Raw genomic sequence first — 107,515 nt, forward strand, 5'->3', positions numbered from 1 at the left:
CACCCATCTCATAGTCTAGTTGGCCTGACTCCCCCACCCCCCCAACTCCCCATGCCCAGGACTGTGTCGAGTGGGCGGAAGAAAGAGATGTCAGATTCTGCATGGAAGGCGTGGGGTGGGGCTGGGCTGCAGGTGCTCCCCCAGCTCCCCCCGGCCCCATGGCTCCTCCTCCTCCACCCCCTCTCAGGGCGACAGTTACAGGCAAAGAAGAGGAAGTGGTAGCACTAGCTGTCGCTCCACAGGCGAGCAGGGCAGGCGTGCGGGCGGGTGGGTGGTGGAGGCTGCGAGGGTGCACGGCCGGCCCTGGGCAGGCGGTAGCCATGGAGCTGTGGCGCCAATGCACCCACTGGCTCATCCAGTGCCGGGTGCTGCCGCCCAGCCACCGCGTGACCTGGGATGGGGCTCAGGTGTGTGAACTGGCCCAGGCCCTCCGGGATGGTGTCCTTCTGTGTCAGCTGCTTAACAACCTGCTACCCCATGCCATCAACCTGCGTGAGGTCAACCTGCGCCCCCAGATGTCCCAGGTGAGCCCTCCGCGGGCAGGTGTGCTGAGGGTTGGAGACGGGGGTCCTCCCCGGGGCTGACAGTCGAGGGGTTGACGTGCTCCACCTCTGGGCCGGCAAAGGAGAGGGAATATGCTTACAGGTCCAGGGCTGGCCCAGGGGGTGGTCACAATCTGAGATTCTGGGGTGGCCTCCCCAAGCTTAACAGGCCCCCTGTGTGGGTTCACGGGCCCTGAGTTGGCCCGCATCTGGGCTGAGAACTGGAAAACTAGGGGTTAACTCTCTCAAGCCCCAGGCTGCCTCTACTGTGGTTCATGCCCCCAAATGGGACCAACCAGAGGTCTCGGGGGAGCTCCCCAGAATCCCCAGGGTGGCCATTGGGTTACCTGAGGCTTTGGACTCCTTTGACCCCCAGAGTCTGGATGTGGGGGAGGAGCCTCCGCCAACATCTTCCCCCACATGTGTCTCCTCCTCCCGGGCCCTGGGCCCCTTCCTTCCCCTTACATCTTCCTTCCCCTTGGCTTCCTGCCTGGGCCTGGGGCAGCATGGGGCAGGTGGGGGGCCGCAGCCCCAGGGATCTGAGCTTCCTCCCTGCATCCATCTCAGAGGAGATAGTAAGGCAGGGCCCAGTCCTGGGCTCAGAGAGTGGGTTCTGAGGTCTTGGTGCTTGGAAGAGCTGCATTTTCTCGGCAGGGATTTCTGCAGGGGCCCAGGCTGGAGGGGTGGTGGTGGATTTGACTGTGGCTGTATGAGACTGGCTCAGGAAATATATTCAAATCCCTATTTGAATGTGGTTGGGTGGGCGTGTGATGTGGCTGCATTATGTTTCTGTAGCATCGTGTCTGGTTCCCCAGGGCTGCTGGGTGGGAACGGGGGACGGGGCAGGGCTGGTGGAGTCCCATCTCCTCTGGGATGAAAGGAGATACAGCCCTATCCTGGGGCCTGGGGGACACAGTCCTGCCCTGAGGTCTGAGGGGACAGCTCCCATCTGGTCCTCAGGCTGGCCCTGCAGATGAGGAGCTGGGAGGATAAGTTAGTGGAGATGGGCCCATGGGGGTTCCTGGCGGGTGGTTTTCAGGGGCAGGGCCATTGGTGGAAGAGATCTATGCGCCTTTACTCCTTCTGTTTATTTTATTTTATTTTATTTTATTTTATTTATTTTTTTGAGACGGAATCTCACTCTGTCACGCAGGCTGGAGTGCAATGGCACCATCTCGGCTCACTGCAAGCTCCGCCTCCCAGGTTCACGCCATTCTCCTGCCTCAGCCTCCCGAGTAGCTGGGACTACAGGCGCCCGCCACCACGCCTGGCTAATTTTTTGTATTTTTAGTAGAGACGGGGTTTTCCCATGTTGACCAAGCTGGCCTTGAACTCCTGACCTCAGGTGATCTGCCCACCTCGGCCTCTCGAAATGCTGGGATTACAGGCATGAGCCACCGTGCCCGGCCCTTCTGTTTCTTTAGTGCCAGGGGATTACACCATCCTCAGCTGGGACAGGGCTTCCCGAAAGGAGAAGGCACTCCCCCCACCAACCTAAGCATCCATCCTCTGGCCACAGCCCATCCCAGCTTTGCCTACATTTGCTTAATCTTCTGGTTTCTAGGGCATGAGGAAGTAGTCATGGGATCTGTTAGGCCCCATCTGTTAGACCTGGCAGGGAGTCAAGCTCTCTGTGATGCTTCAATAGCAGCTAATGGGAAAGTGGATAGACTTAAGGATGAACTTCCATTCTTGTGTATGTCTTAGCTAAAGCTAGTTTTTGGATGAAGGGCGAGGGTGCATGATGCTAATCCCTGGGAGAGCAGCTGCACTCCAAATACAGTCCTAATCCTCTGTAACAGGGAACAACGGGAACCCAGATGGGGTCAGGCTTTATGCAAGAGGGGACATTTGTGCTGGGGTTTTGAAGAGTAAATAGGAGTTTTTCTCATTGTTCTGGCTTCCTGTGCCCAGCTGTATCAGGCTCCAGACTGGGCATGGGCGTACCCAGACCCTTTCCCTCTTCGAGGGGGAACATTCCTGCCCCTACCCATTTTGTTGCCCTTTGAAGCCCGGCCGTGTGTCTGGTATGTAGTGGGGACGTGTGAGGGAAGGTAAAAGGTCTTGACAAGAAGCCAGAGGAAGCTGCCACAGGAACAACCTCTCTGGGTTTCTGGGTGCCTAACTGTCCACAGATTGAAGCAGAGCTGTGAATGCTCCATGGGATGTGAAAGGGTAGAGGGAAAAAGGAAAGGTACTCCTGCGGAGGAAATGGCATAAATAAAGGTGTGCAGTCTGGAATGAGAATTCTTCCCAGTTTCTGTCATTTCTCTTCAGAGTCCTTCTCTTTTTTCTCAGTTGTTTCTTGGGAAGAGGGTGGAAAGAACATATTCATCCATCCGTTCATCCACCCATCCACTCATTCATCCACTCATCTATCCCTCCAATTATCCATCCATCTACCCATCCATCCATCCATTTATCCATCCATCCATCCATCCGTTCATCCATCCATCTGCTCATCCATTCATCCGTCCACTCATCTATCCATCCATCCATCCATCCATCCATCCATCCATCTGCTCATCCATTCATCCATCCACTCATCTATCCATCCATCCATCCATCCATCCATCCACTCATCTATCCCTCCAATTATCCATCCATCTACCCATCCATCCATCCATTTATCCATCCATCCATCCATCCGTTCATCCATCCATCTGCTCATCCATTCATCCGTCCACTCATCTATCCATCCATCCATCCATCCATCCATCTGCTCATCCATTCATCCGTCCACTCATCTATCCATCCATCCATCCATCCATCCATCCATCTGCTCATCCATTCATCCGTCCACTCATCTATCCATCCATCCATCCATCCATCCATCCATCTGCTCATCCATTCATCCGTCCACTCATCTATCCATCCATCCATCCATCCATCCATCCATCCATCCATCCATCCATCTGCTCATCCATTCATCCATCCACTCATCTATCCATCCATCCATCCATCCATCCATCCATCCATCCACTCATCCATCCATCTGCTCATCCATTCATCCATCCACTCATCTATCCATCCATCCATCCATCCACCCACCCATCCACCCACCCATCCATCCATCCATTCATCCATCCACTCATCTATCCATCCATCCTCTCATCCATCCATCCATCCATCCATCCATTCAACCACCCACTCATTTACCCACTCATCCGTCCATCCACTCATCCATCCACCCATCCATCCATCCACTCATTTATCCATCTATCAGTCTATCCATCCATCTACTTTTCCATCCATCTATCCACCCATCCACCCACCCACCCATTCACCTATCCACCCACCCATCTATCCATGGATCCATCCATCCTCTAATCTGTCTTATTTATTTATTTATTTATTTATTTATTTATTTATTTATTTATGGAGTCTCACTCTGTCACCCAGGCTGGAGTGCAGGGGCATGATCTCGGCTCACTGCAACGTCTGCTTCCTAGATTCAAGCAATTCTCCTGCCTCAGCCTCCCGAGTAGCTGGGACTACAGGCACCTGCCACCACGCCTGGCTAATTTTATATTTTTAGTAGAGATGGGGTTTCACCATATTGGCCAGGCTGGTCTTGAACTTCTGACCTTGTGATCCGCTCGCCTCAGCCTTCCAAAGTGCTGGGATTACAGGTGTGAGCCATACACCTGGCCCATCCATTCATCTATCTATCACCCACCTGCCCACCCACCCATCCATCCATCTACCCATCCATCCATCCATCCATCCATCCATCCATCCATCCACCCACCCCATCCATCCATCCATCCATCCATTCATCCACCCATCTACTCATCTACCCATTCATCTACCCATCCATCCATTCATTCATCCATCCATTTATCTGTTTATCCATCCATCCATCCATCCATCCATCCATCCATCCATCCATCAATCCACCAATGACAAGGTCTGCCAGGCCCTGTTCTTGGTGCTGGGGACAGTGGGAATAGCACACACACACAAAAACCCCTGTTGTTGAGGAGCCTGCATTCTAGTGGGGGAGGCTGACAGTGAAGAAATAAGACAATGTATAAGTCATCAGGAGGTGGTATGTACTGCTCTGGAGAAAACAAAGTGGAACAGGGTATGCGGGGGGCACTTTGACGAGGAGGGCTAGTGGTAAGGTGACATTGGAGCAGAGACCTGGGTAAAATTAAGGAATGAACCATGTGGATCTGGGGAAATGGTGTCCCAGACAGTGGTTACTGCCAGTGCAAAGGCCCTGAGGTAGGAGCCAGTCAGTGCCTGTATGTTCAGGGCAGTGACTGGCCCAGCTGGTGGGAATGGTGCAGGAGGTCAGGTTGGATGAATCTCCAAGCGGCTGGTCCCCTTGAGATCTGAGGCCCAGGGAGAGAATGATACCATCATGAGAAGCCACAGCTATACTGAGACACCCAACTCTCAATTATGAATTTTGTTTTTTTTTTAAATGAGACAGAGCCTTGCTGTCTCCCAGGCTGGAGTGCAGTGGCATGGTCCCAACTCACTGTAGCCTCCACCTCCCAGGTTCAAGCAATTCTCCTGCAGCAGCCTCCTGAGTATCTGGGATTACAGGCCCCTGCCACCACACCTGGCTAATTTCTGTTGCCCAGGCTGGAGTACAGTGGCATGATCTTGGCTCACTGCAACCTCCTCCTCCCGGGTTCAAGCGATTCTCCTGTCTCAGCCTCCTGAGTAGCTGGGGCTACAGATGCGTGCCACCATGCCTGGCTAATTTCTGTATTTTTAGTAGAGACAGGGTTTCAGCATGTTGGCCAGGCTGGTCTTGAACTCCTGACCTTAAGTGACCCACATGCCTCGGCCTCCCAAAGTGCTAGGATTACAGGCGTTAAGCCACCACGCCCAGACACCACTGTGCTCTTGAAGTCCAAAATCTGGGCTGCGGAGATGGAACTTGAAGGCCAAGAGACTGGAGAGGAAAGAACAGATTGTTGGAAAGATCCACCAGGACATGGGAGCTGGTTAGACCTAGGATGTGGGCAGCTGCTGGGGCCAAGATGATGTTAAGGTCCCCAGCCCCAGTGAATAGTGGGGAGAGGGTGGGACAGTTAGAGTAGGGGGTGGACTGGGGAGTGGGTTGGGTGGTGGCTTTGGAGAGCCACACCTGGGTTCAAATTCTGGTACCACCACTTCCTGGTTTCACCTCTCTGAGCTTCAGTTTCTCCATCTGTGAAACATAGATAAAAATGGCACCTTTTAAGGCTGGGCGGTGGCTCACGCCTGTGGTCCCAGCTACCCGAGAGACTAAGTGGGGAGGATCACTTAAGCCTGGGCTGCAGTGAGCTGTGATGGCACCACTGCATTCCAGCCTGGGCAACAGAGAGAGACTTTGTCTCAAAAAAACAAAACAAAACAAAACAAAACCCTATTTTGCCTGGGTGTGGTGGCTCATGCCTGTAATCCCAGCACTTTGGGAGGCCAAGGTGGGAGAATTGCTTGAGTTCAGGAATTCAAAGCCTGGTAACATAGTGAGACCCCGTCTCTACTTTTTTTTTTTTTTTTTCTTAAGAGACAGAGTTTTGCTCTGTCAGCCAGGCTGGAGTGCAGTAGTATGATCACAGCTCACTGCAGCCTCGAACTCCTGTGCTCAAGCAGCCCTCCTGCCTCAGCCTCCCGAGTAGCTGGGACTACAGGTGTGCATCAGCATACCTGGGTGATTTTTTTGTCTGTCTGTCTGTTTTTTGAGACAGGGTCTCAATCTGTCACCCAGGCTGGAGTATAGTGGTATGATCACAGCTCACTGCAGCCTCAAACTCTTGGGCTCAAGCAGTCCTCCTGCCTCAGCCTCCTGAGTAGCTGGGACTACGGGTGTGCACCAGCAATACTTGGCTAATTTTTTATTTTTTGTAGAGATGGGGTTTTGCTATGATGCCCAGGCTGGTCTTGAACTCCTGGCCTCAAGCAATTCCTCCCGCCTTGGCTTTCCAAAGTGCTGGGATTACAGGCATGAGCCACTGCACCCGGCCAGAATAGAGGTTCTTATCTCCATCCTCCCATAACAGGAAAGATGACACATGCCACCCACTGCTCTGTGCTTGCTTTCCTCACTAATCACCTTGGCAGTCTTTCCAAGTCAGTCTGTAGAGATTATAATTATTCTTTATAACATGACTGCATATTCCATTTATTTTAAGAAAGACTTACATTTTGCTCGCCCTGTGCTAGACATTAGTCTAAACCAGGGAGGGGCCTGGCTGGATGCAGTGGTTCAGGCCTGTAATCCCAGCACTTTGGGAGGCTGAGGCGGGAGGATTGCTTGAGTATAGGAGTTAGAGGCCAGCCTGGGCAACAGAGTGTGACCTCGTCTCTATAAAAGTGAAAAATAAAAATAAAATAAAGGTGGGGGCTGGGTGCGGTGGCTCATGCCTATAATCCTAGCACTTTGGCTTACAGGTGTGAGCCACCGTGCCTGGCCCAATTATAGCTTCTAAAAAATAATAAAAGGCTGGGCCCAGTGACTCACACCTGTAATCCCAGCACTTTGGGAGGCCGAGGCGGGCGGATCACAAGGTCAGGAGATCGAGACCATCCTGGCTAACACGGTGAAACCCCGTCTCTACTAAAAATACAAAAAATTAGCCGGGCGTGGTGGCGGGCGCCTGTAGTCCCAGCTACTCGGGAGGCTGAAGCAGGAGAATGGCGTGAACCTGGGAGGCGGAGCTTGCAGTGAGCTGAGATGGCACCACTGTACTCCGGCCTGGGAGACAGAGCAAGACTCTGTCTTAAAAAATAATAATAATAATAATAATAATAACCTCATCCATGAATCATTTTCCAGCTCCTCTGCTGTGTGATCTTGGGCACATTAGTAAACCTCTCCGTTTCCTGGTTTCTCATCTGTAAAATGAGGATGCTAAATCCCTATTTACAGCGTCATTGTGGGGGATAAGTGTATTATTATGAAGAACCTAGAAAAGTGTTTAGCTGCATATACAGTTGTGTGTTGCTTAATAAAAGGAATCTGTTCTGAGAAACGCGTAGTTAGATGATTTCACAGTTGTGTGAACATCATAGAGTATATTTACATAAACCTAGAGGGTACAGCATACTGCACACCTGGGCTATATGGTATAACCTATTGCTCCTAGCTACAAACCTGTACAGCATGGGACTGCACTGAATACTTACCATTGCATTAAAAGATTGCTTTTCTTCTCCTTTTCTTTCTTTTCTTTTCTTTTTTTGGGATGGAGTCTCACTCTATTCCTCAGGCTGGAGTGCAATGACGTGATCTCAGCTCACTGGAACCTCCACCTCCTGGGTTCAAGAGATTCTCCTGCCTCAGCCTCCCGAGTAGCTGGGATTACAGGCACGTGCCACCATATCCGGCTAATTTTTTTGTATTTTTAGTAGAGACGGGGTTTCACCATGTTGACCAGGCTGGTCTTGAACTCCTGACCTCAGGTAATCTGCCTGCCTCAGCCTCCCAAAATGCTGGGATTACACGTGAGAGCCACCATGCCCAGGCGATTTCTTATCATTTATACCATATTTTATACAAAGATTTCTTATCTTTCTTTTGAGACAGTCTCGCTCTGTCACCCAGGCTGGAGTGCATTGGCACGATCTCTGCTCACTGCAACCTCCACTTCTTGGGTTCAAGTGATCCTCCTGCCTCAGCCTCCTGAGCAGCTGGGACTACAGATGCACACCACCAAGCCCACCATTTTTTAAAGTAGAGATGGGGGTCTCACCATGTTGCCCAGGCTGGTCTCAAACTCCTGGCCTCAAGAGACCCTCCCACCTCGGCCTCCCAAAGTGCTGGGATGATAATTGTGAATCATTGTGCTCCACCCAGTCCTTGTGTTTTTATTTTTCAAATTTTAAGACGTTTTATTTTGTCAACCGAAGTGCTAGCCAATCTTTGTGTTTTTGATAGATATTGCCAAATTGTTATCCGTCTGGGATTGTTTCCACATGAATTATTTCAGTTATACCACCACATGCCAGAGGACTGGCTTCTCTGCCGCCTCCCCGACAGACGGTTCTGTTGCCAAGATTCTGGAGTTTTGCCAGCTGGATGGGAAATCAGTGGAGCTCATTAAGGCTCAGTTTACATTTTCTCTTATTCTGAGTGAAGCTGAGCCTCTTTCCTTATGTTTAAGAGCTATTTATATTTTCTTCCTGTGATATAATCTCTGTTCATATCACTTGCTTACTATTGTTGCCCTTTCTAGAACTACTGACCTTTTCTCTTATTGATTTTTTTTTTTTTTTTTTTTTGAGGCTGAGTCTTTCTCTGTTGTACAGGCTGCAGTGTAGTGGCACAATCTCAGCTCACTGCAACCTCCGCCTCCCAGGTTCAAGTGATTCTCGTGCCTCAGCCTCACAAGTAGCTGGGATTACAGGCGTGCGCCAAGATGCCCAGCTAATTTTTGTATTTTTAGTAGAGACAGGGTTTCGCCATGTTGGCCTGGCTGGTCTCAAACTCCTGACCTCGAGTGATCCGCCCGTCTTGGCCTCCCAAAGTGCTGGGATTACAGGCATCTCTTACTGATTTTTAGGAGCTCTTTATATATAGGTTGACTTAAATTGCAAGTCAGGTATTTGCTAGCTTTGTGGTCTTGGAGAAAAAAATAATTACTTAACCTATTGGATCCCTGATTGTCTTATCTATAAAACAGGAAATCTATAAAATGAGAATGTTGGCCGTGCACATGGCTCACTCTTGTAATCCCAGCACTTTGGGAGGCTGAGGTGGGGGATCACCTGAGGTCAGGAGTTCAAGACCAGCCTGTCCAACATGGCGAAACCCCTACTCTACTACAAATACAATAATTAGCCGGGTGTGCTGGTGGGCACCTGTAATCCCAGCTACTCAGGAGACTGAGGCAGAAGAATCCCTTGAACCCAGGAGGCGGAGGTTGTAGTGAGCCAAGATTGCACCACTGCACTCCAGCCTAGGCAACAGAGTGAGACTCCATCTAAAATAAATAAATAAATAAATAAAAATAAAAATAAAATAAAATAAAATGGAAATGTTGACAGTACCTTTATTTCAGAGTTGTGTAAGGATTAAACATGATAAGGTAAATGAAATTCCCAGCATGGCAATTAACATATAGCGAGTGCTAAATGAATGAGAATCATTATTTTTGTTAATTTAATTCCATTGAGTCCGAGCTGCCTGTAGGCAATGGTATATAAGTCAGGGTATGTATGTTAACTGCTGTAACAAATTGCATCATTTTGCCAGGCACAATGGCTCACGCGTATAATCCCAAGACTTTGGGAAGCCAAGGCAGGCTAATCGCTTGAGGCCAGGAGTTTGAGACTAGCTTGGGCAACATACAAGATCCCCATCTCTACAAAAATATATATATATATTAGCAGAGCATGGTGGCGTGTGCCTAGGCTCCCGGCTACCTAGGAGGCTGAGGCAGGAGGATCGCTTGAGCCCAGGAATTGGAGGCTGCAGTGAGCTATAGATCGCGCCGCTGCAGTCCAGCCCGGGTGACAGAATGAGAGCCTGTCTCAGAAGAAAAAAAAAAAAAAAGGCCAGGTGCGGTGGCTCACGCCTGTAATCCCAGCACTTTGGGAGGCCAAGGCAGGTGGATCATGAGGTCAGGAGTTTGAAACCAGCCTGACCAATATGGGGAAATCCAGTTTCTACTAAAAATACATAAATTAGCCAGGCGTGGTGGCGTGCGCCTGTAGTCCCAGCTACTCAGGAGGCTGAGGCAGGAGAATGGCTTGAACCTGGGAGGTGGAGGCTGCAGTGAGCTGAGATCATGCCACGGCACTCCAGGCTGGTGACAGAGTGAGACTCCGTCTCAAAAAAAACAAAAACAAAAACAAACAAAACCAAACCTTCAAAACACAAAACCAAATTACATGGCCTCAGTGATAGTGAGACTTTACTTCTTATTGATGTCACAATTCAGTTTGGGTCAATGTCGGGGGTCGAGGGAGGAGGGCTCTATGTTATAGAGTCTCTCCAGGGCCGAGGCTCCGTCATCTCATGGTCTTAGCTTCCCGAAGGCCCTTGGAGTCTTTTCTACTGGGGAAAGAGCGCTATGAAAGAATTTCCCAGGCCAGGCCTGGAAGTGGTGCCATCACCTCCATCCTTTTTTTTTTTTTTTTTTTTTGAGACGGAGTTTCTCCCTTTTCGTCCAGGCTGGAGTGCAATGGCGCGATCTCTGCTCACTGCATCACTGCAACCTCCGCCTACCAGGTTCAAGTGATTCTTCTGCCTCAGCCTCCCAAGTAGCTGGGATTACAGGCATGCACCATCACACCTGGCTAATTTTGTAGGGGTTTCTCCATGTTGGTCAGGGTGGTCTCGAACTCCTGACCTCGGGTGATCCACTCACCTCGGCCTCCCAAAGTGCTGGGATTACAGGCGTGAGCCACCATGCCCTGCCTCCATTCTTGTTATTGGCCAGAACTTGGTCACATGGCTCCATTTAACTACGAGGGAGACTAGGAATGTGGTTAAACTGGAGCTGGGGATACAAAGGAGATAGGTTGGTTGGACGCAAAGAAGTCAGTGCCGTAGAACCTCAGGGTAATGCCTCACTGGCTCCAGAAATGCAGGTATGGAGCGGGTTTCAGGAATGCAGGTCTAGGGCCAGGCATGGTGGCTCATGCCTGTAATCTCAGCACTTTGAGAGGCCGAGACAGGAGGATTGCTTGAGGCCAGGAATTTGAGACCAGCCTGGGCAACATACCAAGGTCCCGTCTCTACAAAAAATAAAAAAATTAGCCCGGCATGGTGGTGCACGCCTATAGTCTCAGCTACTCAGGAAGTTGAGGCAGGAGGATCGCTTGAGCCCAGGAGTTTGATGCTGCAGTGAGCTATGATTGTGCTACTACTGTACTCCAGCCTGGACAAAAGAGTAAGACCCTGTCTCTGAATATATCTATGCAGGTCTGTGGAAATCTCAATGGGATGTAGAATAAGAAGGACCTGAGCCAAGGCCATGGGGGAGGAATTCAGCTGGGGATGAGGGAGCTGGGTGATAGCAAACTTCAGCAAAATGGGTTGGGCTGATTGGAAAACCTCCTCTTATCTTGCCTGCTAGGGCCAACAGGAGGGGCATCTAGGAGGGTCAGCACTTGGCACCATCCCTTTCCATTCCATTCTGTTCCTTTTTTTTTTTTTTTTTTTTTTTTGAGACAGAGTTTCACTCTCTCTCCCAGGCTGGAGTGCAGTGGCACAATCTTGGCTCACGGCAGCCTCCGCCTCCCGGGTTCAAGCGATTCTCCTGCCTCAGCCTCCTGAGTAGCTGGGATTACAGGCAAGTGCCACCACACCTAGCTGATTTTTGTATTTTTAGTAGAGATGGGGTTTCACCATGTTGGCCAAGCTGGTCTCCAACTCCTGGCCTCAAGTGATCCACCTGCCTCGGCCTCCCAAAGTGCTGGGATTACAGACGTGAGCCACCACGCCCAGCCTCCATTCTATTCTATTCACTGACCTCCTCTCTTGGTCCAGTGCTGGGAAATGTCACCTTTCAGGACTTTCACAGAGATGCTGGAAATCTCTGTCCCTTCCCTACTCACAGCCCTTCCCTGGTTCCCCACTGCCCTTGGTGAAAAAGACAAAATCCTCACTGTAGTCCACAAGGGCTTATGCATTTGGCCTCTGTCCACCTCTCAGCCCTTCCCTGCTCCCTCTCTACCCATTGCTCTCTGCACCGCAGCCAAATCGGCCACCCAGCACAATCCAGCCTCAGGGCCTTTGCACTGGCTCTTCCTTCTTCAGGGATTTCTCTTCCCTCAGGTATACACTGTGAGTGTTCTCTTATCTCCTTCAGGTTTCTCTTTCTCTCTCTCTCTGTCTTTTTTCGGAGAAGGGGGTCTTGCTCTATTGCCCAGGCTGGAGTGCAGTGGCGTTATCATAGCTCACTGCAGCCTCCAACTTCTGGGCTCAAGTGATCCTCTCGCCTCTGCCTCCCAAAGTGCTCGGATACAGACATGAGCCACTTCACCTTTTTCTTTTTTCTTTGTTTTAACGGGATCTCTGTCTATTGTCCAGGCTGGAGTGCAGTGACATGATCTCAGCTCACTGCAACCTCTGCCTCTTGGATTCAAGTGATTCTCCTGCCTCAGCCTCCCAAGTAGCTGGGATTACAGGCATGTGCCACCATGCCTGGCTAATTTCTGTATTTTTAGTAGAGACGGAGTTTCACCATGTTGGCCAGGCTGGTCTCAAACTCCTGACTTCAGGTGATCTGCCGCCTCAGCCTTTCAAAGTGCTGGGATTACTGATGTGAGCCACTGCACATGGTCAGTGGCCAGGTTTCTTTCTTTCTTTCTTTCTTTCTTTCTTTCTTTCTTTCTTTCTTTCTTTCTTTCTTTCTTTCTTTCTTTCTTTCTTTTCTTTCTTTCTTTCTTTCCTTCTTTCTTTCTTTCTTTTTTTTTGAGACAGAGTCTTGCTCTATCGCCCAGGCTGGAGTGCAGTGGCACGATCTCAGCTCACTGCAACCTCTGCCTCCTGGGCCCAAATGATTCTCCTGCCTCAGCCTTCCGAGTAGCCAGGATTATAGGGACGCACCGCCACACCCAGCTAACTTTTGTATTTTTAGTAGAGATAGGGTTTCACCATGTTGGCCAGCTGGTCTTGAACTCATGACTTCAAGTGATCCGCCCGTCTCGGCCTCCCAAAGTGCTGGGATTACAGGTAATGAGCCACCGCGCCCAGCCCAGATTTCTTATCTGAGAGATCTTCCACTGTTTCTAGATATAAAATCATAGATTTCCCCCTCCCAACTTCCCATTCTCTTTCATGTTTTATTTTTCTCCATAGCACTTAGTGCTCTCTGACCTGTCATAGTTTTTACTTATTTGCTTATTACCTGTTTTCCCCACTCAAATGTCAAGGCAAGGATTTTTGTCATTTTACGTCCCCCAGTGCTTTAGAACAACACCTGACACATAGTAGGGAATCAATTCATTATTATTCATTTATCATATGAATATATTATTCTAATTGCTTCATTCATTCACTTAACACAGGGGCTGGCAAATGATAACTCATGGGCCGAAGCTGCCTCGTGTTTTAAAAATTATTTTAGCATGTGTCTGTAGTCCCAGCTACCCGGGAGGCTGAGACGGGAGGATCGCTTGAGCCCAGGAGTTTGAGGCTGCAGTGAACTATGATCCTGCCACTGCACTCCAGCCTGGGCAACACAGCAAGCCCGTCTCTGAAAAATAAATTAATTTTAAAAATTAAAAATAAAAATTATGGCTGGGTGCAGTGGCTCACACCTGTAATCTTAAGACATTGGGAGGCTGAGGCAGGAGGATCACTTGAGCCCAAAAGTTTGAGATCAGCCTGGGCATCCTGGCAAAACCCCATCTCTACAAAAAATATGAAAATTACCTGGGTGTGATGGTGTGCGCCTATAGTCCCAGCTACTCAAGAGGCTGAGGTGGAAGGATCACTTGAGCCCAGGAGATGGAGGTTGCAGTGAACCATGATTGCACCACTGTACTCTAGCCTGAGCAACAGAGACAGGGTCTCAAAACAAAATGAAACAAAACAAAATAAAAATTATTTTATTTATTTACTTTTCTTGTTATTGATTTGAAGTTTACTATTTTTATATTTTATTATTATTTTTGGTATTCCGCATATTCAGAAAAACTTCTCTAGTAACAATCTATATAAAAATGATCCCTGAAAGTAGAGTCTTACTGCCTTATTTTGAAAATAAAATTTAACCAATACACGGTCAGGCCCATTTGTCGACACGCTGTCTATTTTTTTTTTTTTTTTTTTTTGAGATGGAGTCTTGCTCTGTCATCCAGGCTGGAGTGCAGTGGCCTTCAGGTCTGGCTGGATCCAGGGGCTCAGGCAATATCTCAGGACACCTCCTCCCCACCCTAGGTCTTTCCATCTCTCTCTCTATTTTTTGTTTGTTTGCTTTTTTGTTTTTTGAGACAGGGTCTCACTCTGTCACCAAGGCTGGAGTGCAGTGGTGCGATCTTGGCTCACTGCAACCTCCATCTCCTGGCCTCCAGTGATCTTCCCACCTCAGCCTCCTGAGTAGTTGGGACTACAGGTGCACACCGCAATGCCAGGCTAATTTTTGTATTTTTAGTAGAGATGGGGTTTCACCAAGTTGGCAAGGCTGGTCTTGAACTCCTGACCTCAAGCAATCTTCCCCGCCTTGGCCTCCAAAAATGCTGGGATTGCAGGCGTGAGTCACTGCACCCAGCCCTCCATCTCTTAACTCTGCTTTCCTGTGGGTGTTTTCCTCCATCCTCAGTCATTCTTTTCCCTCATGGAGGCAGATGAGGGTGACCAACTACTCCAGATTTATTTATTTATTTATTTATTTAAGTCTAAGTTTTGCTCTGTCACACAGGCTGGAGTGCAGTGGCATAGTCATAGCTCCCTGCAGCCTCAAACTTCTGGGCTCAGGAGATCCTCCTACCTCAGCTTCCCAAGTAGTTGGGACTAATAGGTGTGCGCCACCATGCCCAACTGTTTTTTTAATGTTTTAAAAACATTAAAACACGGCCAGACATGGTGGCTCACACCTGTAATCCCAGCACTTTGGGAGGCCGAGGCAGGCGGATCACGAGGTCAGGAGATTGAGACCATCCTGGCTAACACAGTGAAACCCCGTCTCTACTAAAAAATACAAAAAATTAGCCGGGTGTGGTGACAGGTACTTGTAGTCCCAGCTACTCGGGAGGCTGAGGCAGGAGAATGGCGTGAACCTGGGAGACGGAGCTGGCAGTGAGCCGAGATCCCGCCACTGCACTCCAGCCTGGGCGACAGAGCAAGACTCCGTCTCAAAAACAAACAAACAAACAAAAAAACATTAAAACATTCAATGGAGATGGACCTCACTGTGTTGCTCAGGCTGATATGGAACTTCTGGCCTCAAATGATCCTTCTGCCTCAGCCTCCCAAAGCTCTTAGATTACAGGAATGAGTCACCACGTCCAGCCTGCTCTAAATTTATATTCTCATCACTCTGAGTTCGATGGAAAATAGGGGGGTTGGCTTTCTGGTCACTGAAGCCAAGGTCCTAGCATTATCCTTCGTTGAACATGATTCTTCTTCTTCTTCTTCTTCTTCTTCTTCTTCTTCTTCTTCTTATTATTATTATTATTATTATTATTATTATTATTTTGAGACTGAGTCTTGCTCTGTTGCCCAGGCTGGAGTGCAGTGGCACAATCTCAGCTCAGTGCAACCTCCACCTCCTGGGTTCAAGTAATTCTTGTGCCTCAGCCTCCCTAGCAGCCGGGATTACAGACAGGTGCCACCACACCTGGCTAATTTTTGTATTTTTAGTAGAGACGGGGTTTCACCAGATTGGCCAGGCTGGTCTTGAATGACCTCACGTGATCTGCCCGCCTCGGCCTCCCCAAGTGCTGGGATTACAGGTGTGAGCCACTGCACCTGGCTGTTTGAACATGATTCTTTTTTTGTGGAGGTGGGAGGTGGCTGGTCACATGTCTATTTCTGCACCGGCTGCTGTGGCCAGGAGAATACCATGCTCTGATGGGCCAGGCCAGGGTCATGTGCCTATTCCTTGAGTTGAGGTTGGGGTGGCTTCTACAGGGGAAACTGAGGAACTGTTACCTCAGAAGGGTAAATAAGATGTCAGGAGGCAATAAGTGTTTATATGGGCAATGAGTTCTAAATTTAAACCAGAATTTCCGATTCTCAGTCCTGTTGACATGTGGGGCCGGATCATTTTCTGTCCTGGGAGCTGCCCTGTGTATTCTAAAATGCTTAGCAGTATGCTTGGACTCTATCCATTTCACACAAGTAGCACCTCTCCCCAGTATCTCCAGACATTGCCAAATGTCCCCTGGGAGGCAGAATCGCCCTGGGGGCGGGCAAACCAGTTTTGGAGGCAGTGAGCTTGCTGTCTTGGGGAAAATCCAAAGAGATCTGATGATTACTGGCTGAGAACAGCAAAGAAGAGATTGAGGGCTTCTTTGAATTAGAATATTTATTTTAATTTCTTTCTTTCTCTCTCCTTCCTTCCTTTTTTTTTTTTTGACAGAGTCTCGCTCTGTTGCCCAGGCTGGAGTGCAGTGGCACGATCTCGTCTCATTGCAAGCTCCACCTCCCAGGTTCACACCGTTCTCCTGCCTCAGCCTCCCGAGTAGCTGGGACTACAGGTGCCCACCACCATGCCCAGCTAATTTTTTATATTTTCGTAGAGATGGGGTTTCACCGTGTTAGCCAGGATGGTCTCAATCTCCTGACTTCATGATCCACCTGCCTCGGCCTCCCAAAGGGCTGGGATTTCAGGCATGAGCCACCGCACCCGGCTCTTTCCTTTCTTTTCTTTTCTGTTCTGCTTTCTTTTCTTTTCTTTTCTTTTCTTTTCTTTCCCTCCTTCCTTCCTTCCTTCCTTCCTTCCTTCCTTCCTTCCTTTCTGATGGAGTCTCTCTCTGTCATTCAGACTGGACTACAGTGGTGTGATCTTGGCTCACTACAACCTCTGCATCATGGGTTCGAGTGATTCTCCTGCCTCGGCCTCCAGAGTGGCTTGGTTTATAGGCATGTGCCACCATATCTGGCTAATTTTTGTATTTTTTAGTATAGAAGGGGTTTTGCCATCTTGGCCAGGCTGGTCTGGAACTCCTGACCTCAAGTGACCTGCCTGCCTTGGCCTCCCAAAGTGCTGGATTACAGGCATGAGCCACTGCACCCGGCCTTATTTTTTATTTAATGATGGGGAGAGGCCAGGCGTGGTGGCTCATGCCTGTAATCTCAGCACTTTGGGATGCTGAGGCGGGTGGATCTCCAACATGGTGAAACCCCGTCTCTACTAAAAATACAAAAAAATTAGCCAGCCATGGTGGCAGGTGCCTGTAATCCCAGCTACTCGAGAGGCTGAGGCAGAAGAATCACTTGAGCCCAGGAGGTGGAGGTTGCAGTGAGCTGAGATTGTGCAAGTGCACTCCAGCCTGGGTGAGAGAGTGAGACTCTGTCTCAAAAATAAAATAAAATAAATGCTGGGGAGAGGAAGAGGGGAGGAAGACTCATTTGATGTTATTTTATCATCAGTGATAAGGGCTACACTGATTGCTGGGGTTACAGCACAGGACATAATGGACACAGTTAATGCTTTTCTGAGTTCATGCCCTCGTGAGGGAGGGGGTGGTGTTTTTGTTCCTTGTGGCTTTTGTAACAAAGAACCACGGATCGGATGTCTTAGAACAAAGGACATTTATTCTCTCATAATCCTAGAGGCCAGAGGTCTGAACTCAAGGTGTCTGCAGAGCTGTGCTCCCTCTGGGGGCTCCAAAGGAGAATCTTTCTCTGCCTATTCCTGCTTCTGGGGGCTCCAGATGATCCAGGAGAGGCGAGCCCCTAGATTGGGGCTTAGCCCTGGAGGGTTCTTGGCTTCACCCAGGAAAGAATTCAAGGGCAAGCTGGTGGTGTTAGCAAGTTTTATTGAAGCAACCATGCAGAGCAGCAGCAGAGGTACTGTTCCTTGCAGAGCAGGGCTACCCCATTGGCAGTGAGCCCAGAGTAGCAGCTCAGAGGCAGTGCTGCAGGCATATTTATCCCGTTTTAATTATATGCAAATCAAGGGGTGGATTATGCAGAGATTTTTAGAAATAAAGTGGTAACTTCTGAGTTGTCAGGTCTTTGCCATGGAAGGGGGCATCAGCTTCTGGATGTTGCCATGGCAATGGTAAACTGACATAGCACTGGTGGCCATGTTTTATGGAGAGGCACTTTTGCCTCTTCCCTGTTTCAGCTAGTCCTCAATCTGGTCCAGTGTCTGAGCCCCACCTCCAGAGTCGAGTCCTGCCTCCTATTTCACATGCATCCTTGGATTGTGACTCCATCTTTACATGGTTTTCTCCTGTGTCTGTCTGTGTGTCTCTTACAAGGACACTTGTTATTGGATTTAGGGCGCACCTGGATGATCCCAGATGGCCTGGGTGGGTCTTAAATATCTCCTCATCTTGAAGTCCTTGAGATACCTCCTCACCTTGAAGTCCTTGAGTTATCTCCTCATCTTGAGGTCCTTGAGATATCTCCTCATCTCGAGGTCCTCAAGCTATCTCTTCATCTTGAGGTCCTTGAGATACCTCCTCATCTTAAGGTCCTTGAGTTATTTCCTCATCTCGAGGACCTTGAGATAACTCCTCATTTTGAGGTCCTTGAGATACTTCCTCATCTTGAGGTCCTTGAGCTAGCTCCTCATCTCGAGGTCCTTGAGATATCTCATCTTGAGGTCCTTGAGCTAGCTCCTTATCCTGAGGTCCTTGAGCTACCTCCTCATCTCAAGGTCCTTGAGATATCTCCTCATTTTGAGGTCCTTGAGCTATGTCCTCATCTCAGGGTCCCTGAGACATCGCCCCATCTCAAGATCCTTACCTTACATCTTACAAAGTCGTTTTCTCCAAAAAATGTTCACAGGTCACCTTCACAGCTTCCAGGGATTTGACCTGGATACATCTTTAGAGGGGGCCAGACCCATTCCAGACAGTAAACAAATAGACAAAACGCTGGCACATTGTAATAAATGTCACAGATGAAACAAACCCAGGGATCAAGGGGAAGAAGAAGAGGAGGGCATGCTTTCTGGAAGGTGGTCAAGGAAAGCTGAGAGCTGAAGGAGGAGGAGCCAGCTCTGGGAAGCATGAGGCAGAGAGGGCAAAGACTGTGCAAATGCCCTAAGGTGAGAAGAATCAGAATGAAGGAGCTTCTGGAAGGAAGGGAGTGAGTGGAGGGAGAGTGGTAAAGAATGAGGTTTGGGAGGAAGGTGCTTACCTAGAATGGCTATGGGGATGTGTGTGGAACTTAAGGGGGGGATGGGAAATCCTTGGAGCATTTAAGCAGATCAGTTGTTTAAAGAGGTCCCTGACCAGGTGTGGTGGCTCATGCCTGCAATCCCAGTGTTTTGGGAGGTTGAGGCAGGAGGATCACTTGAGGCCAAGGGTTTGAAACCATCCTGGGCAACATAGTGAGATCCCACCTCTACAAAAAACAAAAAAAGAAGAGAGATCTGGAAAAAGAAGGTTGATGAAGGCATCCCCATGAGAAGTGATGGTGGCCTCGACTGGGAGTCAGGAGTCATGGATCCAGCTCACATTTTCATTGAGGAGGAAGGGTGGAGGTGGATGAAAAGAGGAGGCAGGTCTCATAACCCAGGAAGGCAAGAATTAAAAAAAAAAAAAGGAATGAAATGAAATGAAAAGAGGAGGCAGGGTGGTGTCTAGGTTTACAGCTTAGGGACTTGCGTGAATTAGGGTATCTTCTACTGTAGTAGGAAGACTAGGGGAGGAACAGGTCTTGGGGAGTTTGATCAAGCAAGGGAAGGAAGGCAGTACAGCATAATGGCTAGCACATGGTTCTTTTTTCTGTTTTGTTTTGTTTTGTTTGTTTTTGTAGAGACAGGGTCTCACTATGTTGCCCAGGCTGCTCTTGACATCCTGGGCTCAGGTGATCCTCCCATCCCAGCCTCAGTGCTGGGATTACGGGGCATGAGCTACCATGCATGTCCAGTGCATGGTTCTTAACTAAGGGGTGGTGTGGGGCAGCAGTGGGGGCGAGGGGAGTGACTCTGTCCTCCCAGGGGACATTTGGCAATGCCTGGAGACAGTTTCAGTTGTCACTACTGGAGGGCCTGGTGTGTTATTGATATCTATTGGGTAGAGGCCAGAGATGCTTCTGAGTGTCTTCCAATGCCCAGGACAGGCCCCTCTCCCACCAAATGTCAACAGCGCTGAGACCGAGGGACTCAGTGCTAGGCACATGGACTCCAGTTGTGTGGGGGTCCAGGTTCCAGTCACAGCTGTGGGATCTTGGGCAAGTTATCAAATGCTTCAAGAAAGGACCATATATATGGCCGGGCGCGGTGGCTCACACCTGTAATCCCAGCACTTTGGGAGGCCGAGGCAGGCGGATCACAAGGTCAGGAGATCAAGACCATCCTGGCTAACACGGTGAAACCTCATCTCTACTAAAAATACAAAAAATTAGCCAGGCGTGGTGGCGGGTGCCTGTAGTCCCAGCTACTCCGGAGGCTGGGGCAGGAGAATGGTGCGAACCTGGGAGGCGGAGCTTGCAGTGAGCCGAGATCGCGCCACTGCACTCCAGCCTGGGTGACAGAGCGAGACTCCATCTCAAAAAAAAAGAAAGAAAGAAAGAAAGGACCATATATCAAAAATGACCCCAAAAGCAGAGGGAGCCAAGGCACCAAAGAATGCAGCAGACAAATCCTGTTTGTTGGTAAAGGGTGATTTGTTGGGGGAGCTTATGGACGGAAGAAACATGGTCTTGGGCAGCGGCAAGACAGGTACCTCTCTGCACCATTACCTCACAGACCCAGTGCTTATATAGTACAGGAAAATGTGCAGGACCCAGTGCTTATATAGTACAGGAAAAGGCAGTCCTCCAGAACAGGCAAAAACACCGTGCACATCACAGCCTATAATTTGTATGATAACATCAAGTTTGCTTTGATATGTTCTTACACTAGGGACAGCAAATAATGTAGAACTCAGGAGACGTTCCCGGGACTGGGGTTAATCAGAAGTCAACATGGCAATTAGCATCCAAGATGGGGCCACTTTGTCTTCACACAGAACCTCTCTGTGACTCAGTTTCCCCATCTTTCAAATGGAGATAAAACTAGTCCCTACCTTATAGGATTGTTGTAAGAATTAAAAATGAGGTAATAATTGTAAAGTTGTAAAGTGCTTCAAGCAGTATGCGTTAAGTGATTGGTAAATAAATCATTGGTAAATGATTTACCAGTGATATTGATAAATGACTTCTTTATCATTTATAAAAAATTGATAAATGATTTATTTACCAATAAATCAATGGTAAATGATTTATTTACCAATAAATCAATGGTAAATGATTTATTTACCAATAAATCAATGGTAAATGATTTATTTACCAAGGGTAAATGTCACTAATTGATAAATGACTTATTGGTAATAAATCAATTATTAGTTTATTGGTTTATTGGTAATAAATCATTTATCAATGAGTGAAATCATTTGGGACAAAGAAGAGAGAGGGAAAAGAGGTGGTCTGAGGGTTGGGCCTTAGGTTGTAACAGCATAGAAACATTGGGGAGAGGAGAATACAGTGACTGAAGAGGAAAACCAGGCCAGGCGTGGTGGCCCATGCCTGTAATTTCAGCATTTTGGGAGGCTGAGGCAGGAGGATCGCTTAATCCCAGGAGTTTGAGGCTGCAGTGAGCTATGATTGCATCACTGCGCTCAGGCCTGGGCAACGCAACGAGATTCTGCCTCAAAACAAAACAAAAAAACAAAGAGGATAACCAGATGGGTGTGGTGTCAAGAGACCAATGCCGTTGAGAGGAGTAGATTCAGAAAGTGTCATGAATAGCAACAAAAACAATAGGTCACTTTAATGAGCACCCACTATGTTCAGGTGTTGTTCTAGGTACTTTATACTTATTAACACTTTTGAATTTTCACAACAAATCCATGGTGTTGGCACCACCATATATTTAGGTTATTAGTTATTGCTGTGAAACAAACCGCTCCAAACTGAGTGATGTAAGAAAAACATGATTTTTGATTCTCACAGATTCTATGACTCAGGAATTCAGACAGGGCATAGTGATGATGGTGCCTCAGCTCCATGGTGAGAAACTTTGACTTTCTGGGAACTAGAATGCTCTGGAGGATTCTTCGTCACATGATGGGTGTCTGGGCTGGGATGACTTGAGGCTATGCTCAGTTGGGGCTATTGACTGGAGCACTTACCTGTGGTATCTCCAAGTGGCTTAGGCTTCCCCACAACATGGCGACCGGGTTTCAAGAAACCCGGAGAGAGAGCAAGTATTCCTCAAAAAGATCAAGCCAGAAGCTGCAAGGCATCTTCTAACCTACTTGGAAATCACGCAGTGTCACTTACGGCAGTTTTCGTAACAAGAAGCCATACCCTGGCTTCTCTCTTCCTACCCTAGGCACCAGCAGGGACCTCCAATTGGCTGAACCTATCTAGGAGCAGGGTGCAAAGGAGCCTGGGAAATGTAGTTGTCTTCCTGGCAGCGCAAAACAAAGGAAGGGGATGAGTCATTAACCAATCAGGTTAATGACCTACATGAACCTTGAGCAAATGACCCTCCTTCTCTGAACTCTGTGTATCGCTCGCGAAATAGGAGCCCTACTTCACTGCAGGATCGTTTTGAAGACCAGAGGAGACAGTTGTAATGCACACGAACTGCTTCACCCAGGGCGTAGTTCTTTTATTTATTTATTTATTTATTGAATTAATTTTATTTATAACTCTAATGGGTAAGCAGCCTGGTTCTCAATTGATGGGAGCTGTCAATATTGCTATTGGTCTGAGAACTGATGATATGTAACGGTTTACTATGTCCTGGCACAGGGTGGCACGTCTTAGCTCTACTGGTCCTGCTGGTTTTGGGGTCCACTCTTTTTGCTTGTCTGTTTGTTTGTTTGTTTTTTGAGATGGAGTCTCACTCTGTCGCCCAGGCTGGAGTGCAGTGGTGCGATCTCAGCTCACTGCAACCTCTGCCTCCTGGGTTCAAGTGATTCTCCTGTCTCAGCCTCCCGAGTAGCTGGGACTACAGGCGCGTGCCACCGCGCCCAGCTAATTTTTGTTATTTTTAGTAGAGACAGGGTTTCACCATATTGGCCAGGGTGGTCTCAAACTCCTGACCTCGTGATCCGCCCGTCTCAGCCTCCCAAAGTACTGGGATTCCAGGGGTGAGCCACCGCACCTGGCTAGTCCACTCTGAGATCAAGCCCAGATATCCCTTCTTGTGACTGTCTCTGCCATGAGCTACCAGGACATGACGAATCTGCCTTCCTTCTTGCTGCCTGTTAGAGATATACCCCGGTGATCTAATCACCTCTTAAAGGTCCCGCTTCTCAACACCATTGCATTGGGGATTATACGTTCCCAACATGCGCACATTCAAACCATAGCAGCGTTTAAGCACTCCAAGGATATGGGTTTACTGCCTTCAGCCTGACTTGCTATTGCGTGTGTACTCGAGGGAGAGGTGGGAGAAATACTTCAAAGGCTTCAAAATCATTTATTTGTCCTTCTTTATAGGGACTCCGGGAGATATGGCAGGATATGGGGTGCTTGGGGTGACAGCCACTTGCTCCATTTTGATTACACGGCCACGGTTTGGGCATATCGGCACCTGAGACCACCCTTGGTTCACTCCCTTCCTCCCTCCCTCCCCCTCGCTTAGTCTGCTCCAGGCACACAGATCTCCTGGCTCCAACATGCCAGGGCCTCAGGGCCTTTGCACTGGCTGTTCCCTCTGCCTGAAATGCTTTTTTCTCAGAGCCTTTGCACTAACCTCAGGGCTTCTTGTACTAACCTCACTGGCTATTCCCTCTCCCTGAAATGCTTTTCCTCCAGACACCCACCTGGATTGTCCCCTCACCTCCTTCAAACTTTTACTGAAATGCCACTCTCTCAATGAGGCTTCCTGGACTTCCCTATTTAAAATTGCACCCCCTCCTGACATTCTCCATTCCTTTTCCTACTTATTTTTTTCTCGCTTAACACTTACCACCTTCAGACAAGCTATGTAATATACTCCTACAATACCTTCATTGTCTTCCTTTGCCAGAATATCAGCCCCTTGAGGGTAGAGATGCTTATCTCTTTGGTTCATAGCTGTATCTCCAGCACCTAGACCAGTACTGGGTGTATAGTAGGTGCTCAATAAATGTTTGCATATTTGGCCAGGCACGGTGGCTCACATCTGTAATTCCAGCACTTTGGGAGGCCGAGACGGGTGGATCACTTGAGGTCAGGAGACCAGCCTGGCCAACGTGACAAAACCCTGTCTCCACTAAAAATACAAAAATTAGCCAGGCATGGTGGCAGGCGCCTATAATCCCAGCTGCTCAGGAGGCTGAGGCAGGAGAATCACTTGAACTCAAGAGGCGGAGATTGCTGTGAGCCAAGATTGCACCACTGCACTCCAGACTGGGTGACAGAGTGAGACTCAATCTCAAAAAAAAAAAAAAAAAATTGCATAGTGAATGAAGGAGTGTCTGAACCATCAAAGCCCTCTCGCCTGCTACTCCCTTTGCTTGGAAACTTTTTACCCCCTTCACACTCTAAAGTAAGAATAGTTTGAATTACAAAGAATACAAATTTATCTCTCATTCAGTATGTTTTATCAAGAGTAGGAGCAAAATGGCCGGGCACAGTGGCTCATGCCTGTAATCCCAGCATTTTGGGAGGCCGAGGCGGGCGGATCATCTGAGGTTGGGAGTTCGAGACCCAGCCTGACCAACATGGTAAAACCCAGTCTCTACTAAAACTGCAAAATTAGCTGGGCATGGTGGCGCATGCCTGTAATTCCAGCTACTCAGGAGGCTGAGGCAGGAGAATTGTTTGAACCCCGGGGGCAGAGGTTGTTGTGAGCCGAGATCGTGCCATTGCACTCCAGCCTGGGCAACAAGAGTGAAAGATCGCACCATTGCACTCCAGCCTGGGCAACAAGAGTGAAACTCCGTCTAAAAAAAAAAAAAAAAAAAAAAAAAGTAGGAGCAAAAATATGACTAAGACTGTATTTTGCATTATTGACCAATGATGGTTTACATTATTTCCTTATTTTCCACCCCATCCTCCCCCACCCACTCCCTAAGCTGATAGTCATCCTATGCACCTAGTTTTAGGGGAGAGACACAGCAGGGCAGCCAGTATCCTGCTGACTTAAAAAAAAAACCAGCTATATTGACATACAGTAAATTACATATTTAAAATACATTGGTGGGGCGCGGTGGCTCACGCTGTAATCCCAGCACTTTGGGAGGCCGAGGTGGGTGAATCACTTGAGGCCAGGAGTTCAAGACCAGCCTAGCCAACATGGTGAGACCCTGTCTGTACTAAAAATACAGAAATTAGCCAGGCATGGTGGCACGCACCTATAATCCCAGCTACTCAGGAGGTGGAGGCAGGAGAATCGCTTGAACCTGGGAGGCAGAGGTTGCAGTGCCTCCAGCCTGGGCAACAGAGTGAGACTCTGTCTCAAAAAAAAAAAAATATGATTTGGTAAACAATTTTTTCTTTAATTTCTAGATTTGTTTTCAGAAACGGTCTTGGCAGGGCATGGTGCCTGAAGCCTGTAATCTCGCCCCTTTGGGAAGCTGGTGTGGGAGGATTGCTTGAGTTTAGGAGTTCGAGATCAGCCTGGGCAACATAGTGAGACCAGCCTCATCTCTAATAAATAATAAATAAATAAATAAAATAATTAGCTGGTCATAGTGGCATGTGCCTGTAGTCCCAGCTACTTGGGAGGCTGAGATGGGAGGATCATTTGAACCCAGGAGGTCGAGGCTGCAGTGAGCCAGGATTGCACCACTGCACTCCAGTCTGGGTGACAGAGTGAGACCCTGTTTCTCCCCTTCCCCCCCACCCAAAAGAAGGGGGAAAAAAAGAAAGAATCAGGGTCTCCCTATGTTGCCCAGACTGGCCTTGAACTCCTGGACTCAAGCGATCCTCCTACCCTAGCCTCCTGAGTAGCTGGGATTACAGGTGTGTGCCACTGAACCTGGGCTGATTTGATAAATTTTGACATATGTGTGCAACTATGAACCCAGCCTTGAAATCAATGGATCATATCCATTGCCCCTCAAAGTTTCCCCCATCCCACCCCTCCCTGCCTCCCCCTTCTCCCACCTCTCATTCCTTCATACCTCCTGATTTGCTGTTAGTCACTGTCGATTAGTTTGTATTTCCTGGAGTTTTATGTAAGTGGAATGGTACCATCTGTGGTCTTCTGTGACTGGCTGCTTTCCCTGAGCATGATGTCCTGGTTCATCCATGTTGTTGTATGTATCAGTGTACCATTCTGTTGTACGGATGCACCCCAGTTTGTTTATCCATTCATCCCTTGATGGAGGTTTTTTTGTTTGTTTCGCTTTGTTTTTTTGAGATGGAGTCTCACTCTGTCGCCCAGGCTGGAGTGCAGTGGTGCAATCTCGGCTCATTGCAACCTCCGCCTCCCAGGTTCAAGCGATTCTTCTGCCTCAGCCTCTCGAACAGCTGGGACTACAGGTGTGCGCCACCACGCCTGGCTAATTTTTTTGTATTTTTAGTAAAGACAGGGTTTCACCATGTTGACCAGGATGGTCTCGAACTCCTGACCTCATAATCTGCCCACCTCGGCCTCCCAAAGTGCTGGGATTACAGGCGTGAGCCACCATGCCCAGCCTATACTTTAAGTTCTGGGATACATGTGCAGAATGTGCAGGTTTGTTACATAGGTATACACGTGCCATGGTGGTTTGCTGCATCCATCAACCCATCATCTACATTAGGTATTTCTCCTAATGCTATCCCTCCCCTAACCCCCAGCCCCCGACAGGCCCCAGTGTGTGATGTTCCCCTTGGTTGAGGTTTGAATTACTGACGGCACTTTTGGCTATCATGAATCAAGTTGCTAGCTGGGTATGGTGGCACATGCCTGTAGTCCTAACTCTTTGGAAGGCTGAGGCAGGAGGATTGCTTGAGCCCAGGAATTTGAGACTGCAGTGAGCTGTGATTGTGCCAGGCTGCACTCCAGCCTGGGTGACAGAGTGAGACTGTCTCAAAAAAAAAAAAAAAAAAAAAGGAAAGAAAAGAAAACAGAATCAAGCTGCTATGAACATTCTGTACAAGTCTTTGTATGGACATGTGCTTTCATTTCTCTTGAGTAAATGCCTGGTAATGGAATATATCGTATGATAGGTGCATGCTTAATGTTTCAAGAAAACTTACCAGGCCAGTCATGGCGGCTCATGCCTGTCATTCCAGCACTTTGGGGAACTGAGGCGGGAGGATCGCTGGAGCCTAGGAGTTTGAGACCAACCTGACCAACATAGTGAGGCTCTGTTTCTTAATTTTTTTTTTTAATAAGAAGAAAATGTACCAACTTTTCTTCCTTTGTGCTGGAATTGCAAGGTAAAAAAATAATAGTAATAACAAGGAAAACGTACCAACTTTTCCAAAGTGGATCTGCCATGTGATGTTCCTGCCAGCTGCTCAGCATGCTTCTCTTCTTTGCTTCACTATCTGTCTCAATTTTTTTTTTTTTTTGAGACGGGGTCTTGCTCTGTTGCCCAGGCTGGAGTGCAGTGGCATGATCTCGGCTCACTGCAACCTCTGCTTCCTGGGTTCAAGCGATTCTCCTTCCTCTGCTTTCCAAGTAGCTGGGACTACAGGCGTGTTCCACCACACCCAGCTAATTTTGTATTTTTAGCAGAGACAGGTTTCACTATATGTTGGCCAGGCTCGTCTCAAACTCCTGACCTCAAGTGATCAACCCACCTCAGCGTCCCAAAGTGCTGGGATTACAGGCATGAGCCACCACACCCAGCTTCTTTTTTGTTTTGTTTTGTTTTTTGTTTTTTTGAGACATCCTTGGTCTGTTGCCCAGGCTGTGCAGTGGTGTGATCTCGGTTCACTGCCACCTCCGCCTCCTGGGTTCAAGCGATTCTCCTGCCTCAGCCTCCAGAGTAGCTGGGATTACAGGCGCCTGTCACCACACCTGGCAAATTTGTGTGTGTGTGTGTGTGTGCAGTCGGGGTTTCACCATGTTGCCCAGGCTGGTCTTGAACCCCTGACCTCAAGTGATCCGCCTGCCTCAGCCTCCCAAAGTGCTGGGATTACAGGCGTGAGCCACCGCACCCAGCCGCTCACTATCTCTTTGTCGCCTGCATGGCACCATTCTCTCCTGTACCACCCCAAAGCCTTACCAGGTGCCTCCTGCATTTAACCAGGTCCCATAGCTCTCTGTGCTTCCCGGCACACCCTCTCACCACCCTCATCATCAATTATTCACCTTGCTGTCTGCTTAGTGTTTGTCTCCTGGCTGGATTACATAAGCCCTGTAAGGGCAGAGCTCTGTTTGTCTTGACCATCATTAGGTTCTGGTGCTTGGCATACAGTAGGCATTCCACACATGCTTGCTGAATTAATGCATGACCGGGTCTGGGGTGCTGGGTTTCACACCAGGCTCTACCGCAAACATTGGGTCAAGTATTTTCATTCCCGACATACAGATAAGTCAATTGAATCAACGGAAAGCAAAATGATCCCATCCAAGCTCCCTCAACTTGCCGGGCTGGTCTGGGAGTCGAACCAGATCTGCCTGACCCTCCCACCGGTGCTGAAAAGTGGAGTGTGTGCTGGGGTGGTAGGGGATGGGGCAGAAGAGAGACAGGCTTCCTCACAGAAGGGTTTGAGGGCTAGGATGAGGCGTGCACACTCTGCACCCCTGCTTCGGAGCTTTGAAAGGGTGCACAGCACACCCGCCCTCTCTGGGAACCCTCGGGAGCTTGAGGTTGCCTGATTAAGGGGCTGATGGGTTGAATGCAAAGGGCCCCTCCACCCACCCTTTTTTCTATCTCCCCAACCAAGCCCTGGTAACAGGCATTTCCGGTTTCCGGCCGGCTCCCTGGTGCTGGGGTGGGGGTGGGGAGTTGATTGCTGCCGTCGTGCTTGGCTCTGGGTCCCCTTCTCCCAGACCCCAGAGGCCTCTGTCCCTGCACACTGCTTCCCCGAAGGAGCGTGGAAAGCCAGCCGACTTTTCTGGCTCTTTCTTCATCTTGGGCAGGGGTTTTGTTGATGGGAGACTGGCTGGCAAATGGGGAAGAATGAACCTCAGGGTTCACCGCAGTGCGCCTGGGTGCTGATTTGCATATGGGCAAGATGCCAGCACAATGGGTGCCCGCCTCTTCCTGGAGGAAGGAAGAGGGGCACTGAGGGGGTTGCCTCCAGCAGGGAGGAACCGTCCTCATATGCCTCTCCTACGTTTGTTTAAAGGACCATCATTCTCAGCAAACTATCGCAAGGACAAAAAACCAAACACCGCATGTTCTCACTTATAGGTGGGAATTGAACAATGAGAACACATGGACACAGGAAGGGGAACATCACACACCGGGGACTGTTGTGGGGTCGGGGGAGGGGGGAGGGATAACATTAGGAGATATACCTAATGCTAAATGACGAGTTAATGGGTGCAGCACACCAACATGACACATGTATACATATGTAACAAACCTGCACGTTGTGCACATGTACCCTAAAACTTAAAGTATAATAATAATAAAATAAAAAAAAATAAAGGACCTCCTGTCCTTTGCCACTTTCTCACACTCTTCAGGCGACCGGGAAGTCCTTTCTGGTGGTCTAACTGCAGTCACTGCTGCTGTCTGACAGAGCCCCTTTCTTTAGCTGGCCCCACCGCAGCCCGGAGAGGGGATGAATCATGCCCCCTTTCCCCTCTTTGAGGCATCACATGACTGGAAGGAAGCTGTCTCCGGGTTCAGCTGATCTCCCTGAGGTCAGGAGGGAACTTCCTCCCTTGAGCCACAGACACAGCCATCTGCTCTATTGTCTCTGGTGATCTGCCTGCCCATGAGCGCCCTCATTATGCCACTCTCTAAGAGGCACCAGGAGCAGCTTAGTGTGGTTCAAAGAGGCAGTGTTGTACAGAGGTTAGAGGCACAGACTTTGGGCTCCAGTGCTGGTATGTGGTTCTCCATTCCTATCTTTGTGGTCCGGGATGGGCAGTATCCCCTCTCTGAGCCTTAGTTGTTTCCTCTGTCAAAGGGAGATTTATTCATTCAACAGATTTTATTGAGCATCTACTATGTGTCAGACATGGTACTAGGTATTGAGGTCCTCTATTTACCCAAAGGAGTTGAACATTTATGTCCACACAAAAATTTACACACAAGTCTTTGTAGTGGCTTTATTCATGATTGCTGAAACTGGGAGGCAACAAAATGTCCTTCGGTAGGTGAATGCAATGTAGGGCAAGGCAAGCCCTAAATTGGGGCTCAGCCTGGGAGGGTTCTTGGTTTTGCCCAGGAAAGAATTCCAGGGTGAGCTGGAGGTGTTAGACAGTAGCTTTTACTGAAGTAAAAGTGCATAGCGGCAGTTGCAGAAGTCCTGCTCCTCGCAGAGCAGGGCTACCCCACAGGCTGTGAGCCCGGAGTAATCAGGGTTGCAGTCATATTTGTACCCACTTTAATTACATGCAAATTAAAGGGCAGATTATGCAAATTTCTAGGAAAAGGGTGGTAACTTCTGGGTTGTCGGGTCATTGCCTTGGGAAAGGAGTAGTAGCTGCTGGTGTTACCATCACAATGGCAAACTGCCATGGCACACTGGTGGGCATGTCTTATGGAAAGGTGCTTCTGCTCCAGCCCTGTTTTAGCTAGTCCTCAATTTGGTCCGTTGTCTGAGCCCCACCTCCGGAGTCAAGTTCCACCTACTTCCTCGTATGGATAAATAAGCTGTGGTGCATCCAGACAATGGAATATTATTATTATTATTAGAGACGGACTTTTGCCCTTGTTGCCCAGGCTAGAGTGCAATGGTGTGGTCTCTGCTCACTGCAACCTCTGCCTCCCAGGTTCAAGCTATTCTCCTGCCTCAGCCTCCTGAGTAGCTGGGTTTACTGGCACCTGCCACCACACCTGGCTAATTTTTGTATTTTTAGTAGAGATGGGATTTCACCATGTTGGCCAGGCTGGCCTCAAACTCCTGACCTCAGGTGATCCAGCCACGTCGGCCTCCCAAAGTGCTGAGATTACAGGTGTGAGCCACCGCTCCCAGCGCAGACAATGGAATATTAATCAGCACTAAAGAGAGATGAGATGAGCTCTCAAGCCATGAAGAGACACGCAGGAACCCCAAATGCATATTACTAAGTGAAAGAAGCCAGTCCTAAAAGGCTACATACTATATGATCCCAGCTATGTGATGTTTCAGAAAAGGCAAAACTGCAGAAGCAGTAAATAGATCAGTAGTTGTCAGAGGTTAGTGGGAAAGGGGGTATGGATAGGCAGAGCATGGAAGCTTTCCACGGCAGTGAAAATACTCTCTATGACACTATAATAGTGGATACCCGTCATCATACGTGTGTCCAAATCCAGAGAATGTGACGCACGGCAGGCAAGCCCCAAAGTGGGGCTTAGCCTGTGAGGCTTCTTGGGTGAAACCAAGAAGCCTCACAGGCTAAGGAAAGAATTCAAGGGTGATTCCAGTGGTAGGGTAGAAGAAAACAACTTTATCGCCGTGGCAGTGTTATAGCTCCATGACTGCTCTTGCAGGGCTACCCCACAGGCTGAGAGTAGCAGCTCAGGGCAGTTTGGCAGTCCTATTCATATTTATTTATTTAGAGACAGAGTCTTGCTCTGTCGCCCAGGCTGGAGTGCAGTAGTGCAATCTCAGCTCATTGCAACCTCTGCCTCCCAGGTTCAAGCAATTCTCCTGCCTCACCCTTCTGAGTAGCTGGGATTACAGGCGCGTGCCACCACGCCTGGCTAACTTTTGTATTTTTAGTAGAGATGAGGTTTCGCCATGTTGGCCAGGCTGGTCTTGAATTTCCGACCTCAGGTGATCTGCCTGCCTTGGCCTCCCAAAGTGCTGGGATTACAGGCGTGAGCCACCGTGCCCTTCCAACACCTCCTTTTTTTTTTTTTTTTTTTTTTGAGACAGAGTCTTGCTCTGTCGCCCAGGCTGGAGTGCAGTGGCGCGATCTTGGCTCACTGCAAGCTCCGCCTCCCAGGTTCATGCCATTCTCCTGCTTCAGCCTCCCGAGTAGCTGGGACTACAGGCGCCTGCCACCATGCCCGGCTAATTTTTTGTATTTTTAGTAGAGATGGGGTTTCACCATGTTAGCCAGGATGGTCTCGATCGCCTGACCTTGTGAACCACCCGCCTCAGCCTCCCAAAGTGCTGGGATTACAGGTGAGAGCCACCGCGCCCCGGCCCATACCTCCTTTTAATTACATGTAGAGTAAGGGGCAGTTTATGCAGAAATTTCTAGAGAAGGGGTAGTAACTTTTCGGTGATCAGGTAATTGCCATGAAAAGCGGTGGCAAGGCCAGGCGCAGCGGTTCATGCCTGTAATCCCAGCACTTTAGGAGGCCGAGGCGGATGGATCACCTACGGTCAGGAGTTTGAGACCAGCCTGGCCAACATGGTGAAACCCCGTCTCTACTAAAAATACAAAAATTAGCTGGGTATGGTGGCACACACCTGTGATCCCAGCTACTCAGGAGACTGAGGCAGGAGCATCACTTGAACCCGGGAGGTGGAGGTTGCAGCGAGTCGAGATCATAACACTGCACTCTAGCCTGGGCCACAGAGCAAGACTCCATCTCAAACAAAATAAAACAAAACAAAAACAAAGAAAATAGACCAGTTGTGGTGGCTCACATCTGTAATCCCAGCACCTTAGGAGGCTGAGGCAGGAGGATCACTTGAGCCCAGGGGTTCGAGACCAGCCTGGGCCACATAGTGAGACCCTCATTTCTACAGATATATATATACATACACACACACACACACACACGCACACACACATGAGTTGGGGGGATGGTTTCAGGATGAATCAACCACATTACATTTATTGTTCACTTTATTTCTATTATTATTACATTGTAATATATAATGAAATAATTATACAGCTCACACATATGTGTGTATATATACATGCACACACTATATGAATATTATATATAGTAATATTTATTCATTTATATGAATAAAAAAGAAACTAAAAGAGAGGAGGAAAGGAAGGAAGGAAGAAGGAAGGAAGGAAGGAAGATCAGCCTGGAGTCTCTGGACTGCCCTGATGGAAGTGTCTTGGATGCTAAAGGGGTTTATGGGCTGATTCCCTCAACTTCCTCCCGTCTAACAAGGTCTGGTGTCCCATCAAGGCAGTAGCTATGCTCCCAAGAAGTTTGCAAATGACAGAAAACCTAATTACAGGTCAACAAACCATGACCTGTGGGCCAAATGCAGCCTGCCACCTGTTTTTGTAAATGAAGCTCTTTTTTTTTTTTTTTGAGATGGAGTCTCACTCTGTCACCCAGCCTGGAGTACAGTGGCACGATCTCGGCTCACTGCAACCTCTGCCACCCGGGTTCAAGCAATTCTCCTGCTTCAGCCTCCCGAGTAGCTGGGATTACAGGTGCATTCCACCACGCCCAGCTAATTTTTGTATTTTTAGTAGAAACGGGGTTTCACCATGTTGGTCTGGCTGGTCTCGAACTCCTGACCTTGTGATTCATCCGCCATGGGCTCCCAAAGTGCTAGGATTCCAGGCGTGAGCCACCATGCACGGCCAACAATTTTTTTTTAATTAAAATAATTTTTTCTCAATGCCGTTTTGGAAGAGAAGCAAACTCGTATGTGGGTTTTAAGTATGGCTTCATTCAGTAGCTCCAACAATGTCATCAAGGACTGCATGTCTCTGTGATGGATTCCTTTTCTGGCTTTGTAAATCTAGGCTCTCCCACTCATGGCAGCAAAGTAGCTGCAGTTGTTCCAGACCGCCTAACCTCACTCTTGACCAACACAGCGGAGAGTAAATCACCGTCCCAGAAGCTGGAGCTTAAGATCCGGGATTTGCACTCTCTCATTGGTCTGAAGTGGGTCACGTGTTAATCTCTGAACCAATAGCCATAGGCAAGGGGATGGGCCATGCTAATTGACTGGAACTGGGGGTGGAGCCCCTCTCAGCCCATGTTGCTAGAAGAGAAAGAGGGAGGGGTATGGATGTGTGCATAATTAGTTAATGAATATGTTCATTCTTTCCACCATCCCTCATTGATTTGTCTACTGTGTCCCAGCAGCAGGGAATGTGGTGGTTGATAAGAACTTGTTTCTGCTCTCATGGTGATCCCAGTCTACTGGGATTCCACCATCTGTTCAGACAGTTACAGCCTGTTGTAATCAATGCTGTGTATTCATTAGGATAGAGGTTTGGCTACTGTAACAGTTAGGTAGAGATTAATTTATCATCTAAACCTATAGAGCAGCAGTCTCCAACCTTTTTGGTAGCAGGGACCGGTTTTGTGGAAGACAATTTTTCCATGGACCAGAGTTAGCGGGGATGGTTTCAGGATGATTCAAATGCATTACATTTATTGTTCCCTTTATTTCTATTATTATTACATTGTAACATATAATGAAATAAGTATACAACTCACCATAATGTAGAATCAGTGGGAGCCCTGAGCTTGTTTTCCTGCAACTAGATGATCCCATCTGGAGGTGATGGGAGACAGTGACAGATCATCAGGCACTAGATTCCTGATAAGGAGCACACAAGGTAGATCCCTCACATGTGGAGTTCACAGTACGGTTTGCACTCCTATGAGGATCTAACGCTGCAGCTGATCTGACAGGAGGTGGAGCTCAGGTGGTAATGTGAGCAATGGGGAGTGGTTGTAAATACAGATGAAGCTATGCTAGCTCACCTGCCCACCACTCACCTCCTGATGTGTGGCTCCATTCCTAACAGACCATGGACCGGTACCAGGAGGCTGGTACTGGGAGCTACTATGGAGGCTGAGGTGGGAGGATCACTTGAGCCCAGGAGGTGGAGGCTGCAGTGAGCTGTAATCATGCCACTGCACTCAGCTGGGCAACAGAGTGAGACCCTATCTTTTAAAAAAAAGTTAAAATCACGCCTGTAATCCCAGCACTTTGGGAGGCCAAGGTGGGCAGATCACGAGGTCAGGAGTTCAAGACTAGTCTGACCAAGATGGTGAAACCCCATTTCTATTAAAAATACAAAAATTAGCTGGGCTTGGTGGCACACACCTGTAATCCCAGCTACTCAGGAGGCTGAGCAGGAGAATCGCTTGAACCTGGGAGCCAGAGGTTGCAGTGAGTCGGGATTGTGCCACTGCACTCCATCCTGGGTGACAGAGTGAGACTCTGTCTCAAAAAAAAAAAAAAAAAGTTAAAAAAAAGGCCACGTGCAGTGGCTCAAGCCTATAATCCCAGCACTTTGGGAGGCCGAGGCAGGTGGATTGCCTGAGGTCAGGAGTTTGAGACCAGCCTTGCCAGCATGGTGAAACCCGTCTCTACTAAAAATACAAAAATTAGCCAGGTGTGTTGGCAGGTGCCTGTAATCCCAGCTACTCAGGAGTCTGAAGGAGGAGAATCGCTTGAACCCAGGAGGTGGAGTTTGCAGTGAGCCAAGATCACACCATTGCACTCCAGCCTGGGTGACAAGAGTGAGACTTCATCTCAAAAAAAAAAGTTCAAAAAAACCCCAACCAATTCTCTCCTCCCCAATAATTACCCTAGGACAATAGGCATAAGCTTGGGTCATCCTTGGCAAACTGGGAGGTAAGTCACTCTGTATAGCAGAGAACCAAAGTAACAATGACTTAAATACAATTGAAGATTATTTATTTCTTATGCAATAATCTGAGCTTAATCAATCCGAGGCTGGCATGGTCCTTTCTACAATGTCAAAGACCAGCTCCTCCTGTTCTGTTCTTCCACCACCTGTGAGTTTCCTTTGTCCTCAGTTTCCAAGAATACTCATCACCATACTCACTTGCCAGCCAGATAAAGGGGCTAGAATGCTCCTCCCTTTAAGAATGCAACCTGGCATTGCACATTATCAGTTAGCTTTTGCTGTGTAACAAACAGTCCCCTAAAATGGAATGGCTTAAAGACGACATTTGTTATTCCAGTTAATTTGGTAAATTGTCTGGGCAGATAGGTGATCTCTGTGGTTAGCTAATAACTTGGCTGGGGTAGGTAGTCTAGGAGGGCCTCATTCACATATCTGCTGGTTGGCCAGTTGATTAGTATAGGATACCTTTAGCTAGGTGCTTGTCTCTGCTCCACACGGTCTCTCATCCTCTGGCAATTTAGCCTGAGTGCTTGAATTTGGCAGGAGTATTCCAAGCAACAGGAGAAATTGCAAAGCCTCTATGGGCTAAAGCAAGTCACAAGACCAACCCAGATACAAAAGATGAAGACTTAGAATCTACCTCTTTTTTTTTTTTTTTTTTTTTTTTTGAGATAGGGTCTTGTTTTGTCGCCCAAGCTGGGGTGTAGTGACTTGATCTTAGCTCACTGCAACCTCAAACTCCTGGACTCAATTGATCCTCAGCCTCCTGAGTAGCTGGAACTACAGGCATGTGCCACCATACCTGGCTAATTTTAAATTCATTTGTAGAGACGGGGTCTTGCTTTGTTGCCAGGCTGGTCTTGAACTCCTGGCCTCAAGCAATTCTCCCACCCCACCCAATCCTCCCAATCATGTCTTGGGGTTACAGGCGTGAGCCACCATACCCGGCAATTCTCTTTGGATGGTAGGAGCTGGAAAGTATTTGTAATCTACCACAAAGGGCATTCAGGGCAGAGGCAACCTTATAAACGAGACCTGGAGATGAGAGACAGTAAAATAGGTTGCATTTAGCATGTAGCAACCATTTCTACCTGGCTGGAGCAGAGGTGGGAGAGGTAAGTGAGAAAAAAAAGAGTAGAGTCATCAGAGAAGTCAGCAGGGGCCGTGGTGAGGTTGAACTTTGTGTTGAGGATGATGGGGGAACCATGGCAAGGTTTCAAGAGGAGATTGACGTGGTTAGATTTGCTGTATGAAGGTGGGCTGGGAGGAGTACAAAACTGATCAGGAAGACCACTGAGGAGGCTGTTGCAGCCACAAAGGTGATCACTGTGGTGGCTGCTCTAGGATTTGGGAACGGGGATGGTGAGAAGAGCTTAGATGTGAGAGACAGTTTGGATGTAGAATCTGAATGATCTGTTGATTGACTGGAAATGGAGGATTCAATTAATCCTCCATTTCCAGCCAGGTGCAGTGGCTCATGCCTGTAATACCAGCACTTTGGGAAGCCAAGATGAGCTAATTGTTTGAGGCCAGGAGTTCAAAACCAGCCTGGACAATGTAACAAGACCCTGTCTCTACAAAAAATAAAAATAAAAATAACGTTATCTGGGCATGGTGGTGCATGCCTGTAGTCCCAACACTCAGGAGGCTGAGGCAAGAGGATCAATTGAGCCCAAAAGGTGGAGGCTGCAGTGAGCTATGATTGTGCCACTTCACTCCAGTCTGGGTGACAGAGCAAGACCTCATCTCTACAAATAAAAAGTTAGCCAGGTGTGGTGGTGCATGCCCATAGTCCCAGCTGCTCAGGAGGCTGAGGCAGGAAGATTGCTGGAGCCCAGGTTCGAGGCTGCAGATTGCACTACTACACTTCAGCCTGGGCAACAGAGTGAGACCCTGTCTCTAAAGAAATAAAAATAAAAATAAACCCGACTTTCAAAACACTTAGATTCATTCCTGGCTTGTAGACGATCACATATGAAGTTACTCTAACTTGGCTGGGCACAGTGGCTCATGCCTTTAATCCCAGCACTTTGAGAGGCAGAGGAGGGTGGATCCCCTGAGGTCAGGAGTTCGAGACCAGCCTGGCCTACATGGTGAAACCCTACCTCTACTAAAAATACAAAAAATTAGCCAGGCGTGGTGGCGGGCGCCTGTAATCCCAGCTACTCAGGAGGCTGAGGCTGGAGAATTGCTTGAACCCAGGAGGCGGAGGTTGCAGTGAGCTGAGATCATGTCATTGCACTCTGGCCTGGGTGACAAGAGTGAAACGCTGTCTCAAAAAAAAAAAAATTAGTCTAACTTGATTCTGAAGGATTGGGGAGTGTTGAAAATCATCTTGGTTTCCTAAGCCAAATTGCTGGATGGTGATGGAGCCATTGTTAGATGAAGAGGCTGGAGGGAGAGCAAGTTTGAACTGGAAATGATGTCAATCTTGGACCTGTTAAGTTTGAGGTGCCCATTGTTGAAAGAATGAACCTGTTTCCCCAGCTGTAAGCAAAGAAATGGATTGCAATGAAAAGGCATGCTTTCAACTGTTGTTCCAAAACCTTTGTCCTCGTCTGGAACGGAGGTACCGACTGTCTTCTAGTTACTGTGTTATTCATTTTTATTTATTTATTTATTTATTTATTTATTTATTTATTTATTTATTTTTGAGATGGCGTCTTGCTCTGTTGCCCAGGCTGGAGTGCAGTGGCACGATTTCGGCTCACTGCAACCTCCACCTTCCAGGTTCAAGTGATCCTCCTGCCTCAGCTTCTCAAGTAGCTGGGATTACAGGCATGCACCACCATGCCCGGCTAATTTTTGTATTTTTAGTAGAGACGGCATTTCACTGTGTCGGCCAGGCTGGTCTCGAACTCCTGACTTCAAGTGATCCACCCTCTTTGGCCTCCCATAGTGCTGGGATTATAAGCTTCAGCCTCCACACCCAGCCTCATTTATTTATTCAATAAATTGTATTGGGCACTATTGCATGCCACCATGTGGTGTTCAGGATTCAGAGGTGACTCAACCCTGGGTCCTGACTTCATCTGGAGAGAGCCCAGCACAGGCGTCTTCGTTGTCAGGCCTGGGTTGAGGAGGGACATCATGTTAAGGGAGGCTGCACTTGGGGGAGAATGAGGACTCTGCTTGGCTGAAGACATTGGGGAAGGCTTCCTGGAAGAAGAGATATTGGAGATGGGCCTTGAAGGATGAGTAGGAGTTCGCCAGGCAAATAGGAGAGGAACTTTTAGCCCAGACAGCAGTCCTTTATTCATCTCCCTGCATATAATTACTGCAAGAATTGGCAAGAGAAGCTGGAATGGAGATCCATGAGGTCTCTGAGGATCAGACAGACACATCACAGCTAACTCTGGCCCAAAGGGTACTTCATTAGGATAACACCAGCTACTGTAACAAACAAGACATTTCAGTGACTTCACATGGTAAAAATTGATTTCTTGTACACAAAACAGTACAATGCATGTGCTTCTGGTTCCGGGTCGGGGGGCTTTTCCCTGCAGAGTAATTCAGGGACCCAGGCTACTTTAATTTGCAGTTTTGCCATCCCTTAGAGTCTCAGCCTGCAGAAAATAGGGAGAGAGGAGGTATGGAGAAGTAATTTCTCCTTAAATACAGTGCCCTGAAAGTGATGCTTATGACAAATGCTCCTATTCTATTGGCCAGAAGCAGTCACATGACTGCATCCACATGCAAGGAGAGATGGGAAATGCAGTCCTTAGCTGGGCAGCCATTTTCCAGCAGCAATTCCATATTATGGAAGAGAAAACACGAATATTGGTGGATCTTTAGTGGCCTCTGCCCAAGGTAGACAGCAGGAATAGAACTAAGGGCTTGGAGGCAGTAACACTCAGTTTGATTTGTGCTCTTGAGTAAACCCTTCTTCTCACTCTTTGGGTTTCTCTCTCTGAGTGATGAGTGAAGATTGGAAGCTGATTAATATCTGAGGTCTTTTCCAGTTTCAAAAATTGACTGGGTGCAGTGGTTCACACCTGTGATCCCAGCACTTTGGGAGGCCAAGGCAGGCAGATTACTTGAGGTAAGGAGTTCAAGACCAGCCTGGCCAACATGGTGAAACCCTGTCTCTACTAAAAAGAAAACACAAAAATTAGCAGGGCATGGTGGTGGGCGCCTGTAATCCCAGCTGTTCGGGAGGCTGAGGCACTTGAACCTGGGAGGTGGAGGTTGCAGTGAGCCAAGATCACGCCACTGCACTCCAGCCTGGATGACAGAGGGAGACTCTATCTCAAAACAAAAACAGAAACAAAAACAACCCAAAATACAAAAATTGATGGGTTGGTGAATGCTGTTGGGTTTCCCAGCTGGAGCTAAGATGATGATGGTGATGATGATGATGGTGGTGATGGTCATGGTCATGAATACGATTGTGGTAATGATGGTGGTGATGGTTATAATGGTAACGATGATGGTGATGGTGGTGATAATAATGATGATGATGATGATAAGAATGGTGATGAGGAGAATGGTGACGGTGGTGATGATGATATCACTATCATGATGATAATGATAATTTCCAGAACTTGAAACGTCCAGCCCTTTTTATGCATCATATAATTGAATTACAACAACATGACACAGTAGGCATAAACCCTTCATGTTGGTTCATTTGCCTTTATCCTTATGTTACCTATTTATTGCTAAGTAACAAATTATCCCCAAACTTAATTGTATAAAACAACCATTTATTATGCTTACGGATTATTTGGGTCAGGAATTCTGAAATAGCTCATCTAGGCAGTTCCCCTTTGGGGTTTCTAATGAGGTTGCACACAGATGTCGGCTGGGGCTGCAGTCATCTAAAGGCCTTAGCTGGAGGGTCTACTTCCTGAGTGGCTGGGCCACATAGAGCTTCAGCTCCTCTCCACCTGGGGCTCCCCACAGGACTGATTGAGTGGCCTCACAACATGGTCGCCAGTGAGTGGTCCAAGAGACCAAAATGGAGCTTCGATATGTTTCATTATTTAGTCTTGAGAACTCACATCTTGTTTCTTCCACCCTGTTCTTTTAGTGACACATGGCCAGTCTTGGTTCAATGTGGGAGGGGATTACAAAAGGGCATCTTAACTTATGTATGAATACTAGGAGCTATGGACCGTTGGGGGCCATCCTGGAGGCTGGCTACTACAAACACATTGTCTTAATTACTGTAGATTTATGGTGTCTTAATATTCGGTAGGACTCATACCCTTTATTTTCCCTCTGTAGGAGTATATTGGCTACTCATGGCTGAGGTTTTCTATACAAATCTTAGGATTTGTATGTCAAGTTCAATGAAAAGCCATTCTGGGGTTTTTAATTGAAATTGGATTAAATCTATAGCTCAATTTTGGAGAGAATTGAAGATTTTAAAACTTGAGTCTTGGGGCTGGGTGCGGTGGCTCATACCTGTAATCTCAGCACTTTGAGAGCCTGTGGTGGGAGAGTCACTTGAGGCCAGGAGTTGAAGACCAGCCTGCGTGACATAGTGACATCCCGTCTCTATAAAAAATCTTTTAAAAAAAATTAGCCAGGTATGATGGCATATGCTTGTAGTCCCAGCTACTTGGGAGACTGACGCAGGAGGATCTTTTGAGCCCAAGAGGTCAAGGTTACAGTGAACTATGATCATGCCACTCCACTCCGGCCTGGGTGACAGAGTGATATCCTGTCTCTAAAAATAAATCAATGAATGAATAAATAAAATAAAACAAAACAAAACACTGAGTCTTGCTAGAAAGGAACTGGTATATATTCTATTTTGTTTAGGTCACTAGCTTTATGCAGTTTTGTTTCACATCTTCTAGGCTGCAGTCAATAGTATCCTTTTAAAATCAAAGTCTGATTTCCCTATGTGAAATGCTAAATTCTTCATTTTATCATTCAGTCAGTTCTAGCAACTGCGGACACTTGTGCAATCCACACCCTTATCAAAACAGAACATTTCCATCACTTGTGGCCTCTCTGAGTCAATCTCTACCTTCCCTCTTGCCCCGGAAGCAACCACTGATTTGATTTCTATCATCATAGGTTAGTTTTGCTTACTGTAGGATTTCACAATTTTTTTTTTAATTTGTGAGTTATTTTTACTTATGTACTGACACTTAGTACACTTTGTATACTGGTTTTGTATTCAGCCACACTGCCAAATAATTTTATTAATTTCAGCAATTTATCTGTATATTCTTTGGGAATTTCTATGTTGATGATTGCTTCTTCTGCAAAAATGACTTTCTTTCTTTCTTTCTTTCTTTCTTTCTTTCTTTCTTTCTTTCTTTCTTTCTTTCTTTCTTTCTTTCTTTCTTTCTTTCCCTTTTCCTTCTGTCTTGTCTTGCAGTACAGGCTGAGATCTTCAATACAATGTTGAATAGAAATGGTGATAGCAGGTTCCGTTGCGTAGTTCTGATTTCAAAGGGAATCTTTTCAACATCTCGTTATTAAGTATAGTGTTTCGGTCTAGGTTTTCTGAAGACCTTCTTTATCAGGTTACAGAAGTTCCCTTCCATTTTTACTTTGCCAAGAGATTTTTTTCCCCCTCTTTCTTTTGATCAGGAATGAATGTTGAGTTGCTACCGCATCTTTCATGTCTTCTGTTGCAAATTTCTCTTTTTGACCAAAAGAGAACAGGTCTTGGGTCAGAGCCCTGGGCGAGCAACAGAATCTACCTAGAATTTAGCAACGTTGTTTGAACCATATTTATTCTACAGTTGCTTCTTCTTTTATTTATTTATTTATTTATTTATTTATTTATTTATTTATTTATTTATTTTGAGACAGGGTCTCATTGTGTTGCCTGGGCTGGAGTGCAGTGGTGCGATCATAGCTCACTGCAGCCTCTACCTCCTGGCCTCAAGTGATCCTCCTGCCTCAGCCTCCCAAGTAGCTGGGACTACTGGCCATCACACCAGGCTAATTTTTGTATTTTTTGCAGAGACAGTGTCTCTCCATGTTGCTCAGGCTGGTCCCAAACCCCTGACCTCAAAGTGATCCTCTCGCCTTGGTTTCCCAAAGTGCTGGGATTACAGGTGTGAGCCATCACACCCATCATACAGTTGTTTCTGTTTGTAGCCCATGAGCTTAGTTTTGTAGGAGGATGTAAAGCTCTCTTCTTAAACACAAAAGAGTTAAAGTTAAAGTTCATGTTCCATATGCAATGGGTTGCATAGACTGTGGCAGCAATTGAGAAGATGATACATTCTGCAAATGGAAGTGTGAGAAACAGGGTTACAACAGACACTAAGTGCCAAATCAATTCACACACACAGCTATGGCGTAATGGTTATGCACTGGCTTGGAAGTCATGCTGTCTGAGTTTGCATCCCAGCTGTGTGTCTCACCTCAGTTTCCTTCTCTGTAAAATGAGGATAATAATATCACTTACCTTGAAGAGTTGCTGGGAGGAGTCCATGTTATCTCTGCAGCATGCTGAAAATTGACAGCACGGTGGGTGGAAGCTCATGCTAGCTTCCACTACACACGAGGTAAAGAGAAAAGGCTCTGGTCAAGAAAGTGGGCTCAGATGGGAGTTGTGGCTCCCATCCGTAATACCAACATTTAGGGAGGCTGAAGCAGGAGGATTGCTTGAGGACCAGCCTGGGCAACATAATGAAACTCTCTGTCTCTACAAAAATTTTTTTTTTTTTTTTGAGACGGAGTCTCGCTCTGTCGCCCAGGCTGGAGTGCAGTGGCGCAATCTCGGCTCACTGCCAGCTCCGCCTCCTGGGTTCATGCCATTCTCCTGCCTCAGCCTCCTGAGTAGCTGGGACTACAGGTGCACGCCACCACGCCCAGCTAATTTTTTTGTGTTTTTGGTAGAGACAGGGTTTCACCGTGTTAATCAAGATGGTCTCGATCTCCTGACTTCATGATCTGCCCTCCTCGGCTTCCTAAAGTGCTGGGATTACAGGTGTGAGCCACCATGCCCGGCTACAAAAGCATTTTTAAAATTAGCTGGATGTGGTGGCACACATCCATTGTCCTGGCTGCTTGGGAGGCTGAGCTGGGAGCATTGCTTGGTCCCAGGAGGTGAAGGCTGCAGTGAGCTATGATTGCATCGCTGCACTCCAGCCTGGACAACAGAGTGAGAGCATCTCTCTCGCTCTCTCTCTCTCTCACACACACACAGACACATACACACACACAGACACACACACATGCAGATACACACACACACACACACACACACACACACACACACACACACACACACACAGAGAACATCGGTTCTAGATTCATACCATCTCGGAATTTAATTGCAGCTCCTCCCCTAACTTACTCTTGCTGTTAATCTCAAGCGGCATCCCCACACCGATCTAAGCCTGCTTTCTTGTAGGTAAAATGGACACAGACGGGTGTAGTGGCTCATGCCTGTAATCCCAGCACTTTGGGAGGCCAAGGCAGGTGCATTACTTGAGATCAGTTCAAGACCAGCCTGGACAACATGGTGAAACCCCCATCTCTAGCAAAAAATACAAAAATCAGCTGGACGTGGTGGCACACTCCTGTAGTTCCAGCTACTCGGGAGGCTGAGGTGGGAGAACCGCTTGAACCTGGGAGGCGGAAGTTGCAGTGAGCCGAGATGGTGCCACTGCACTCCAGCCTGGGCGACAGAGCAAGACTCCATCTCAAAAGGGTATAAACACTCACAGTGTGGTTATGAGAATGGAGTTAATCTGAATGCCTAACCATGCGTAGTAGGCATCCAAGAAATGCAATTTTTTTTTTCTTTTGAGATGGAATCTCACTCTTGTTGCCCAAGCTGGAGTGCAGTGGGGATAGCTCAGCTCACTGCAACCTCCGCCTCCTGGTTCAAGCAATTCTCCTGCCTCAGCCTCCCAAGTAGCTGGGATTACAGGTGCCCGCCACCATGCCTGGCTAATTTTTTTTGTTTTTTTTTGGTATTTTTAGTAGAAATGGGGTTTCACCATGTTGCCCAGGCTGGTTTTGAACTCCTGACCTCAAGTAATCTGCCTGCCTCAGCCTTCCAAAGTGCTGCGATTACAGGGATGAGTCATAGCACCCAGCCAAAAAATGCAAATATTGTTATGGTAGGGGCACAGAGTAGGGGTTGGCAAGTATGTCAGAATCACCTGAGGAGAGTGTTAATATGCAGATTCCCAGGCACCACCTCCATCCATCTAGTTAACAAACATATATCAGGGGCCTCCTACACACAAGGTACTATCATAGTTGCTGGGCATTCAAGAAACAGAATGATGGCCCTCCCCTCTTCAAACTGACATTTTATTTGGGTGAGATGAACAATAAACACAACAAGAGAAGCAAAACTAAGGGGATAGAAAACGCCAGAGTAGGGGTGTGGGATTTTATGAAATTTTTATTAATTTATGTATATATTTATTTTCTGAGATGGGGTCTCGCTCTGTTGCCCAGGCTGGAGTGCAGTGGCACCGTCATGGCTCACCGCAGCCTCCACCTCCTGGGCTCCAACAATCCTCCTCTCTCAGCCTCCCGAGTAGCTGGGACTACAGGCACCCGCCACCTTGCCCGGCTAATTTTTTGTATTTTTAGTAGAGACGGGATTTCACCGTGTTAGCCAGGATGGTCTCGATCTCCTGACCTTGTGATCCGCCTGCCTCGGCCTCCCAAAGTGCTGGGATTACAGGCATTAGCCACCGCGCCCGGCCTTAAATTTGTTTTTGTAGAAATGGGATCTCATTATGTGGCCCCAGGCTGATTTTGAACACCTAGGCTCCAGTGATTCTCTCACTTCCGCCTCCCAACGTGCTGGGATTACAGGTGTGCACCTCCACACCCGGCTGACTTTTTATTTTTTGTGGAGACGGGGTCTCCCTGTGTTGACCAGGCTGGTCTTGAACTCCTGGGCTCAAGTCAACCTGGGAGTGGGATTTTAAATAGGGTGATTAGAGGAGGTGTCACAGAGAAGGTGTCCTTTGAGGAAAGACAAAGAAGTTAGCAAGGAACTTTCTTCTGGATATCAGCGTGTATTTGTTTGCGTGGGTGCCACAACAAAGTACCACAAGCTTGGAGGCTTCAACAGCAGAAATTAATTTTCTCACAATAAATGTCTTGGTCACCTCCCTATCCTCCCCTCTTCTTCCTCCTCGCCCACTCTAACTCCAGCCACATGGGCCTCCTTGCTGTTCCTCCAACATGTTAGGCAAGATCCTGCCTCAGGACCATTGCATGCACTGTTCTTTCTTCTTGGAATACACTTTCTTGTGTGCTATGGGTTGAACTGCGCCCCCCCAAAATTTATATATTGAAGTCTTAACCCCTAGTACCTCAGAATGTGGCTGTATTTGGATATGGAGTATTTACAGAAGTAGTTCAGTTAGAATGAGGTCATCTGTGTGGGCCCTAATGCACTATGACTGATGTCCTTATAAGAAGAGTAAACTAGGGCACAGGCAGGGCAAGACCACGTCACAGTGCAGGGAGAAGGTGGCTGTCTACTGAAATGAGCCCTTAGAGGAACCTACAAATATCCAGTCCTAAAAAGTAGAAACAAACTGGCCGGGCGCGGTGGCTCACACCTGTAATCCCAGCATTTTGGGAGGCCGAGGTGGGTGGATCACCTGAGGTCAAGAGTTCAAGACCAGCCTGACCAACATGGTGAAACCTCATCTCTACTAAAAATACAAAAATAAGCTTGGTGTGATGGCGGGTACTTGTAATCCCAGCTACTCAGGAGGCTGAGACAGGAGAATTGCTTGAACCTGGGAGGTGGAGGTTGCAGTGAGCTAAGATCGCACCATTGCACTCCAGCCTGGGGGACAAAGTGAGACTCCATCCCCCTCAAAAAAAGGAAAGAAAAGAAACAAGCTATCCATGAAAACACTTTGTGATGTGCTGTTTTATATCACAGAATGGAACCTGTGTTTTGATTCAACAAGTTCAAAACACTCTTTTCGTAAAATCTAAGAAGTTATGTTTCTGAACCTATTGAGCCTTTACAGGAACATATGAATATCCAGTCCTAAAAACTAGAAATGAGCGATCTGTGAAAACGCTTTGTGATGTGCTGTTTCATATCACAGAATGGGACCTGTGTTTTGAAGAAACCAACCCTACTGACACCTTGATCTTGGACTTCTAGTCTCAGAACTATCTTGGACATTTCCTATGAATAGAATTGTACAATACATGGCATTTTGTGATTTGCTTCTTTCACTGAGCATGTTTTTAAGGTTCATCCATGTCGTAGTGTGGAACAGTATTTTGCTCCTTTTTTATGGCTGAGTAATATTCCGTTGTGTGGATTTGCCTGTACTGGACATTTCATATAAATAGATGCATGCAATACGTGGCTTTGGAAGATGGATTTTAACCAACTCTACTGACGAGTCTGCTTTAGGACTCTTGGTCCACACTGACTTCATGGAGAGTGTTGGGGGTTGTGGGAGAGGCCAAGCCTGCAAGCTGTGGGAGGCTGGTGGATGGAAGGCTGGTTAGAATTCTTCAGGATCTGGGGAACCTCAGAGAGTGCTGAACCTGTTGGGACGTTGGATGAGCCAATACTTGGCAAATGCAAGAATACAAAGGTTTCTTTCTTTCTTTTTCTTTTTCCAGATACTCAAAAGCTGGGGCCATGTTACATGTGCCTGGCTGTTTCATTAGTTAATATCTTTTGGTTGCAGGCCATGGCAACTGAATCTAAAGTGACTTAAACAAGAAAAGGAATGTTTTGGCTCATGAAATAAGAAAGTTTAGGGATGGCCAGGCATGGTGGCTCCCACCTGTAATCTCAGCACTTTAGGAGGCCAAGGCGGGCAGATTCCTCAAGTCCAGGAATTCAAGACCAGCCTGGGCAACATAGCGAGATCTCGTCTCTACAAAAAATACAGAAATTATCTGGGTGTTGCAACACATGACTGTAGTCCTAGCTACTTGGGAGGTGGAGGCAGGAGGCATGGTTTTTTGTTTGTTTGTTTGAGACAGGGTCTTGCTTTGTTGCCCAGGCTGGAGTGCAGTGGTGCCATCATAGCTCACTGCAGGCTCGAACTCCTGGGCTCAGTGATCCACTCATCTCTGCCTCCTGAGTAGTTCAAAATGTTTTTGAGGTCATCCACATTGTAGTATGAATCAGTGCTTCATTCCTTTTTATGGCTGAATAATATTCCATTGTATGGATATACCACATTTGTTTAACCGTTAGTGATTAATTTTATCTTTTGTGAATTTTAACTCAATAAAAACATTCAGAGCATAGATCTCGATCAGGCACAACTTAATCTTTATCAGAAGATAATTCAATTTCATGGAAGAGGGTCTGTGCTTTCATTTCCCCTCCACACCAGTCCCCAAGCCAGGTGGCCTGGGGGTCAGTTTCTCCCCTGCCTTTTCGTACTCCCCCACCCTCATTTCTCTGTCTCCTCACAGTTTCTGTGCCTTAAGAACATTAGAACCTTCCTGTCCACCTGCTGTGAGAAGTTCGGCCTCAAGCGGAGCGAGCTCTTCGAAGCCTTTGACCTCTTCGATGTGCAGGATTTTGGCAAGGTGAGCTGCGCACTTGAAGCCCAAAGACTGAGTTTCAGTTCATTTCTATTGACGTCTACACTGGGCAAGCTGAGGACTGTCAGGACAGGCAGACAAGCCAGACCAGGCCATATACAAGATGCAAATAGCACTGGCTTGGGATATGTGGAACTGGGTTTGAGTTCCTGCTCTGACACTTGCTGTGTGACCTTGGATACGTGGCTGTGCCTCTCTGAGCCCCTCGTTTCTCATCTGAAATATGGGAATATTATCATCCTGCCCTCTCTGAGTGGCTATGAGGATTAAATAGAAAGATAGAGGGCCGGGCGCAGTGGCTCACGCCTGTAATCCCAGCACTTTGGGAGGCTGAGGTGGGCGGATCACGAGGTCAGGAGATCGATTCCACCCTGGCTAACACAGTGAAACCCCATCTCTACTAAAAATACAAAAAATTAGCTGGGTGTGGTGGCTGGCGCCTGTAGTCCCAGCTACTCGGGAGGCTGAGGCAGGAGAATCGCTTGAACCCGGGAGGTGGAGGTTGTAGTGAGCCGAGATGGTGCCACTGCACTCCAGCCTGGGTGACAGAGTGAGACTCCATTAAAAAAAATAATAAAATATAAAAGAAGGAAAGAAAGATAGGAGCAAAGGGTGGGGCTCATTTGAGGGAACGATGGTATGGGGAATGGGAGGTAGAGAAAATCCTGAATTAGGCTTCCAAGGGGCATGGGATCTAGCGCCTCAGACAGAGCCTTGCAGCTGGAAGCTGTGTTCTGCCGTGGGGGTGTACAAGGGGCTCACTGAGTGGCCACTGCCCCGTCACAGGTCATCTACACCCTGTCTGCTCTGTCCTGGACCCCGATCGCCCAGAACAGGGGGATCATGTGAGTAACCACCTGGGCCTTGGGCCATTTAGCCGCAATCCTCCCCCTCCCTGAAGCCCCACTTCTACCCAGCCCCCAGGCTCCTGGCTCACACCCTCCTGACCCCCCAGGCCCTTCCCCACCGAGGAGGAGAGTGTAGGTGATGAAGACATCTACAGTGGCCTGTCCGACCAGATCGAGTGAGTGCTCAGGCCTGTGGCCGCACAGCTCACTGGAGCACCGTCCTGGGGGTGGAGGGTCTGGGGGGACATGGCCTTGCCCTCCGGGAAATAAGGTCATACCCTGGTGTCTGGGGCACACAACCTTGCCTGAGAGTCTGGGGAGACACAGCCCTGCCCTGGGGTGTTGGGGGACATGGCACTGTCCTGGGGTCTTGGGGGACATGGCCCTGCCCTGGAGCTTGGAGGGACATGGCCTGCCCTTGGAGTCTGAGGTCCCACCCTTGGAGTCTTGGGGGGACAAAGCCCTGTGCTGGGGTCTGCGGGGACCCTGCTGTGATCTGGGAGAGGTCCAAGGGATCCCTGACCTCACAACCCACAGCGACACGGTGGAGGAGGATGAGGACCTGTATGACTGCGTGGAGAATGAGGAGGCGGAAGGCGACGAGATCTATGAGGACCTCATGCGCTCGGAGCCCGTGTCCATGCCGGTGCGTGACGTGGAGGGTCGGGCCTGGGGAGGGTGTGGGCGGGGGGCAGCCCCAGGCCCCCCAACACCGGCCTCTCCCCTCGCTCTCAGCCCAAGATGACAGAGTATGACAAGCGCTGCTGCTGCCTGCGGGAGATCCAGCAGACGGAGGAGAAGTACACTGACACGCTGGGCTCCATCCAGCAGGTGGGCGCCTCCCACCCAGCGCCTGCCGGGCGCATGCGCGGGAGCTGGGCCGGCAGGTGCACGTCCACCTGTCCGGCCGCTCTGGGCAGCTGAGGCTTTTCCTCCTCCCATCGCTTTTCCTTTCTGTGACTGTCTCCGTCTCTGAGTTTCTCTGACTTACATATGTATATATAAATATGAGTCTGACGTATATATATATTAAAATATATATATAAAATATAGGACACTGCCTGCAGGAGCAGTCAAAAAACCAAAAACAAACAAAATAAATACAAAATCAAAAATATATAAATATATTAAACATATACATAAATAGAAAATATGTAAATATATACAAAGTATATATAAAAATATAAACATATAATATGTATAAAATGTAAACATGATATATGATATTTATAAGATATAAAATATATAGTTTTTCATATAGAGCTATATGTAAATAATATATACAATATATAAATATATAAAATATAAAATGTAGATATATTGATATAGGTATATATCTTTTTATATATATATTTTTAATATACAAGATATATGTCCATATGTAGATATATATACCTTTATATATCTTATATACATAAAAGATATATATCTTTATCTATCTATCTTTTTTTTTTTGAGACAGGGTTTCTCTCTCATTGCCCAGGCTAGAGGGCAATGGCAAGCTCTCGCTTTACTACAATCTCTGCCTACCGGGCTCAAGCAATCCTTCTGCTTCAGCCTCCCAAGTAGCTGGGATTACAGGCATGCACCACCATGCTCGACTAATTTTTGTATTTTTAGTAGAGACGAGGTTTTGCCATGTTGGCCAGGCTGGTCTCGAACTCTGACCTCAAGTGATCTGCCCACCTCGGCCTCCAAAAGTGCTGGGATTGCAGGCATGAGCCACTGTGCCTGGCTTATATATCTATCTTTTAAAGATATATATCATTATTTAAAGATATATATATAAAGTATGTATAAGATATGTAATAGATACAAATATATATATTATATATATATATATTTTTGTTATGTTACCCAGGCTGGTCTTAAACTCCTGGGCTCAAGCAATCCTCCTGTAATCCAAGCCCTTTGTGAGGCTGCACTGGGCCTCTTCCTCTTGTCTCTCTGTCTCTCTCTTTATCTCTCACTCTGTCTCTTTTTCCCTGTGGGTCTCCTCTCGCTACTCTCTTCCTCAGTGTGTCATTCTCCCCTTTGTAGCTCTTTATCCCAGGCTCAGTCTTTTTCTGTATCCACACCTCTCCATTTCTTTTAAAAATAGCTTTATTGAGATTTCATTAATATACATGTAATCCACCCATTTAGAATATACAGTTCAATGGTTTTTGGCACACACAAGATTATGCAGTCATCATCACTGTCTAATTTTGGAACATTTTCATTTGTTTTGTTTTGATTTTTTTTGTTTCTTTTGTTTTGATTTGTTTTGTTTTGAAATGCGGTCTCGCTCTCCCATCCAGGCTGGAGTGCAGTGGCACGATCATAGTTCACTGCAGCCTCGAACTCCTGGGCTCAAGTGATCCCCCTGCCTTAACCTCCTGAGGAGCTGGGGCCATGGGTGCATGCCACCACACCCTGCTTAATTCTTTAATTTTTTTTGTAGATATGGGGTCTTGCTATGTTGCCCAGGCTGGTCTCCTACTCCTGGCCTCAAGTGATCCTCCTGCCTTGGCCTCCCAAAGTGTTGGGATTATGGGTGTGAGCCACCACCCCGGCCTTGATTTTAGAACGTTTTCATCATCTCCCAAAGAAACCCCAAACTCTTTAGCTGTTCCCCTTCAATCTCTTATCTTCCCCTGGTCCATGGCAACCACGAGCTTACTCGCTGTCTCTGTGGATTGGCCTCTTCTGGACATTTCATATAAAGGGCATCACGTACTGTGTGGTTTATATGTGTCTGGCTTCTTTTGCTGAGCGTAGTGTTTTCAACGTTCATCCACACTGTAGCCTGTGTCAGAGCTTCATTCCTTTTCATGGCTGAATAATATTCCATTGTATGGATGGACCAGATTTTTTTTTTCTTTTTTGAGATAGAGTCTCACTCTGTCGCCCAGGCTGGAGTGCAGTGGCGTGATCTCAGCTCACTGCAACCTCTGCCATCCAGGTTCAAGTGATTCTCCTGCTTCAGCCTCCTGAGTAGCTGGGATTACAGGCACCTGCCACCGTGCCCAGCTAATTTTTGTAGTTTTAGTAGAGACGGGGTTTCACCATCTTGGCCAGGCTGGTCTTGAACCCCTGACCTCGTGATCCACCCACCTCAGGCTCCCAAAGTGCTGGGACTGCAGGCGTGAGCCACCGCACCTGGCTGGACCACATTTGAAACACCCATTTACCCATTGATAAGCATTTTGGTTGTTTCCGCTTTTGGGTTATTATGAATAATTTCACCGTGAACATTCTTATACAAGTTTTTGTGTGGACACGCTCCCTCTCTTTATCTCCCTCTCTCTGTCTCCTTCCCCTGTCTCTCTGAGACTGGTCTGGAGGAGGGAATCTTATCTTCCGTCATCTTTCTCTCCCTTCCCCGCAGCATTTCTTGAAGCCCCTGCAACGGTTCCTGAAACCTCAAGACATTGAGATCATCTTTATCAATATTGAGGTGAGCCAGCCGATCCCCAGCCCTCTTGGGTCTGTCTAGTGTGGATAACCTGCTGCCCCTACCTGTCCCTGGAGTACGGGGGTTGGGAGTTGAGCGGCATGGGGCGGGTGGATGACCCTTTCCTTCCTGGCCCCCTGAGCCCTGGGCTCTGGTCCCAGCCCTCACCCTTCCCTCCGAGTAGGACCTGCTTCGTGTTCATACTCACTTCCTAAAGGAGATGAAGGAAGCCCTGGGCACCCCTGGCGCAGCCAATCTCTACCAAGTCTTCATCAAATACAAGGAGAGGTGAGACCCAGCTGGCCAGACTGAAGCTCTGGGGTCAGTCTGCCTTGCCTAGGCCGGGCATTTGAGAGACCTTACCCTCAGACACCTCTGGACGGGGAGGACTTTTTGCTGTGTGTTCATGGGCGAGGGGCTGCCCATCTCTGGTTCAATTCCCAGCTCTGCTGTGTGGCACTGGGTAGTCACTTAACCTCTCTGTGCTTCTGCTTCCTCATCTGTACATCAGTGGGCCACAGGAATGTGCCTCCTAGGCTGGTGGTGAGGGTTGACTATACAGATGCACGCAGGGCCTGGCACGTAGTAGATGCTCAGTAAGTATTTGTTAAATGAAGGAACATTGGCCAGGTGTGGTGGCTCATGCCTGTAATCCCAGCACTTTGGGAGGCTGAGGCGGGTGGATCATTTAAGGTCAGGAGTTCAAGACCAGGCTGGCCAATATGGTGAAACCCCGTCTCCATCGCCTAAAAATACAACTAAAATACAACTAAAGATACAAAAAACAATTAGCCGGGCGTGGTGGCGTGCACCTGTAATCCCAGTTACTCAGGAGAATTGCTTGAACCCAGGAGGCGGAAGTTGCAGTGAGTCAAGATCATGCCACTGGACTCCAGCCTGGGCAGCAGAGCAAGACTCTGTCTCAGAAATAAAAACAGGCCAGGCGTGGTGGCTCACGCCTGTAATTCCAGCACTTTGGGAGGCCGAGGAGGGCAGATCACTTGAGGTCAGGAGTTCGAGACCAGCCTGGCCAACATGGCAAAACCCCGTCTCTACTAAAAATACAAAAATTAGCCAGGCATGGTGGCAGGTGTCTGTAATCCCAGCTACTCGGGAGGCTGAAGCAGGAGAATCGTTTGAACCCGGGAGATGGAGGTTGCACTGAGCCCAGATCGCACCACTGTACTCCAGCCTGGGAGACAAGCGTGAAACCCCATCTCAAAAATAAATAAATAAATTAAATTAAATAAAAATAAATAAACATCGGGCAGAGACAATACCAGGTACTATGGTGAAATTACTGTAGCATTAAATGAGATAATGCTACAATAGCCTCACGTGGGAGATGCTATTGTTATACCCATTTCACAGATGGAGAAACTGAGACTCAGGTTTCTTCTCCAGCTGGGAAGAGCAAGGCCAGGGCTGACGCCAGTCTCTGCCCGACCTTGATGCCAGTCACCTTTACCTGGTGGCCTGTCTTCTCCCTGTAGGTTCCTCGTCTATGGCCGCTACTGCAGCCAGGTGGAGTCAGCCAGCAAACACCTGGACCGTGTGGCTGCAGCCCGGGAGGACGTGCAGATGAAGCTGGAGGTGGGCGCCGGGCCACTTCTCGGGGGCCTCTCCTGCTCCTCCCCAGGCCCTGGGGGCAGCAGGGAGGACACTGAATTGCAGATGGTCCACTTTCTGCTTCAGCCCAGCCAGAGATCCACCAAAGGACTAGGGAGGGAGGTACTAGCCAGCCAAGCAGAGGAAATGGAGAAGAACAGAAATGGGCTGGCCCTGGGTCTGGGCTGACCCCTGATATCAGGGTGAAGTCCTGACCCTGAACTGAGCTCTGATCTCACACTCAACCCCAGCCCTGGGCTGAGCCCTAGCACTGATTGTACCCCAAGTCGGGCTGAGCTCCCACTTCTCACTGAACCCCAATTCCAACCAACCCCTGATCCCAGGCTGAACTTGATCTTGAACTGAACTTCAACCTGGATCTGTCTGGTAGAAACACAGACAGTGCAGGGGTGGTGAAGACGGGGGCTCCCCAGATCTGTCCCTCTCCCCATCTCCAGCCCCCCTCAGCAGGCAGAATACTGGACCTCTATCCCAGGCAGCATTTGCCACATTCCAGTGGGGTTTTTTGTTTGTTTGTTTGTTTGTTTTGTTTTGTTTTTTGAGACAGGGTCTCATTCTGTCCCCCAAGCTGGAGTGCAGTGGCATGATCATAGCTCACCGCAGCCTCGACCTCCTGGACTCAAGCAATCCTCCCAACTCCTACCTTGGCCTCCTGAGTAGCTGGGACTACAGATGCATGCCACCATTCCTGGCTAATTTTTGTGTTTTTTTGTAGAGATGGGGTTTCATCATGTTATCCAGGGTGGTCTCAAACTCCTGGGCTCAAGCGATTCACCCACTCAGCCTCTCAAAGAGCTAGGATTACCGGCGTGAGCAATTGTGCCCAGCCTCTTCCCATTGCTTTTTTGTTTGTTTGTTTGTTTGTCTTTGTTTTTTGAGATGGAGTCTCCCTCTGTCACCCAGGTTGGAGTGAAGTGGTGTGATCTCAGCTCAATGCCATCTCTGCCTCCCGGGTTCAAGCAATTCTCCTGCCTCAGTCTCCTGAGTAGCTGGGATTGCAGGAGTCCGCCACCATGCCAGCTATTTTTTTTTTTCATAGCAGAGATGGGGTTTCCCCATGTTGGCCAGGCTGGTCTTGAACTCCTGACCTCAAGTGATCCTCCCGCCTCAGCCTCCCAAAGTTCCTTCCAGTGGTTCTCAAGCTGCCCCCACCTCATGGAGTCCTTTTCCTGTTTCCTTGGGGGCAGATATGATGCTTTGGCCTCTAGAAAAATCCCCACAGCTCTGGGGTGGAAAGCTGCCCACGTATTTATTCAAATCTATCTGCACCCACCCTGCAACTGGCTCTTTCTGGGTCCTGCCTCAGTTTCCCCATTGTTCTCTGATTCCCCAGGAATGTTCTCAGAGAGCCAACAATGGGAGGTTCACCCTGCGGGACCTGCTGATGGTGCCTATGCAGCGAGTTCTCAAATATCACCTCCTTCTCCAGGTGCCGGGCACATCTCTAGGCGTGGGCTCCACGTACCTACTCTCCTGTGTCTATAAAAGTGGGGACGGGGCTGGCTTCTGGGGGTTGAGTCTCTAGGACGCTCGGGGATGGGTCACTGGGGTCATGTCTCAGCCTCCAGGGTCAGCAGTACGATGGAGGAGCTGGTGAGCTAGCATTGTTTGGAAGGCCCTCCCCCCAGGGAGAAGGGGAGGGGCCCAGGTGACTTCTGACGTCTTGGTTCTCTCAGGAGCTGGTGAAACACACGCAGGAGGCGATGGAGAAGGAGAACCTGCGGCTGGCCCTGGATGCCATGAGGGTGAGTGGGTGTAGGATGCTGGTGACTCACCTGCTGCAGACACCCTCCTGGTAGGGGCTGATCCTCTAGCCGGGGTTAGGTAGGAGCCTGGGTCGGCTGTTGGGGGGCCAGGTTCACCCCTGCCCCCTCCCCAGGACCTGGCTCAGTGCGTGAACGAGGTCAAGCGAGACAACGAGACACTGCGGCAGATCACCAATTTCCAGCTGTCCATTGAGAACCTGGTGAGGCGGTGGAGCCGGGTGGGCCAGGGGTGTGGCCACGTGGGGAGAGTGGGTGTCTGGCTCCTTTCTTGGGAGACCCTTGCTAGACCCCCTGCCTACTGCATAGGACCAGTCTCTGGCTCACTATGGCCGGCCCAAGATCGACGGGGAACTCAAGATCACCTCGGTGGAACGGCGCTCCAAGATGGACAGGTGGGTGGAGTCAACATGGATCTGGGATGGAGCCTGGGCAAAGGTGTGGGACCAGGCTCCTAGATGGGCAGGTGGGTGGAGTCAACACAGATCTGGGTGGAGCCTGGGCAGGGGCGGGGCCGGGCTTCTAGATGGACAGGTGGGTGGAGTCAGCATAGATCTGGAGCAGAGCCTGGGCAGGGGCGGAGCCAGGCTTCTAGATAGGCAGATGGGTGGAGTCAACACAGATCTGGGCGGAGCCTGGGCAGGGATGGTGCCAGGCTCCTAGATGAGCAGGTGGGTGGAGTCAACACAGATCTGGGTGGAGCCTGGGCAAGGTGGAGGCCAGGCTCCTGGATGGGTAGGTGAGTGGAGCAAACCATATCTGCGGTGGAGCCTGGGTAGGGATGGGGCCAGGTTTCTAGATAGGCAGTTGGGTGGAGTCAACATAGGTCTGGGGAAGACCCTGGATAGGGGCGTGGCCAGGCTCCTAGATGGACAGGTGGGTGGAGCCAACACAGATCTGGGGTGGAGCCTGGGTAGGGGTGGGGCCAGGTTCTTATGTAGACTTGTAGGCGGAATTAAGATGAATTTGGGGAGGGACCTGAGTGGGGGTGAGGCAAGATTTCTAGACAGACAGGTGGTAGACCCATCCAGAGAAGGCGGTGAAGCCTTGATGGACAGGCAGGACAGGGACAGCGAGGGGTATGGGTGGAGCGAAGACTGACAGGCAGTAGGGCCAACGCAGATCACGTGGGTGAAGTCAGGATGGACAGGTGGGCATGGCCAAGTTGGCCAAGGAGGAGGAGAAGGGCAGGGTGGGACCAGGATGTGGAGGAACTGGTCAGAGGGCTGATGGGGACAGTTGGGAAGAGCCAGACAGGAATGCGTTATCCATCCTTCCAGGTACGCCTTCCTGCTCGACAAAGCTCTACTCATCTGTAAGCGCCGGGGAGACTCCTATGACCTCAAGGACTTTGTAAACCTGCACAGCTTCCAGGTTCGGGATGACTCTTCAGGAGACCGAGACAACAAGAAGGTGGGGCTTTGACGCCGGAACTATGGGGTCCTCCACGCAGTCGGCAGCTTAGCCCTCTCCACCTGGGCATGTGCCTGTTTGCCAGACTACATCTACATGGAAGTGTGTGTTAATCCACTCAACAGGTGTTTTTTGTTTGTTTGTTTTGTTTTGTTTTGTTTTTTAAGATGGAGTCTCGCTCTGTCGCCAGGCCGGAGTGCAGTGGCACAATCTCGGCTCACCGCAACCTCCGCCTCCTGGGTTCAAGCGATTCTCCTGGCTCAGTCTCCCGAGTAGCTGGGACTACAGGCACACACCACCACGCCCAGCTAATCTTTGTAGTTTTAGTAGAGACAGGGTTTCACCATGTTGGCCAGGATGGTCTCGATCTCTTGACCCCGTGATCCACCTGCCTCGGCCTCCCAAAGTGCTGGGATTATAAGCGTGAGCCCATTCAACAGTTTTTAAATTGAGCACCTACTATATCCAGGGCACTCTTCTAGGCACTGGACTAAAATGGAAAGCAAAACAGAATTTTCATTTTGTTTGTTTGTTGGTTTGTTTTTGAGACAGTCTCACTCTGTCTTTCAGGCTGGAATGCAGTGGCACGGTCTTGGCTCACTGCAACCTCTGGCTCCCAGGTTCAAGCAATTCTCCTGCCTCAGCCTCCCGAGTAGCTGGGATTACGGGCACCCACTACCATGCCCAGCTAAATTTTGTATTTTTAGTAGAGACGAGGTTTCACCATGTTGGCCAGGCTGGTCTCAAACTCCTGACCTCAAGTGATCTGCCCATCTTGGCCTCCCGAAGTGTTGAGATTACAAGCGTGAGCCACTGTGCCCGGCTTATTTTGTTTCTTGTATGGTACTTGCGTTCTTATGGGATGCTTTCTACAAAGAAAATAAAGTAGGTGGCTGGGTGCAGTGGCTCATGCCTGTAATCCCAGTACTTTGGGAGGCCGAGGTGGGAGAATTGCTTGAGCCCAGGAGTTTGAGATCAGCCTGGGCAACATAGGGAGATCCCCGTCTCTACAAAACATAAAGAAAAATTTAGATGGGCTTGGTGGCACATGCCTGTAGCCCTAGCTACGTGGGAGGCTGAGGTGGGAGGATCGCCTGTGCCTAGGAGTTGGAGGCTGCAGAGAGCTATGATTGCACTACAGCTAGGACCACAGAGTGAGACCCTGTCTCTATTAAAAAATAAATGAATGAAACAGGAGATGTGGCTGTGGTAGGTGAGGGTGGGAGGGGGAGCTATCTTACCTCCATTGTTCAGGGACATTCTCTGTGGAAGTGACATTTAAGCTGAGACCCCTCTCCCTCTCGGCTCTTCCTTACTTCCTTCTGCTTTTTCTCCTGTGAACTCTTCCTTTCGCTTCAGTTTTTGCCCTGGAGTTCCCCCCTGTGCTCTGGTCTGTGGCTTCTCTATTTCTTTTTTTTGAGACGGAGCCTCGCTCTGTCACCAGGCTGGAGTGCAGAGGCATGATCTCGGCTCACTGCAACCTCCGCCTCCTGAGTTCAAGAGATTCTCCTACCTCAGCCTCCTGAGTAGCTGGGATTACAGGTGCCCGCCACCACGCCCGGCTAATTTTTTTGTATTTTTAGTAGAGACGGAGTTTCACCACATTGGTCAGGCTGGTCTCGAACTCCTGACCTCGTGATCCGCCCACCTCAGCCTCCCAAAGTGCTGGGATTACAGGTGTGAGCCACCGTGCCCGGCTGGCTTCTCTATTTCTCAACCTGTGCCTCCCTCGAGGAGCCAGTTGCTGTCTTGTAACTGCCTGCTTACAGCATCCGTCTCTCCTACCAGGCTGGAGCTCTGGGGACCACATCCTATTCACTGCTCTGTCCCCAGCTCCTAGCAGTGTCTGTTTCTCAGCAGGTGCTGCACCAATGCTTTGTTGAACAGAAAAATCGATGATGAGTGACATGCTGTGTCTGGTGTGTGCTTCTGCAAAGGGGAGTGTGTGTGTGTGTGTGTATGTGTGTGTGTGTGTGTGTGCATGTGCATGCCTGCGTGTGTGGTTTTGGGTTTATGGTTGTGTGTTTGGATATCCTAGAAAGCCCTTTTACAAGGATATCCATGCATGGTGCTAGGGGCATAGAGACTGTCATGGGCTTGCCTGTTCCCTACAGAGGGAGGGGTGGGTGGGTGTGTGCTCCCACCCTCTGCGGGGGCAGTGCCTTCAGTCTGAGCTCTGCCTCCCTGCAGTGGAGCCACATGTTCCTCCTGATCGAGGACCAAGGTGCCCAGGGCTATGAGCTGTTCTTCAAGACAAGAGAACTGAAGAAGAAGTGGATGGAGCAGTTTGAGATGGCCATGTGAGTCCCCGTCTTCCTCCCTCTTTCTGTCTGCAGAGGGGCAGGGGCTGGGAAGGAGGAACGTGCTCTAGTCCCTACTGTGTCCTGACATGCCATGGCACCACTCTGAACCACAGTCTCTTCATTTGGGAAATAAGAGGGACAGGCCCAAGGCTGTCTTCATCCTTGGAAGGCAGGGGTTGTGTGCAAGCTTCAGTTACCAGCCCAGACCCTTCTCCTCTCCTCCTCCTCTTTCTTGTTCTCCTCTCCTCTTCCTTCTCCTCCTTCTGGTTTCCTTCCTCCTCTTTCTCCTTCTCCTTCCCTCCTCCTCTTTCCTCCTCTTCCCCTTCCTCTTCTTCTTCCTCCTCCTCTCCTTCCTCCCCTTCCTCCTCCTCTCCTTCCCCTTCCTCTTCCTCCTATTCCTCCTCCACCTCTTCTTTCTCCTCCTCCTCTCCCTCCCCTTCCTCTTCCTCCCCTTCCTCTTCCTCTCCCTCCCCTTCCTCTTCCTCCTCCTCCTCCTCCTCTTCTTCCTCCTCCTCCGTTTCTTCCTCTTCCTCTTCTTCCTTTTCCTCCTCCCTCTTCTTCCCCTCTTCCTCCTCTTCCACTTTTGTCTTCTCTTTCTCCTTTTTATGTGAGGCAAAATTCCAACAACAAAAATCTAACAATTTCAAAGTGTACGATCGCATGGCATTTTGTACACTAACAGCATTGTGCAACCATCACCTCTATCCAGTTTCAAAACCTTTTCATCGGCCCAAAGGAGACCTCATACCCATTAAGCATTCACTCCCAATTCCCCGCTCTCGTAGCCCCTGGAAACTCCTAGCCTGCTTTCTCTTTCTCCCAATGTGCATGGCAGCACGATTCAGTGTGGCCAAAGGGTGAAAACGACCCAAACATCAATCAATGAATGAGTGGACACGCAAAACGTGGTCTGTTCATACCATGGAATAGTATTCAGCCATGAAAAGGAATAAAATACTGACCTTCTTTTTTTTTTTTTAATTTTCCCCTGCCAGCTCCAACATCTATCCGGAGAATGCCACCGCCAACGGGCATGACTTCCAGATGTTCTCCTTTGAGGAGACCACGTCCTGCAAGGCCTGTCAGATGCTGCTTAGGTGAGAATCTGGGAGGAGGGTCCTGCATACTGGACTTGGTCATCAGTTCCTTGCTAGAGAAGATGCCCTAGTAATTGGTTCCCTAAATTGGGAGATGGGGGAGTCCCTACTTTGATCTTCTGCTTCTCCGTCACTCTCCTGATCTAAAGAGAATCCAAGGGGTGCCTTTATGTTTTTAGCAGAATATTTGGCCCTGTCTGTAAAGGTCACTCGCTCTTCTTTATGTGTTCCCTGCATCTCAGAGGTACCTTCTATCAGGGCTACCGCTGCCATCGGTGCCGGGCATCTGCACACAAGGAGTGTCTGGGGAGGGTCCCTCCATGTGGCCGACATGGGCAAGGTACGAGTGGGAGGGAGGCTGGGAGGTGAGCTTGGTTCTCTTTGGAGGATTTTCCGTTCTCACCATTTCCTTTACCCTCCCGTAGATTTCCCAGGAACTATGAAGAAGGTAAGACTTTCCCGTGGTCCTTCCTGTGTACCGCAAATAATGGGCAACAGCACGGGGAGGACCCAGGACATCCCGGAACTGGGCAGGATCCTTTGTGGAGTGAGGAGAGTAAGGGGGCCTACAAGCCCCCAGGCTGGGCATAGGTAGACAGGCTTTCTTTGTTTCTCCTTCCAGGACAAACTACATCGCAGGGCTCAGGACAAAAAGAGGAATGAGCTGGGTGAGTTGGCAGGGGTTGCTGTGTGGGGGCAGGAGGAAAATTCATCTCTATTGATGTTGACCCAGGGACAGATCTCCATAATCATATTGACAGCCACATTGGGCTGGGTGCAATAGCTCACACCTGTAATCCCAACAATTTGGGAGGCCAAGGCAGGAGGATCGCTTGAAGTCAGGTGCATACCACCAAGCCTGGTTAATTTTTTTTTTTTTTAAATAGAGATGAGGTCTTGCTACGTTGCCAGCCATACTGTATAAATTAAATCATACAGTATGTGCTTATTTTAATTAATTAATTAATTAATTTCTGGAGATGGAGTCTTGCTGTGTCACCCAGGCTGGAGTGCAGTGGTGCGATCTTGGCTCACTACAACCTCCACCTCCCAAGTTCAAGCGATTCTCCTGCCTCAGCCTCCCAAGTAGCTGGGATTACAGGCACATGTCACCACGCTCGGCTAATTTTTGTATTTTTAGTAAAGACGGGGTTTCACCATGTTGGGCAGGCTGGTCTCGAACACTTGACCTCAGGTGATCTGCCTGCTCAGCCTCCCAAAGTGCTGTGATTACAAGCGTGAGCCACTGTGCCCAGCCTTAATTTTAAAAAATTTAAAAATATATGTATTTTTACTAAATATATAATAATTTATTATTTAATAATATATTAATATTTAATTAATATATAATATAGTAATTAATAATATATTATAATAATATATAAATATATATTAAATAATATATATTTATTAAAATATATTATATGTATATATAATATATCTTTTTTTTATTTTTAGAGGCAGGATCTTGCTCTGTATCCCAGGCTGGAGTGCAGAGGCAGGAGTGTTCCACTTATATGCCATTTATATGACATATAAATATATAACATAAGTCAGGTGTGGTGGTTCATGTCTGTGATCCCAGCACTTTGAGAGGCCAAGGCCAGGAGTTTGAGACAAGCCTGGGCAACATAACGAGACCCTGTGTCTAGAAAAACATTTTTAAAAATTAGCGGGGTTCTTGCTTGAGCCCAGGAGTTCAAGGTTGCAGTGAGCCATGATCACGCCACTGCACGCCAACCTGGGCAACAGAGCAAGATCCTGTTTCAAAAAAATAGAAAAATAAATATATGAAATCTATGAATGGGTATGTTTTCTTCTTATTATTACTTACTATGTAATTAGCAATAGTCAGTCAGCTTTCTTAGCAAGAGTCAAAATTAGAAACAACCCGTGTCCTTTGTACAATAGAATATATATATATGTGTGTATATATATATATACACACACACACACGTATTTTATTGAGAGAGGAAATACATACTTTAATGTATGTAAAAATCAATAAATCTTAAGTATATGACTTAATACATTTTTATCCATGCAACCAACAATCAAATAAAAATATAGAACATTTCCATCCCTCCAGAACTGCACTGTGCAATATAAATTAATTAAAATGAAATCACCTTAAAAATTTTTTTGCTCACATTAGCCTTGAAGTTCTCAATAATGGCCTGTGGCTGGTTGCTATCATATTGGACATATCCATCACCACAGAAAGTTTTATCAAAAAGCACTGCTACTCACCTATCTCCCATAGGGAACCACTGTCTGACCTCTATCACCATAGATTAATTTTGCCTGCTCTTGAGTTTTCTATAAATAAAATCATACAGTACATGCTTATTTCATCTGGTTTCTTTTATCTGACATAATGACGGTGAGATGCATTGATGTGATTGCCTGTAGCAATAGCTTGTTCCTTTTCATTGTTGTATAGTATTCCATTATGTGATGATATCACAATTTGTTTATTGATTGATCAACCTATTGAGGACATTTGGTTGGTTGCCAGTTTTTGGATATTGTGAATAAAGCTGCAACTTTTGAAGGACATTTTTTTTTTGTTTTTTGTTTTTTTGTTTAGTTTTGTTTTGGGACAGAGTCTCACTCCATTGCCCAGGCTGGAGTGCAGTGGCATGATCTCAGCTCACTGAAACCTCTGCCTCCTGGGAGTTCAGGTGATTCTCCTGCCTCAGCCTCCCAAGTAGCTGGGATTACAGGTGCCTGCCACCACACCCAGCTAATTTCTGTAGTTTTAGTAGAGATGGGGTTTCACCATGTTGGCCGGGCTGGTCTTGAACTCCTGACCTCAGGTGATCTTCCCGCCTTGGCCTCCCAAAGTGCTGGGATTACAGGCATGAGCCACCATGCCCAGCCAGGACACATGTTTTCATTTCTCCTGGGTTGCTGGGTTACAGAGTAGATACAATGTTTAGCTTCAGTAGATATTGCCAAATAGTTTTCCAAAGAGTATCCCTACCAGCAATGAGTGAGAATTCCAGTTGCTCCACGTCCTTGTCAACACTTAGTATTGCCAGTCTAAAAAGAAAAATTTTAGCCATTCTCGTGGGTGGCAAGATTCAGGGTTGAAAGTTGACTGCCAACCACCCTGTACTCCTGTACCCTGTCCTCCAGGTCTGCCCAAGATGGAGGTGTTTCAGGAATACTATGGGCTTCCTCCACCCCCTGGAGCCATTGGACCCTTTCTACGGCTCAACCCTGGAGACATTGTGGAGCTCACGAAGGCTGAGGCTGAACAGAACTGGTGGGAGGTACAGGCTGGGGCCACAGGAGTGATGGGGTGGGACCCAAGTGTAGGGTTATGGATTCATGTGGTCTCAGGGTGTTGGGTCATAGTTCCACCATGCTCTGGAGGTGATGCCTGGGGAGTGGGGTAGGTAGACTGAGATTTCTGGGCATGGCTTTTCTGAGCGGGCCATCTTCCCAGGAAGTTAATACTCATTATCACCTCTCTGAGCTCTCCAGGCCGTCCTGAGATAGATGGACAAGCAGAGTGACCATTGAGCAGAGAGATGGACACACACACACACACACACACACATGTACACGAGTGATGGGGCAGGATCCACGTGTAGGGTTATGGGTTTAGATGGCAGGTGGGGTTATGGATCCTATAACCTCTCTGTTCCTGTTTTTGTCTCCTGGGTGTTTAGGGCAGAAATACATCTACTAATGAAATTGGCTGGTTTCCTTGTAACAGGGTGAAGCCCTACGTCCATGTGAGTGCCTCAAGTCTGAATGGAACAAGGGCAAGGGGTCCAGGGCAGATCCTGGGAGGATGGGCAGACTTCGAAAGACACCCCTGGAGTTGGGGAGGGGGCTGCCCGTCATGGCAGGTGTTTCTCTAACTCAAGGCTTCGCCCACCCCACCAACTGAGCCCAGAGAGGGGCCACCCTGGAAACAATGATTGATCTTTTTCTCCTTGATCATTTTTGTGTAAAGGTTCTTTCCTTCCTACATGGGTATGGTAGGGAGGAAGGAGCAGGGACCTAGAAGGTGGGCCTGCCCCTTGCTTCCTTCTGAGACACCGAATTGAGTTCTGTGGGAGCACTGTGGCCTCCATTGCCTGTGTCCTTGCCCTGCTCCTGGTGGACACACCTGTCCACTCCAGTCTCTGCTGTTCTTCCAGTGTTCTCTGCTTGATGGACCCCTCGCTCTTCATGATGACTTCAGATCTCTCCCTCTCTCCCCAACCTCAGACGCCCCCTACCTCATTCACAGCAAATGACCCCACTGTCCACTTCATAGGCTGCACAGGGAAATTCTCTCCAGTGCTGGTTTTAACTTTATATTATTTCAGACTTCTAGCAAAGCTATGAGAATAATGCAAAGAGCTCCCGTGTAGCCTTTACCCAGTTTTATCAGTTCTGTTAATGTTTTGTCCCATTTGCTCTGTCATTTCCTCTCTCTACCCACACATAGTATTTATTTTTCCTGGAAGAGTTAAAAGTGAGTTTGCAGACGACATTCCCCTTTACCCCTAAATACTTCTTAAGAGCAAGAGCCTTCTCATACATAAACAGAGCAAGATTTTAAAAGACACAAAATTCAGCATTGACATTATACTATTATTTAATTCATAGTCTGTGTTTAAATGTTGCCAATTTCCCCAAAAATTTTATCAAAAATTTTTTTCTTCCTATGGTTTCTCCACTGTCAAGTTACAATAGGAGTTTCCAACTCCATCATTCTTTCCAAATTTATTAGCTGGTGTTCTGCTGCAAGGAAGAGCTGTCCCTTCTGCCCTCATCTGTCTGTCTGTCTATCTATCTATCTATCTATCTATCTATCCATGCATCCATCATTTATTTACCTATCTATTTACCTATCATCTATTTGCCTATCACCTATCTACCCATCTATTATCTATCTATCTATATCATCATCATCATTTATCTATTTACCTATCATCTATCCATCTATTCATCATCTACATATTATCTATCTATCTATCTATCTATATGTCTATCTATCCATGTACCTACCCATCAATCCATCCATTCATCAATCAGTTCTTCTATCCATCCATCCATCCATCCATCCATCCATCCATCCATCTATCACCTGTCTATCTACTTATCAATACATTCGTGATCTATTCATCCACCTATCATTTCTCTATGTATCATCTGTCTATGTATTATCTATCATCTATCTATTCACCGATCATCTCTCTGCCTATTTTGCACCTACCGATCTAACCATCTATCATCTATTACCTATTTCTTATCATTTCTCTCTCATCTATTCATTTATCATATATCTATCACCTGTCTGTTTATCGTCTATCATCTTTCCATCTATCTATTACCTATTTATTCATCATCTGTCCATTCTATCTATCTCTTAATTTTTTGTTTTAGAGAGAGGGTCTCATTCTGTCACCCAGGCTGGAGTGCAATGGTGTGATTTTAACTCACTGCAGCCTTGACCTCCTGGGCTCAAGCAATCCTCCCACATCACCCTCCTGAGTAGCTGGGACCACAGATGCAAGCCATTATGCTCAGCTTTATTTATTTATTTATTTATTTAAGATGGAGTTTCACTCTTGTTTCCCAGGCTGGAGTGCAGTGGGGTGATCTCGGCTCATTGCAACCTCCGCCTTCTGGTTTCAAGCAATTCTCCTGCTTCAGCCTCCTGAGTAGCTAGGATTACAGATGCCTGCCACCATGCCTGGCTAATTTTTGTATTTTTAGTAGAGATGGAGTTTCATCATGTTGGTCAGGCTGGTCTCGAACTCCTGACCTTGTGATCCGCCAGTTTCGGCCTCCCAAAGTGTTGTGATTACAGGTGTGAGCCACTGCACCCAGCCACAGCTGTTTTTTTGTGTGTGATTTTTTTTTTTTTTAGAGATAAGGTCTCACTATGTTGTCCAGGCTGGTCTTGAACTCCTGGGCTCAAGCAATCCTCTCATAGAACATCCTTCTCTTTTTTCTTTTAAAAAATTGAGGTGAAATTTGCACAACATAAAACTGACCATTACAATGAAAAATTCAGAATACTGAGTAGCTGAGATTACAGGCGTGCACCACCACTCCTGGCTAATTTTTTGTATTTTTAGTAGAGATGGGATTTTACCACGTTGGTCAGGCTGATCTCAAACTGCTGACCTCAAATGATCTGCCTGCCTCGGCTTCCCAAAGTGCTGGGATTACAGGTGTGAGCCACCATGCCCGGCTGGGTATGGCATTTTCTTTTGGAGTGATAAAAATGTTTTAGAACTAGGTAGAGGTGGTGATTCCTCATTCATTTTATTATTATTATTTTTGATTATGGCAAAATATATAGAACATAAAAGTTAACAATGTAACCTTTTTTTTGGAGACAGGATCTCACTCTGTTGCCCAGGCTGGAGTGCAATGGTGCAAGCTTGGCTCACCGCAGCCTCGCCTCCCAGGCTCAGGTGGTCATCACACTTCCATCTCCCAAGTAGCTGGGACTACAGGTGCATACCACCATGCCTGGCTAATTTTTTGTATTTTTCGTAGAGGTGGGGTTTTGCCATGTTGCCCAGGCTGGTTTCGAACTTCTGGGCCCAAGTGATTCCCCTGCCTCAGCCTCTCAAAGTGCTGGGATTACAGGCCTGAGCCGCCAAGCCCGGCCAACATAACCATTTTCTAAGGTACAGTTGAGTGGCATTAAGTACATTCACAGTGTTTTGCCACCATCATCTCCAGAACACTTTTCATCTTGCAGCACTCTGTACCCATTAAACAGCAACCACCTATTCCCCTCTCCCAGCCCCTGACATTCACATTCTACTCTTGAGCTCTATGGATTTTTCTATCCTAAGTACCTCACCTAAGTGAAATCATACAGTATTTGTCCTTTGTGTCTAGCTTGTTTCACTTGGCATAATGTATTCAAGGCTCATCCATGTTGTGGAATGTGTCAGAATTTTGTTTTTTTTTTTTTTTTTTGGTGAGATGGAGTCTCGCTCTGTCGCCCAGGCTGGAGGGCAGTGGCGCAATCTCGGCTCACTGCAAGCTCCACTTCCCAGGTTCACACCATTCTCCTGCGTCAGCCTCCCGAGTAGCTGGGACTACAGGCACCCGCCACCACGCCTGGCTAATTTTTTGTATTTTTAGTAGAGACGGGGTTTCACTGTGTTAGCCAGGATGGTCTCGATCTCCTGACCTTGTGTTCCTCCCGCCTCGGCTTCCCAAAGTGCTGGGATTACAGGCGTGAGCCACTGCGCCCAGCCTTTTTTTATTTTTATTTTTTTGAGATAGAGTGTGGTCCTGTTACCCAGGCTGGAGTGCAGTGGTCGTGTAATTATAACTCACTGCAGCCTCGACCCCCTAAGCTTAAGTGATCCTCCCACTTCAGCCTCCTGAGTAGCTGGGACTACAGGCATGTGCCACCATGCCTGGCTAATTTTTGTACTTTTAAAAAAATTTTTGAGACGGAGTTTCTCTCTTGTTGCCCAGGCTGGAGTGGAACGGTGCAATCTCGGCCCACTGCAACCTCAGTCTCCCGGGTTCAAGCGATTCTCCCGCCTCAGCCTCTCGAGTAGCTGGGATTACAGGCATGCACCACCACACCAAGCTAATTTTTGTATTTTTAGTAGAGACAGGGTTTCACCATGTTGGCCTGGCTGGTCTCGAACTCCTGACCTCAGGTGATCTGCCCGCGTTGGCCTCCCAAAGTGCTGGGAGTACAAGCGTGAGCCACCATGGCCGGCCTAATTTTTGTATTCTTTTGTAGGGACGGGGTTTCATCTTGTTGCCCAGGCTGGTCTGGAACTCCTGGGCTCAAGCGACCCACCCTCCTTGGCTTCCCAAAGTGCTAGGATTACAGGCATGAGCCACCATGCTGGGCAATTTTCTTAATTCTTAAGGCTAATATTCCATGGTATGCATATACCGTATTTTGTTTATCCGTTTTCCTGTCAATGAACAATTGTTTGCTTCAATTTTGCGTATTGTGAATAAAGCTGCTATGAACATGGGTATGCAAATATCGTTTCAAATCCATACTTTCAATTCCTTTGGGTATATACTCAGAAACGGGACGGCTGGGTCATATGGTAGTTCTAGTCTTTAATGTTTTGAGGAACCACCATACTATTTTTCTTTTCCTTTTTTTTTTTTTTTTTTTTTTTGATAGGGAGTTTTGCTCTGTCCCCAGGCTGGAGTGCAATGGAATAATCTCGGCTCACTGCAACCTCCACCTCCCAGGTTCAAGCAATTCTCCTGCCTCAGCCTTCCAAGTAGCTGGGATTACAGGCGTGCATCACCACGCCTGGCTAATTTTTTGTATTTTTAGTAGAGACAGGGTTTTGCCATGTTGGTCAGGCTGGTCTTGAACTCCTGACCTCATGATCCGCCTGCCTCGGCCTCCCAAAGTGCTGGGACTACAGGCGTGAGCCACCGCGCCCGGCACATACTGTTTTTCGTAGTGCACCATTTTCCATTCCCACCAACAGTGCACAAGGGTTCCGATTTCTCCACATCCTTGCCAACATTTGCTGCTTTCTGTTTTGTTTGTTGATTTGTTTTTGCCTTGTAGTAGCTGTCATAATTGTTTTAAGGTAGTGAAAGTGAGCACTTTCGGCCAGGCGCGGTGGTTCACGCCTGTAATCCCAACACTTTGGGAGGCCGAGGCGGGCTGATCACCTGAGGTCGGGAGTTCAAGACCAACCTGACCAACATGGAAGAAACCCCATCTCTACTAAAAATACAAAATTAGCCAGGCGTGGTGACACACCTGTAATCCCAGCTACTCGGGAGGCTGAGGCAGGAGAATCGCTTGAACCTGGGAGGCGGAGGTTGCTGTGAGCCGAGATTGTGCCACTGGATTCCAGCCTGGGCAATAAGAGCAAAACTCTGTCTCAAAAAAAAAAATAATAAATAAATACATAAAACAAAAAGAAAGTGAGCACTTTCGCCCATATTTAGATAAGGGTTGGTAAACTTTTTCTGTAAAGAGCCAAAGAGTAGTGTAAATATGCTTACCCCTCAGGGTCCCATGTGGTTTTGCAACTCTTCAGCTCTGCCCCTGTAGTGCAAAAGTAGCCATAAATAATCTGTAAATGGTGTATAGACATGGCTGTGTTCCTACAAAGCATAATTCATGGGCACTGACAGGTGAATTTCATATCATCTTCACAATCCCAGAAATATTCTTTTGGCTAGGTGTGGTGGCTCATGCTTGTAATCCCAGACCTTTGGGAGGCCAAGGCAGGAGGATTGCTTGAGGTCAAGAGTTTGAGACCAGCCTGGGAAACAAAGGGAGACCACCCCCCTCCGAGCTCGACAAAATTTTAAAAAATTAAAAATTAGCGGGTGTGGTGGTGCATACCTGTAGTCCCAGCACTTGGGAGGCTGGGGTGAGAGGATCGCTTGAACCTGGGAGATCGAGGCTGCAGTGAGCTATGATCATACTGCTGCACTCCAACCTGGGCAGCATAGTGAGACTCTGTCCCTAAAAAAAAGAAAAAATTCTTTTGATCTTTGCCAACCATCTAAAAATGTAAAAACCATTCTTGACTTGAGGGTAATGATAAACTGCTGGGAAGACAACCCCTGCTTTATATGATACTGGGGCAGTCTCTCCCCCAAGATTCTGGGACTTTATCCCCAGTGAGTACCACCGTGCCTGGCACATAATAGGCACTCACTAAATGCAAGTGGAATGAGTGAATGAATGAATGAATGAAGTGCCCTGCCCTCTGCTGTCATGCTGGGGTCTTTACACTAAGTCGGGGTGTCTCTCTGTATTCTTAGGGCCCTCCTCAGGACCTGTCTGTTCATCTCTGGTGAGTAGAAGCATTTATTTTTGTTTCAACGAGAGGTTTCTGGGCTGGGGTTCCAGGCTGGGTATGGGAGGAACCTCCGAGCCAATTAGTTATGCATTCTGTGATCCCTGAGCACCGACTTCTGAATCTAGCTCTGGGCTGGGGGCTGCTGGGGATGGGACAGACAAAGGAGGGTCCCTCACCTTGGGAGATGATGGTCTTGTTGGAAGGAAAATGGTTACAATGATGATGACGATGATGATGATGATAATGATGGTGTTGGTGATGGTAATGACAGTTCCAGTTGTTTTTGTAGGATTTTTTGTTTTGTTTGTTTGTTTGTTTTGCACCTATAGCATGTCAAGCGTATAGGGGTGGAGGTTTACAGTGTGGCTTTTGGAGCCCGCTGACCTGGATTCAAATTCTGACCCCAACCTTACCTAGCTGTGTGACCTTGGGCCGGTTACTTAACCTCCCTCTGTTTCAGCATTCCTCTCTGGAAAATAGCTTAATGACAGTATCTACTTCATAGTGTTTTTAGGAGGCGTAAATGAGTCTGTCAAGTGCTTAGCCCTGGTCCTGACACATAATGAGGACTTTATACAGCATTAGCTGTTGTTATCACTACATTTAATCTGTTCTGAGATGCATGGTTGTTGTTTTTTTTCCTTCACATTTGAACATCTCTGACATTGAAACGGCTCTTGCGATCCACAGTGTCCATCTTCTGCTGAATTTTATAGGCAGGAAATATTCTTTCATAATGGCACATAAAAGAATGGTGCATTGAACAATTGCTGGCGCATCAGCTCTTTAATGAGCTCCTTTACTCTTCACAAAAACCCTTCGGAAAATAGATTTGATTCTTACTCTCTGCCCCCCTACTTTCTTCTTTTCGTCTTCTTTTTTTTTTTTTTTTGCAAATGAGGCTGAGAGAGGGTAAGTGAATTACTTAATGTCACATGGTGAGGAAGTGATGGAGATGGGATTTGAACCCAAAGCCTCAGTGCCTCAGTTTATCATCTCTTGCTAGTAATAAAACACAGCATGATGATGCTCCCATCTTCTTGTTGCCCAGGCTGGAGTGCAATGGCATGATCTCGGCTCACTGCAACCTCCACCTCCCAGGTTCAAGCGATTCTCCTGCCTCAGCCTCCCGAGCTGGGATTAACAGGCACCCGCCACCACACCTGGCTAATTTTTTATATTTTTAGTAAAGACAGAGTTTCACCATGTTGGCCAGGCTGGTCTCGAACTCCTGATCTCAGGTGATCCACTCGCCTCAGCCTCTCAAAGTGCTGGGATTACAGGTGTGAGCCACCGCGCCCAGCCGACGCTCCCATCTTCTAAGTGTGTACCACATAGTAGCAGGTGCACTATTGCCATTTATAAAAAATGTGCATCTGTGGCGTCTCCCTCTTTTCAGAAGAGGAAATTGAGGCCCAGAGAGGCAAAACCAGTTGCCGAGGTCTTAGAACACGCAAGAGGCAGGGTCAGGATTTGAATCGTGCTCTCCTGCGTTAGCGCTCCTTCCGCCCTTCTGCGCCGAGATGTGGTCAATGGGGTGGGGACCAGGGTGAGACCAGGGAGGCTCTCTCGTGGGTGTAAGATTTAAGGGGACGCTGAAAATCTCAGTCATTAAGGTCCATCATGTTTTAATGCAACATTAAAAAAAATCAAAAACAAGCCAAAAAAATTTCGAGATGAACAAATATCAAAATTGTAACTAAAGACAGGATCCAATAGAGCCGGGACTGAGAGGAGGTGGGTGAGGTGAGTCGGGCAGTCAGATTCTGTCTTTATTCAAAATTTTGATGTTTGTTCATCATGGTTTCTTTGCATTCATTAAAAAAAGATGTTAAACACCAACTCGAACCAGATTTGCATTCGTTTTTTAAAATTGAGGTGAAATTCGGCTGGGCGCAGTGGCTCACGCCTGTAATCTCAGCACTTTGGGAGGCCGAGGCGGGTCGATCACTTGAGGTCAGGAGTTCAAGACCAGCCTGGGCAACATGGTGAAACCCTGTCTCTACTAAAAATACAAAAAAAATTAGCTGGGCATGGTGGCGCACGCCTGTAGTCCCAGCTACTCAGGAGGCTGAGGAAGGGGGATCGCTTGAACCTGGCAGGCGGAGGTTGCAGTGAGCCGAGATTGCGCCATTGCACTCCAGCCTGGGCAACAGAGCGAGACTCGGTCTCAAAAAATAAAAAAATAAATAAATAAATAAATAAAAATGAGGTGAAATTCATACAACATAAAATTAACCTTGTAATTGTTACAGGCATTTCTATTTCTATTCGTATTTACATTTATATTACATATTAACATTTACATGATGTTAGATATTATATGCAATTACATATGATTTATAATTAATACTTATTTATATTGTGTATTTATGTTTACAACCTATCATATATTATACCACAGATCATAAAATATATTTATATTATGCTATGTATTTTCACAAATTAATTTTTTATGTTGCACATTTGTGTTTATATTATATTATACAGTATACAATATATTATAAGATTTATAGATTACCTATTTACTTTACATTATATTATATTTGTATACAATTATGTATAATATATAACTAATATTTATTCTTTATATTGTATATTTACATTTATATCATCACATATTATACCATATATCATAGTATATTTATATTACAGATTTGCATTTATATTATGCTACATATTCTAGAGAATTAACATTTATTATTTATATTGCACATTTATGTTTATATATCATATTATGCATTATATAATATACTATACTGTAGCTTTATATATTACATATTTACATTTACATGTTAGGTGACATAAAATTATATATTATGTATAATTAATATTTATTATTTATATATGTTACATTTATGTCATATTGTACATTAGGTATTTTAACATACATTTACATTAACATGATATATTTACACTTATATAAAATTATATATTATGTATAATTATGTATTACACATAATTAATATCCTTTATTGTATGTTACATTTATATCATGTACATTACTATAATATGCATTACATTAGCATGAGATATTTATGCTTATATAAAATTATGTATTATGGGCTGGGCACGGTGGCTTATGCCTGTAATCCCAGCACTTTGAGAGGCTGAGGCGGGTGGATCACTTGAGGTCAGGAGTTCAAGACCAGTTTGGCCTACATGGTGAAACCCCACCTCTATTAAAAGTACAAAAAATTAGCTGGGCATGGTGGTGTGCACCTGTAATCCCAGCTACTCGTGAGGCTGAGGCAGGAGAATTGCTTGAACCCAGGAGGCAGAGGTTGCAGTGAGCCAAGACAGAGCGAGGCTCTGTCTCAAAAAACATTATATATTATATATAATTATGTATTACATATAATTAGTATGTATTATTTATGTTGCCCATTTACATTTATAGTATATTGTATGTTATACCATATATTTTACATTTACATAGACTATATATGGTGTATTCCATGTAATATAAATATTACATGTATATTTATATTATATTCATATTATATATTATATAGGTTATATATAACTATCTATATTAACATATAGCTATCTACAATATAGTTATATATTATTATATAATGATTATATATTATTATATATAACTATTATTTATATTGAATATTTACACTCACATTATAAATATATTCGTGTTATATTTATATTCAGTGGCTTTTTTTTTTTTTTTTTTTTGGAGACAGAGTTTCGCACTGTTGCCTGGGCTGGAGTGCAGTGGTGTGATCTCAGCTCACTGCAACCTCCGCCTACCGAGTTCAAGCGATTCTCCTGCCTCAGCCTCCTGAATAGCTGGGATTACAGGCGCCCGCCATCAAGCCCAGCTAATTTTTGCATTGTTAGTAGAGACGAGGTTTCACCATGTTGCCCAGGCTGGTCTCGAACTCCTGACCTTGTGATTCGCCCACCTCGGCCTCCCAAAGTGCTGGGATTACAGGCGTGAGCCACAGCGCCCAGCCAGTGCCATTTAGTATATTTGCAATACTGCGCCGCCATCGCTGCCGTTTATCTCCAAAACATTCTCATCACCCCCAAGAGAAACCCCATCCCGGGCAGTTGCTCCTGCCTCCCGCAGCCCCCGGGAACCAAGGGTCTCCTTCCTGTCTCTGTGGATTGGCGTGTTCTGGGCATTTCCTATGAATGGAATCACACAGTGTGTGGCCGTTTGTGCCTGGCTTCTCTCACTGAGTGTGATGTTTTAAGGCTCATCTCCATTGTAGCCCATGTCAGTGCTGCTTCCCTTTTGATGGCTGACTTTATTCATTTTGATTTCTAAGGATATTGTATTAGAATACTGTTTGTTTTACTTGTTGTCATTTACCTCGATGACTAGGTTTTTTGGTTCTCACTTATATTTTGCACCTGAGGCTCGTGACTCATTCTCCTTCCCCTACTTCTGTCCGGGTGACCACAGAGATGGGCACACAGTGAGCCTTCAGGAAATGCCTGGCGAAGCCATCGCCAAATTCCAGACACCCAGCCAGACCCAAGGGGCTGAGCCATCCCCCCGAATCCATGTGTCAAACCTTAGTGGTGACCTGTAGAAGTGGAAGCCCGCTCCCCATGTCTGGGCTCCGGCCCCTGCCTCCACGGGGCCTACCTTGGTGCTGAAGGGCTGTTAGATCCAGGCTGTCACCAACTTAAAAAATCAAAGGGATTCAGGGGGAAAGGCAGCCTCCATATGGCAATATGGGGACCCAGGCACGGGGGCCGTGCCACCTCTGTCCTTGGTGTCTCTTTGCAGGTACGCAGGCCCCATGGAGCGGGCAGGGGCAGAGAGCATCCTGGCCAACCGCTCGGACGGGACTTTCTTGGTGCGGCAGAGGGTGAAGGATGCAGCAGAATTTGCCATCAGCATTAAGTAACTCCTTTCTCCCTGACTCATACCCTTTTGGGGCCTGGGCCCTGCGGGCCTGGGAAAAAGGGTATCCAGGTTTTACTTTATAGAAGTGTACAGTAATAGCATCCACCTTTTACTGAGCCCCTGCTGGTTCCCGCGTGCCTTTCACCTTCCTTGTTTCTTTTAATTGACAACTACAAGAAAGAGATATGATTCCTATAGAGGCTCAAAAAGTCTCTTAAAAATTAATTAATTAATTTGAGTCAGAGTCTCCCTCTGTCGCCCTGACCTTTCTTTTCCCCCCTTTTCTTTTCTTTTCTTTTTTTTTTTCTGACACAGAGTCCCTTTGTCGCCCAGGCTGGAGTGCAGTGGTGAGATCTCAGCTCACTGCAACCTCCCAGGTTCAAGCGATTCTCCTGCCTCAGACTCCCGAGTAGCTGGGATTACAGGCGCCTGTCACCATGCCCAGCTAATTTTTGTATTTTTAGTAGATACGGAGTTTCTCCATGTTGGCTAGCCTGGTCTCGAACTCCTGACCTCAAGTGATCCACCCGCCACGGCCTCCCAAAGTGTTGGGATTACAGGCGTGAGCCATCGTGCCTGGCCTGAAGGCTTTTATTTTTAACCAATGTTCATATATATGTTTTTTCTTCTTTTTAACTTCCAGGAATTTCTAATTTTTTAAATTTTATTTTATTATTATTATTATTATTATTATTATTATTATTATTGTTATTTTGGTGACAGTCTGTCTCTGTTGCCCAGGCTGGAGTGCAGTGGTGAGATCTTAGCTCACTGCAACCTCTGCCTCCCAGATTCAGGGGACCCTCCTAGCTCAGCCTCCCCAGTGGCTGGGACTATAGGTGTGCACCACCACACCCAGCTAATGTTTATATTTTTTGTAGAGACGAGGGTCTCTCCATGTTGCCCAGGCTGGTCTCATACTCCTGACCTTAAAACATCCTCCCACCTCAGCCTCCCAAAGTGCAGGTGTGAGCCACTACATCCCACCTATATATATATTTCTTCAACTTATTTTAGAATCAGAGGGCACATGTGCAGGTTTGTTACAAAGGTATATTGTACAATGCTGAGGGTTGGGGCCATGAATGATCCCAACACCCAGGGAGTGAGCATATACTCAGTAGGTAGTTTTTCAGCTCTTTCATCCCACCCTCCTCCCTCTGGTGCTCCCCCGAGTCTATTGTTTCCAGCCTTTTTTTTTTTGAGATGGAGTCTCACTTTGCCGCCCAGGCTGGAGTGCAATGGCACGATCTCAGCTCACTGCAAACTCCACCTCCCAGGTTCAAGCGAGTCTTCTGCCTCAGCCTCTTGAGTAGCTGGGATTTACAGGTGCACGTCACCATGCCTGGCTAATTTTTTTGTATTTTTAGTAGAGACAGTGGGGTGGGGGGTGGGGGGAAAGTTTCACCATGTTGGCCAGGCTGGTCTCGAACTCCTGACCTCAGGTGATCCATCTGCCTCGGCCTCCCAAAGTGCTGGGATTACAGGCGTGAGCCACTGTGCCTGGCCAATATTGTTCCCATCTTTATGTCCATGTGTACCCAATGTTTAACCCCTGCTTATAAGTGAGAACATGTGGTGTTTGGTTTTCTGTTTCTGTGTTAATTCGTTTAGGATAATAACACCCAGTGCATCCATGCTGCTGCAATGCACATGATCTCATTCTTCTTTATGGCTGTATAGTAGTCCATAGTGTGTGTATATGTACCACATTTTCTTATCCAGTCCACTGTTGATGGGCACCTGGGTCAATCCATGTCTTTGCTATTGTGAATGCTGCTGTGATGAACATACAAGAGTGTGTGTCTTTTTGGTAGCACAATTACTTTTTTCTTTGGGTAGATACCCAGTCATAGGGTAGCTGCATCAAATGGTGGTTCTATTTTCAGTTCTTCGAGAAACCTCCAAACTGCTTTCCGCAGTGGCTGAACCAATTTACACTCCAGCCCACAGTGTAGAGGAATTCCCTTCTCTCACATGCTGCTGAGTTTGTAATTTCATTGTTATTTTTGGCTCCTGTGAATTTCCCTTACTTTTTTTTTTTGAGAGCTCAGCAATTTTTTTCTCAACATTTCTAGTGTTTTTTTAAATAGGAAGTGTTTTGTTTGTTTGTTTCTTTGTTTTTTTTTTTTTTTTTTGTGATCTAGTTTGCCAGATGAGCAGGAGTGGAGGTCTTCTCCAAGGCCCCTTTTAGTCTATGTCCACCATGTTGACAGAAATGGGTCTTTCCTCCCTCTTCCTTTATATCCTATGGTCGTCTATATTGGTGGAAGGGGAGGTCTCTTCGTATCCATTCTAGAACACTGCCTTCTTTACAAGATCTTACTGACTTCTCAACAAACCTGTGAGTCAGGGAAGATGATTCCTCTTCTACGAGAGGAAGACATTAAGGCTTTAGAGTAGCAAAGGCCCCAGGGAATGGGCTCTGTTGGGACAGCTTCAGTCTTTGGTTTCCAGTAGTTACTCCTCCCTGAAGGGGTCAAGGTTGCTTCCTCCATGACTGGGGCTTGGTGGGGAATGGGCCTGGTCCCCAGACTCAGGGCCCGGTGACCATCTGGTTCCAGATATAACGTCGAGGTCAAGCACATTAAAATCATGACAGCAGAAGGACTGTACCGGATCACAGAGAAAAAGGCTTTCCGGGGGCTTACGGTAAGGGCCAATGTCCGCTCAATCCCAGCTTTCCAGAACCTAGGAGGACCCTCCCTGCACCTCCGCCTTGGGACCCCCTTTTCCCACATTCAGGGTGACCCCCCCTCCAGTGGCACTACAGTGCAAGTGACCTTAAACTTATGCTCTTAATGATGAACAATGGGAATACTAATGAATAACAGCAGTTGAATATTGACAGAGCACTTAAGTGTAAGATATGTTCATTTTTAAATTTTATTTATACATATATTCGAGCATTATGTATATATGTATGTGTGTATATATGCATATATACATACATATGTATGTGTATTTAAATTTTACTTACGTATATATACATACATATATGTATGTAGGGTACACGTATATACGTGTATCTGTTTATTTATTTATATATATATAGATAGATAGATAGGTAGAGAGAGAGAGATTGAGAGAGAGAAAGAGAGTCTTGCTCTGTTGCCCAGGCTGGAGTGCAGTGGTGCAATCATAGTACACTGCAGCCTCAAATTCCTGGTTTAAATAATCTCTCGCCTCAGCCTCCTGAGCAGCTGGGACTATAGGCATGCACCATCATGCCTGGCTAATTAAAAAAAAAATTTTTTTTTTGTAGAGATGGGGACTCGCTTTGTTGCTCAGGCTGGCCTTGAACTCCTGGGTTCAAATAATCCTTCTGTCTTGGCCTCCCAAAGTGTTGGGATTACAGGTGTGAGCTACTGCATTCAGCCGTCAAATATGTTATAGATAGAAACTTAATTAATCCCCTCAACCTTCTTTCTGAGTTCCCATTTCACAGATGGGTAAAACTGAGGTTTACTCCTCGTCTAGCTTCACTGAATGGCAGAGCCCATAGCTTGTCTTTGCCTAATCTGCTGCATAATCATTTCAGCAACAACTCAAATGCCTTTTGAGGGTTCTTGCTTCTGTTTGGTGCCTTGTAATTTTCAACCATATTTTAGACATTTTAGGCCTAGTGATCTAAGGCATATGGTTTTTACCCATGGTCTGTGGGCCCTTGAGAAGCTGAGTCCTCTGAAAGAAAATCCAGAATGTTGCATGCATCTGTATTTTTTTGTCTTAGATTTCACTTGATTCTCAAATGGATCCTTGACTCCCCCAAAGGTTAATTTATTCAACAAATCTTTTTTTTCCTGCATACTTTTTATTCTGAAACATATTCCCCCAATTTTTAACTTCTGAAAAATTTCAGACAAGTTATTGGAATAGGGTAATGAGTATCTATGAACCTTTCATATAGGTTTACTTTAAAAAAAATACAAGAGACAGGGTCTTGCTCTGTGGCCCAGGCTAGAGTGCAGTGTTGTGATCATAGCTCACTGTGGCTTCAAACCCCTGGGCTCAGGCGATCCTCCCTCCTCAGCCTCCTGAATAGCTGAGACTACAGGCATGCACTGTCATGCCTGGCTAATTTTTTTAATCTTTTCTAGAGATGGGATCTTGCTATGTTGCCCAGGCTGGTCTTGAACTCTTGGCTTCAAGTGATCCTCCCACCTTGACTTCCCAAGGTGCTGAGATTACAGGCATGAGCCACTACATCTGGCCTGATGATGATTGCTAATTGTAAATTAAGGCATGTGGCCCCATAGAAGGTTTTGAATTTGGTGAGCTAATTATCTGGTAAATTTATCACGAAGTAAGTTTGTCCACTATTGGGAGAACCTGTTTTAGGCAATGTGGTCCCTTCCCCATAAATAGTCCTGGCTGCTCAGGGAGGTGATGAACTCCCCATCATGGGGAGTATTCAAGGGGTCACTTTCCAAAGAGGCCAGAAGCAGGGCCTGCTTCTTGTGATGAGTTGCATATGGCTGTTCCTAGCTCTGCCCCCTTATGGGTTGGCCCGCTGGGATAGCATCTGCCATGTTGTCTGCCTTCTAGGAGCTGGTGGAGTTTTACCAGCAGAACTCTCTAAAGGATTGCTTCAAGTCTCTGGACACCACCTTGCAGTTCCCCTTCAAGGAGCCTGAGAAGAGGACCATCAGCAAGCCAGCAGGTAGGAGGTCTCAGACTGGGGGCTTACAGCCCCAGCCCCTTCCCATTGTGGAGGAAAAGTTTGGGGATGCCATTGACACCCCTTCCAATGGCCTTGCAGAGGTCATATCTGTGCAGTAGCAGGAACCCCTTTCCACTCCTGTCTAGCCCTTCATATATATATATTTTTAATATAATATAATTTAATTAATTAATTAATTTTTTGAGACAGAGTCTCACTCTGTTGCCTAAGCTGGAGTGCAGTGGTACAATCTTAGCTCCCTGCAACCTTTGCCTCCCACCTCTCGGGTTCAAGGGATTCTCATGCCTCAGCCTCAAAATAAAAAAATAAAAATAAAAATTCAAAACCAGTCTTATTTTCTGGCTGGGTGCGGTGGCTCATGCCTGTAACTCCAGCACTTCGGGAGGCCAAGGTGGGTGGATCACTTGAGGTTAGGAGTTCAAGACCAGCCTGGCCAACATGGTGAAACTCCATCTCTACTAAAGAAAAACATAAAAATCAGCCGGGCATGGTGGCACAGGCCTGTAATCCCAGCTATTCAGGAGGCTGAGGCAGGAGAATCGCTTGAATCCAGGAGGCATAAGTCGCAGTGAGCTGAGATCGTGCCACCGCACTCCAGTCTGGGCGACAGAGAGAGACTCTATCTCAAAAAAAAAAAAAAAAAGTGTTATTTTCTAAATTCGGATGGGAGGATGATGCTGGGAGTACCATTGTGTCCCCTTACAGTACAGGGCATCTAATACTTTGCAGAGAAGAGCATTGAGGAGCCCTTTATCCTGGAGTTACTGTCCTGAGAGCTTGTGCTCCATGAGAGTGAGTGGGTATCTGCCCCAGACCCTTTTCTCACTTCTGTTCTCTCTCCACAGTGGGAAGCACAAAGTATTTTGGCACAGCCAAAGCCCGCTATGACTTCTGCGCCCGAGACCGATCAGAGCTGTCGCTCAAGGAGGGTGACATCATCAAGATCCTTAACAAGAAGGGACAGCAAGGCTGGTGGCGAGGGGAGATCTATGGCCGGGTGAGGCAGGCAGGGCTGGGTGACAGGGGGAGGGCATGGGGGTTGAGCTGGTGGTGGACGAGACTGGAATTGGGGACTGGAGAAGGTGAGGTGTGGCTCCCATGGAGATCTCTCCTGGTGGGAGGGAAGGAAGGGACACAGGGATGTCATTTATGCATTTATGCAACCTACCTGCATGTATTCAGCACCTGCTGTGTGCAGACATTGTGCTGGGTGTCGAGGAGACAGAAACAAGCACGGTACAAGGATTGCCCTCATGAAACTTATAATCGAATGTGGAGGACAGACCTATAACCAAGCAGTCATGACACTGAGTGGTCAAGACTAACAAGGGTGCCGGTCACGGTGGCTCATGCCTGTAATCCCAGTGCTTTGGGAGGCTGAGGTGGGAGGATCTCTTGAGGCCACAAATTCAAGGCAAGCCTGGCTAAAATAGTGAGATCCCACCTCTACATAAATAAAAATAAAAACAAAAACATTAGTTGGGCGTGGTAGTGTGTCCCAGGTACTCGGGAAGCTGAGGTGGGAGGATTGCTTGAGTCCAGGAGTTGGATGCTGCAGTGAGCTATGATTGTGCCACTGCAGCCTGGGTGACAGAACAAGACCCTGTCTTTAAAAAAAAGAAGAAAGAATAAAAGAGATTGTGGTAGAGAATCACAGGGCAGCGTGGGAGCACTGAGGGAGCCCCTGACCCACCCTAGGAGTGGATCAGGATGACTTCTGAAAGGCCAAACTGATTAACAAGGGATAAATAAAGTCATCCAAGTGAAAAGGTTGTATATGTGTTGGGGGAAAGTGTTCCAGACAGAAGGACCAGTGTGTGCAAAGGCCCTGGGGTGAGAGGGTGATTGGCATGTTTGGAAAACGTCGAGGCAGGAGGCAGGGATTTGTGTCTGTCTTGCTCACTGCAACATCACACCGGTGCTTGGGACAGTACCTGGCACACAGTAGGTGCCTAATCAGTACTGAATATACAAAGAGGTAGAGCTGGGACTAAACCACTGTGCTCACTTTGCCTGCTTGAATTCCGACTCTAAGGAGCGGAATAGACCTCGGGGCTCTTCAAGCCCTCTTGTTTCTGCCAAGTTCTTATTTTTGTTCCATGAAGGCAGAGCACCTTCTTTATTTCATCCACTGATGACTTCTCAGCCTCTAGAATTCTGCCTTATGATGGATTTCTCAGAAATATATTTGTGTAATGAAGGCAAGGACAGTGGTTAGAGTTTACATTCTACTGGGGAAAATATACACAAAAAATGATCTGGATAATTGCATCGATGAGGAGTTTTGTTAAAACATTGGAGGGTCAGTTTAATGAGCAGTGGAGGACAATTAGGCTTTGAGAGAGGCTTTTGGAGCATTGAGGAAGGATTGGGATGTAAAGCATTCATCCATCCATCCATCCATCTATCCATCCATCCATCTATCCATCCATCCACAAATCATCCATTCATCTGTGCATCCATCCATCTCAACCTACGCATCCATCCATCTCAACCTACGCATCCATCCATCTCAACCTACGCATCCATCCATCTCAACCTACGCATCTATCCATCTCAACCTATGCATCCATCCATCTCAACCTACGCATCCATCCATCTCAACCTACGCATCCATCCATCTCAACCTACGCATCTATCCATCTCAACCTACGCATCCATCCATCTCAACCTACGCATCCATCCATCTCAACCTACGCATCCATCCATCTCAACCTATGCATCCATCCATCTCAACCTACGCATCCATCCATCTCAACCTGCGCATCTATCCATCTCAACCTATGCATCCATCCATCTCAACCTACGCATCCATCCATCTCAACCTACGCATCCATCCATCTCAACCTACGCATCCATCCATCTCAACCTACGCATCCATCCATCTCAACCTACGCATCCATCCATCTCAACCTACGCATCCATCCATCTCAACCTACGCATCCATCCATCTCAACCTGCGCATCTATCCATCTCAACCTACGCATCCATCCATCTCAACCTACGCATCCATCCATCTCAACCTACGCATCCATCCATCTCAACCTATGCATCCATCCATCTCAACCTATGCATCCATCCATCTCAACCTACGCATCCATCCATCTCAACCTACGCATCTATCCATCTCAACCTACGCATCTATCCATCTCAACCTACGCATCCATCCATCTCAACCTATGCATCCATCCATCTCAACCTACGCATCCATCCATTCATCCAGCCACTCTTCCATTCACGCATCTATCTATCCATCTATCCACCTACCCACCCATTAAAACATTAATCTATCCACTAATCCACCATCCAGCCAACATCTATTCATCCATTTCTATCTGTGCATCCATCCGTCTATCCATGCATGCACCCATCTGTTAATCTATCTCTATATTTATACATCCATACACCTACTCACCAGTCCATTAATTCATCCATCCATCCATCCATCCGACCACCATCCACTCACCCTTCCAATCACCATTCACCAACCCATGTATCCATCCACCCATTCATCTATCTATCCATTCATTATCTATCTTTCTATCTACCTATCTATCCACCTGCCCATCAATCCAATAATCCATCCATTCATCTATCCATCCAGCCAACAAATATTCACTAAGTATCTACTGTGTGCCAGGAACTGTTCTAGGCTCTTGGGATTCAGTGACAAATAATACAGACAAAAATCCCTGCTGGCCAGGCGTGGTGGCTTATGCCTGTAATCCCAGCACTTTGGGAGGCCAAGGTGGGTGGATCACTTGAGGAGAGGAGTTTGAGACCCGCCTGGCCAACATGGCGAAACGCTGTCTTAACTAAAGATACAAAAAAATTAGCTGGGCGTTGTGGCGTGCGCCTCTAATCCCAGGTACTCGTTAAGCTGAGGCAGGAGAATCGCTTGAACCCAGGAGGCGGAGGTTGTGGTGAGCTGAGATCACGCCACTGCACTCCAGCCTGGGCAACAGAGAGAGACTCTGTCTCAAAAAAAAAAAAATCTGCCTTGTAGAGCTCACATTGCAGTTGCAGGGAGGGGAACAGACAAAAAGCTTGTAAATAAGCAAATGATACATAATGAATCAGATGGTGATACGTGCTATAGAGAAAGATAAAGCAAGAAAAGGGGTCCAGGCATGGTGGCTCATGCCTGTAATCCCAGCACTCTGGGAGGCCGAGATGGGCAGATCACCGGAGGTGAGGAGTTTGAAACCAGCCCGGCCAACATGGTGAAACCCCATCTCTACTAAAAATACAAAAAAATTAGCCGGGTGTGGTGGCAGGCGCCTGTAATCCCAGCTACTCAGGAGGCTGAGGCGGGAGAATCACTTGAACCCGGGAGGTGGAGGTTGCAATAAGCCGAGATTGCGCCATTGCACTCCAGCCTAGGGGGCAGAGTGAGACTCTGTCTCAGAAAAAAAAAAAAGAAAGAAAGAAAGAAAGAAAATAAAAGTAAAAGAAAAGGGGCTAAGGAGTGTTGGGGTGGGTGGAGCTTGCAATTTTGAATAGTGTGGCTAGGAAGGCCTTGCTGATAAAGTGCCATTTAGGGAGGGACTTTTAGGAGGTAATGGGTGTGTGTGCGTGTGGTCAGCCTTGTGTATGTTGGGTGATGTGTTTTCTGGGATAGACAGAAGGAAGAGCAGGTGCAAAGGCCCTGAGGTGGGAGGGAGCCTGCCTGGTGTGTGGAGGGGCAGTAGGAGGATGTGCAGAGGTTGCTCTGATGAACTCCTCATCTGTTTCCAGGTTGGCTGGTTCCCTGCCAACTACGTGGAGGAAGATTATTCTGAATACTGCTGAGCCCTGGTGCGTTGGCAGAGAGAAGAGAAACTCCAGGCTCTGAGCCCGGCGTGGGCAGGCAGCGGGTCCAGGGGCTGTGACAGCTCCCGGCGGGTGGAGACTTTGGGATGGACTGGAGGAGGCCAGCGTCCAGCTGGCGGTGCTCCCGGGATGTGCCCTGACATGGTTAATTTATAACACCCCGATTTCCTCTTGGGTCCCCTCAAGCAGACGGGGCTCAAGGGGGTTACATTTAATAAAAGGATGAAGATGGATGGAAGGACTGGTGTCGTTCAGAAGGACCTGCTAGGAGAGAGATGGGGAGAGAGTGTGCCACACTGACAAAGCCCCCTCACCAATCCACAGACAAAGCCCCCTCAACAATCCACAGACAAAGCCCCCTCACCAATCACAGACAAAGCCCCTTACCAATCCACAGACAAAGCCCTCTCACCAATTTCTGTCTCCTAACTTGATTGCTGTTCTCTGTCATTTATTAATACAATACCACTTGAATCTGGGATATGAAATTCCCTCTTTTGGGCCGGGCATGGTGGCTCATGCCTGTAATCCCAGCACTTTGGGAGGCCGAGGTGGGCAGATTACCTGAGGTCAGGAGTTCAAGACCAGCCTGGCCAACATGGCAAAACCCCGTCTCTACTAAAAATACAAAAACTAGCCGGTGTCTATAATCCCAACTACTCAGGAGGCTGAGGCAGAAGAATCCCTTGAACCTGGGAGGCGGAGGTTGCAGTGAGCCAAGATCGCACCACTGCACTCCAGCCTGGGCAACAGAGCGAGACTCCGTCTCAAAAATAAATAAATAAATAAAATAAAATAAAGCAGGAATTTGCTGGGTGCAGTAGCTCATGCTTGTAATCCCAACACTTCGGGAGATTGAAGCGGGTGGATCACCTGAGGTCAGGAGTTCAAGACCAGCCTGGCCAACATGGTGAAACCCCGTCTCTACTAAAAATACAAAAACTAGCCGGGCGTGGTGGCAGGTGCCAGTAATCCCAGCTGCTTGGGAGGCTGAGGCAGGAGAATCGCTTGAACCCAGGAGGCGGAGGTTACTGTCAGCTGAGATCATGACGCTGTACTCCAGCCTGGGTGACAGAGCAAGAACTCTGTCTCAAAAAATAAAAATAAATTAAAAAAAAATAAATAAATAAAAGCGAGAATTTCTTTTTTTTTTTTTTTAGTACTCAAAGATTTTTATACTCAGGAAAGAATTTTATACTCAGAGATTCAAGATCACAAAAATGTACCGCTCATTCGTTTTTCTTTCTTTTTAAATTATTTTATTTTATTTTTTCAGGGACAGAGTCTTACTCTGTTGCCCAGCTGGGGGCACAGTGGCACGATCATAGCTCACTGCAGCCTCCACCTCCTGGTGTCAAGCGATCCTCCCACGTCAGCCTCCCAAGTAGCTGGGACTAAAAGCAAGCACCACCACACCCGGCTGATATTTTATTTTTTGTAGGGAGGGGGTGTTGCTATGTTGGTCAGGCTGGTCTTGATCTCATGGCTCAAGCAATCCTCTCACCTTGGCCTCCCAAAGTGCTGGGATTACAGGTGTGAGCCACTGCACCTGGCCTCATTTGTGTTTCTTTTTGAGACAGAGTCTTGCTCTGTTGCCTGGGCTGGAGTGCAGTGGTGCAATCTTGGCTTACTGCAACCTCCGCCTCCCGGGTTCAAGTGATTTTCCTGCCTTAGTCTCCCGAGTAGCTGGGACTACAGGCATGCGCCACCATGCCCAGCTAATTTTTTGTATTTTTAGAAGAGACGGGGTTTCACCATGTTGGCCAGGCTGGTCTGGAACTCCTGACCTCAGGTGATCCACCCGCCTCGGCCTCCCAAAGTGCTGGGATTATAGGCGTCAGCCACCTCACCTGGCCATTTTTTATTTAATAGTCTTTATTAATTATTAAAATTGCAGTAAAATATACATTACATGAAATTTATTTTCTTAACCTTTTTTTTTCTTTTTTTTTTTGAGACGGTGTCTTGCTCTGTCACCCAGGCTGGAGTGCAGTGGCGTGATCTCAGCTCACTGCAAGCTCTGCCTCCTGGGTTCATGCCATTCTCCTGCTTCAGCCTCCCGAGTAGCTGGGACTACAGGTGCCTGCCACCACGCCCGGCTAATTTTTTGTATTTTTAGTAGAGACGGGGTTTCGCCTTGTTAGCCAGGATGGTCTCGATCTCCTGACCTCGTGATGCACCCGCCTTGGCCTCCCAAAGTGCTGGGATTACAGGTATGAGCCACCATGCCTGGCTTTTTTTTTTTTTTTTTTTTTTTTGAGACAGTGTCTTGCTCTGTCGCCCAGGCTGGAGTACAGCGGCGCAATCTCCGCTCACTGAAACCTCCGCCTCCTGGGTTCAAGTGATTCTCCTATCTCAGCCTCCCAAGTAGCTGGGATTACAGGCACCCGCCACCACACCCGGCTAATTTTTGTAGTTTTAGTAGAAACGGGGTTTCCCCATGTTGGCCAAGATGGTCTCGATCTTCTGACCTTGTGATCCACCAGCCTCGGCCTCCCAAAGTGCTGGGATTATAGGCGTGAGCCACTGCGCCCAGCCCTTAGACTTTTAATGCTCATAAACTAAGATTCAGGATCTCCAAGGAAGATTTTGAAGTTCGAAAGCCAGGGAGGCTGAGGCCAGAGGATTGCTTCAGGCCAGGAGCTCGAGACCAGCCTGCACAAAATAGTGAGATCTTCCTCTTTCCAAAATAAATAAATAAATAAAATAAAATAAAAAAATTAGCTTTGCATGGTGGCACAAAACTGTAGTCCCAGCTACTCAGGAGGCTGAGGTGGGAGGATTGCTTGAGCCCAGGAGGTGGAGGCTGTGGTGAACTATGATTGCACCACTGCACTCCAGCCTAGGCAACAGAGTGAGACCTCATCTCTAAAAACCAACCAGGCCAGTCACAGTGGCTCACGCCTATAATCCCAGCACTTTGGGAGGCCGAGACGGGCAGATCACTTGAGGTCAGGAGTTTGAGACCAGCCTGGCCAACATGGTGAAATCTCATCTCTACTAAAAATACAAAAATTAGCCGGGCGTGGTGGCAGGTGCCTGTAATCCCAGCTACTTGGGAGGCTGAGATAAGAGAATCACGTGAACCTGGGAGGGGGACGTTGCAGTGAGATGAGACTACACCGCTGCACTCCAGCCTGGGTGACAGAGCAAAACTCCATCTCAAACAAAAACAAAAACAAAGAACAAAAAACAAAACAAAGCAAAAAAACAACCAAGTAACCAACTGACCAACAAAAGCCAGGGAGTTGCTTTTTGGGTAAATCTGCAGGCTGCTAGAATAACCCTTAGGAGGCAAAAAGATGGGCTGGCCTAAGCAGACAGGGCTGGGGAAGGATCATGGACTATAAATTAATTTGGGAAAAAGTAGTTCATACTTCCAAATATATTACCCTACCATACTACTAACAGAGGCACCTCCCATGTCAAGTATTCAGTGTTGTCTGGCGCCATGAAAGTAAGCACTTCCTACACATTATCTAAATTAATCTCACAGCCAGCTTCGTGGTATTTTATCTTATTTTATTATTTATTTATTTATTTTTGAGATGGAGTCTAGCTCTGTCGCCAGGCTGCAGTAAGGTGGCGCAATCTCGGCTCACTGCAACCTCCACCTCCCAAGTTCAAGCGATTCTCCTGCCTCAGCCTCCCGAGTAGCTGGGACTACAGACACACGCCACCACACCCAGCTAATAGTTGTATTTTTAGTAGAGACACAGGGGTTTCACCATGTTGGCCAGGATGGTCTCGATCTTCTGACCTCGTGATCTGCCCACCTCAGCCTCCCAAAGTGCTGGGATTACAGGCGTGAGCCAACTGCAACCGGCCGGGTTTTTTTTTTGTTGTTGTTGTTTTTGAGACGGAGTCTCGCTCTGTCGCCCAGGCTGGAGTGCAGTGGCATGATCTCGGCTCACTGCAAGCTCTGCCTCCCGGGTTCACGCCATTCTCCTGCCTCAGCCTCTCGAGTAGCTGGGACTACAGGTGCCCGCCACCACGCCCGGCTAATTTTTTGCATTTTTAGTAGAGATGAGGTTTCATCGTGTTAGTCAGGATGGTCTTGATCTCCTGGCCTCGTGATCCACCCGCCTCGGCCTCCCAAAGTGCTGGGATTACAGACGTGAGCCACTGGGACTGGCCAGTTTTTATTTTTATATGAAATAGAGCATAGTGGTCAGGGCTCCAAGAGATTCTAAGGTCCTCTGTGCCCCTGTGAAATTAGCTGTAAAGTTTTGGGAAAGACTTCGCCTCTCTGAACCAGAGAAAGATAAAATCAGCTCGCCACAGGCACAGAGTCGGTATGCACCTAAGCACAGAACCACGCTCTTAACCATCACTCTAGTGCCGGGTGGGGATCTTGGCATATCCTAGCTCTCTCTGCAACCCCAGGTAAGCCAACGCCTAGATGGTACCTGCACACACCTGGCCAGGTGCAGGATATAGCCTCTGAAGCCTGGAGTGAAGTGTTTTTCATGTTTGAGGAACCATGAATCTGGAAATGGGTGTTGGAGGAAGCAATGCAGTCACAAGGGATCAGGAACTAGGATGGGGGGTTTCTGCCCCTCCCGTGACTCCCCCAGAGTCACACCATGAACCTACCTATGGCCTAAGGTGGCTACCTGGGCTGTCTAGTTCAGGGTGTTGGTGAGGTTGAGGTCATGGACTTGTTCTTGGAGTTCCTGGGTGGCCCTCACCTTCAGCCCCAGGCTGTGTGAATGACTCAGGCGCAGACCTGCCTGAAAAGCACGTATAATCCAGTAGGGGACTGTAACAATCAACCAGGCAATTATAACACAGAGTTGATGAATTTCATAAGGAACACAGGTGGCTGTGGGAGCAAATACAGATCTAACCCAGGCTTGAGTAGGGGAGGATGGTCAGGGAGGGCTTCCTGGAGGAGGAAACATCTAAGGTGGCAACTGTATAATCAGCTGGATGGAGTCACCTAGAAAATAAATGAGGGGACAGCCGAGCACGGTGGTCCATGTCTGTAATCCCGGCACTTGGGGAGGCCAAGGCGGCGGATCACTTGAGGTCAGGAGTTCGAGACCAGCCTGGGCAACATGGTGAAACCCACATCTCTACTAAAAATAAAAAAATTAGCCGGTGTGGTGGCAGGTGCCTGTAATCCTAGCTACTCGGGAGGCTGAGGTAGGAGAATCACTTGAACCTGGGAGGCAGAGATTGCAGTGAGCTGAGATTGCACCACTGCACCCCAGCCTGGACGACAGAGTGAGACTCAATAATAATAATAATAAATAATGAAGGGAAAGTTTTTTAGGGAGAGGTGCAAATGATAGTGATCCTGGTAGGTTCTGGAAACTGCAAGGGGCTCATTTTGCTTGGAGAGGGAGGAAAGTGGGGGTGGGGTGGGTGAAAAGTTGTTGGGAGACCGGGCGTGGTGGCTCATGCCTATAATCCTAGCACTTTGGGAGGCCGAGGCAGGTGGATCACTTGAGCTCAGGAGTTCGAAACCAGCCTGGCCAACATGGTGAATGTACAACAGACAGCCCCCAATACAGACAGACACACACACACACACACACACACACACACACACACACACACTCACTCACTCCTACGCCCAGCCCTAAGAATTTACAAACACTGATAAAGACAAATGAAATCAGCGGATATAGACTTCAAACGCCGTCAGACAGACACCCAGTAGATCAAACAGGGACATTCCTAAACATCACACAGACACACCGCCAGGCAGTCCCACCGCAGACAGCCACAAATTAAAGCCGCGCTTGCCCCCTGATGGACAGCAGCAGTAGTGCGCCACCTCGATAGCGCAATCTCCCAGAGCGCTGGGATTGCAGGCGTGAGCCAACGTCCGCAGCCAAACACGTTCATATTGTTGAGAAGGCAGAGAAATACAAAGTAGGTGGAAGGGTCTCTACCTACAGCTGTTTTCTGTGGTCTGAGGATTCTTCCCACGTCTTTAATTTCTAGTGCTTTCTAGGGGTCTCAACTTGAACTATTTAATATTTTCTGGAAGAGAAACTTTTTTTGTTGGGGGGGCGGTGGGGTGGGGGTGGGACCGAGTCTCGCTCTTGTCTCCCAGGCTGGAGCACAGTGGCGCGATCTTGGCTCACTGCAACCTCCGCCTCCCAGGTTCAAGCGATTTTCCTGCCTCAGCCTCCCGAGTAGCTGAGATTACAGCGCCCAGCTAATTTTTATATTTTTAGTAGAGATGGGGTTTCACCATGTTGGCCAGGCTGGTCTCGAACTTCTAACCTCAGGTGATTCGCCCGCCTCGGCTTCCCAAAGTGCTGGGATTACAGGCGTGAGCCACCGCGCCCGGCCCAGAGGAACTTTTTTTTTTTTTTTTTCAGAGGAACATTTTTAATCCAAAGGAATGACTCCCTAATGGTGGAATTCCAGGCAATGAAGTGAGGCGCGAGGCAGATTGTCACATAGGGAGCCGTCATATTTCATGGGTACCATTCACGCAAGGCAGGACTTGTTCTTAGGCAGCGAACACTTCCGCATTGCCCTGGCATTTGAGCCGCGGAACCAAGTTCCGCGTATCTTGCCCATTGTAACCCCACAGCACCAATTTGAAGCTATGTAGTGCCCTCTGGTGGCCTTCGGTGATTTGGCTTCAGTGTCTCAAACTCTCTGATTAGACTGTTTCCAAAGAGAAGGCTGTTAGGGGGCCTCAGAAGTCAGGTTTGGATGTTTGAGCTCTAAACTGCAGGATTTGGGGAGCCGTGGTGTGGGGGTGATTTACTTATTTATTTATTTTTGAGAAAGAGTCTCACTCTGTCGCCCAGGCTGGAGGGCAATGGTGTGATCTTGGCTCACTGCAACCTCCACCTCTCAGGTTCAAGTGATTCTCCTCCCTCAGCCTCCCGAGTAGCTGGGACTACAAGAGCCCGCCACCACGCCCAGCTAATTTTTGTATTTTCTTTTGAGTAGAGACGGGGTTTCACCATGTTGGCCAGGCTGGTCTCGAACTCCTGACCTCAGGTTATCCACCTGCCTTGGCTTTCCAAAGTGCTGGGATTACAGGTGTGAACCATGCCTGGCAGGAGTGGGGATGATTCAAACAGTGGATATTCGCATAGAATGTGCCCATTCCTATGGTGTAAATAGTCCCATCACATCTGATTTCTTTTTTCTTCTTCTTTTTTTTTTTTGTTTTTTTTGTTTTTGAGATAGAGTCTTGCTCTGTTGCCCAGGCTGGAATGCAGTGGCACAATCTCAGCTCACTGCAACCTCCACCTCCTGGGTTCCAAGCAGTTCTCCCTGCCTCCGCTGCCTGAGTAGCTCGATTACAAGTGCCCACCACCAAGCCCAGCTAACTTTTGTATTTTTAGTAGAGATGGGGTTTTGCTGTTTGCAAGGCTGGTCTTGAACTCCCGACCTCAGATGATTTGCCCGCCTCGGCCTCCTACAGTGCTGGGATTACAGGTGTGGGCCACCGCACCTGGCCCACAGCTGATTTCAAGTCATCATAAGTATCCTCACTTTCCTTGCCTCCAGTCCACCCAGCAAAAGCACAACTAACATCAGAGAGCTCAGGCACGGGGATAACCATAAGGTCCTATGTAATCTGCATCTCCCTTCCTGCCTTGGCCATGCTGGCCACAGGCAGCAGGAAGGGGCAGAGGAAGGAGCTGGGCGAGGATGTGGCCTCAGCTGGAGTTTACTTAGAGATTAGCTCCATGGAGAAAAATAAAGTGGAGTAACATGCTAGCAAGTTTTTATTTAAAACTTTAAAAATAAAAAAGTTTTTGAGGCCGGGCATGGTGGCTAACGCCTGTAATCCCAGCACTCCAGGAGGCCGAGGCAGGCGGATCACAAGGGCAGGAGATCAAGACCATCCTGGCTAACACGGTGAAACCCCGTCTCTACTAAAAATATAAAAAATTGGCCTGACATGGTGGCAGGCGCCTATAGTCCCAACTATTCGGTCAGCTGAGGCAGGAGAATGGCGTGAACCCGGGAGGTGGAGCTTGCAGTGAGCCGAGATCGCACCACTACACTCCAGCCTGGGCATTACAGTGAGACTGTCTCAAAAAAAAAAAAAAAAAAGAGCAGAATGCTTTGGCATATTTAAAAATGATTCCTGCCGGGCACAGTGGCTCATGCCTGTAATCCCAGCACTTTGGGAGGCTGAGGCGGGTGGATCACGAGGTCAGGAGATCGAGACCATCCTGGCTGACATGGAGAAACCCCGTCTCTACTAAAATAATACAAAAAAATTAGCCAGGCGTGGTGGCGGGCGCCTGTAGTCCCAGCTACTCGGGAGGCTGAGGCAGGAGAATGGCGTGAACCCGGGAGACGGAGCTTGCAGTGAGCCGAGATCGCCCCACTGCACCCCAGCCTGGGCGACAGAGCGAGACTCCGCCTCAAAAAAAAAAAAAAAAAGAAAAAAGAAAAATCTAGCCCCTTCTTCAGGGCCGAGAGAATTCTGAGCACTAGCCGTCTCTCGGTCGCCTGAATTCATCTCAGAGTGTGGCATTTCTCTACAACTCACTCGGTTACAACACGGGGTGTGGATTATTCAGGAGTGTTCTGGGAAGGGGTTGAGGATTTTCCAGGACTAAGGGTTCCTCGCCTTTCTAGACTCTCTAGGATAGCTTCCGGACATTGCCATGGCATCTGTAAGCTGTCATGGTGCTTGCGGGAGTTTCTTTTAGCAGCTAATATGTGATAACTAGTGTATAATAAGAATGAACAATGAGGACAACCACAGGTCAGTTTTGTCGCCATCTTGGTTTTGGTGGGATTTGGGCTGGCTTCTCTACCGCAGCCTGTTTAATCAGTTGGGTCTTTATGACCTGTATCTTGTGTCGACCTCCTGTCTCATCCTGTGACTAAGAATGCCTGATCTCCCGGGAATGCCCAGCAGGTCTCAGCCTCATGTTACCCAGCTCCTGTTCAAGATGGAGTCACACTGGTTCAAACTCCTCTGACGAGTTTGTAAAACTTATGAAACTGCGGGGGCTGCCCTGAGACTTCTGCACACTGAGTCTTGAGCGGTTCGTCAATTACCGTTCAGGTTTTTCTACCCCGGTACTGGTTCCTGAGGTGTTTTCTGCTCCAGTAAACCGACACTCTCTGTCTCTCCAATTCATAACAAAACATTTCATGACAAGAAACACAAATATACATAAAATGTACTTTTTTTTTTTTTTTTTTTTGAGATGGAATCTCACTCTGTCACCCAGGCTGGAGTGCAGTGGCGGGATCTCAGCTCACTGCAACCTCTGCCTCCCGGGTTCAAGCAATTCTCCTGCCTCAGCCTCCTGAGTAGCTGGGATTACAGGCACCTGCCACTATGCCTGGCTAATTTTTTGTACTTTTAGTAGAGACGGGTTTCACCATGTTGGTCAGGCTGGTCTCGAACTCCTGACCTCATGATCCACCTGCCTCAGCCTCCCAAAGTGCTGGGATTACAGGCGTGAGCCACCATGCCCAGCAAAATGTACCTCTTTTACCATTTTCTTTTTTTGAGATAGGATCTTGCTCTGTTGCCTGGGCTAGAGTGTAGTGGCACGATCACAGTTCACTTCAGGCTCAACCTCCCCAGGCTCAAGCGATCCTCCTCCGTCAGCCTCCTGAGTAGCTTGGATTACAGGCACCAGACACCACACCCAGGGCAGCTGTTTGCCCTGTGTTCTTGTAACTACCCAGTGGGTTCACCTTGCTCTCCGCCTAGACAGAGTCAATTTCTCAAGACAGGAATTGCAGTAGAGAAAGAGTAATTCACACAGAGCCGGCTGTGTGGGAGACTGGAGTTTTATTAATCAAATCAGTCTCCCTGAGCTTTCTGGGAGCAGAGTTTTTAAGGACAACTTGGTGGGTTGGGAGAAGCCAGTGAGCCAGGAGTGCTGATTGGTCAGGGATGAAATCACAGGGAGTCAAAGCTGTCTTCTTGCGGTGAGTCCGTTCCTGGGTGGGGGACCACAAGGTCACATGAGCCAGTTTATCAATCTGGGTGGTGCCAGCTGATCCATCAAGTGTAGAGTCTGCAAAATATCTCAAGCACTGATCTTAGGAGCAATTTAGGGAGGGTCAGAATCTTTTAGCCTCTAGCTGCATGCCTCCTAAACCATCATTTCTAATCTTGGGGCTAATTTGTTAGTCCTACAAAAGCAGTCTAGTGCCCAAACAAGGAGGAGGTTTGTTTTGGGAAAGGGCTGTTATCGTCTTTGTTTTAAACTATAAAGTTCCTCCCAAGGTTACTTCCGCCTATGCCCAGGAATGAACAAGGACACCTTGGAGGTTAGAAGCAAGATGGAGGCCAGGCGCGGTGGCTCACGCCTGTAATCCTAACACTTTGGGAGGCCGAGGCAGGTGGATCACCTGAGGTTGGGATTTCGAGACCAGCCTGACCAACATGGTGAGGTGAGAGGATGGCTTGAGCACAGGAGGCTGAGGCTACAGTGAGCTATGATTGTACCATTGCCCTCCAGCCTGGGCAACAGAGCAAGACCCTCATCCCAAAACAAAAGCAAAAATAATAATAATAAAAAAACCCAACCCTCACCCAGTCTGTAGTACTTAGTTATGGCATTCCTAACAGACCAATACAGCGAAACTAGGTCTATCGCCAGAAAAGCCCATTCTGTGAGCTGACAGAATATATTGTCCCTTATTTTTTTATTTTTTTTGACAGAGTATCGCTCTGTCACCCAGGTTGGAGTGCAATGGTGTGATCTTGGCTCACCGCAACCTTCACCTCCTGGGTTCAAGCAATTCTTCTGCCTTAGCCTCCTGAGTAGCTGGGATTACAGGCATCCACCACCATGCCTGGCTAATTTCTGTATTTTTAGTAGAGCTGTGGTGTCACCATATTGGCCAGGCTGGCCTTGAACTCCTGACCTCGTGATCTGCCCGCCTCAGCCTCCCAAAGTGCTGGGATTACAGGCATGAGCCACCGTGCCCAGCCTGTTGCCCGTTATTTAGGCTGTATCTTTGTGCAGCTCCTCCACTTCCCAGAACCCTCTACCTTCTCAGAGGCTTAGGCCTGGAGATCCATTTTCTTTCTCTAGATTCTTTGAGACCCAATTCCTTCAAATTCAGCTCCCCGTCTGCCTGGCCTCAGGGGCCCTATCTTTGGGGATGAATAAGATGATTTATTATTTTTTTCTTCAGTCATTTTGCACTTTCACATATTCTTCTGGGTCATCTTCTCATAATGTCCAAAGACAGTCTAGACTATCAGTTCCTCTAGTTGGTTCTTCTGCCCCCTGTGAGATGTAAGGATAAGTAAAACCATTCAGGGAACTGGCTTGGAGCTCAGCCAGAAACCCTTGCAGAAATTGGCAGAGGGAGAATCTGTGCACAGCAACGCTTGCAGACATTGGGTGTCCCTTGCAAAGGGAGTGGATAAACACACAGCTAAACGCTGTGTAAGTTCACCAGCCTGTGCCCCGAGCTCTAAACAGGACTGGGGAAAGGTTTCCAAGATGTATTTCTTATCAGCAGCCTGCAGTTAGGAAACAAAAATTGCAACAGTTTTTGTTGCTTTATTTTAGTTTTTAAGGAAGTATATGGTTAGATTGTTGCTAAGGTTTATAAGGTCATATGTCTTTTTCTTTTTTTCTTTTTTCTTTTTTGAGATGGAGTATTGCTCTGTTGCCCAGGCTGGAGTGCAGTGGCATGATCTCAGCTCACTGCGACCTCCGCCTCTGGGGTTCAAGCAATTCTCTTGCCTCAGCCTCCTGAGTAGCTGGGATTACAGGTATGCACCACCACACTCGGCTAATTTTTGTATTTTTAGCAGAGACAGAGTTCCACCATGTTGGCCAGGCTGGTCTCGAACTGTGGGCGGAGGATTACCTATGTGCCGAGTCAAGAGACTGAAGGCACAAACTGTTTCAGTATAATAAAGAAAATAGTTAGAATAGTCATAATACAAGTTAGATATAGAGATGATCATGAACAATTATTAATCATTATTATAAACATTATTAATCATTAGCTTTTAATATTACTCTTTGTTGCATTACTAATATAACCTTGGAATAACCGGCGGATATAGGGTCAGGTGCTGAAGGGACATTGTGAGAAGTGACCTAGAAGGCAAGAGGTGAGCCCTCTGACACACCCGCATAAGGGCTGCTTGAGGGCTCCTTGGTCAAGCGGTAACGCCAGTGTCTGGGAAGGCACCTGTTACTTAGCAGACCGCGAAAGGGAGTCTCCTTTCCTCGGAGGAGTCAGGGAACGCTCTGCTCCACCAGCTTCTTGTGGAAGGCTGGATATTACCCAGGCCTGCCCGCAGTCATCCGGAGGCATAAACCCCTCCCTGTGGTGCTGTGCTTCAATGCTCACACTCCTTGTCCACTTTCATGCTCCTCCCGTACTCCTGGTTCCTCTTTGAAGTTCATAGTAGATAGCGGTAGCAGAAATAGTGAAAGTCTTAAAGTCTTTGATCTTTCTTATTAGTGCAGAGAAGAAAACGCTGACGTATGCTGCCTTCTCTCTCTCTGCTACCTAAAAGGTAAGAAGGGCCCCCTATCCTGTCATCATCCTGTAATCACGTGACTTGCTTCACCTTGTCAATCACTTAGAAGATTCACCCTCTTTACCCTGCCCCCTTGTCTTGTATGCAGTAAATATCAGCGTGCGCAGCTGTTCTGGGCTGCTACCAGTCTCCGCATCTTGATGGTAGTGGTCCCCCGGGCCCAGCTGCTTTCTCTTTATCTCTTTATCTTGTGTCTTTATTTATTACAATCTCTCATCTCCTAACACGTGGAGAACACCCGCTAAGCCCCATAGGGCTGGACCCTACATTGAACTCCTGACCTCAGGTGATTCACCCGCCTCGGCCTCCGAAAGTGCTGGGATTACAGGCGTGAGCCACCGCACGCAGCTGGTCACATGTCTTTAACATTGTGCAATGAGATCAACTCTATATTAAAAGAAATTTAAGAGATCACATTTCATTGGAGATGTGCAAAACAAATGTCATTAGGTCCCTTTATATGGCATACACAATAAAACAATTTGATTCCTCCATTTAGCAGGCACCATAAAATAATTTGGTTGCTTTGTAGAACATGCATCAACAACTAACGTGGTCCCCTCATGCAGAATGCACCATAAAATAATTTGACAGGATGGTGGGTGCTGTTTTATTTTGGGGCCTATTTTATCAACTTCATTCAGGAATAATTTGTGTACAACTAATGGCATGCTTTGGCAGTGTACAATGTGATGTTTTGACAAGCAGTGTTACAATGCTACAGTAAAAATATGGATCAGTCCGGGCACGGTGGTTCATGCCTGTAATCCCAGCACTTTGGGAGGCCGAGGCGGGCAGATCGTTTGAGGTCAGGAGTTGGAGACGAGCTTGGCCAACATGGTGAAACCCCGTCTCGACTAAAAATACAAAAATTAGCTGGGCATGGTGGTGCGTGCTTGTAATCCCAGCTACTTGGGAGGCTGAGGCAGGAGAATTGCTTGAACCCAGGAGGCAGAGGTTGCAGTGAGCCGAGATTGCACCACTGCACTCCAGCCTAGGCAACAGAATAAGACTCCGTTTTAAAGAATATACATAGATCATTTCCATCATTCCCCTAAGTCCCCTGGGACCCTCTTGTAATTCATCCTTCCCTCCACCCCGGCCCTAGGTAACCACTGATTTGCTTTCTCTACCCCTAACCATATATGGTTTGTGTTTTCTAGAATTTCAAATACATAGAGTGGTTAATTTTATGTCAACTTGTCTAGACTGTGGGAAGGTATTTTTAAGCTATGATTAATGTTTATAGTCGGTTGACTTTCAGTAAATTAGATGACTCTCTATAAAGTAAGTGGGCCACTTCTAATCAGTTGAATTCCTTAGGAGCAAAGACAGGTTTCCCGAAGAAGAAGGAATTCTGACTTCAGACTTTAACATAGAGATATAGAAATTCTGCCTGTGAATTGCAACAAAAGCAAAAATTGACCAATGGGATCTCTAATTAAACTAAAGAGTTTCTGCACAGCAAAAGAAACTGTCATCAGAGTGAACAGGCAATGGCCGGGCCTGGTGACTCACACCTGTAGTCCCAGCACTTTGGGAGGCTGAGGAGAGTGGATCATGAGGTCAAGAGTTCGAGACCAGCCTGGCCAACATGGTGAAACCCTGTCTTTACTAAAAATACAAAAATTAGTGGGGTGTGGTGGTGGGTGCCTGTAATCCCAGCTACATGGGAGGCTGAGGCAGGAGAATTGCTTGAAGCTGGGAGATGGAGGTTGCAGTGAGCCGAGATTATGCCACTGCACTCCAGCCTGGGTGACAGAGCGAGACTCCATCTCAAACAAACAAAAAATTAACTGGGCATGATGGCACATGCCTGTAGTCCTAGCTACTGGGCTGGCTGAGGTGGGAGGATCACTAGAGCCCAGGAGGCTGAGGCTGCAGTGCCGAGATTGTGCCACTGCACTCCAGCCTGGGCAACAGAGCAAGACTCTGTCTCAAAAAACAAAACAAAACAAAACAAAAACAAAAACAAAAACAAAAACAAAAGCAACAAACAAACAAAAAACGAGTGAACAGGCAACCTACAGAGTGGGAGAAAATCTTTGCAATTTATCCATCTGACAGAGGTCGAATATCCAGAATCTACAAGAAACTCAAACAAATTTACAAGAAAAAGACAAACAACACCACTGAAAAGTGGGCAAAGGACATGAACGGACACTTCTCAAAAGAAGACATTCATGCAGTCAACAAAAATATGAAGAAAAGCTCAACATCAATGATCATTAGAGAAATGCAAATTGAAACCACAATGAGATACCATCTCATGCCAGTCAGAATGACCACTATTAAAAAGTCAAGAAACAATAGATGCTGGCGAGGTGGCAGAGAAATAGGAATGTTTTTACACTGTTGGTGGGAAAGTACATTAGTTCAGCCCTTGTGGAAGATGGTGTGGTGATTCTTCAAAGATCTAGAACCGGAAATACCATTTGGCCCAACAATTCCATTACTGCAAATATACCCAAAGGAATATAAATGATACTATTACAAAGATACATGTGTGTGTACGTTCATTGCAGCACTACTCACATAGCAAGGACATGGAATCTACCCAAATGCCCATCAATGATAGACTGGATTAAGAAAATGTGGTACATATATACCATGGAATACTATGTAGCCATAAAAAGGAATGAGATCGTGTCCTTTGCAGGGACACGGATGAAGCTGGAAGGCATTATCCTCAGCAAACTAACGCAAGAACAGAAAACCAAATACCACATGTTCTCACTTATAGTGGGAGCTGAAAAATGAGAACATATGGACACAGGGAGGGGAACACCACACACTGAGGCCTGTCAGGGGGTGGGGTTGGGAGAGGGAGAGTATTAGGAAAAATAGTGAACTCATGTTGGGCTTAATACCTAGGCGACAGGTTGATAGCTGCAGCAAACCACCATGGCACATGTCTACCTGTGTAACAAACTTGCACATCCTGCACATGTACCCCAGAACTAAAAATACACATTTAAAAATGTTTTTAAAAAGAAACAATGCTGGGTGCGGTGGCTCACATCTGTAATCCCAGCACGTTGAGAGGCCGAGGTGGGTGGATCACCTGAGGTCAGGAGTTCAAGATCAGCCTGGCCAGCATGGTGAAACCCCATCTCTACCAAAAATACAAAATTTGCTGGGTATGGTGGCACATGCCTGTTGTCCCAGCTACTCAGGAGGCTGAGGCAGGAGAATTGCTTGAACCCGGGAGGCGGAGGTTGCAGTGAGCCGAGATCACACCACGGCACTCCAGCCTGGGCAACCCAAGAGTGAAATTCCCTCTCGGGGAAAAAGAAAAAAGAAAAAGAAACAAAGCTGAGTGCAGTGGCTCATGCCTGTAATCCCAGCACTTTGGGAAGCCAAGGTGGGTGGATCACCTCGAGGTCAGGAGTTCGAGACCAGCCTGGCCAACATGGTGAAACCCCATTTTTAATCTCTACTAAAAATACAAAAGTTAGCCGGGCGTGGTGGCACATGCTTGTAATCCCGGCTATTCAGGAGGCTGAGGCGAGAGAATCGCTTGAACCCAGGAGGCAGAGGTTGCAGTGAGCCAAGATTGCGCCATTGCACTCCAGCCTGGGTGACAGAGTGAGACTCTGTCTCAAAAAGTAAATAAAATAAAATAAATTTTAAAAGAAGAAAGACATTCTGCCTGTGCTTTAAGCCTTTGGGCCCAAGACTGCAGTATCACCTCTTACGTGAATCTGCAGCCTGTCAGATTGCCTTAGGGATTTCGGACTTGTAACCCCTCCAATCCCGTGAGCCAGTTCCTTAAAATCACTCTCTCTCTCTTTCTGACTCTCTGTCTCCCTCTCTCTGACTCTCTGTCTCCCTCTCTCTGTCTCTCCGTTTCTCCTCTTAGTTTTGTTTCTCTGGAGAACCTTGAATAATACAAGATCCTTTTAGTTTATTCCCTCTTTGTGTCTGGCTTCTTTTCTTTCTTTTTTCAAAAATTCGCATGAATGTATGAGGTACAAGTCCAGTTTTGGTACATGGATTACTGCTTAGTGGTGAAGTCTGGGCTTTCAGTGTAGCCATCACCCGAGCCATGTACATTGAACCCACTAAGTAATTTCTCATCCCTCACTCCCCTTCCACCCTTCCAAGTCCCCAATGTCTATTATTCTACACTCTACGTCCATGTGCACGCATTATTTAGCTCCTATTTATAAGTGAGACTATGTGGATTTGACCTTCTGTTTCTGAGTTGTTTTATTTAAGATAACGGCCTTCAGTTCCATCCAGGTGTTGCCAAAGACACGATCTCATTCTTTTTTATGGCTGAGTAGTATTCTACAGTTCATATATGTGGGGGGTTCAGTCAGAGTGGTTGGAAAAACCATAAGGAAAGGACTCAAACCTTCTGAAAAGTCGGAAGATTCTGCAGAGCGCCAGGGGAAAAATAGCTGAAGGCAGCTGTTCTATAACCCTGAGGCAGAGGGCAAGGAGTAGGTACAAGGGAGTGTGGGCGAATTTATCTTAAGCAGGCCTGTTTACTTATGTTGACCAGGAACTGACTTTTGATCATCTGCCTATGTGATGTTCCCTGAAAGGGGAGCAATAAATGTTAATTACCTACAGGTTGTGTGTACTCCATGTTTTCGGCATTGTGCCCGCACTGAACAAAGGCAAGCAGCTCCAGCTTCTCGGGGCTGCTCTCTGGCCGCTAGAGCCAGGCAGTCACCTAGCTGCTCTTACACTGCATAGCTGTGTCTGACTACTCATTTCATCCCATTGGCCAGGGTCTGCAGGACAGACCCAGTACACATACACCACATTTTCTTTATCCAGTTGTCTGTAGATAAGACACTTGGACTGAGTTCATATCTTTGCTCTTGTGAATAGTGCTGTGATAAACCTACAAGTGTGGGTATTTTTTTGAGAAAATGATTTCTTTTCATCTGGGTAGAGTGGGACTGTCAGAACAGCTTCTCAATTTTTTTGCTTTTTTAGAGACGGGGTCTTCCTCTGTCACTCAGGCTGGAGTGCAGGGGTGCAATCATGGCTCACTGCAGCCTCGAATTCCTGGGCTCAAGCGATCCTCCTACCTCAGCCTCCCAAGTAGCTGGGACTATAGACTCGTAGTAATTTTTGTATTTTAGTAGAGACGGGGTTTCACCATGTTGGTCAGGCTAGTCTCAAACTCCTGACCTCAAGTGATCCACCCACCTCGGCCTCCCAAAGTGCTGGGATTACAGGCGTGAGCCATCACACCTGGCTCCCTCTTCTGACTTTTTGCTCTGTATCCTTTCACTGTAACAAATCATAACCATTATCAAGACTATATGCTGAGTCTTCTTAGAGAATCATTGAGCTTGGGGAGGGGGGTGTCGGGGACTCCTGATAAACCACCCCTACCTTTAAAGAAAGAGCCTTAGGAGCCATAGATAAACCATGAAGTCTTTGGAGGACGATGAAGTCTTTGCATCCACCTCCCTCTTAGAAACCCTGATTCTTTTCTCCTGCAAAAGGGCAGCTGCTGTTCATTTCTCACCCCCTCGAGAATTGTGGTCTTCCTTCTGGGGAAGCGGGGTAGGGATGCAAAGTTCAGTAGATTCATCTATTTCTCTTCCCTTCTTTTTCCTCATTTGTTTTTTTATTTTCTAGGATACAACAGCCAATGAAATTCTTTCCCTGCCCTGAGAAAATGCTCAGTTTTTTGAGGGAAACAGACATTCAAGCAAGCATAGATAATACTGACTATGGTGATGGGGGGGAGGATGGAGGAGGCACCTCACTCTCAAGTGGAAGTCAAGGAAGGCTTCCTGGAGGAGGTGATATTTACACAGAAAGGTTGTATAGGATTGGGGTGAATGTGCATTTCAGACTTGGCGTCAAGAGAGAACTGGGTTTGGTGGCACATGCCTGTAATCCCAGCACTTTGGGAGGCTGAGGCAGGAGGATCGTTTGAGCCCAGGAGTTTGAGACCAGCCTGGGCAATAAAGCAAGTTCTCATCTCTAAAAGAGAAAAAAAAAATTAGCAGGGTATGGTAGGGTATGCTTGTGGTCTCAGCTACTTAGGAGGCTGAGGTGGGAGGATTGCTTGAATTCAGGCAGTTGAGGCTGCAGTGAGCTGTGACTGAGCCGTTGCACTCCAGCCTGGGCAACAGAGCAAGTCCCTGTCTCAAAAAAAAAAAAGACAAGAAAAAGAGAGAGAGTTTGAAGTAGAACTTGCTGTGAGGTTTCTTGTGCACAGGTATTTTTGAGGGAGAAGATCAGGACAGAGCAAGGGAATGAGCTAAGCAAGGAAGTGGTCTTAGCTGGAGTTCAGCCTTAGCCGGATCCCATGGGGAGCCCTGGAGTGTGACTGGCGCCACCAGGTTGGTCTCACCCTGGGGGCATGGGGCTGGCCTTCTGCACCTCTGTGACCGTCCGTTATGTCTGTGGGCTGGGTCTGAGGGTTTGCACAGCTGCTCAGCTGAGGAGAAGGGGAAAGCTGTGAGCCATGAGCTATTGTAGGCAGCACTCACTCACAGCAGCCCCAGGATGGGTGCACCAACCTGGGAAAGGTCAGTGAGCAGAGCGTTGACTGCACCCACAACAGGGGCTTCAAGTATTTTATAATCACTGGGGGGCTTTTTGTTGTTGTTGTTTTGAGACAGGGTCTCACTCTGTTGCCCAGGCTGGAGTGTACTGGTGCCATCACGGCTCACTGTGACCTTGACCTCCTGGGCTCAAGCAATCCTCCCGAGTAGCTGGGACTACAGGCATGCACCACTACGCCTGGCTTATTAAAATTTTTCTTTTATGGAGATGGGGTTTCTCCATGTTGCTCAAGCTGGCCTTGAACTCCTGGGCTCAAACAGTCCTCCCACCTTGGCCTCCTGAGTAGCTGGGACCACAGGTGTGCACCAGCCACTGTGCCCAACTAATTAAAAAAATTTTTTTTCTGTAGAGTCAGGATCTCAGTATGTCGCCTTGAACTCCTGGGCTCAAGCGATCCTCCTGCCTTGATTTCCCAAAGTGGTGGGATTACGGGCATGAGCCACTGTGTCTAGCTGATCACTAGGGCTTTAGGGGGAGTGGAGATCAATGAAACAAGATGGGGAGACCAGAGTCAGACTACGTAGAGCCTTGAGTGCCATATTAATAAGCCTGAACTTCATCCTGAGGGCAATAGGGAGCCATGGAAGGGTTTAGAGTCTAAGCAGGGCGTGGACAAGTTAGGCAGGGATTCCCCAACTTCCCTGCCCCTTCCCGGCACTCTGTGTGACGGTAAGTGATGTTCTTGCAGCTCCCCAGGCTGATTTCTTCAATCTTGAGAGTCCCTCGTATTCCCCTTTGCTAGGGAAGTCATTAGGGGTTAGATTTTGTAAGCTTCTTGGCCAGAATTGTTGATTTCCTCTTCCACATCCTTCCCCTTCTCGTTCTTACACCTCCACCCGCAACTCTGCGGGGCCGCTGCAGGACAGTCTTTATATAGCTTCAGTCACCTCTGTGGGTTTGAAGGGTGTCTGGAGTCTTGGGTCTTCAGTGTCTCACCAGGACCCGATACCCTGCCTGTGGTAGGTGGGATAAAGGGCCTCCTCTCCCTCCACGAGGCACCTACAGCCTAATCCCTAAAGCCCAAGGATGTGTTCCCTTCTATGACAAAAGGGACTTTTTCAGATGGGATTCAGTTAAGGACTATATTTTTTGGGGCGGGGGGGAGTGGGGACAGAGTCTTACTCTGCTGCCCAGGCTGGAGTGCAATGGCACGATCTCAGCTCACTGCAGCCTCTGCCTAATGTCATTACAAGAATTCTTACGAGAAGGAGACAGGAGGATCAGAGAGACAGAGAGAGATGGAGAGATAGAGATACACAGAGAGTGAGAGAGAGAGAAAGAATGAGAGAGAATGAGAGAGAGAAAGAGAGAACAAGAGCAATAAGGAGAGAGAACAAGACAGACAGAATGGGCCAGGCGCAGTGGCTCACGCCTGTAATTCCAGCACTTTGGGAGGCTGAGGCGGGTGGATCACCTGAGGTCAGGAGATTAAGGCCAGTCTAGTCAATATGGTGAAACCCCATCTCTACTAAAAATACAAAAGTTAGCCAGGTGTGGTGGCAGATGCCTGTAATCCCAGCTACTCGGGAGGCTGAAGCAGGAGAATCGCTTGAACCCGAGAGACGGAGGTTGCAGTGAGCAGAGATCGTACCACTGCACTCCAGCCTGGGTGACAGAGTGAGACTCTGTCTCAAAAAAAAAAGGAGAAAAAAAAAAGAGGAATGAAAGAGCAAGAGGGAGGGAAAAATGAGAGAATAAGCAAGAGAGAGAACTTGAGAGAGAGACAGACAGAGAAAAAGAGAGAGAGAGAGAATGAGAGAGCAAGAGGGAGGGAAAATGAGAGAGAGAGAGAGCAAGAACAAGAGATTTAGAGTACGCAAGAGACATTTGAAGCTGCTAGCTGCTGGCTTTGCATAGGAAGGAAGGGACCATGAGCCAGGGCATGTGAGTTGCCTCCAGAAGCCGGAAAGGGCAAATAATGGATTCTGCCCTGGAGCCTCGGGAAGGAGTGCAGCCCTGCTGGCATCTTGGTTTTAGTCCCATGAGACTTGAGAGAACTCTGACCTCTGGACCCATCATATACTAAATCTGTGTTTTCCCCAAGCTGCCAGGTCCGTGGCAAGCCTCATCCCATCCCCATCCCCAGGAGGGATCTGGGCTTGATTGCGAAACCTTCCAACTCTTTAGCCCAGCCTCCAAATGTCGAATCCTTCTTCTGTCTCAAACTCCCCTGCTACATCTAGACAGTCCCCAAATTCGGTTGTTCCTGCCTCCTAAATTCTCCGTCACTATAGCCCCTGCCCCAGACCAGGCCACTGTTCTCTTCTCTCTCCTGGCTGTATCCCCAGCCTCCTCCCTATCTGCCCACCTGTGAACCCATCCTGTCCAATACCCACCTACAAAACACAAGCATAAAATTCCAACCTAAGCCTGTGGCTCCCTTGCTGAACCTCCTTTTATTGCCTCGAGGGTAAAGCCTAAACTCTTTCACCCACGTTATAAGGTTCTGTCTGATATGAAATTTGCTGGCTTCTCCAATTCAAGTTTTGCTGGTATCAGGATTTTTTCTATGAGTAGCTGCAACTATTTAGCATGGTGGAGTAATAATAATGCCAATAATAACTAATAGTATTTAAGCATTTAATCTGTGCCAGGCACGGTTTTATTATTGTATCACCTTAACCCTCAAACTCCATGAAGTTAGACCCTTTATTTATTTATTTATTTATTTATTTTTTTTTTTTTGAGACAGAGTCTCGCTCCGTCACCCAGGCTGGAGTGCAGTGGTGTCATCTTGGCTCACTGCAACCTCTGCCTCCCAGATTCAAGTGAGTCTCCTGCCTCAGCCTCCCGAGTAACTGGGACTACAGGAGTGTGCCCCCATGCCTGCATAATTTTTTGTATTTTTAGTAGAGACGGGGTTTTACCATGTTAGCCGGGCTGGTCTCAATCTCCTGACCTCATGATCCACCCGCCTTGGCCTCCCAAAGTACTGGGATTACAGGCGTGAGCCACCACACCCAGCCCTAGTTAGACACATTATTACCCTCATTTTATTAATGGTGAAAACTGCTCCTTAGGTGTATTGGTTATCTCTTGCTGTGTATCAAATTACTCCAAAACTTAGCAGCTTAAAATAGGGAACTTTTATTCTCTTACAGTTTCTGAGGATCAGGAGTCTGGGGGTGGCTGAGCTGAATAATTCTGGCTCAAGCTCTTGCATGAGGTTATAGTCAAACCATTGACCAGGGCTGGCTCATCTGAAAGTTCGACTGGGGTGGGAAGATTTGCTTCCAAGGCAGCTCACTCACATGACTGTTAGTGGGAGGCTCAGTTCCTCCACAGCGCTGCTTGAATCTCCTTACAACATGGCGACTGGCTACTCCCCAGTGCATGACCCTGGAAAGAGAGAGCAACGAGGATGCCACAATGGCACGTATGACCTAGTCACAAACTGTCATGTGCTCCTTTTTCTGATCAATAGAAACAAGTCACACTGGGCATAGTGTCTCATACCTGTAATCCCAGCACTTTGGGAGGCTGAGGCAGGAAGACCACTTGGGCCCAGAGTTCAAGACCAGCCTGGGCAACATAGCAAGATCCTATCTCTGCAAACAAACAAACAAAAAGTCAGCTGGGTGTGGTGGCACATGCTTGTCATCCCAGCTACTTGGGAGGCTCATGTAGGAGGATCACTTGAGCCCAGGACTTGGAGGCTGCAATGAGCTATGATCACGCCACTGTACTCCAGCCTGGGCAACAG

The 107,515-nt window shown here is 47.5% G+C and overlaps 1 protein-coding gene across 2 annotated transcripts; it reads left to right on the plus strand.

The window, feature by feature from the left end:
• The first annotated feature begins 220 nt into the window (after positions 1 to 220).
• On the plus strand, positions 221 to 85,015 carry VAV1 (vav guanine nucleotide exchange factor 1). Of its 2 annotated transcripts, XM_031004593.3 has the most exons (27): positions 221 to 524; positions 47,996 to 48,112; positions 48,914 to 48,972; positions 49,083 to 49,151; positions 49,513 to 49,621; positions 49,711 to 49,806; positions 52,346 to 52,414; positions 52,596 to 52,699; positions 53,905 to 54,004; positions 55,374 to 55,469; positions 55,717 to 55,785; positions 55,920 to 56,006; positions 56,113 to 56,198; positions 57,084 to 57,216; positions 59,407 to 59,516; positions 60,515 to 60,616; positions 60,859 to 60,956; positions 61,042 to 61,064; positions 61,239 to 61,284; positions 63,758 to 63,894; positions 64,297 to 64,362; positions 70,373 to 70,404; positions 75,167 to 75,283; positions 77,851 to 77,938; positions 79,835 to 79,949; positions 80,816 to 80,967; positions 84,708 to 85,015. In XM_031004593.3, exons 1-27 carry the CDS (start codon positions 321 to 323, stop codon positions 84,759 to 84,761), a joined length of 2,538 nt encoding a protein of 845 aa, XP_030860453.1. In that variant the 5' UTR covers positions 221 to 320; the 3' UTR covers positions 84,762 to 85,015. The 2 variants fall into 2 exon arrangements, with proteins under 2 accessions (XP_030860453.1, XP_030860454.1); XM_031004594.3 differs by lacking the exon at positions 49,711 to 49,806.
• Positions 85,016 to 107,515: the final 22,500 nt, after the last annotated feature.

Source organism: Gorilla gorilla, chromosome 20 (assembly GCF_029281585.2).
Source record: "Gorilla gorilla gorilla isolate KB3781 chromosome 20, NHGRI_mGorGor1-v2.1_pri, whole genome shotgun sequence".
Classification (NCBI taxonomy): domain Eukaryota; kingdom Metazoa; phylum Chordata; class Mammalia; order Primates; family Hominidae; genus Gorilla; species Gorilla gorilla.

What these genes read in the sequence shown, in the direction of transcription:
- VAV1 (XM_031004593.3), top strand. Translation starts at nt 321, where the DNA reads ATGGAGCTGTGGCGCCAATGCACCCACTGGCTCATCCAGTGCCGGGTG. An exon ending in GGCCTGTCCGACCAGATCGA is followed by an intron (nt 49,152 to 49,512) that starts GTGAGTGCTCAG and finishes CACAACCCACAG; the next exon opens with CGACACGGTGGAGGAGGATG. An exon ending in GGGTGAAGCCCTACGTCCAT is followed by an intron (nt 64,363 to 70,372) that starts GTGAGTGCCTCA and finishes CTGTATTCTTAG; the next exon opens with GGCCCTCCTCAGGACCTGTC.